Source organism: Rhinolophus ferrumequinum, chromosome 3 (assembly GCF_004115265.2).
Source record: "Rhinolophus ferrumequinum isolate MPI-CBG mRhiFer1 chromosome 3, mRhiFer1_v1.p, whole genome shotgun sequence".
Lineage (NCBI taxonomy): Eukaryota > Metazoa > Chordata > Mammalia > Chiroptera > Rhinolophidae > Rhinolophus > Rhinolophus ferrumequinum.
The window spans coordinates 389124-507985 of NC_046286.1; the positions used below are offsets into that span (position 1 = coordinate 389124).

Sequence of the window (118862 nt, forward strand, 5' to 3'; positions counted from 1 at the left end):
TCAGCTGAGGTTACTGCATCAAATGCTGGATATGCTGCTCTCTCAGCTGTGGGACGCAGGGAAAGAGCCCACTTCCTGGCTCTTGTGGTCTATGTTCTGTCCTGGGACCCCCTGCGTCTCTGCAACTGCAGATGCAGCCTCCTCTCCACTCCGCTTCCTTCCCTCTTCCCCTGCTTGCCCAATTTGCCCACCTTCAAGTAATCCTTGTACGAGTCTCTTAGCTGTTCTGTGTGATGAGCAGAGAATTCTTTGATGGGTTATAGATGTTCAATTTGTTGTAAGTTCTGGAGGAGAACTCAAGAAGACCACCTCGCTGCCGCCATTCTATGATGTCACTCCCTTATCCTTCATTTGTTAATGTGCTGTATCATATTAATTGATTTGTTGATATTGAACTAAACCTACCTCCCAGGAATAAATCCCACATGATAATGGTATATGATCATTTTAATGTGTTTGCGAATATTTTGTTAAGGATTTTTCCATGTATGTTGATCAGAAATATTGACTTGTAATATTCATTTTTGTAGTGTCTTTGGTTTTCATATTGGAGTAATGTTAGCCTCATAAAATAAGTTTGAGAACTTTCCCTCCTCTTTAGTTTTTTGTAATTGTTTGAGAAGAGTAGAGGTTAACTGTTCTTTGAATGTATGCTAAAATTCACCTTTGAAGCCACCTGGTCCTCTACTTTGTTGGGAGTTTTATAATAACTGATTGAATTTTGTTACTAGTTAAGTCTGTTCAGATTTTCTGTTTGTTCCTGATACAGTCTTGAAATTTTATGTTTCTATGAATTTATCCATTTCTTCCAGTTTGTTCAATTTGTTGGTATATATTTGTTTGTAGTATTTTCCTACAAGATTTTGTATTTCTGTGGTGTTGGATGTCACTTTTCTTTCATTTCTGATTTTATTTATTGTTGCCCTCCTTTTTTTTTTCTGGATGAGTCTGGATAAAAGTTTATCACTTTTATTTATCTTTTCAAACAACCAGCTCCTGTTTTATTGATCTTTTTTATTGTGTTTTTTTTTTGTCTCTATTTATTTTCACTCTGAAATTTATTTATTTCCTTTTGTTTCTTCTTTTTCAACTACTTTACATGTAAGGTTAGATTGTTTACTTGAGATTTTTGTTTGTTTGTTTTTTGAGTTAGGACTATATTCTATGAATTTCCCTGATTAGAGCTAGTTTAGGTATGTCCCATGGACTTTGGGTCATGTTCTCATTTTCATTTGTCTCAAAGTATCTTTTGATTCCCTCCTTTATCTCATTATTAACTCATTCTTTGTTTAGTAATATGTTGTTTAGTCTCCACATATTTGTATGTTTTTCAGTTTTCCCCTTGTAATGGATTCTAATGTCATACATTTGTGATTAGAGCAGATGCTTAATATGGTAAACCTTCTTAAATGTAATGGAATTTGTTTTGTGGCCTAGAATGTTATCTCTTCTGAAAAACATTCCATGTGACCTCAAAAAGAACATATATTATGCTATTTGGGGATGAAATACTCAATAAAGATTTATTATGTCTTTTCTTATGGCATAGTAGTATTCCGTTGTGTATATATACTACATCTTCTTTATCCAATCATCTATCAAAGGACACTTTGGTTGTTTCCATGTCTTGGCCACCATAAAAAATGCTGCAATGAACATCAGAGTACATATATATTTACAGGTAAATGTTTTCAGATTTTTTGGATAGATACCCAAGAGAGGGATTGCTGGGTCATATGGTAATTCTATTCCTAATATTTTGAGAAACCTTCACACTGCCTTCCCTAGTGGCTTCACCAATCTACATTCCCACCAACAGTCTATGAAGGTTCCTTTTCCTCCACAGCCTCTCCAACACTTATTATTATTTGTCTTGTTGATGGTAGCCATTCGAACTGGTGTAAGGTGATATCTCATTGTAGTTTTGAGTTTCATTCTATAATAGCTAGTGAAGTTGAACATTTTGTCATATATCTCTTGGTCATTTGTATGTCTTATTGGGAGAAGTTTCTGTTCATGTCCTCTGCCCATTTTTTAATTGGATTGTTTGTCTTTTTGTTGTTGAGTTGTATTTGTGACAACATGGATTGAGATTATTATGCTAAGTAAAATAAGTCAGACAGAAAAAGTCAAGAACCATATGACTTCACTCATATGTATATAAAACTGAAGACAACAAAGGAACAAGACAAACAAATAAAGAAACAAAATCTCATAGATACAGACAACAGTTTAGTGGTTACTAGAAGGTAAGGGGTGTGGGGGGTGCTAGAAGAGGGTGAAGGGGGTTAAATATATAGTGATGGAAGTAGGCCTGACTCTGGGTGATGAACACATAATGCAATATATATAGATGATGTATTATACAGAGGGTGCCAAAAAACTATACACATTTTAAGAAAGAAAACCTGGATTAAAATTGTAATACTCAATATATACCAATAACAAAAGATGAATACAAGTCATGTTTGACTTCTGCAATTACAAGAGGTGCTCAGAGTGGTTACCATCAGCATCCAGACACTTCTGATTACAGCAAACTAAAGCTTGAGCAATGTTGACCAAAGTGCCCACTTTTATACGTATTTTTGGCACCGCCGGTAGAATTGTACATTCAAAAGCCATGTAGTTTTGTTGACTATTGTAAACCCAATAAATTGTAATTTAAAAAATCAATTAAGTCTATCTGGTTTAATGTGTCATTGAAACCACCATTTCTTTGTTGGTTTTCTGTCTGGATTATCTATCCATTGATGTCAGTGGGGTGTTTAAGTCCCTACTATTATTGAGTTATTGTTGATTTCTCCCCTTATGTCTCCCAATATTTCATCTGAGAAAAAATAGACTTTAAAACAGAGAATGTAAAAAGAGACAAAGAAGGACATTACATGATGATAAAGTGGTCAATCCAGAAACGTATATAAAAATTATAAATATCTAAGCATCCAACATAGGAGTACCAAAGTATATAAAGCAAGTGTGAATGAACATAATAGGAGACTTTCATTCCCCACTTAACTCAATGGATTGATCACCCAGACAGAAAACCAATAAGGAAATATTGGCCTTAAATGTTACATTAAACCAAATCAGCTTAGTAGATATTTATAGAGCATTTTATCCCAAAACTACAAAGTACACATTTTTCTAAAGTGCTCATGGAACATTTTTCAGGAAAGATCACATATTGGATCACACAATAAACCTCAACAAACCCAAGAAGATTGAAATTATATCAACTATATTTTCTGACCACAATGGCATGAAACTAGAAATTAACTACAGAAAGAAAACTGGAAAAAAAGAGAAATGTGTGGAAATTAAACACCAGCCTACTAAACAACCAGTGGATCGAAGAGGAAATCAAACGGAAAATCAAAAACTACTTTGAGACAGAAGCAGCTCGGAACCTCTGCCTGGTGAGAGGTGGGGAGGGACAGGTTTTGATTCCCATCATGGCTATTATACAGTTTTGGTTATTTAAAGTTTGGACCTGTACAAGAATAAACTCCAAGTGGATTAAAGACTTAGATGTAACACCAGAAACCATAAAATTCATATATATATATATGCAGTAAACTCTCAGACATTATCCTAATATTTTTTATCAATGTATCTCCTCAGGCAATGGAAACAAAAGAAAAAATGAAAAAGTGGAACTACATCAAACTAAAAAGTTTTTGCACAGCAAAAGAAACTATCAACAAAATGAAAAGACCCTACTAAATGGGAGAAGATACTTGCCAATGGTACATCTGATAAAGGGTTAATATCCAAAATCTATATTAAAAAAAAAAAAAAGAGGAAACAATCAAGATGGCACAGTAGGTAAATGCTGTGTTTACCTTCTCTCACAACCACATCAAAATTACAACTAATCTACAAAACAACCATTATTGAGAGTCACCTAAAATCAAGCTGAACTGAAGCCTTTCAACTAAAGGTACACAGAAGAAACCACCTCCAGACTGGTAGGAAGATCCGAGACATGGAATGGGCTGATCCCACACATGCATGTGATCATTAATGATCGGGAGGGTTATTTCAACTATGGGAGTCTCCCTCAGCCCCCAGATGAGTGAGAGATCCCAACCCCACCCCAACTCAGGGTTCCAGTGCTGGGGAGAGATATCCCCATACTTTGGGGTTATGAAAATCAGTGGAGATTGTGACTGAGTGAGACTGAATTGCAGCTGCCCTCACAGGCGCTCCTCTTAAAGGGACTGTGCGCAGACTTACCCACCAATGGAATCAGTCGCTCTGAGCTCCAGCACTGGGACAGCAGCTAGAAAGGCGACAGGTACAAATGGTGGGGAATTGAGTTGTCTGGCTTGGGAAGGGGGCTGGAGAGGTGGCTTCTTCCTGGATAGAGGAGCTGGTGGAGGCCATTGTTTCTTTGTTGGACCCTCCCCCTCCCTGCGTGCGGACACAGGCAGCTGCCATATATGAGTCTCCAAAGTTTGTTTGTCTCACCCTGGCGATTCAAGATCCTGCCCTACCCAACTTTTGGGCACACCAGGCTGCTTTCAGTGGCTTTTTCGTGCAAACCGCCTGCCTTGGCTCAAGCTGCAGACTTTCCTAGGGTCTCTCAAAGGTTCACGGAACCCAGACAAGCAGAATCTGGCTTGAGCATGACCTCCAAGTAGGACACACCCAAGGGACAGATTGGGCAGGCACCAGAGTCCTGGTGAGGCAGATCCTACACAACTCTTCCACTGTAGTCAGGGCCAGTCCTCACAACCAGTGAGCCCAAGGTCAGTCCCTCACATTAATGTGCAATTATCAACCAAGGCTCAACTACAAGAGGAGGGCACACACAATCCACAAAAGGGACACACTGGAGCACATGGCTCAGGTGACCAGAAAGACTGTGCCACTGAACTCCACAGCACAACTACTACATAAGGCCACTCTACTAAGAGCAAGAGACATAGCAGCCCTACCTAATACATAGAAACAAACACAGGGAGTCAGTCAAAATAGGGAGACAAAGAAACATGTCCCAAATAAAAGAACAGAACAAAGCTCCAGAAAAAGAACTAAACAAAATGGAAATACCAATCTATCAGACTCAGAGTTCTAAACACTATTTATAAGAATGCTCAATGATCTCAGGGAGAATTTCAACAGAGAGATAGGAAGCATACATATGGAGATGGAAACTATAAAAAAGAACCAGTCAGAAATAAAGGGTACAATAATGGAAACGGATATTATATTACAGGGAAGAAACAGTAGATTAGATGAAACAGAGGATCCAACCAGCAATGTAGATGATAAGGTAGCAGAAAACACCCAACTAGAACAGCAAAAAGAGAAAAAAATCCAAAAAATTGAGGAGAGCTAAGGGGCCTCCGGGACAATATCAAGCATACCAACATTCACATTATAGGGGTACCAGAAAGAGAAAAGAGAGAGCAAGGAATGGAAAACCTATTTGAAGAAATAATGACAGAAAACCTTCTTAACCTGGTAAAGGAAATAGACATACAAGCCCAAGAAGCACAGACAGTCCCAAACAAGATAAACCCAAAGAGGCCCACACCAAGACACATCATAATTAAAATGCCAAAGGTTAAAGACAAAGAGAGAAACTTAAAAGCAGCAAGAGAAAAGCAGTTAGTTATCTACAAAAGAGCCCTCTTAAGACTGTCAACTGGTTTCTCAACAGAAACTTTGCACGCAACAAGGGAGTGGCAGGAAATATTCCAAGTGATAAAAAGCAATGACATACAACCAAGATTGAGCTACCTAGCAAGGCTGTCATTTAGAATTGAAGGACAGATAAGGAGCTTCCCAGACAACAAAAAGCTGAAGGAGTTCATCACCACCAAACCAGTATTACAAGAAATCTTAGAGGGACTTCTTCTTTAAGATGGGAGGGGGGTTAAGGATGGGTGAAAGGGGAAGGAATTAAGAAGTACAAATTGGTTGTTATACAGTAGTCATGGGGATGTAGGGTACAGCATAAGGAATATAGTCAATAATATTGTAATAACTAGGTGTGGTGCCAGATAGATACTAAATCTATCAGGGTGATAGACGGGAATGGAGTTGGGGGCAGGGTGAAAAAGGTGAAGGCATTAAGAAATACAAATTGATAGTTACAATATGGGGAATATAATCAACAATGTTATAAAGATCATGCAAGGTGCCAGATGGGCACTGGACTTATCAGGGGAATCACGTCATAGACTGTGTAGATGTCTGAGCAATGCATTATACACCTGAAGAGCTGAAGTAGAATAATATTGAATGTCGACTCTAACTAAATATATAGATATGTATATAGTCACAAAATGTAGAATACAACATAGGGAAGATCATTGATGGTATTGTAACAGCTATATAATAGGTCAGAGGGGTAGTAGCTTGGGGGTGGGTTATCACTTTATGAGGGGTTTAAATGTCTAACTATTATGTTGCTTTGTACACTTGAAACTAATAAAAAAGAAATTTAAAAACAAACAAACAAACAAAAAAACCTCATAACACTCAACACCGAAAAAAAATCCATTAACACATGGCAGAGGACCTGAATAGACATTTCTCCAAAGAGGACATACAGATGGCCAACAGACATGTGAAAAGATGCTCAAAATCACTAATCATCAGAGAAATGCAAATAAAAACCACAATGAGATATCACCTCACACTTGTCAGAATGGCATTCATCAATAAACCAACAAACAAGTGTTGGTGAAAATGTGGAGAAAAGGGAACCCTCGTGCACTGTTGATGGGATGGCAAATTGATGCCTACAATATGAAAAACATATGAAAGTTCCTCGAAAATTTAAAAATAGAACTTTCTTATGACCCAGCAATTCCACTCTTGGGTATTTATCCAAAGAAATTCAAAACACTAATTGGAAGTGATATATGAACTCCTATGTGCATTGCAGCACTATTTACAATAGCCAAGGTATGGAAACAACTGAAATGCCCATCAATAGACAGCTGCATAAACAGAGGTGGCACGTATATAAAATGGAATAATATTCTGTCATTAAAAAGAATGAAATTTTTTTCTTTTTTTCTTCTAGTTTTATTGAAATAATTGACATATAACAGTGTATTAGTTCAATGTGTAAAATATAATGATTTAGTACATGTATATATTGCAAAATGATCACCATATAAATTTAGTTAACATCCATCACCTCATAGTTACACTTTTTTTCCTTTTGATGAGAACTTTTAAGACCTACCCTCTTAGCAACTTTCAAATCAATACAGTATTGGTAACTATAGTTAATGTGTTGTACAGTACAGCCCTAGAAATTCTTCATCTTATAACTGGAAAGTTGTACCTTTTGGCCGCCTTTCCCAAAAAAGAATGAAATCTTACCATTTGTAAAAATATGGATGGACCTAGAGGATATTATGTTAAGTGAAATAAGTCAGACTGAAAAAGACAAATACCATATGATCTCACTTATATGTGGAATCTAAAGAACAAAACAAATGAACAAACAAAACAAGCAGACCCATAGATACAGAGAAGACATGATGGTTAATATTTAGGAGGGGAGTTGGGGGACTGGTTGAGAAAGGTGAAGGAATTAAAAAGTACAAATTGGTAGTTACAATAGAGTCACAGGAATGTTGTCATGTGGGCACTCTGGTTCTGCTCCCCACACCAGAATGCAGGATGTGGTGAGGCCAAAGAAGAACACCGACGGAGCCATAGATAGGGCAGTCATACTATTCTATTCTCGCTGGTGGCTGGGTTGGAGACACAGGAAGCAGGAGCCACATGATCCGCAATCTGCCGTCTGCTTCTCTGCCAGCTAACCAACTAACCAACATAGCTACGGCAGTTATAACAGTGGTTAATGGCTAACTGGTTACAGATGATGGCCAAATAGTCCCAGCTGATGGCCATCTACCACCTAAACCAGCACCTTTCCATGTGAGGCCGAGAGCCTGGAAACTGTTCTCTGAGACTCTGTCCCCACAGATGTAAATTACAGTATGGTGAATATAGTAAAATAATATTGTAAAATATATGTATAGTGTCAGATGAATACTGGATTTATCAGTGGAATTACTTCACAAATTATATAAATGTCTAATTACTACACTGTACACCTGAAACTAATATAAAATAATATTGAATGTCAACTATAATTTTTTTTTAATTCATTGGGGTGACAATTGTTAGTAAAATTACATAGATTTCAGGTGTGCAATTCTGTATCACATCATCCATAAATCACACTGTGTGTTCACCACCCAGAGTCAGCTCCCCTTCCATCACCATACATTTGATCCCCCTCACCCTCATCCCCCACCCTCAACTATAATTTTAAAAGACACGGGGAGGTATTTTCTGGTCAAGACAGCAGAGTAGGTAAATGCTGTGCTCACCTCCTCTCAGGACCACATCAATTAAAACTAAACCACAGAACAACCATTATGGAGAATCACCTGAAGTCAGCTGAACAGAAGTCCTGCCTCTAAGGACATACAGAAGAAGCCACTTCGAGACTGGTAGAAGGAGCAGAGACATGGAATAGGCTGGTCCCATACCCACTTGTGATCATTAAAAATTGGGAGGGATATCTTGGCTGCAGAGGTTCCCCACCCCAATTAGTGAGGGGTCCCAGCACCTCCCCTGCCCAGGGTTTCAGTGCTGGGGAGAGAAGTCCCCATAATTTCTGGCTATGAAAACCAGCGGAGATTGTGGCTGAGTGAGATGGAGGACAGCTGCACTCCAAGGGACCTCTTTTAATAGGACTGTGCTGGGACTTACTCATCGAAGGATTCACTCACTCTGAGCTCCAGCTCTGAGGTGGCAGCTGGAGAGGCGGCAGGGATATACGGTGGGGAACTGAGTTGTCTGGCTTGGGGATGGAGCTGGAGGGGAAGCTTTCTCCCCGACGGAGAAGAAGGCAGAGGCCATTGTTTTCTGTGTTGAGCCTGCCCTCTCCCTGCATGTAGAAGAAGACGGCTGCCATATCTGAGTCTCCATCAAGCTGACTGAAGTCATTTGTTTGCCACACTCTGGTTATTCTGAAATTCTGCACTGCCCAACTTTTGGGCACACCCAAGCCATTTCCAGTGTCTTTTCCATATAAACAGCCTGCTTTGACTCATACTGTGGACATTCCTAAAATTTCTCAAAGGTTCACAAAACTCAAACAAGCAGCATCTGGCTTCAGTGTGTCCTGTACCTCTGGCTGAGCAGCTCTAAGCATGGCCAGCATTGGTACATGGCTTGGCCTCTCAAGGCACCTCCAAGTACAGCACAGGCAGTGGCTATCTGCGGATTGGTTGATGGCTCATATCAAATGGTCCCAGTCAGGATACAGACTGCTATTGAACTTAGTGTGTAGGAGGTCACCCCCTGGAGGTCCCGGGGCTGACAGGCCCAGTAGCCAGGTTCAGACTGAACTGAAGCATCACCCAGCCACCTCCAAGGACTACACACCCAAAGGGCAGATTGGGCAGGCATCAGAGCCCCACTAAAGCCAATCCTGCTCTGTAGGATCAGACCCTGCACCACAGCTCCTCCACTGTAGTCACAGCCAGTCCTCAGAACCAACCAGCCTGATGGTCAATCCCTCCCACTGATGTGCAAACAGCAACCAGCTATAACAGGAGGGCACACACAACCCATACGAGGGACACACCTGAAGCACCTGGCTCAGGTGATCAGAGAGATTGCATCACTGGGTCCCACAGGACAACTACTACATAATGTCACTCTACTAAGACTGAGAAGCATAGCAGCCCTACATATAATAGAAACAAACACAGGGAGGCATCCAAAATGGGGAGACAAAGAAACGTGTCCCAAATAAAAGAACAGAACAAAATTCCAGAAAAAGAACTAAACAAAATGGAGACAAGTAATCTACCAGATGCAGAGTTTCAAACACTGGTTATAAGGGTGTTCAATGATCTCAGGGAGAACTTCAAGAAAGAGATAGGAAACATAAAAATGGAGATGGAAAACATAAAAAAAAAAAATGTCAGAAATAAGGACTAGAATAACTGAAATGAAGAACACATTAGAGGTAATCAACAGTAGACTAGATGAAGCAGAGGATTGAATCAGCTATTAGAAGATAAGGTAGCAGAAAACACCCCATCAGAACAGAAAGAAGAAAAAAGAATTTTAAAAATGAGGATAGTTTAAGGGGTCTCTGGGACAATCTCAAGCATACCAACATTCACAACATTGGGGTGTCAGAAGGAGGAGAGAAAGCAAGGAATTGAAAACCTATTGAAGAAATAATGACTGAAAACTTCCCTAACCTGACAAAAGAAATAAACATACAAGTCCAGGAAGCACAGAGAGTACCATACAAGATGAACCCAAAGAGGCCCACACAAAGACACATCATAATTGAAATGCCAAACCTTAAAGACACAGAATCTTAAAAGCAGCAGGAGAAAAGCAGTTAGTTATGCAAAGGAGCTTCCATAAAACTGTCATCTGATTTCTCAACAGAAACTTTGCAGGCCAGAAGGGATTGGCAGGAAATAGTCCAAGGGATGAAAAGTTAGGACCTATAGCCAAGATTACTCTACCCAGCAAAGCTATTATTGAGAATCTAAGGAGAGGTAAAGAGCTTCGCACACAAGAAAAAACTAAAGGCGTTCATCACCATCAAACCAGTACTACAAGGAATCTTAGAGGGACTGCTTTAAGACCAAAAAAAAAAAAAAAGATAAAATATAAGAATAATAAAATGGCGATAACTTCATATCTATTGTTCATTACTTCAAATATAAATGGATTATATGCTGCAATCAAAAGATATGGTGGCTGAATGGGTGAGAAAACAGATCCTTACATATGCTGCCCTCAAGAGACTTGTTCAGATCAAAAGACACAGAGTGAAAGTAAATCATGGAGAAAAGATATTTCATGAAAATTGAAACAAACAAACAACAACAAAAAAAAGCTGTGGTAGCAATACTTATACCCGATAAAATAGACTTTAAAACAAAGACTATATAACAAGTGTTAACGAAGGACCCAGTAATCCCACTTCTGGGTGATTATCCCAAGAAACCCGAATTGCTACTTCAAGGGGATGTGTTCATCCATATACTTACTGCAGCACTATTTACAAAAGCCAAGATGTGGAGGAAGCCTGGGCGTCCATCAATGGATGAATGAATAGAGAAGAGGTGGTGCATATATACAATGGAATATTGCTCAGCCAGGGAAGGGAACAGGTTCTTGCCATCTGAGGCAGCACGGATGGACCTGGAGGGTGTTGCACTGAGTGAAGTATGTTAGACAGTGAGAGACAGATGCAATGTGGAATCTAAAGAATAAAATAAATAAACAATCAAAACAGAAACAAACTCATAGATACAAAGAACATTTTGATGGATGCCAGATGGGAGAGGTGTTGACAGTGAAAAGAGGGAAGGGATTAAAAAGTACAAATTTGTAATTACAAAATAGTCATGGGGAAGTAAAACATAGAGAATATAGTCAATAATATGGTAATAACTATGTGTAGTGCCAGGTGGGAACTAGACTAATCAGGGGGATCTCTTCTTAAATTATATAAATGTCTAATCATTAGGCTGTATATTTGAAATTAATATAAAATAATATTGAATGTCAACTGTAATTGAAAAATTTTAAAGGGAAGGGAAAATGTGAAGGGGAATAAAAGGTCCAAATTTCCAGGTATAAAACATAAGTCATGGGGATGTAATGTACAGCATAGGGAATATAGTCCATAATATTGTGATAGCGTGATACGATGTCAGATGGTTGATGGACTTATGGTGATCACTACTTTAAGTATATAAATGTTTAATAACTATTGTGTAAACCTGAAACTAATATAATATTGTATGTTAGCTATATTTTAATAAAAACATTTTTTAAAAAATTACAAGGGAAAAAAAATTACAGGGATAATTTGACAAAGCTCCATGGCACACATCGCTTCTGGTATATGGCAATTTCTGTCAAATAAAAACATTACAGTGTATCCTTATCCACCTTATTCACTGGATCTGGCACCGTGCGACTTCTGGCTCTTCCCCAAAGTCAAAATGATTCAGGACATCGAGGCAGCCACAACAGTGCAACTAAAGACACTCATGAAAGAGGACTTCCAGAATTTGCTTCAGAAAGTGGCAAGAATGGTGGGTTAAGTGTGTTAGAAGCAAAGGGTAGTATTCTGTAGGGCATTAATGGCAATGTGTCTTTTACTGTAATATTTTTTTTTATTTAACATTCACTGTGTTGTTTGATCACACCTTGTAAATGCGTATTGCTAAGTGAAAGAAGCCAGTCTAAAAAGGGTACATACTATATAATTCTAACTGAATGATGTACTGGAAAAGGCAAAACTATACTGACAGTAGAAAGATTACTGCTGCCATGGGTTCAGATGAGAAAGGGAGAAAGAGACCCCAGGGGATTTTTAGGGCAGTGAAATTATCCTGTATGGTATTGCAATGGTGAATACATGACATTTGTCAAAACCTATGGAATTATACAGCACAAAGTTTGAGCCCTACTGTAAACTATGAACTTTAGTTAATGTATCAATATTGGCGTCAACTGTAACAAACATACCACACGAATGCCAGATGTTAATAATTGGGGAAAGTGTACTGGGAGGAGGAGGGAGGTACTGGGGAACTTTCCATATTAACTGCTCAAGTTTTCTGTAAACCTAAAACTGTTCTAAAATATAAAGCCTATTAGGTAAAAGAATGAAAGCTAATTGAAAGTTCTGAGTATATGAATGAGGCTTATTTACTGTGGCCTGCACATAAAATCATAATGGGGTGACCTGGTGCGCTATTTTATTGTTGGTATGTAGGTCTTTCCTCTTGATGTGGTCAGATTCCACAGAGAAGGCTCTTCCAATTGCCTGCCTAGAGAATCGGAACTGAGTAAAGGAAGAGGGTTGGGAAGTGACAGAGTGGAGCAGTCTTAGCATTCATCATTTCATTCAGTATGGCACTTCTATCCTCTAACATCTCTCAGGGTAGGCATCCTCTCCTGAGAAAAACCTGCAGTATTCATCTTTGATAAAGAAGCAATCATACCCATCAGTGTTGAATGGGCTGGAGACCTCAGAATTTAAGTGCTTCTTAAACAACTTAAAACCAACTTTCCTTATTTTAGCACCCCACCACATTCTAACTCCCAGAGATGACTGGTACTGCCTGTTTTTAAAAAAATTAATTTATTGGGGTGACAATGGTTAGTAAAATTACATAAGTTTCAAGTGTGCATTTCTATAATATAATACATCATCGATTTATCACATTCTGTGCTCACCACCCAGAGTTAGTTCTCCTGGTATTGCCTTTGGATTCCACTGTATGAACTGAGTGTTCTCACTGACAAGGAGTTTGCAAAATCCATTAGCTTTAGTCCATTTACTTTCCTGTTTCTTGTTTCCTGTTTTGGCAGTTTCCAAAATTTTGTTACTGCCCTTCTATTTTCCTTGCCATTGTGGGTTTACGTATCTTGTAAAAAATCTTTTTACTCTTGTTTGGAAAGGAATTAAATTAGTTGTTGTGGTCATTGTTGTCTTTACCTATACATTCACATCTCCAGTAATAACAAATAAAAAGTGATGTGCATTTGTTTAATTTACAGGAATGATACCATACATTCAGCAACTTCCTTTTTTTCACCCAATAATGTGGATTTGAGCCCTAATCATGTTTATAGTTATAGGTATAGTTTACTTCCTTTAGCTGCCATATTGCATTTTATTGTATGACTGTAATAATTTTATGTATTCCTATTTTCAACATACTTTCTTTAATGTTTTCAGTTTTCATTTTGCACACATCACCTTGTCAGGCTTCCTATACATGCAACAGACATATATAAATTTGTGTTAGAAAACACAGGGAAAGCTACTGGGGATAGAAAAGAGGCTAAAGAAATTCAAACTGAAGTTAATACAATATGATTTAGGCAGACAGAATAATTCCAACAGGATAGTGAACATTCTATAACTGACTCAACCTTATCCTGAAGATGGTTATATACATTTTTAAATACACAAGCTGCCCAAAACCTGGAATCCAGTCTGATCCCTGCTTTTCTCTTTAAAGTTGTTAAATGAACAATTTTCTTTCCTCCTAAAGAGTCCTATCAGAGCAATAGGATCGCATCCAAGAGGAATTCAAACTCTACAAGGACACCACCTTCTTGGGTTCCCTTCAGATACTTTATTAGATAAAGCAAAGCCCACAGCTACCATGTATTCTAGTGTCTGCTAAAGATACAGAGCCACTCAATATTCGGAGCACTCTGAGAGCTTTTCTGCTTGGAGCAGATGCTGAAAGTCCTACTTCAGCCACATAACTGTAGTAATACTGAGGACACCTGACCCTCTCATTGGGCAAGTGCACGACCACCACTTGCAGCCACTTGGTAGCCCATGATCAAACATTCAGTATTGATGATAGACGGCCCTGAAAGACAGTGGGCTATTTTATCTATGTAAGATAGGAGGTACAGCAGGTCCTTGAATAACATTTCATTCAGCATCATTTCACTATAATGTTGATGAGACGCTGGAGGAACTTAACTCTTGTTTATATTAATTAGCTTATGGTAAATTTGTTTCCTTATAAGTTGTTTTGCTGCAGTTCCAAAGAACCTATCAATGACATTAAGTGAGAACTTACTATAATCGTAACAGAATTCTCCTGTATGACACATTAAATTCAATGTAGGAATTTAAAAGTAGAAAATCAAAGGAAAACACTTCACCTTGACCCCTCATTGAAACTTGAAGGATTTCAAAACAGTTTAGAAATCTTATCCATCCCCAGAGGATTAGTATTGTCCGTGCTTCCAAATTTTACCCAGGAAAATCACTTTTCTGAAAAATTCTGGCTTTTAAAAAACTGGGGGGAAAAAAGAAGTTTTAAAGTTCACAAATTCTGAACTTATAGAATTATTATGCCATGGGCATAATATAAACCATGGGATCTAATTTATGAACATATTTCTGATATCAGGGGGTACATAATGGCTTATTGGGTAGTCAGTCCTTTCAGGCATTTTTCTGTGTAACATCACTTGTGATTCACACCAGAGTCAAAACTCGCAAAGTCCTTTAGTCTGCTGATAGTGTTAAAAATGTTAGAACATGTAATGGGAAAAGGATCCCTTTATAATAATCACATTTTTAAAAAAAACAGAAAAAGGTCTCTAGTAAGATATTTTTTTAATTGTTGATATAAAAAAGACTTTAATAAATATAAATCTATGCTTTGCTCTTAATCTAGAAATTTAATGCAATCCAAATATAAACACAAAAAGATAGTGGAGGTAGGGAGATAACAGATATTGTTCATCTGGAAAAATAAACACATAATAATCAGAAAAGCATTGAAAGAGAGAATTGATGAGGACTAGCCCTACTATATATTAAAAATATTTTTTAAAGCTACAATGATTAAAACATACTCCGTAGTCCTGGAGAAGAGATGGACCAACAGAAGGAAACAGTCTACCCATACTCCTCCAATATTCTTCCCCACCACTCCTCACTGCTAACCTACAATCACCTTGAACTGTTACATGACTGTGTTAATTTTAAGTCTCAGGTCTATTTATTACACTAGTTTGGTCTACCCAAAATTATATCGTCAACCTAGTGTAAGGATAACTGAACTTACTATGACCTGATTTAATTCTATTTAACTCAACCAGTCCAAGACTGTATAGATTTTTCCTAAAATTAGGAAAGCATATCTTTCCTTGCAATATGTATTTACAACATGTATTTACAAAATAAAATCATTCAGAACCAACTAAAAATGGTTGCTTTTCATACAGTGACTCAAATATGTCACTATATCTACGTGATATCCTAATGAATATTTGTATCAATAAGTTCTCTTTGTAAAAAACAAATATTAATGGCAATGCAAAATGGCATGGCCAGTTTGGAAAACAGTTTGCCAATTTCCTTGTAAAGTTAAACTACGCGTACCATCCAATTCAACAATATCACTCCTAGCTACTTATGCAAAAAAAATGAAAGCATATTTTTATACAAAGACTTTATTCATAATAGCCAAATACTGGAAACACAAATGTCCATTAACTGGTGAATGAATAAACAAATTGTGATATATCCATATATTGAAATCCTACCCATCAATTAAAGGGGAAGAATTACTGACGCATGTAACACTTGGATTTATCTCAAAAGCATTATTGCTGAGTGAAAGACGCCAGATACAAAATGCTGCACACTGTGTGACACTATTAAATTCTAGAAAAGTGCACTATAATAAGCTGTAGTGACAAAAAGCAAACAGGTGGTTGCCAGAGGTCTGAGGTGGGGAAGGCATTGACTTACCAGAACATGAAGAAATGTTTTTAAGGTATGAAAACATTCTGTAATTATAGGGAGTTTTATGACCATTATTTTATTTGTCAAAACTCATCAAATTTTATTCTTAAAATTGTTGAATTTGATTGCATTTAAATCATACCTCAATAAAGCTAATGTTTTAAAAAGGACAACAGCAGTCATCTATGCTTGCAATTTCTCTGTGTAGGTCTGTGTTTTGTGCAATTTCTCTGTGTAGGTCTGTGTGTCCATTCTAAAGGTACCAAGTCTATCTGAGTCTCTGCCGTAGCACACGTTCTAGGAGTTAATGGGTATTAGAATATCATATTCAGAAAATTGACCTTAAGCCTAGGAATATGAAATGGCACAGTAGCCATGGAGAGGTTCATTACTGTGCAGAAAAGGTCACTTTCTATATTTATTCTAGTACCTAGGTATTTGCTCAAGTAGTGCTCCACTAATAGTCTCTTAAAGGATCTAGTAAAAATCCAGTTAGCAAAGCGTGTTTTTGTCCAAATGTTAGGTCACTAGAAATGCTTCTCCAGATGCAGATGCTTCCCGTTTTGAATGCCCTTCAGCCGTTTGCCTGCAGCCCAGAGCCTTCTAAACTGATTACTGCTGGGGCGTCTTCCCCTTCCTATCACATAGTTATTTCAAGGCAATGGCAGTGAAGGCAAGCAACTCCCTTATTCCATGTGTGTTATATCCAGTAGATATTTCTTCAAGCTTCTGGTGTGAGAATGTAACTCTTCCTTAGTTTCTGGAGTTAATTCAGATTTGCCCCTGATGTTTCATATTGTTGGACATTTCAGTGGGAAGAGATGGGGGAGGAGGTGGATAGTGATTTTGTGTGTGTCAGGTTACCAGCTCATCCAGAAATCCCACCCTACAAAAAGTCTCTAGAGTAGACTGAAGTAGAGTCTACTGAGTCTTGAGTCAGTTACTATCCATCTATCATTAGCTGGGTGGGAGCAGTGCCATGTACCGGTACCCAATCTTAGTTCCAAAACAGATCCCACTCTTAACGGCACAATGTTGGGAAGCTGTCAAACACGTGTTATGGGGTGAATTGTGTCCCCCAAAAAAGATGTATTGGAGCCCTAACCCTCACTATCTCTACGTGTGGCCCCCACCAGCAGCATCCACAGAGAACTTGTTAGAAATGCAAATTCTTGACCCACCCCAGACCTCCTGAATGGGAAACTCAGGGTAGAGCTGGGCGATGTGAATTTTGGCTAGCTTTCTAGGAGATTCTAACACATGCTACAATGTGAGACCACTGGGCTGGAGAAAAGGATGTGTGGCAGAGAGGTAAGACATTACAAACTAGCAACCGGGACGGTACAGCAAGCCTCTTTCCAGAAGCTGCTCCTCCTGGCCGCCCCGACTGCAATTCGGCGCTTTCCTCCCTTCCCCGCCGCCCGCGGCGCTCGAGTGCTGAGTCGGCGGCCGAGACCGGCTGCCCCGCCAATACCCGGCGCGGACGTGCTGGTTCGTCTCGTTCCCGCTGCGCACGTCCCGCTTTCCCTTCTGTTCTAGCCATGCCGGCCCTCAGCCCCAACACCACACAGGCCCCGAGCCACCTCCCTTCTCGGACCTTCTCAGCTCCCCTCCACGCCCTCCGGCCCCGCGCAGGCCGCAGCACGGGGCCGAGCACGCGTGCGCCAGTGTCGGGGGCGGGGCCAACGACCCGAAGGGAGTCGGGCCCCGCCCCCACCCCTTGGGCGGAAGGCGGAGGACGTGTCCGCGAGCTGTTGCGCTCTCGGAGGCTCCAGGCTACGGTTCCTGGCCTCGAGGCCCCCGGCCTTACCCGCTCGCTGGCCTTCACACCTGCGGGAAAATCCTCCGGGTGTCATTTTCCGAGAAGCTCTGCCACTGCCACTCAGGACGCGGCGTCTGTTCTGCCTACCAACAGTGTAGCCGCAACCCGTGCTAGCCTTATCTACATCTTTCTAATCAATGAAAATAACAAAATACTGGATATTCTTCACAAGGAAAACGCTAAGATAAATATGGCACTAAGTGGTAAGCCACGTGGTAGCCACTTACAACTGAGTTTCCAGTCTTCAACTTTTCCGTGGAAGACAGTAGTGGAACCCATAATTAGAAGGCTTTTATTTTGCTCACTTATTTTTTCAGGATGAAATCTTAACATTCATATTAACGAGGCACCCCACATTTATTATATTGATAGGGTTTTTCCTCAGTGTTCACTTTTCTGAGTATTCATAAAGAGTGATCAAATGGTTGTCAGACACTTGCTATTAGGGATATTTTCCCCTCTGTGGTATAGAACTGCTTTAGACAGCTCCATATGCTGTGACAATATACCATAGACTGAGGAGCTTAAACATCAAGCATTTGTTTCTTACAGTTCAGGAAATGGGAAGTCTGAGATCAGGGTGCCAACGCAGTCAGATTCTGGTGAGGGCCCTCTTCTCCATTACAGACTGCAATAAGAGGTATCTCATAGTATCCTGGGGGGAAGGGAGGTCAGGGGTGTGGCATTGGGAGCTATTTCTCTGTTCTCTGACCTCTTCTTATATGAGCACTAATCCCATTCAAGAGGGCCTCACCCTCATGACCTAATTACCTCCCAACAGTCCCACCTCCAAATTCCAGCACATTGGAATTAGGGTATCAACATATCAATTTGGGAGGATGCAAACATTCAGTTTGCTCAATGATTATATCATCAATGAGCAGTAAACAAAAGACTAGAACCCAAACTTCCGATTTCTATTTTAGTGTTCTTTGTGCAAAGCACACCCAATCTCTAATACCTTAACACCTTCAACACCTCACATCCACCTTCCCTGATTCTTTTTCTCTTTAGCACTCCTCTCTATGTAATACCGTGTTTCCCCGAAGATAAGACTTAGCCGGACAATCAGCTCTAATGCGTCTTTAGGAGCAAAAATTAATATAAGACCTGGTCTTATTTTACTATAAGACTAGGTATAATATATAATATAATATAATAATACCGGGTCTTATATTAATTTTTGCTCCAAAAGACACATTAGAGCTGATTGTCTGCCTAGGTCTTAGTTTCGGGGAAACAGGATAGATGGTATCTTTATTGTCTAGTCTATTCCCACTAGAATGTAATCTCCATGAGAGCAGAGATTTTTTTTTTTTTTTAGAAAATGAAATGTTCATTTATTTAACAAGGACAGTTTGTTTGATATTATTGAAGAGACATTACCTTTTAAAACATGCAATCCCTGCAGGAAAATAATAAATAAAGATATTCTTTTTGGTCACAAAGCTGAAAACAACTGTAGAGACCATAGCTTTGGATTTCATAAGTACAGAATTGCATTGGGAGTTCACATTCTCTAAGAATACAACTCTTAAGAAGGAAATAGAATTAGACTGGAAAAAATCAAGGACAGCCCTTTTCTTAGATAGACCTGGAAGTAATTGTTTTCTGCTATTACTTAGACTTTCTTTTTTTTACTTTCAAAGTCATGTCACATACAACCCAAATTTCATTTCTTTCTTAGACACTGGGCTCCAAATCTTCTTGCCAGAAAAAAATCTCCACAACATTGCATAGCCGTGCTTTTTCAAAAGCATCTCAAAAGCAGAGAGAAGCTTCCCACATTTCTAAAATATCTGAGTTGTATAAGGTAGTCAAACTCTTTTAATTCTGGGGAACACATTTTGTGTTACATTTTTTTGTGTGGTAAAAACCACATATCATAAAATTTACCATTGTTACAATTTTAAAGTATACAATTCAGTGGCACTAAGTACATTTACAATGTTGGGCAACTATCACTACTATCTAGTTCCTAGTTTTTCATCACCCCAAATGAAAAGCCTGTGTGTTACATTTTTTTTAATTTATTTTTTTAATTTATTGGGGTGACAATTGTTAGTAAAATTACATAGATTTCAGGTGTACAATTCTGTATCACATCATCTATAAATTACATTGTGTGTTCACCACCCAGAGTCAGTTCTCCTTCCATCAACATATACTTGATCCCCTTTACCCTCATCTCCCACCCCCCACCCCCCTTACCCTCTGGTAACCACTAAACTATTGTCTGTGTCTATGAGTTTGTTTTTTTCTCTTAGACGTTTATCATTTATATCCCTCACACTGTGGACCCCCTCCCCCCATCCACTATCTCTCTGACATCGAACCGAGCCATCCCATTTCCACTATCTCCACTCCCAATGCTGTACTCTGCCTCTTGCAAATGTACACACACCTATATATACATATATATATATAATATTATAGTTGGCATTCATTATTGTTCAGCTTCAGGTGTATAGTGCAGTGATCGAGAGCAGAGATTTTTGACTGTTTTAGTCATTACTGGCACATAGTAGGCCCTAAAATGTTTGCTAAATGAATGCATATGTATTTGTATTTATTCACTCTTGAGAAAGCACACCCAAAAAACCTGAAAGCATTTATCTGTAAAGATATATGTGCTCCAATGTTCACTGCAGCTTTATTTACGGTGGCCAAGACATGGAAACAAACAATGTGTTCTTTGATAAACGATTGGATAAAGGAGATGTGGTATGTACACACAAGGCAATACTACTCGGCCATAAGAAAGGATGAAATGCTACCATTTGTGACAACATGGATGGATTTTGAGATTATTATGCTAAGTGAAATAAGTCAGAAAAAGTCAACAACCATCTGACTTCACTGATACGTGAGATATAAAACTGAAAGCAACAAAGGAACAAGACAAACAAATAAAGACACAAAAAAACTCAGACACAGACAATAGTTCAATGGTTACCGGAGGGTAGGAGGGGAAGGGGGTGGTAGATGAGGACAAACAGGGTCAAATATATGGTGATGGAAGGAGAACTGACTCTGGGTAGTGAACACACAATGTGATATATAGATGATATATTTCAGAATTGTACACTTGAAACCTATGTAATTTTACTAACCATTGTCACCCCAATAAATTTTAGTTAAAAAAAGAAATATATATATACATATATATATATGTATATGTATGTGTGTGTGTGTGTATATATATATATATATATATATATATATATATATATATAGTTTAAACAAAAAAGAAAGAAAAAGAAAAAGCACAAAACCTGAAAGGTTGAAGATAAAGAATCAAAACTCAGTATGGAACCAAATTGTCTATTATGAGAGGGACCATGGGAAATATGCTAGGAAGGAAAACATAGAATAAATAGATAGAAAGACATCTCTGGTCAACTGGCAACATCAGATGGAAATTTTGAATAGAAGCAAGTCTTCAGGGAAGGAAAAGCAGGTATTAAATTCTTTCTGTCTGGTTTCCTAGTGGTGGCTGTGAATCATGTACTTAAAGACCTTCCAGTTAAAGTGGAGACCTGTGGCGCCTACTGTTTTGTGAGGCTGGGTAGAAAGAAGGGTAGATTCATAGGCTATTTTGAAACACCTAAAGCACTTAAAGCAAAAGTCAGGAATCCAGAGTACCTAAATCCTTAGTAAATCGCAATTCTAAATGTTGCTTTTGCTAACAAGTTCAGATGAAGGAAAACCTCTACTTTCCTTCCATTCTTTTCTTTCATACTGGATTGAATCCTGCACCTTCTCTTGTAAGGAATGTACCGGGGAGGTTCACTTTTTAACTGGGTTGCTGAGGGCAAGAACTTGAAACATGGTGACCTCTGTGTTGTTTCCATGGGTTCTGCCTCCTTCCAGGGCATTTCCTGGGTTTAACAGGAACCTAGAAAAATTCGGTAAATATGGATTCATAAGGATGTCAATATGAACACTAGAATGAAAAATCTTAGACATAAGAGAATAATCCATGAAAAGCCTAACAGGGACAGAGCAAACATTTTTGTTGTTGTTGTTTAAAAAATAACTATTTAATTTGCAATTCTATAGGTTAGCAATTTTTGCTTGGGCTCAACTCGGCAATTCTTCTGGCCTCTACTGGGTTCACTTATATGTTTGAGGTCACATGATTGCCATCTATGGTCTAGGATGGTCTCAGCTGGATGGCTCATCTCTGGCCCAAATGGTCTTTCATTCTCCAGTAGACAATCCTGGGTTTGTTCACAAGGCAAATGGGCAGGGTTCATTGAGAGAAGGCAGAAGCATGCAAAGCCCCTTGATAGGCCTAGTGTACCTAGAACTGTCACACTGTTATCTCTGCTACATTTTATTGACCAAAGTATGTCCAAAGACTGGCCTAGGTAGAATCAAGGGTGGGAAGCTAGACTTGAAGGGAGGACCTGTCACATCATATTGTAGAGGGCATGGGTACCAAGAGGGTGGACAAACGGGGCTATATGTTCAAACTCTATCATGTCTGGTGTGAAATGATTTCATATAGAAAGATTGGATACATCAAGCAAAACATAGACTCCAAATTACAAAATGATTAAAGCTGTAATTATACAGGTGATGATGGTAACAATCGGAGGCAATGTGCATGTTCTACTAGGAAGACTAATGAGAAGGTTGGGAGATGGGTGGGACTGAGGTACCCACGGTGATAGTGGCCGCCTGGCACATGCTCAAGCCCAGTTCCATTTTTGGTGCCAACTGTGAGAAGAGAGCAAACTTTTCCATTCCAAAGATAAAGACAAAATCAAAACTAGTTGCTCTATACTTGATTAGAGAAAACTGAAATTTGCCCACTCCTCAATTGCTGGGTAGATGCATCCCCCCATGACAGAGATCTAAACCCCTTCCCTGAGGATAGCTCACATTCTCTCTCCCACCTTTCTCCTGGATCATTCAGCTCTTTCTCTAAATCTTCCAGCACAGTCACCTGTTCCCCACTCTCAGAATATTGTTCCTGCACCCAGGATTGGAGCTTTTTGGGTAGGATGGTCAGGAAGTGCTCCAGCACCAGCAGCTCCAGGATCTGCTCCTTAGTGTGTGTCTCAGGCTGCAGCCACTGGTGGCAGAGCTCCCAGAGCCCAGAGCCCAGAGCCCAGAGCCAATTCAGGGGCCCAGGTATCTTTTGACAGCAAAACTATCTGAAACACTGGCAAACGTCTCCCTGGCATGGGGTTTCTTCCTCTGATTGCTGGATTCCTATTTCCAGGTATGTTCATCTTCCTCCACCTTCAAATCACAAGCCCTACAGGAACTTACAGGGACAAAGTTCCAACTTCACTTGGCTTCATGGTCTGCTAGGTTGAAATAACAAACTCTCTCTGTTGAGAGATATTCCCCTTGAGGTTCCTTGTGGTAAAAAAGTAGGAAACTACTTTGATGAACAGGACAACCTAGATGCCAGATATATTCTGACTTAAGAAATGGCATAAGAAATCATGATTAGAAATAATAATAATAAAATTATTTACATACTACCAAACGACAATTTCCAGAATAGTTGTCCATAAGCAAAGAAAGCTTGTAAGAAACAATATATCTCAAATCTGAATTCCCAGATGATGAAAGATTCTTGCTTTTCTGCTTCCCGAAGAATTTGACTCCCTTTTGGGTCTCTTCTGTTGATTTTAAGACTTGGCCTCTAAAACCTGTAATAAATGTTCATTGTTTTCCCTAATCTTCAATGTACTCCAAAACCAGGTCACAGTCTAATTTTGATTTTCTACTGCTTTTATGGATGAAGCAATGGATTAAACTCTCCAAGAAAAGGCTGGTAGAATTTTAAAACTTGTAGAGCAGAAAAACATAATATTCCCTCTGCCCATCTAAATTCTTGACTGGGACCCTGTAACAAAGGATGGATTAATAAGAGAAACACAAAAAGGGTTTTAACATGTACATCTCCTATATACATGGGAGATACCCAGGAGAAAATGAGTAACTCTCAGAGATGGCTTAGAAATCAGGCTTAAAAACCATCTTCAGCTAAAGACAAAATAAAAAGGGTAGGGCAGGGCCAGATATGGAGAATGACAAGGAAAAGTGTGATAAACAAGACTAAGGTTTGTCGACTTCTGGTCGAGATGGCAAAGTAGGTAGATGCTGTACTCAGCTCCTCTCATGACCGTACAAAAATTATAACTAAATTATAGAACAACCATCATTGAGAACCACCAGAAGACTAGCTGAACAAAATTCCTATGACTAAAGATTTAAAGAAAAAGCCATGCTGAAACCGATAGGTGTGGTAGAGACATGGAATGGTCAGGTCACACACTCGCAGTGTGATGGATAAGATTTAGGAGAGGCATCTCAGCTGTGGAATTACTCCCTGAAGAGCAAAGTGGCCCAGCCCCATACTGGGCTTCTCAGCATGGGGCAGTAGTGTGGGAAAGAGAAGTCCCCATAAGACCTGGCTGTGAAAATTAGCAAGGTTATTGTCCAAGAAAGACAAAAGGCTGCTAGACATCTAGGCACTGCAGGTCTTAATGGGCACACACACAAACTCATTTGCTCACAAACTCACTCACTCAGAGCTCCAGCACTGGGGCACCCACTCAAAAAGCAGCAGGAACATATAGGGAAAACCAAATGGACTAGCTTCAGGGCAAGAGCTGGAGGGACAAGAGTCAGGGCATCTCTCTCAAGGACGGAAGAGTTGGCAGGTCCCATTTTTCCTTTCTTGTGCCCTTCCTTGACACAACCAGGCACTATTGCTTTTTGTTGAGCCCTGCTCCCACCTAGTTGGCAGGCACAGGCAGGCTCCAAATCTGAATCCTCCATTAACCTGGCTAACACCGTTTGCCCCACCCTGGTCATTCTGAGAGCCCACCCCTTCAACTATCACACATGGTCCAAATTCAGCGGCTTTTCCAAACAAATATCTTGCCTCAGTTCTTGCTGCAGAATTTCCGAAAATATCTTCAAGGTCCACAAACCCTAAACAACCACCAGCTGGCCTCAGTGTGCCCTATACCTCTTGCTAAATGGCCACAAGCCCAGCACTAGTGGAAGTCACCCTCATTTCACAGCCTCTCCTAGGTTCCTTCAAGCTCAGCACAGGCAGTTACCAAATGCAGACTACATTGTAGCACCTACCAGGTGGCCACGGGCCAAGCATAGGCAGTGGCTGACCTTGGCCACCACCAGAGCTTCTCCCAAAAGACCCCAGGACCAACACACAAGTGGCCAGTTTCAGACCACACCGGAGAACAATCTAACCAGATCCACAAATGACACATCCAAAGGGCAGACTCAGCAGGCACCAGTCTTTCTAAAGTGAATCCCACTCCATGGGGTCAGCCCTGCCAACAGCTCCTCTGCTGTTGTCATGGACAACTGTCACAGCCAGTAAGCCTGAGGATCAATCACACGCACCTGCCAACAGCAGTCAAGGCTCAACTACAACAGAAGGGTACACACAATACACACAAGGGCCACCCCTGGAGCAACCGGCTCAGATGACCAAGGAAACTGCACCACTGGGCCCCACAGGACACTTACTAGATAAGGCCACTCTGCCAAGACTGGGAGACACAACAGATCTACCTAATGCATAGAAACAAACACCACATAGCCAAAATGATGAAACAAAGAAACATGTCCCAAATGAAAGAACAGGAGAAAACTTCAGAAAATGAACTAAATGAAATGGAGACAATGTACCAGATGCAGAGTCCAAACCACTGGTCATAAGGATGCTCAATGAACTTAGGGAATGAGTAGATGAACTCAATGAGTATCTAAACAAATAGATAGAAACTATAAAAAAGAAACAGTACAAAATGAAGAATACAACAACTGAAGTGAAAACTACATTAGATGGAATCAAGAACAGATTACATGAAGCAGAGGCTAGAATCAGTGATTTGGAAGACAAGGTATCAGAAAATACCCAATCAGAAGAGCTAAAAGAATGTTTAAAAACAAGGATAGTTTAAAGGATTTTAGGGACAATATCAAGTGTACTAACATTCAAATCATAGGGTACCAGAAAGAGAAAAGAAAGAGCAAGGGACTGAAAACATATCTGAATAAGTGATGCCTGAAAATTTCCCTGACCTGATGAAGAAAATAGGCATACAAGCCCAGGAAGTGCAGAGAGTCCCAAACAAGATGAACCCAAAGAGAACCACACCAAGACACATCATAATTAAAATGCCAATGATTAAAGACAAAGAGAGAACCTTAAAAGTAGTAAGAAAGAAGCAGTCAGTGACATACAAAGAAACTCCTGTAAGACTGTCAGCTGATTTCTCAACAGAAACTTTGCAGGCCAAAAGGCAATGGAAGGAAATATTCAAAGTGATGAAAAATAAGGACCCACAACCAAGATTACTCTATCCAGCAAGGCTATCATTTAGAATCAAAGGAGAGCTAAAGAGTTTCCCAGACAAGAAAAAAACTAAAGGAGTTTTAGTTTTTAACCATCAAACTGGTATTACAGGCAATGTTAAAGGGACTTCTTTAAGAAGAAAAGATAAAAACTATGAATAAGAAAATAAAGGAAAGCAAAAAAATTCTCACTGACAAATGTAAACACATAATAAAAATAGTCGATCAACCACCTATAAAGCTAGTACAAGGATGAAAGGCAAAAGTAGAAAGATCATGTGTCAATACAACAAATTTAGGGATATTTTATAGATGTAAGGCAAACAAAACCACTTTATCTCTGTGTCCCAGATTTCAGATCATTTTTAAATTTTATGCTGCAACCTTTGACCAACTTCACTCTCCTTAGCAAGCATATCAAAGATTTCTAGCTGATGATCATCTGTGTTCCTTAAAATGAAGCCATAAATATTTTTGTTAGCAACAGCCAGAATGGCATGACAACTGAGAAAAAATATCAAACTAGTAATAGTATCAATTATAAGGAATCATCTATCACATGACCACAAGGAGGTATGCCCTCTAGCACTACTACATTCATTGTCATTTTGTCATATTAATCATTAGTACCTGAGGGGAAAAAAGTACTGTCACAGGGGTCTCGTAATGGAGAATAATTTGCACAAAACTGCTGGGCTGTCAGTCTGATTCAGCCTAATCTACCCACAAGTAAATTACACTATAATAAATTCTGTTATATTCTATGGTGTTGCCTGCTCTGTCTTTCAGTCAGAAGATTGTCATTATGGTGACCATTCAAACTTTTGTCCCACCATCAGATAGATATACACACAAAAGAATTAAAAAAAAAATGACAAAAGCATAAACAGGGAGGAGGAGAGTAAAAATCATAATAATTTTATAATGTGTTTAAAGTTAAATGACAACCAAATTAAAATAGACTGCTATAAACATAGCTTGGTATATAGGAAGCACATGGTAACCACAAAACAAAATCTACAAGAGATATACAAGAAATAAAGAGAAAGGATTCCAACACAACACTATAGAAAATCACCAACATATAAGAGAAGAAAGCAAGAGAATAAGAAAGGAACAGAGAAGAACTACAAAAATAATCAGAAAATAATTAATAAAATGACAATAACTACATACCTATCAATAATTACTTTAACATAAATGGATTAAATGCTCCAATCAAAACACATAGGTGGCTGAATGAATGAAAAAAAAGACCCATACATGTGCTACCTACAAGAGACCCACTTCAGACAGATAGAAACACACACTAAAAGTAAAGGTATGGAAAAAGATATTTCATGCAAATGGGGGAAACAAAGCTTGGGTGGCAATACATAAACAAAATAGACTTTAAAACAAGAGCTGTAACAAGAGACAAAGAAGGGCATTTCATAATGATACAGGGATCAATCTAACAAGAGGACATAATTGTTGTAAATATCTATGCACCCAACATAGGAGTGTCTAAATATAAAAAAGCAAATATTGACTGACATAAAGAGAGATATTGACAGTAATAGTCATAGTAGGAGATTGTAACACCTCTTTAACATCAATGGATAGATCATCCAGACTGAAAATCAACAAGGAAACAGTGGCCTTAAATAACACATTAGACTAGATGGACTTAATTGATATGTTTAGGGCATTTCACCCCAAAACAGCAGAATATTCATTTTTCACGTGGAACATTTTCCAGTATAGACCACACGTTAGGACACAAAATAAGTCTCAGTAAATTTAGAAGATTTAAATGATATCAAGCATCTTCTCCAATCACAATGGTATGAAAGTAGCAGTCAATTACAAGAAGAAAAGTGAAAAATATACAAGCACATGGAGGCTAAATAACGTGATACTAAACAATGAATGAGTTAACAATGAGATCAAGAAAGACATCAAAAGATAACTTCAGACAAATAAAAATGAAAATACAACAGCCCAAAACCTGTGGGACACTGCAAAAGCAGTCCTACTCAGAAATTCATAGCAATACAGGCCTACCTCAAAAATCAAGAAAAACCTCAAATAAACAATCTAACCCTACACCTAAGAGAACTAGAAATAGAAGAATAAACAAAGCCCAAAATGAGTAGAAGGAAGGAAATAATAAAAACCAGAGTGGAAATCAACGAAACAGAGGCTAAGAAAACAACACAAAAGATCAATGAAACCAAGAGCTGGTTCTTTGAAAAGATAAACAAAGTTGATAAACTTTTAGCCAGAATCATGAAGGAAAAAAAGAGAAATGGCCAAAAAAAATAAAATCAGAAATAAAAGAGCAGAAGTGAAAACTGACACCGCAGAAATACAAATGATTATAAGGAAATACTACAAACAATTAGATGCAACAAATTGGACAACCTGGAAGAAAAGGATGAATTCCCAGAACCATACATTCCTCCAAGACTGAATCAGGAAGAAACAGAAAAATCTGAAGATATCGATAACTAGTAACGAAATCAAATCAGTAATCAAACTCCCAACAAACAAAAGTCCTGGACCACATGGCTTCACAGGTGAGTTTTACCAAACATTCAAAGAAAAATTAATACCTATACTTCTCAAACTATTCCAAAAAATTCAAGAGGTGGGAAGCCTCCCAAACTCATTTTATGAATGCAACATTACCCTGATACCAAAACCAGAAAAAGGCACTGATATATATATATATGTATTACATATATGAGGTATATATATACACATAGTATATATATATATATATATATATATATATATATATATATATATATATATATATATGACAGTATATATATACATGAGGTCTGACATTTAAGTTCACTAACTCATCCTAGAAAAAGTGCTACATACCTCATTGCTCAATATCACTACAGTCACCTTCGAAGTGCTCCCCTTGGGAAGCTATGCACCAACGCTAGCGCCTAGTCCACCCTTCAAAGCAATTTTGGAACTTTTTTTCTGGAATGGCCATCAGAGCTGTCGTCATATTACCCTTGATGTCCTGAATGTCATCAACATGCCTTCCTTTCAATATATCCTTTATCTTTGGGGAAAGAAAGAAGTCATCAGAGGCCAAAGCAGGTGAGTAGGGAGGGTGTTCCAATAAAGTTTGTTTACTGGCTAAAAACTCCCTCACAGGGCTGGGCCGATGGCTCAGGTGGTTGGAGCACCGTGCTCCTAAGGCCGAGGTCACCGGTTCAATTCCCACATGGGCCAGTGAGCTGTGCTCTCTACAGCTAAGATTGTGAACAACGGCTCTCCCTGGAGCAGGACTGCTATGAGCAGCCGGAGGTAGGTGTGGGCTGCTCTGTGGTGCCGTGTGCCCAGCAGTGCCGTGTGAGCTGGCGCATTGTCGTGATGCAAGAGCTCCTTTGGGACCACTTTTTCACACACCTTTCTCATGCCAAGATTTTCAGTTAAGGTTTTCCTAACTGTTTCTCTATCGATGTTTACTTGGTCTGCTATGTTTCTCAGAGTCGGCCTATGATTTTGATGCACAATTCGATGAATTTTTGCAATGTTTTCATCAGTTCTGCTTATTACTGGCTGCCCTGACCTCTCTTCATCAGTGATGCGTTCTCTCCCCTCAGAAAAATGTTCAAGCCATTTGTCTACTGCCTTTTCTTCATGGCATTATCCCCATAAACTTAGACTAACATGTCCCTGATTTCACTTCCACTCTTGCCAAGTTTAAAAAGAAATTTAATGCATTTGTTCATTGCTCTAATTCAAGCTCAGACATTCTCAGGACGGCACACAAAAACACCCAACAATAATGAACGCCACTCAGCAAGACACCACCACACGTCGGCACGAACACAGCTGTGAGACACCGATATACCGAGGTTATGAAACCTTACTGAACTGTTTTTAGAGTGCTGCCCAGGTAAGTGCATAGAGGCAAGTTCGCAAACTTAATTTTGTGTGTGTGTGTGTGTGTGTGTGTGTGTGTGTGTGTGTGTGTGTATATATACACATATATATACATACATATATATATATATATATATATATATATATATATATATATGCCATATCCCTAATGAACACATATGCAAAAATCCTCAACAAAATATTAGCAAGCTGAATTCACCAATACATTAAAAATTTCATACACCATGATCAAGTGGGATTTATTCCCAGGAAGCAAAACTAGTTTGATATCCACAAATCACAAATCAATTAAATGTGATACACCACATAGCAAAAAAGAAGGATAAAAATCATGTGATCATATCAATAGATGCAAAAAAATCATTTGACAAAATCCAACATCCATTTATGATAAAACCTCTCAGCAAAGTGGGGATAGAGGGAACATACCTCAATATAGTAAAGGTCATATGTGACAAACTCACAGCTAACATCATACTTAATAGTAAAAAGATGAAAGCTTTTTCTTTATAATCAAAAAAAAGACAATGATGCCCACTATCACCACTTTTATTCAGCATAGTTTGGGAAATCCTAGCCACAGCAATCCAGCAGAGAGAAAGAAAGAAAGAAAGAGAGAGGGAGGGAAGGAAGGAGGGAGGGAAGGAGAGAGGGAAGGAGGGAGGGAGGGAGGGAGGGAGGGAGGGAGGGAGGGAGGGAGGGAAGGAAGGAAGGAAGGAAGGAAGGAAGGAAGGAAGGAAGGAAGGAAGGAAGGAAGGAAGGAAAGAAGAAAGAAAGACAAGTCATCTGAATTGGAAAGCAAGAAGAAAAACTTTGCAGATGACATGATACTATATAGAGAGAACCCTAAAGAATCCATGAAAAAACTATTAGAATAAACGAATTTAGTAAAGTAGCAGTATACAAGGTTAATATTCATAAATCAGTTGCATTTTTTTACAACAATAACAAGCTATTAGAAAAAGAAATTAAGAAAACAATCCCATTAACAATTACATCAAAAAGAATAAAATACCTAGGAATGAATCTAACCAAGGAATTAAAAGACCTCTATTCTGAAAACTGCTTGTATCAGACATTGAAGAAGATACAAATAAACAAATGCACATACGAAGCTCATGGATAGGAAGAATTAACATTGTTAAAATGTACATAGTACCCAAAGCAATCTATATACTTAATGCAAGCCTTATCAAAATACCAGTGGCATTTTTTCACAGAAATAGAACAAAAACTCCTAAAATTTACATAGAGCCACAAAAGACCCCGTAGAGCCAAAGCAACTTTGAGAAAAAAAGAGCAAAGTTGGAGGTATCATGCTACCTGATATCAAACTATACTACTAGACTATAGTAATCAAAACAGCGTGGTACTGGCATTAAAAAAAAAGGCACAAAGTCAATGGAACAGAATAGAGAGCCCAGAAATAAACCCCTATATGTCTATATGGTCAATTAATCTATGACAAAGGAGGCAAAAATATACAGTGTAGTAAAGGCAGTCTCTTCAATAAATGGTGTTGGGGAAACTGGACAGACATATGCAAAAGAATGAAACTGGACAACTTTCTTACACCATAAACAAAAATAAGCTCAAAATCGATTAAAGACTTAAATGTAAGGCCCAAAACCATAAAACTCCTAGAAGGAAATATTGGCAGCAAACTGTTTGACATTGCTCTTAGTAATATTTTTTTTTGGATATGTTTCCTTGGGCAAGGGAAACAAAAAAATAATAATAAAGAAATGGGACTACATCATACTAAAGAAGTTATGTACAGCAAGGAACCCATCAACAAAATGCAAAGAGAACCTACTGAATGGGTGAAGATATTCACCAGTGACATCTAATAAGGGGTTAATATCGAAAATTTATAAATAATTCATACATTTAACACTTCCTCCAACCGCCTCCCCCTCCAAAAAAAACACCCAATCTAATTTAAAAATGGGCAGAGGACCTGAATAGACATTTCTCCAAAGAGGACATATATAAGGCCAATAGACATATGAAAAGTTGCTAAACTTGACTAATCCTCAGAGAAATGCAAAATAAAACCACAATGAGATACCATCTCACTCCTGTCAGAATGGCCATCATCAAAATCAACAAACAAGTGTTGGTGAGGATGTGGAGGGAAGGGAACCCTCGTGCACTGTTGGTGGGATTGCAGATTGGTGCAGCCACTATGGAAAACAGTATGGAGGTTCCTCAAAAAATTAACAATAGAACTATGATCCCACTTCTGCATACTTATCCAAAGAAATACAAAACATTAATTTGGAAAGATATATGCACCCTATGTTCACTGCAGCACCATTTACAAGAACCAAGATATGGAAGCAACATGTGTTCATCAATAGACAAATGTATAAAGACGAGGTGGTACATATTTACAATGCAATATTACTCAGCCATAAAAAAAAGAATGAAATCTTGACATTTGTGACAACATGGATCAATCTAGTGGGTATTATGCTAAGTGAAATAAGTCAGGCAGAGAAAGACAAATACCATATGATCTCACTTACATGTGGAATCTAAAAAACAAAATAAATGAAAAAACAAAACAGAAACACACTCATAGATGCAGAGAACATATTGATGGTTGCCAGAGAGGAGGGTGGTTGGAGGGGAAGGGTAAAAAAAAGGAAGGGATTAAGATGTACAAGTGTCCTTTTACAAAAACAGTCACAGGGATGTAAAGTACAGCATAGGAAATACAGTTAATGATATTGTAATGACTGTTTATGATGTCAGGTGGTGTCTAACTTATTGGGATAACCTCTTCTAACTTATATAAATGTCTAATCATTATGTTTTACACCTGAAACTAATATAATATTGTATGTTATATTGAAATTTTTAAATTTTCAAGAAAAAGAGTAAGGTTTGTTATGAAGATTTAAATCTGTGCTTTCTCCATTGTTAAAATTTTCTTGTGAATTGAGTCATCCTTCTTTTCCTGGTACAGAAAGAGAGACACCTTACAAAATGGTTTTCTGTTTTCAGAAAACTTCTAGTTTGTTTTCAGAGCTTCTTCTGTGTCTGTTGTTTCTCAAAATAATATTTATGACAAAGAAGCTAATTTTAGGGTGGTATATTTGGCTACCCTTCAAATTCATGCCTTGTTCTGATTTCCTTTCTTTATCGTAATCTCTTGATATGACCAAATTTTGAAAAAGAATTATGGTTTTGTAACCTTTCCCTCCATTGCATGTAAGGACGTCTTCCAACTTCCTTGAGCTGTCCAGATCAAACTCCCTTCTCCAAGGAGTTCCTTCTGGTCAAAAACTATTGTATACTTTACCTCTAATTCCCCTCTTGGATTCTGTCAACTGATATAGGTTATAGGTATGAAGACTCCAGCCAGTCCCAGTGTTAAGTTGCCTTTAGCTCAAAACAATCTGCATATCACAGAGGAATAATTTGGGGTGACTCATTCTGGATCCCCACACTCTCTCCTCCTTATACTGATGCCTTAATTTATCACTTCAAGGAAGGTTAGAACTCCCTGCTTGCTTCAGGGAGTTAATCATCTTATGTTTTCTCAGACAATTAAGTAACATTGGGAGGTTGGGGTCTCCTTGGAAGTTTCACAAGAAAGGAGATTTAACAGACATTTCCTATATCCCTTCTCACAGTTAAATGCCATTTGAAAAGGGAGGTGTTAAGAAGTGGAAAATTTCATTAGTTTTATAAAAGTTTTCAGAGGATAATTAACTTTTATTCCATGAAAGAGTCAGAAATGTGAACATTGCAGGGAGAAGTAGGGTAAATCCGAACACACAGGGTGGACTTTGGATAAGAAACCATACCTTCCTAGTGAATTTTGAAAGGAATTTGTAATCTCCTTTTCTTTCTTTAAATAATCTGTATTTATTTTTCTTGTTGGAGAAAATAGTTTTGTGAAGGTGAAATGTGCAGGAGAATATCCGGGATTCCAGAGCTAAGGGACTGGCAGGAAAGGGAAGAGGTGAGAGAAAATGAGAAAAGGGGGAAAGGAAGTAAGAAACAAAGAAGAAACTTTCACAAAAGAGATTACTAGGTCAAGATCAAAGGTCATTTAGTTTGGTGGCTAATACTTCAAACCACAAATGATTGTATTAGGTAGAAATTTTAGTAATTTTTCCTTCTCTTTCTCCTTTTCTTTCTTGTCATCACTACCTTCATGTTATGAAAGTAAAAATACCCCAAAAAACTTACATATGAAGAACTTGCATGTAACATAATGTAAATTTCATAGACTTGTTCAATAAATGTTTGCTATTATTACAAACAAAAAGAACACTGATTGACTGGAGAATTACTGTATTTTGCCATGTATAATGGGCACTTTATGCCCACATTTGTGAGGGAAAAATAAGGACGTTCATTATATGTGGGTAGTACTAATTCCATATCTATATAAATGTTGTTAATTCTTTTATTTATGTTTAAGATTTAAAAGTGTAACTCTAGAAATAAATAATGACATCCATATGCAAAATAGTACACTGGAATACAATAATAGGTTTTGTTAAACTTATGATGAACTTGCAATGATGAAGAGTTCTTGGCCTTTTATGATGCGTAAATGCCATAAATTTGTTACATGTACATACAATTTTTTGTACCTTGTATTTGTTCTTGTGTTTTGTAATTATTTGTTACATAAAATTTCTTGTACCATAATATGTTAAAAAATAAATGCTAAAAGTCCTTTATAATACAAAAAATAAGTACCTAAAAGTAGACAAGTAAAATTTTGAATTAAAAAATTAAAATGAAAGATTTTTTTTCTCTGAAAGTTTGGGCCAAAAACCTGGGTGCACATTATACACGGGAGTGCGTTATACACGGCAAAATATGGTATTTCAAATTGGAAAGTTCTTGCTGAGATGTGGTGAGATAGATGCCTAAATTCTTCACTTTTTAATAAATTCAACTCTAAATCCGAATTCTATGTGATTGTATTAGCTAAGTAGGGAATGTTAAACTAAAAAATCTTAACTTCCATGGCTAAAAGTCTTTTTGTAAGTAATGGTTTGTTTAGCCAAAAATGCTAGCCAAAAGACCAGTCTTGGGCATGGAGTCTAAACCACCAGCAGCATGGCTGTGTAGGAAAGCCAATATGTCTATCGTCCCAGAGTTTTACAAGCATTTTTTATACATCAAGTAAGGAGAAGGAGGAAGAAGGAGGTAGTCTGAAAGAATTTACATGAGATATTGGTAAAGGAGTGGGGGGAGCTGAAGCAGGGCCAGCTCTAAGCTAGCAGAGTTCACATAATGTCTGCTTCTGTGGGTTAGTTGGGGCAGCAGTCCTGAAAGCCCACGTGTAAACATGTGGAGGCTCCTGGAATTAGATGGGACCTGGCTAAAATAATCTACAGAAATAGCCACCTGGAAATTAATCCAAAATTCCAACAGGCAAAAAGGGATGTGAGAAATCTTTTGTTAACTGGTCAGCAGGCATTAACAGGCTAGCAGTGCTGTCTCTTTCTCTCATTCTCTGGCTTTTGTAATTCAATTTAGAACATCTCGGAATTTTCTCCTTGTCAGGAAGAGAAGTGTGTTTAGTTTTGAAGGTCATAATCCCATCCTTCTCCCATGTGAGTTTTGTCAGAAAAAATTTTGAGTTCAAGATGGGGGTCGGGGGGAATCCCACTGTATAAGATAACAGTCCTTCTCAAATACTGCGTGGCTTAAAAAACATAAGTTTATTTCTTATAGTTCTGGAAGTTGGAAAGTCCTGATTGGGTTCTTGTGAGGAAGAAAGAGGCTGGTTGCGGAAGGCTGTGTTTGTTGTGTCCTCACATGACAGAAGTAGAATGAGGAAGCAAGCTCTCTCAGTATTCCTATAAGGACACTAATCCCATTCATGAAGGTTTTATCCTCATAACCTCATCTAATCCTAATTACCTTCCAAAGAACTCATCTCCTAATGACATTACATTAAGGGGTTAAGACTTCAACACATGAATTTGGGAGGGGACACAAACACTCAGTCTATAAGAGCAAATTTCATTGATTTTGAGCTATCTTACAACTGTTTAAGATGTAGAAAACTGATAGTAGTACAAATCATTTTCATCCACTGAAGTACAAATGGTGTCCAATGCAATGGAATTGGTCATTACTGTGGAAATTGAAAGTTTAAAGAAAATCTGTTTCTAAATTTATTTCAGCATTCCAGATTGTCTATAAATGTGTGGTACTTTGAATTTTCTTTTGAACCAATTGTAACACCTCACTGGTTGCTACATTACTTCATGAATTAAATAGTCTTTGACACATATTCATTTCTGTTTGTACAAAAGTCATAATTTTACCTTTTTTAAGTATCCTTTATCAATTTGGTAACAATTGAGGTATATACACCAGTGGCAGAAACAAAATGTCAGCTTTGTGGCTGGTAAATGTAAATTGCAGGACATGGTTTGGATCTGAAGCTAGCATGGATGGGCTTTCTCTACACCTTTTCCCCATATCTAGGCCTGGAACCAAGTAAACACACTCACCCGACAGCTCTGTGAAGGCACAGGTACTCCCAAAAACAACCAATGCAAAGGGCTAAGGGAGACCACAGAAGCTGAGCATTAATGCCACCCAAAAGAGATATATGGGGCACAGAAGGTAAACTCTTACTGACTGACTCAAATGGCAAAGAAAAGAGTGAATGAGGGCTGAATAATTCCCAATAATTCCAAGAGGCACTTGTGAGTAAAACAAGAAGAGGAAATCTCCTCTTAAAAGTAGTGTTATAAAAATTTTGTAATTGTGTTTTCTTTTTTTTTTAACTAAAATTAACCTTTTAAATTCCAACATGACAGTTATATAAAAAATCATTTATGATAGCATCCTTGCTTCCTTTTCTTCTAGAAATTTCTGGGGAAAGAGCTGCTCTCCCTCCCTCATACTATCTTCCTCTCTTTTTTTAACTCTCCCAGTTCTCCAGAAGAAACTACAAATACTTCCAGAGTCTTCAGAGACACACTTGTCTGCTACGCTGAAAATGATTTTATGAGGGCAGTGGATACACATGCATGTGTCATATTGCTCTGTACAATTATGTATTTAATAGTATAATAGAAATCTTGTGAGAATTAGTTTCACTCCCCTCCCTAAGCTTTTATATTTCATTTCATATTTCACCTACCCACAGTTAATTTAAGGACTGCAGGGAGCTGAGCCTATCTGGTAGTAGTTAAAACCATTTAGTTCCAGCCAACTGAATTCAGAATGTGGCTTCTCAAATGGAACAATTGGATCGTGTCCATGATGCATGTTTCCTGAGAATTTTATTGTCGAATAAACCAGCTTTCTTTTCACCTGTCCAGTCTCTCACATTTTGACTATTAGGATAAAATTATAAATAAAATGAGTACAGTCATGAGTGGTTATAATGATGGAGAAATATATGGTCATGCAGATATGAATCTTTAATAGCTGGCATTAAACACTTAGTCTCAAGATACAAGATTTATATTCTTCTCCTGACATATAAAGAAATCTTGGAATGTGGTGTTCCTGAGGCACAACCGAAGTCATTTAACTGGAATATAAGCAACATAATAGCAGAAACTTTTTTTTATTATTTTTAAAACTTAGTTTAATTTTGTATTCTATTCTATCCTATCCCATCATATTGTATCCTATCTCCTATTTTTACTGCCACAGCCCCAGGGCTGCATCCCTGGCACATGAACACACCTTAAATATTTACTGGATGAATGATATTAGAAATAACTTAAATGTTCCCACCCCACCCCCCCAAAAAAAGTGGACAAATGAAGTAGGATATATCTATCCTGTGGAATGATTTGTGGTATTTCCTTTGTAAGGAAAAGACTAAGTGTTCCCACGGAAAGAACCTAAGGTATATTAAGTGAAAAATTCGTCAGAGAATGGTTGTGCTGGTATGACCGCATTACTGTAAAAAACAAAATATTTCTGAATACATACATGCAAATGCAGACAAAATAGAACAGTAAGACACAATAAAATATTGACGGTTACATTTGGAGGAGGAAGGTATAGCTTTCATATTTTGCAGACAGTTTTGACTGAGGAGATAAAGCAGTAATTATCAGATGCCACCGTGAGTGTGAATATGAATAATTTACAAAAGGAAATGTTTGCGAACTAGTTTCACGATTTTTGAAAATACCATGTTTCCCCGAAAATAAGACCTAGCCAAAAAATCAGCTCTAATGCATCTTTTGGAGCAAAAAATAATATAAGACCCAGTATTACGTTATATTTATTATATTATATTTATTATATTATATTATAGACCCGGTCAGGTCTATAATATACCAAGTTGGGAATATAATATAAAATATAATAGACCCAGCTGCAACTATAATATAACATAACATAACGTAATAAATATAATACAACACAATATAATATAATACTGGGTCTTGTATTAATTTTTGCTCCAAAAGACGCATTAGAGCTGATTGTCTGGCTAGTTCTTAGTTTCAGGGACACATGGTAGAGAGGAGAGCAGTGGATCAGTGCAGGATTTCTTTACAGAAAGTACTGGGATTGGTGGATAAGCGCAACCGGAAGTACTCAGGGGAGAGCCTGGGAGGGAAACAAATTGGGCGGGTCACGTGGAGAGGCAGAGAGAACACGAGACATCACCCCCTTTCTCCTTCAGCATCGCAAGGGGTATCCGTCCCTAATTCTCGCGGTTTCCAGGTTACCTCGCGATGCCTCAGAGAAGTCACCCTCTAGTAATTTGCTTCTTATCAAGCGTCTTTGACCCAAATCTCGCGGCTTCCAAGATGTCGCGATGCTTCCGCTTTTAATACTTTTGGTAACAGTGAGAAAATTTTTTAAGTCAATTTTTAACTCTATGGGTCCGTAAGTTATAAATGAGTATTGCCTCGCTCAGTACAGTATTTATTTTGAAAAACAAAGAGGGAAAATAATGTGTCAGAAGTGGGATTCGAACCCACGCCTCCATTCGGAGACCAGAATCCCCAGCTGGGGAAGCAGAGCTTGAGTCTGGCGCCTTAGACCACTCGGCCATCCTGACACCTTGTCGTAATGCGCAGATTTTTCACTAAAATAGATATCCACGAGCAGTGCCTCTGTGAGGTATGTTAAAGTGTTTATGTCGGTGTTGCTGGGTAACAGACCTGAATGGGAAAAGGCCACCTGTAGGTTGAAAAAGAAGACTGCAGGGAGTAGTAGAAAAATGTTAATGCATAAAACCGGACACAACTGTCTCGTGGGCCTTACAACTGTCATCCGTATCTCGAGAACGGAGTGCAAACACTTCCAGTGCCCAGACAGCCCTTATTTCGGGAAGGAAGGAAGAACATCAATCTGCCTAGATCGTTTGGTCGGCTTTCCAGCCGCCAGTCCTCACTGAAATCTTGAGCGTTAGCGTCGCCCTACGGTTTGTTTGTATTGAAGGAAAAAAGAAAAAAATTAACAAAACGAATGACTCTGTGGCATGGCCCTCTTTTCTCTCCTCTATTTGGGTTCCCTTTGCCCCAGAACTGCCTTACCACTATTTGAGAAGAGTTTCTTTTGGGCATGGCAAGTGACATGGGGAAACAGCCTGGGAAAGGCGGCGTGGGACAAGACGTCTCCCGCAGGTGCGGGTGCGACGAGGCCAGTCTCTGCCCCAGGGGCTGACCTGTCCCGTCCAGAGAAACTTCCGAGGTGTTAGGCTCGCCCCCTGACCTCCCTGGTCACTCTGAGATAGTCCAGATTTAAAGTTTTAATGGCATCCATTGCCAGGTCTGGGATAACAATGGCGGTGTTTAGGGGATATGGCGGGGCGAGAATAAGGAGAACATGCCGTATCTCCTTACCCAGCCTTTCCAGCTCAGCTTTGCGCTAAGGATTCTGAGCGCTAGGTCTGGAAGGTGCGAGGTCACATATTTTAATGGAGTCTTGAAACTAAACAATCAGAAATGATTCCTCCAACTATACTGACAGCCTTTAGGAATCAGGTAAGCAGTGCTAAAATAAACTCTGTAGGCCCAACGCCTGCCCAGGACGGCGCCTGGCATACATGGTAGGGGCTCAATAAATACATTTGACTCACTTGCTTCAACTGCTGTATTTTGGGCCCTGAAGTTCAGAGTAGAAACATATAGATTTGAGAATTTTAACTAGGTTTTGTCCCGATGGATTAGTTTCTGTTATTTATTAACACACAAAGGTTTTCCTTTCTTTTTTAGTAATGTAAAGGTTAGGTCTCTTTTCTGCTTATCCAAGAAATAATTAATTTACTATATTTTCTTTCATAAGCTATAGTTCTACTGGAAGGAAGTTGTTCCATAAGTGATTCCCAACATGGCAATTGGGAATCTCTTCAAATTTTATAATTTTTTTTCCCTGATAGCAAAGTGCTGCACATAACCCAGATGTTATGTGCAGTATTGAACACTGGATTATTTCTAACTTCTCATTTTCATGAGCAATATTCTAAAGAACATCCTTGTTTAAATATTTTCAAATACCCATAGTTATTTCCTTAAATTTTCAGAAGTGGAATTGCTACATCAAAGTTTATCCAGTTTTAAAAGCTTTTCATACATAATGTCCAACTGCTTACCAAAAGAAATGAAGCAATTGAGATATTCCAAACCTGATCAATATAGAATACTATAACTAAGCAACAAAACAGTTTAATGGGTGAAAAATGGTAAGGCATTGTTATATGACTTTATTAGTGAGGTTCACATTCATGTTAAAAGGATTTTTTTGTTTCTTCCTCCATAAATTACTTACCAAATGTTTACTGAGGTGTTCATCTTTCCTTATTGATTTGAAACTCATTATATGAAAGATAAACTTTGTGATAGTTTCTATTTACTAGAACCCAGGTAGAAATTCCTTTTACTAACAAGGATCCCATTAAGTCTCTTAATCATTAGTCAATTTCCATGTCATAGAAACTATAAGCTATAAAATTAAAAAGGTTCCCATGTCAATCTTTAAAAACCAAAGTGTGGCACACATTTAGTGTCCTGGTAATATTGTCATGCTATACATTTACTTATATTCCAGGTCATTTTTTGTTCCATCCTTATTTCTTTCTTCCTTTATGTATGTTAAATTCCTGCTACCTCGATTTAGCTTTATGTTTTAAATGGCTTGAAGTTCTTTCTGGAATAAGATATGAGGTGTGATCAAACAATACGGTGAATGTTTAAATAAAAAAAACTTTTACTACAGTAAGACATATTGCCATTAATCCCCCTCAAAATACTCCCCCTTGCTTCAAACACTCTTATCCCATCTTTCTTGCCACTTTCTGAAGCCGTTCTGGAAGTCCTCTTTCTGAGTGTCTTTAGCTGCTCTGTCATGGCTGCCTCAAGTTGCATGGTGCCAGATCCAGTGAATAAGGTGGTTGAGGACACACTGTAATGTTTCTATTTGATAGAAATTGCCACATAACAGAAGCAATGTGTGACAGGGAGCATTGTCATGATGGAGGATGATTTACTGCACACTTTAAAACACACCTTCTTTCAACCATAGCTCACACCCGACTAACTGAACTGAACAAGTTGAAACTTGTCACACAGTTACTAAGGTCCCACATGCCAATGGAAAGATCTCTGCCTTTCCATTGGATGGCGCTCGGTAGCAGCATTCACCGTATTGTGTGATCACATGGAAAGTCTCCATGTCACACATCACTTCTGGTATATGGCAATTTCTGTCATATAAAAACATTACACTGTGTCCTCATCCACCTTATTCACCAGATCTGGCACCATGAGGCTTCTGGCTCATCCCCAAAGTTAAAATGACCATGAAAGGTAAATGTTTTGAATCAATTCAGGGCATTAAGGCAGGCAGGACAGCATAACTAAAGACCCTCAAGAAAGAGGACTTCCAAACTGCTTCAAAAAGTAGCAATAATGATGGGATAAGTGTGTTTGAAGCAAGAGGAAATATTTTGAGGGGAATTAATGGCAATGTGTCTTTTACTGTAATAAATTTTTTTAATTTAAACATTCACTATATTTTTTCATCACACCTAATACGTAAATATTTTTACATTTACTAACAATATTTATTGTGCCACTGGACTTACTTACCAGAGGTCATCCTACATTTTTATGGAAATATCTCTACAAGAGAATTATTTTTTAAGTAACAGGGATGGGGGTGAAAATTGAGATGAGGCCATATTCAAATTGGTATTGACCATATATTGAAGTTGTTGAAGTTGGGAGATGGTATGGAGGGTTCACTGTATATTTTCTCCATCTTTGTGTTTGTTTAAAGGTTTCCATAGCAAAGAGTTCAATAAGGCGTGAGGGTGGGGGGAATCACCAAAAACATGTTAATATTTTGATATATTTTAGTCGTTTTTTTAATGTGTAGGTTGAAAAATATAAAATCTCTCTAAACTAAAAGAAGTTAGTATCTTTTTTTCTATTGCATTCTTCTGTGTATCACAAATCCCAGAATGGGTTTGGCAATTATATCCCATACTATTATCCAGATACATTCTTTATGTGCTGTGAATGAGGAATCTTAGAAATAGAGGAGTGTACCTCAAAATGTTACCCTCAAATGCCCTGGTTACATTTCAAACTTCAAATGCAAAATTAAGCCAACAAACCAGAGCTGAGAAATTTGTAACTAAGCTAAAAATAAAAGGCCTTTCAAAGTGAGAGGCAACAAACATCTTTGATATCAAAGAGAATAGCTATTCTGGAAGGACTGATTCAGTCAGAAGCTCAAACAATGTTCCCGTTAGGAGACAAAGGCAAAAGGTATTCAAGAGAAAGGGGAGGGGAGTAATTACGTCAATAGAAGAAAGGCATTTCCATCTTGCAGAAAAGCTTACAGTGATGCGAATTCTAAACAATGTTCATTTTCAGTCCAGTAGTCATAACTGCTTTCTTTTTATCTTTGCACAGTCCTTTGGGCCTAAAGATTGCTTTAGGCCCAGTGCAAAGGTTATTTTGCTGTTTTAACATTTTGGAAGTTTTAGGCATAAGACATGCAAGGCAGTTCCTCTGGGATGGCAGCTCCAACTCCATTTATTATTATTTTCTAACACTCTCCAAAAAGAAAAGGGAAATATAACTGGGAATTACTGTCAAATTCAAGTACAGCGGATCCTCAAACAATGTTATTTCATTATGTTGATGAGATGCCACAGGGAACTTAACTCGTTTATATCTTAAACCTATGGTTAAAACTGGCTTCATTATGTAGTTTTTCTTACACTCAACCACATTGAGGACTTAAGTGTATCGTTTGCAGTTTGAAATCTAAGCTATTTTATTAACATCCTAGCAAAGCCAATGTTCCAATGACAATCTACACCGGTTTTGTTGGGCTTTCTCATTGTTCTTCAGAGACTTCACATAGGAGGAATTTCTGGGTTAAAGGAGGGGCAGGGGATTTTAGTGATTTAATACATAAACAAGTACATTTATTGCAGGACTGATACTAACATTTCAGTCTCAAAAAATAGGGCACTGATGAAGAAATGTAGACGTAGGATTTCGGCTTCCTCTCAGACCCGTGGTCCATGTTGTCTCCAGCAGTACACAATGTTCCACTCAACCACAAGCCATCTTTTGTTGCTCTCTCTAGTTTTCATGTTATTTTTTTCCCTCTTAATTGACTTTAACTTTTCCATGAACAAGCCATGTTCTCTCTATTCTCCTCAGGAGTCAAGTTCAGCTGGGGCATCAACACTGCTTAACTGTATGTTTACAGAGTCAAAGAACCATTCTTTCATTTGTGAAGAGGCAACCCACCTACCATTGATACACTAAGTACTTCATGAGTTTTGTTTTTTATTTTGCTGGGAGATGAGTGCTTTCCATCTCCTCTTTGGGATCACAGATAACTGAAGGCATTAACAAATGGCTCTTCTCTCATCTTCTTAATTGCACAACATGGAGGGCTGGGGCCATGTTGTGTTTCCTCTTACTCTCTGAACCTGTCCCTGCTAGGTCTCATCTACTCTTGGGGCAGATGCTCTTCTCTGCCTGCTGGGCCAGTATCAGAAGTTTAAAACAAGAGCAGCTGGAGACACAATATTCCTGGGGCAGCAAAATAACTAAAGAGAGAGGAATTTTTGATGTCCTAATGCATAATTTAAAACGTCAGATGTTTTGAGGAAAGAACCCAAAGAGGAGCCTAAAGAATACTACTGGGACCCATGTCTGCCTTAAGGGCCCAAATCCTGATTTAATGAATTCAAATGTTGCTTACCGTTCTGCTAATGAGTAAATTTAGAATCATTTACAGGTTCATATATATTCATCCAAAATGGCAGGGTTCTAAAAAATTAAACCTTTATATGCCTATGAATCCATCAAAAGAACCAGAAGATGACCAACACTGTAACCTGCCCTCCCTTTCTCCACATTGGTAACCACAATCCTTCTGTCCATATAGAAAGGGTCTCGTAAGGTTTGTAGTCTGAGACTTTTCACTATTTTTAGGAAGAATCACTGTTACAGTATATCCCCATTCACACTGGAAATAGCTTTGTTGACTCCAACAAGGTAGCATATCCCTGCCCCAGCTGCTAATAAAAACGCAGGAAGATGCTGTTCCTGACGCACTAAACACTTCCTGACGCACTGGGGACAAAGCAGGCCCAGCACGTGATCCTCTAAGTTAGCCTAGACAGCTCCATCACTCCCGCCACGGCCAAGTCCATCCAAAGGGCACCTTTTCTTGGACTGTTACAAGTGAGGTGCCCTCTTTGTGTGTCCTAATTCTTCCTCCCTGTCCCAATTGACTAAATTAAGTCAAAGTGCAATGCAATTTTGATTGGTACCCTTCACCCTATTTTCCAGTTGCAGACCCTTTAGAGTAGAGGGACTCACTGTTAAAGGCAGGTATCCCATGTACCAGCACTCCAAGGTTCCCAGTCTCTGCTCTGCCTTCCATGCAGAGAAGCATACCCATGTATCAGGTAGGAACCCAATCCTACCAAGACCCAGAAAACAATGTAAACAACATCCATGTTCACTTTATTTTCACCCAGAATAGAACTAAGAACCCGTGTGGGAGCTTGCTCTGTGATCTGCCTCAGCCTTCTGATGCCAGGATGCCTTGTGATACAATGCCACAGGGGTGGAACTGCCCTTTGATGGTACATATTAGAAAGGTCAATCTCTCCAACCCCCTAAGAGGACGGAAGAGACAAGTCAATAGTCGTAACTGCTTTCTTTTTATCTTTGCAGTCCTTTGGGCCTAAAGATTGCTTTAGGCCCAGTGCAAAGGTTATTTTGCTGTTTTAACATTTTGGAAGTTTTAGGCATAAGACATGCAAGGCAGTTCCTCTGGGATGGCAGCTCCAACTCCATTTATTATTATTTTCTAACACTCTCCAAAAAGAAAAGGGAAATATAACTGGGAATTGCTGTCAAATTCAAGTACAGCAGATCCTCAAATAATGTCATTTCATTATGTTGAATCCCTAGAATACTGCCCCAAAATCCTTCCAGGGATGATATATGACTCACCACTAAAACACAAATGTGACTGGGAGGGGATCTAGAAACAATGGATGGTGTCAGGCAGAAAATTATCCTGGGCGATGTCCATCCAGCACCAGGATACACTTTTCATTAGAATGAAGTGAACAGACAAAGCCCTCAGAAAAGATACAGGCAAAGAGCAAATTGACTAGAACATTGTATCATAACAGAGGTGGGGCCATTTCCCACCATTATTGTAAAATAATTGTTAATGAATCAAAACACATATAGGCCTCTTTCATGGAGATTGTGAATCAGGAATAGAGGAACCTCTCCCAGAAAGAAAAACTGAGATAAAGGGGGCTGTGCTGACAGGGCTTTGTAGTTCCACGTTAGGTCCTTAGAAAGGAGCACCAATCCAGAAATGACAGCAAATACCCACGATCGCTGGGGGACTGAATCAGAGGAAGCCAGGCTGAGCCAAGGGATTAAGTATCTGAATGGCCTTCCAAATCCAATTATCCATATTCTTTATCCCCTCCAGTAATGTACACAACTAAAAAATGTGATACACTAGAGATGGACATCTGGTTTTTATTTCTGAACAATCTTGATGCTTCTCATACATCTCATAATTTTCACAGGAAAGGAGAGGATGACAGAGAGAACAGGGACGTCCCATCTCCCACTGCTGGGGCATGGAGAGTGGTAAGGACATCCAGCTATAATGGACAGGAAGTGGCAAGGCAACAAGATGCCTTATGCCTGGGTTAGGACTATGGCCAGCAGCCATTCTGGCCTGTGTTCACCTCAAGGGGAGGTCTCCATGGAATGACCATGATTCCCAACGTGGCCAGAAAACCCATCAATCCCACTCATGGGGCAGATGATGAGAGGAGCTGCGCTCTTCCCTCCCGAGTAACTCAGACTGAAGTAGGGCCGGACAGGCCCACAGAAGGTAGCATGAGAGAAAGTAAAGGTGTGACACCTCTCTGTCACATTGTAGAAGGAGACCTCGCCAGCATCATAGTCCAAGAAAATCCCCACCCGCTGCAAAGGGGTCCGCAGGGGGAGGGCAGTCATTGGGGAGGTAAGAGCCCAGTATTCTTTCCCATACCACAAGGACACTGCCCAGAATCCATTCTGGGGGGCCGAGGTTACTCCTCCTTTTCTGCACACTGAGTCTTCACAGACACCTATGGTCCACTTGGCTTTGTCTCCCACCTCTACCTCCCAATAATGTCTCCCAGCGATGAAGCATGGAGAGCCCAAGACACAGGGAAACAGATTGAACCGCTCAGGGTTGTCGGGCAGGTCCTGCTGGAGGTAACTGTACCGCACTTGCCGCAGGTTATCGGAGAGGATCAGGCTGGGGTAGGCTGTGTCCGGGTCTAGAGTCACATCCACTGCAGAGACAGAGGGAATGGGAGGGTCAGTCAGCTGAGGGCAGGGAGCGCACTCCAGAACACTCAGCTTTTCTCCTACCTGCCTGAGAAGACGATAAGAGCTCCCTACTATAGGCTGCCATCATCTCATGAATATGTCCTGAATTTAACATTCAAAAGAATGACTATTTGGATTAGCTGGTGAATTTTTTAAACTAGGATATATAAAAACACTGAGACTTTTATCTCCATTCCCTTTCTTTCACATCTTATGCTACAACATCCATTATAAACTGAATTTCCCAAATAAATTGCCTTGGAATTGTGGATAAAGGACTGGGAACCTGAAACAATTTGCACACCTTTCAATTCACTCTTTTATAGCCTCCATTCCATGAGATCTTTATTGAGCACATCCAAACCCCGTTCATCTTCTTCTAATACCCAATGCATGAACCACATCTTCCTCAGAAAGTTGTTGTTCACCAGCCCATGCCATTTACACTTTCCCTTTCTTAAATCTAAAGCTGTGTCACCTACGCCACATACTCTGGTATTTGGTATTCCAGCTTCTTGGAATCATGAGGATCTTCCCTGCTTAAAAGTGTTGATATACATTCTCTCGTTTGCTCTTCACATTTTGTTCAGGAGGAAGATTGCCAAACATTATCCCTCCAATCAAATGCTCAGGTGGGTTACATCAATCCCACAAAAAGTTCATTACAGGCAACTGGTAGAAGTGACCAAGAACCTCAGATGGTCAGCTCTTGGTTCAACAATCAGTCACCCACTGATTTCTCATGTCATGGGTACACCTCACACCTCCAATCAGACACTCAACTCCAAAGGTTAGACAGTGTCTTCTGTTCTTTTGTTCCCTCTATGGTACCCTACACAGCGTTAGACAGTGTAGGACATAAACAAGGTATTCAATTAATATTTGTTGAAAAAATTAAATATGGATCATCGCCGGTGAGCACCAATGAAAGAAGATCTGCTGTGTGTAGAGTCCCTCCCTTCATGAAAAGGAGCCCACACCACAGAAGATGGCATGTGACTATGAAAAGGACATACCTCAGATGTGAGTACCTCTGGGAACACAAATTTTCCCAGTCTCTCTGAACCTTAGGTGAAGGTGATGGTCAAGGGGCGGGGGAGATTCGACTCTTGTCCCAGGGCACAGAGATGGGATGACACAAGATTCCTACTAGACTCTCACGAGCACCCAGAATGAGTGGAACTCAATCAGTTGTTTTTCACAAACTGCATGTTGCCCCGAGGCTGGGCAGGCTGGGCAGTGTAAGAGTGTACTAACAGTACTCTGCTTATTGGGAACTGCAGTTTCTGCTCTAGAACTCTTCACAGCACCTGAGCTTGACTTCTGATTTCAAAGGTCCATGGCTTCAGCTCTGAAGCATTTTAAGAGGCAAAAATATTGTAAACACATAGAAACAAGCAATGTTTTTTTTTAATGGTTATCACTTTTACACATGTAACCTAAAGGATCCAAAATTAGGCAATTTCTAAAATCATTCACAGTAGTGGCTAGGTTCATAAGGATTCTTACTTCCTTTCCTATATGGTTTTTTGCCTATCACCTACCTGAGTATAACTGAGCCTCTCTTAATTCTGAAACAACAAAAGAGAAAAGAAGTTATGAAAGTCATATAAGTATTTTCAGGAAATCCCGACTGAGGGAGCTTTGGTCAGAGTCATGGTAAAGCAGTGGTCTCCATCAGAAACCCCAGGACCCCTGCTGTCAGTCATGCACTGATGTCTTCATACAATACATGACTCCATCATCTAGCCAAGAGATTTAAGGGAAGAGGGACTGGGAACTTTGGGTAGAAGAATAACCACATGCCTGGCATTGGTAGCCTATTGTGTCAAACCGAGCCAAGATCAAGGATTCCACCCTCCAGTGTGCAAGCTGGCTCTGCAAGGGGAAACACGGTTCTAAGTCCACATCACACACAACTCTTGGCTTTCATAAGCCACCTCTGTTCTAGGGGCTGGGTGGCTTGAGTGACACCCACTACCACGCTGGGGCAAACAAGACCATTCACTTAAAAAGCACTTTAAAGATGACAAAGTATTTATGCAGATATGTTCACAGTTAGCCTTTTAGTGGCAGGAGAAGAGTAGAAATAAATGAGAGCCAAATCAAGAAAGGTCATGTCTGAACTAATGGCTTCTGGCATTATCCACTGTATTAAGTGGAATTTCTCCCTATTTGTTTTGCTTATGCACATGTGAGTGTCCCCTGAATCTATGTAGGTAAATACCCACAAAGTATGTATCTGAAAGATACAATGGAAATAGGGATTCAGGATACGATAACATAGGAAATTATCAAAGATTATGGGGACTTGTAATTTGCAATAAGGGATTACCTACATATAAGGATTTCAGATTCCACCAGAACGCCTAGGAATTTTAGCATTTAGTATGTAGCCAGTTCCTAACTGAATGTATGAGCAGAAAATTTTATATTTGTAAAAGTTTTCCTAAATACCTAGAATACTTTATTTAATAAACATAAGTATAGGATGTATTGAGTCAGGCTCTATTCTAAAAGCTTTGGAAATTGAACGTAAATTTAATCTTACAACCTCGTGAGGTAAGAACTATTATTTTCCTCATTTTACAGACGAAGAAATTACAGACATACCTCGTTTTATTGCGCTTCGCAGATATTGTGGTTTTTTACAAATTGAAGCCAAGACCCTCCACCAGCAAAAAGATTACGACTCGCTGAAGGCTCAGATGATGGTTAGCATTTTTAGCAATCAAGTATTTTAAAAATTAAGGTATGTACATTGTTTTCTTAGACATAATTCTATTGCACACTTAACAGACTACAATAGAATGTAAACACAGCTTTTATATGACTGGGAAACTAAAACAATCATGTGACTTGCTTTGTTGCAAAATTCACTTTACTGCGGTGGTCTGGACCCGAACCCGCAATATTCCGAACTATGCCTGGAAGGTGCAGAATCCTTACTAAGGCAAAGCTGGGCCGGCACCCCAGCAGCCTCACTCCTGAATCCCACTCCCAACCACTTCCCTCAAGGCTCTGCCTCAGTCAGTGCTGCTCACGTCCTCGTGCACTAGTCTATACCTGTGCCCATAAGCAGGAGGAACTCGGCAGATTATAGCGACAAACACTGGCTCAAATGAAACACAACTAGGATAGTTTCTGTCCATTCTCTTTTCCAATTAAAAAATAAAAATCAAAACAATCACACTAATTCTGGATTAATTTTGGATTGCCTATTTTTATCCTCATCAATGTAGATTGAGAACTGAGTGCATTTGTTAAAAGACTTCAAAGTGAAACAAGAGGCTATTAACTGAAAAAAATTAACAAAGCAAAAAGGAAGGTGTCAATCACCAGCGAAGGCTGGCCTGTGCATATCCCCCTTTTTCCTTTCCCCCCTTTGAATACAGATGTTAGTCTTCCCGAGAAACTTCAACATCAAAAGCCCATTAAGTAGATTATTTACCTTGGATTTTCTCCATATCTGACTGCATTTTTTCTAAGGGGAGAAAAAAAGATATTCAGTTTGCATCCCACTATCTGGCTGGAAAACGTATCCTGTCTGGTAATACACAGATATTCACAGCATAAATCCATTTCCCATCATAGATCCCTCTTCACATTACCTGTAAACTGCTTCAGACTCTCGGTCATGAACAGACATTTTTGGGCAAAAATATGTATTTTCTCTTGCAGATCTGGAGGTGTGATCCAAGGTTCAGGGATCCTGATTCTTTCAGCTCTAAGTTTAAAAGAGAAAAAGAGAGTGAGTGTCTTCCCCAACTTTATGACCTTCCAGGGGCTGGGACAGGGCCTGAGCTAAACTGGCTACAGAGGTCAAGTCTTTAAAAGCAATCACTATGCCTCGTCCACAAGCTCCTCCTAGACTATGATCCTCCAGACCAGAGAAGCGGAGACGTCTTACTCATTTTATCCCCCAAAGCACATAGCTCATGGCTTTTCAAATGGCATGTCCTCCAAAAGGTTTACTGAGTTAAACTGAACTTAAGGCCAGAAAGCACTAGATTCCATGACAAAGCCCTTGGTATTCATGGTGGGCAAAGACCCAGAATCCTCAGGTTCCCAAAGATGGTGAGAATGGTACCTGTAGACAGATAGGTACTGTCTGGACAACATCCAACTACCCACACCAGCAAGGAGTTTATGGCAAAGACTGCTAGTTTGCCTATCCACAACTGTTCCTTCTCCCATCTTGCAAACTTTACTGGGTTCATGGCTGCCCAGTCTAGATGTGACGCTGTGACAACAGAGTTCTGGCCAATGAGAGGTAAGAAGTATCTTGTGGTAATTTAAGAAGTCTGCTTAAAAAGAAATGTGATATGACGAACATTCTTCTTGAGGTTGGCATCCTAGCAACTATTGTGGACTCTTAACAATGAGGACTATACGTTGGGGATGGCAGAAGAGTGAATGGAAAGAAACCCGAGAGTCTGATGATCACTGGAGCCACCAGACCAGCCCTGGGCACCATTCTTATATGGTGACAAAATTTTTGTTTAAACCTTAAGCCAATGAAATTTTTGTCTCATATGGCCAAACCCAAACTTTAATGTCACAAAGTGCCAGGATCTAAGGGATCTACATCCCTACGTTAGCTCAGAATTAGACTGGCATCAAAAAGTAATAAGGTAGTATTTTTGCTGGGGTCATCTGGCTGGGACAGTTACAAGTACCAACTCATCTCCATCCAAGCGGCCTTCAAGAAACTCAATTCTATCACCATGCCTCTATCCACAGAGCCCTCCGAAGCAACCTACTGCATCCATGAGGCCCTCCCCCATCTCCTCAAATGCTCCCACATAATCAAGCTGCATTTCCTCTGGAGGGTTTTCACCATTGAGGATTTTCATCAGCTTCAAAGGTCAGCTCTCTCAGTCAGTTTCCACACCTGTAGGTACTCCACTAAACATTATGTCCCCAAAGCCTTTCTGATTTGCTGTCACCATCTGTCTTCACCAAGAACTTCGCCAAGAACTGGGCTTCTTGCCCTCTTTGAGCTCTCCCTGCTCAGTCATGTCCCAACCCTGGGAGCTCTTTCTTCCTCACTTTCCATCTGATGATACAGTAGAGAAATGATGACAGTAAGAGCCCGAATCCAGGTAGCTATCACTAATTACATAACTAAGCTGGTCAAAGGCCATACAGGAAGTAAGGGGAGAAAATGAAAGAAAAAGGATTCTGAAATGCTTAGGAAGCAATAATCAACTGTACTTTGCCCAAGTACCTGTAAGTCCCCTCCCTCCTCATGGAAGTGTCCTCACAAACCACTAGCACCCTCCCAAGTGAGCCCCTACTCCACTCCCTCACCCCCACAATCTGTCAGTAATCCCTGAGTTTTAATGAGAAGATCTGCAGTCCATCTAATTTCTTTGCACACTAGTGACTCTTCAGGGACAGGCAGGGTATGGTGTCCATTTGGCAAGCTGTCCATGTCAGGCTCTGGGCTCCTTTCGGGATTTGTAAATATGAGGGAGATAGTCTTGATTTAACCCTGGGGAGAGGGAAAACCGTACCTGCTCAATGTATCCCCAATGTCCTGTAAGAGAAAGGAAAAGGATAACCATGAGAAGTCGTTTATAACTTCAGTTTTCTTTCACAGAAGTTTGTTGAAAACCCAACTACAGGCTGGGGTCCTCCTCCTGCAACACTGGTCAAGGACCTCAAAACTTCTAATTTACTAACTCAAGCATCCCACCCATGGACCACAGTTGTCCAGCTTGCTTCCTTTGACTGCCTATTGTGAAATAATTTCAAATACACAGAAAAGCTCCCAGTGTATTCTTTTTCCCAGATTTATCCAATTATTATAACCATATTTATTCTCAGAACCAATTGCGAGATCACTGTTTACATTATATCCCTTTGCTCCTTTATACTTCTGTATTTCCTAAGTATATTTTCTTATATAACTACAATATAGTTATCAATATTCAGGAAATTGAACATTTATACAATATGTTTATCTAATCCATAGTCCATATTCTAATTTAACCTACTGTCTTAATAATGTTCTTTACAGCTATTCCCCTTCCCACTCAATTAATCCAGGATCATTCATTGCCATTTAGTTATCATGACATGTATCTTTAATCTGGAACAGTTCTTTAGGACGGATTTGTCTTCCATGACACTGGCACTGGTTTAATACAGGACAGTTAATTTATAGAATGTCCCTCCATTTGAGGGTTTGTCAGATACTCCCCTCATGACAAAATTCAGGTTGTTCCATTGTTGACTAGCGTATGTTGTGTCCTTCTAAAAATTCACAATATTTGCTTGACCCTTATTGGTGGCATTTTGATCAGTGTATAGCTATTTTTCCTTTTGTAATTAACAAGTAACCTATAAGTGATACTTAAAAATTATGTTAATATTTCAAGTCTTATTAAACTTTCCCTCCTTAGATTTAACACCCATCAATAATTATTGTCCGAATTATGATGGTTTCCAATTGGTTATTTGCTAGCTTCAAAATTCCTTCTATATTACTTAGTCGACATTCTACTGGAAAGAATTTTCCTTTCTTATTTATTAGTATGAACTCATAGATTCTTACATTATTCAATGGGTTATAATCCATCACTGTTTTTATTTTGGTGCTCAAATTATGTTTGACTTGGTTGGAGAGAGTTTCTGTCACTCATTCTTCTATCCCCTCCCATTCCATTCTCCCCATCTTCATATTTCCTGGTGTATCCTTCTAGTGTTTCCTTTGCAAAAACAAGCCAGACACATGTATTTTCTAATTATTTCTTTCTTGCTTGCTCTATGTATTTTGCACTTTGATTTTTTTCATTTAAGACCATAACCTGGAAACCACTTTGTATCACAGTTCATAGGTATCTTATTCTTTTTTAGTTGCATAGTATTTGTGTGTGTGTATCTGTGTGTGTGTGTGTGTGTGTGTGTGTGTGTGTGTGTGAGTCTGCACAAGTAACTGACTCAACCAATCTAGGTTTGAAAGTTAGGTTCTTTCCAATATTTTGCAATTGCAAACAATGTTACATCAGGTAACCTTGTGCATATCTGTTTTTGTACATATTTTCATACTTGGGTGTATCTTCAAGGTAAACTCCGACAAGGATTCTTTTTCAAAGTCTAACCGCATATGTAGTTTGGCTAAATACTGCCAAAATGATTTGTATTTTCACCAACATATGAGATTGTCTCTCCCACATCTTTGCTAGCAATATACTGAATTAAGAAAATTTTCCTATTCTAATGGGTAAGAAATGGTATTTTAATGTGGCTTAAATTTGTATCTCTTATTAAAAGGAGTATAGTAGAACATTTTCTCACAAGTACTAGTCAAATTTTATGTTTCTTTTGCAACTTGACTGTTCATGTCTATAGCTCATTTTCTATAGAATTTGTCTCCCCCTCCCTCAATTTTTAAAAGTTCTTTGTGTATTTCTTATGCTATTACCAATTGCTTTAATTATATAGGCTTTGTAGTATGTCTTAATATCTAATAGAGCCAGTTCTCACCTTGTAGCTCTTCTTTCAGTGTTTCCTAGCTATTTTTGTGTGCTTATTTTTCTACCTGAACTTTTCTATCATTTTGTCTAGATCCAGGAAAAAAAGTGGTGTATTTTTATTGAGATTACATTACGTTTATAAATTAACTTATGAAGACAACTTGATGATGTTGAGATGTCTTATCCAAGAACAAATAATGTCTTTTTATTTGCTCAAGTCTATTTTGTTTTTCAGGAGTGTTTTGTAATTTTCCCCATGCAGCTTTTTGCACATTTCTTATAAGTTTATTCCCAGGTATTTCTTTTCTTTTGAAATTGGAAATGAGGTTTTCTCTTCTAATGGCTGTTATCTGTGCATAGGAAGACTACTGATTTCTGTATGTTAATCTTATATCCTGCCTGCCTTGCTGAATTCTTTTGTTTTAACACTGATTCTTTAATTTACAATTATATATTATAGCATCTCCAAATAAGATAGTTTAACCTCTTTCCCAATTCTTGTACTTGTAATTGTTTTCTCTTATCTAACTAAACTGGTTAAAACCTCCATTACCATATTAAACAGAGGTAGACAACACGTGGGTTTCTTGTCCTCTTCCTGACCTCAGTGGGACTACCTCTAATATTTCCCCAGTAAGCAAGGCATAGCTTGCTTTTCCAGTGACTTACACCACAACCCTTCTTTGGTAATCAAGACCCTCTTCCCCATGGAGTCCATGGTTCCTCTTTCTTTCTCTACTTTCCTCATCATCCGTTTTGATTTCATGGTTCATCTGTTCAAAAACATTCTCACAAATACCTTCTACCTTAAAAGAACGTTTTAAGATCTCCAGGGATCACTTTGGGAATATATATGCTCAAACTGGAACTGTGTACAGAAGTTTAGCATAGTCCCTGTACAGAGATGATGCTGAAATTTGTGAAGCATTTCACATTTTTCATGTTTCAGCAGCACTATTCACAATAGCTAAATGGTGGTAACAAACCAAATGTCCATCATCTCATGAATGCATAAGCAAAATTTGGTATGTATCCATACATACAAAATTTGGTAATAATCCAAATGGATCACTCAGTCACAAAAAGATGAAGTACTCATGAGTACTACAATATGGATGAACCTTGAAAAAAGTGTGCCAACTGAAAGAAGACAGACACAAAAGGCAACAGATTTCAGGATCCCCTTACAGGCACATCCACAGACACACAGCAGGACTAGTGGTTGCCAGTGGGTAAAAATGGATGAGAGATGGGCACAGGTTTCCTTTTGTGGTGATGAAAGTGCTCTGGAACTAAACAGTTGTGATGACTGTTGTTGAGTTTACTAAATGCTACTGAGCTATACAATTTGAACTGGTTGAAGCAGTGGATTTACGTTAAGTATATTTTATCACAATAAAACAAACAAACAAACAAACAAACAGAAAAACCTCAAGTCCATCTTGTAAAGCCGGAATCCTGGGTCAGCCCAAATACCTGCCTCCCTATGCCTGTATGGAGCAGTCATGGTCTAAGACAGCAAAGCAGACAACAGAGCAGACTGTTCCCAGTATAAACCAAAGTTCAACAACCAAGTACTAGGTTTTACAAAGCAACTGGCTTTCCTATACTCTGAAACAATAATTTCAGAACTTTCCAACATTCTTCAAAGCCCTTATTTTCCCCTAAGTCCTGCTTAGCAGATGATCTTGCTGTCCAACTTCAAAACTGAATAAAAGTCACCAGGTTTTATACCAAACCTTACACCCTGCCTGCATCTCTCTCCCCCTTCCCCCTTTCTTCCCCTACAACAGAGGATCTTCCAAAACAAACTCCCACACACGCTCCAGTGCCCATTTCCCCTGCCTTCTCAGGAACCACACACTGGTGATTAGTCCGTCAGTTTTACAGCTTCAATGACTTTCCCCCTTGTTCCTTACAACATAGGCTCTCCTCCCTGCATTCTTCCAAAACGTGCCACTAGCTTCTTTAAGCATGCCTTCCCGTGAAACCCCACAATCCTATCTCATCTCCAAGTATTTTCTTACATCTCCTTCAGTCTTAACGTCATCACTCTTGCAGTCGCCATTCACCCCATCCAGTCACTGCAACTCTTCCTGACACGGCTCCTGCCCGACTTGCTCCATGGTGCTGGTTCTACATGAGCTCAGCAATGGCTGTGTTTCCAAAGCGAGTGGCGATCAGCACTCATATTATTTGACCTCAACTCTGTAGTCTATTCCCATCTTCCTGAAACATTCTTCCTTCCTGATTACTGTGCCTCTCTGGTCACTTGTTCCCTTTGTAAGCCCTTTCTTCTCCCCTTGACAATGAAATGCTGGTGTTCATTAAGGCTCAAACCTAGGCCCTCTCTTCTTACTATTCTAAAGGAGTTGGTGAACTTTTTTGAAAAGGCCAGACAGTACACATTTTAGGCTTTGTAAGCCATACAGTCTCTGTCACAACTACCCAGCTCTGCTGTTGTAGTGGAAAAGTAACAACAGACACGACATAAGGAATAAACATGGGTAGGTTCCAATAAAACGTGAGGATAATGAACTTTGAATGATTTCACATACATAAAATAACAGTCTTCTGATTTTTTCCAACCACTTAAACACGTAAAAACCCTACTTAACTCACAGGACATACAAAAACAGGTGACGGGCCATAATTTTTAATGGCATTTATCAACACCTATGATACTTGCTTGTCCGCTTCTTTGTCTGATCTCAACATTAGAATATAAATCTCAGGAGAGCTTGTTCAGCACTTAACCCCAGTACCTAGAACAGTGCCTGACCCAGAGCAGACAATTCACATGCATTGAATGAACACATGACAGACAGGCGTTAGCTCACTTCCTAGGGTCTTGCTGGATTCCCTCACCTGCAGCTTTGTCACCTGCACTATAAAGGTTAAATCACAGGACTCCTCGGCCTGACCACTCCTGCTCAAGTGCTCGTTGTTTTGCGGTCGTGGTAATGCACCTGTGTATGCTAAAATTACAGGACATCGGAGAGTGGAGGGTCTTTAAATGGCATGTAAGCCAAACCCCTCATTATATAACGAGCAGATGAGGTCACTGAGGCTCAGGCTGGTCACGAGCCTTGCCTATGATCAGACCACGTGTCAGTGCAAAGCAAGCCTGGGCTTTAATCTTCCTCCCGCCCTTTCTGTGAGACAGTGCGATTGACTGGTCCATGTTGTCAACGAGAGCTTCTGTGATTGCACACGTTCTCCTTCCGACACGCCCAACAGAGAGACTGGTGTGAGCCCTTGCTGCTCCCACAGAATTGACAGGGGAGCAGGGGCCTGGATGCTGCCTGGAGAGCAGCTGGCGTTTCGGCAGCAGGGGGCTCTATGCCTTCCCTACCTGGAGGAGCTCCCTTGTGGGCTGCTGCTGCTTCTCCTCCAACTGCGCGATCAGGCTGCTGAGGTGCGAGATGTTGCAGGAGAACTGGGTGATGGCACCATTGATGCTGTTGTAGATGGCCAAGTCTAGCTCTTCCAGGCGGGCAAGGAGGCGGTACTCATGCTCCTTCAAGGAGTGATACAGCTGCTCAAACTCCCAGATGATCTTCTCCCTCTCCATCTGGGTCAGGCTCTGTGCAGGCACAGGGCAGGGCAGTGAAGAGAAGAAAAGTTAGCTTCCAGAGCCCTTCACATTTCTACCCACCCCCACTACCCACCCCAAGACCTCATCACTTCATCCAGTATATTAAAACAAGCATCTCGTTCACTCACTTGTTTTTTCCATTCTTTACTCACTGGTTGTATGATGGCCAAGGACTGAATTACCCCAGTGATAATCCAGACACAGTCCCTGCCCTCAAGGTACTGAGTCATGTGAGCTGGGTTCAGGAGATATATGTGATCACGAATGGATAAGCAAAGACAGGGTGACAGCCTATGGTGGGAGAAGTTGCTACAGTCTTCACACAGTCTTGTAGAATGGATGAAGTTCACCATGTGGTCAAAGACCAGGAGAGCTTTTCAGGCAGAAGAAATGACCCAGGCAAAGGAGTGGGGAGAGGAGGCATCGGTTCTGTCTGGCTGGAGCAACTGAGTGCTGATGGAAGAGGCCAGAAAGGGTAACAGACCAGAACATTCCTTGCCTGGCAGGCTAAGGGGGACAAGGACTTTACTGCAACTAGGAGCCATGAAAGACTGTCAGGGAAGTGACATGGTCAGATATGCGACCTGAGGAGGATGCTTTGGGACACTCAAACACAATCTGTACAACAAACCTTGTATAATAACCTTGATGGCTTCCCTTAGGCCCTTCACATGTACTCTGTACACCCCATCTGGCCTTCAAGGGTGTTCATTAGTGCACATTTATTTGCCAAAGTTTCTCTGCCCTCCCTTCTCTACCCCACCTCCCACTGACAGGGCTTTATTAACACTTTGTTCTAAACAAAGGATTAGCAAACTCCCTTTGTTTACTCCCCTGCAGTGAAGTTTTATTGGAACACAGCCACACCTACCATTTACATACTGTCTTTAGCTGCTTCTGAGCTGCAACAGCAGAGTTGAATAGTTGTAACAGAGATAACATGGCCCACAAAGCCAAAAAAATTTACTATCTGGTGGTCCTTTACAGAAAGCTTGCTGACCTATTTCAACTCAACTCCTGAGAACCTTCCCTTGCTAACCAGCCCTCTAACCACCCTTCTTAAGCACTCACAACACCTTTGCTTACAGATCATTTTTAAAGGCTCATACCTCTCCTTAGCTGGGGTAAGTCTTTCAAAGACATAAATGATAACAATATCTTAGAAATGGAAATCTTACACTGGAAGAGACCTTGAAGATCAACTAATACAGTGCTTCTCCAAGGGCATGCTATTGGCCCCCAGGTGGGGGGCAATTCTGCTGGCATGTTTTTTTAATTGTGGAATATTGGGGAACAGTGTGGTTTTTTTGTAGAGGGTGCAGCCGAGCTCCAAGTCAAGGCATTGTTTTCAGTCTAGTTGTGAAGGGCGCAGCTCACTGGCCCATATGGGACTCAAACTGGCAACCTTGGTGTTTTGAGCACCATGCCCCAACCACTGCGCCAACCAGCCACCCACCTGCAGCTCAGCTCCAAGCCATTGTTTTCAATCTAGTTGTGGAGGGTGCAGTTCACCCGCCCATATGGGAATTGAACCAGCAACCTTATTGTTAAGAGATAGTGCTCTAACCAACTGAGCCGTCCGGCTGCTAATGGGATTGTTTCTTGATTGCAGGACAAGTAACCTCCCTGCCCTACTCTCCCCAACCACTTGATTCTTGAGAGGGTAGTACTAGCCTTGCTGAAGAACAAGTCTAATCCAACCTATCCATTTCACAGATGAGGAAACTGAAGGCCTACAGAGGTTATATTCCTAAGTCCAGGTTCCCTGATGATCAGAGAAGGACTATCTCCCCTCGTTGACAATCCTCCCACAGAGGAGAGGCCATGTGCATAATGATTTGACTCCACTCAAGCTCACTAGAAGATTCTCCATCCATCAGACCTACTTTCAAGCAAGGAAAGCTGAGGTCTCAGCTTGTGTGGGCAGAACAAGTGGTGGCATTTGAGGATATCATGGGAATAAGTTCCCCGTCCACAAGTTCTCTGCGACACCCTGGCCAGGCTGACAAAATTTCTTACAAAATAGTGTTATATACTACTGGTCTAACAGTTTGCTTTTCACATGCAAATACTCCTAATGGGTAGAAATTTTTACTATTTATTGTTCAAAAAAATGCTTAAAAAACTAGATTGTGGATATGTAAGTGTTTATTATAAAAGTCTCTACTTTTTGTTTTGGTTTTCAAAACAAAACCCCCAAATATCCCTGTCATAAATTAGCCATTCGCTAAGGCTTTAGGAGACTAAAAGAAGGAAACAAAGTGAAAAGCTCAGAATTGAAGTGTTGTCAAGAAAGGGAACACTCCAGCAAGAAGCAACAGTGGGGCTTATGCAAAGCCACTGTCGGCATGTGTCTGCAGAAGGGTACCAAAGGAGGCTGGCTGTGCCCGAGAATTTCACCTATGTCAGCTCTGTCAAGGATCACCCGTGATCTAAAGAAAGCTAGCAGTTTAAACTTTGGATAGGTCGGCTCTCCAGGGTTCCCAACCTTAGCTCTTCCATCCTTTCCCCAAAAAATATGGGAATGCTCGGGTCTCCAGGTTAGTTCCCAACGGCCATATGGTCTTCCCCACCTTCACCTAGAAGTCTGGAAGACTTGACTGGACAATGTTAAGCCTTACAAAAGAAGGAGTAACCAGCAGAAGTGATATTATCTGTGAATCCCAAAGACACTTACTTACCAAGAGCTCAGCTCGTGCCTGCTCCCCCTGTGCCCGACGCCTCTTCTTTAAGTCTTTCACTCTTTTTAGGTGGTCCAGCTGGTTCTGGATTTGCTCCTAAGAAAAGCAAAAACAGTTGGGAAGTTCAGGATTAGGCAGATCTTAGCATCAGCATGGCTCTTCCGCTTATCACACATGCAACTCACATTCCTGAAGCCAAGTCCGGGATTACAGCCTGTCCTTGAACCAGGCACACGGGGTCACCACACCCCTCCTTTGGCAGGTTGTGTGTAACTTAAACTGAGTCAACTACCTGCCCCTGGAAGGATGCCTACTGCATGGCCTAGTGGAAAGGTGACAGGACCAGGAGGCTTGGAATTAAACTGGAGCTCTTCCACAGTAGCACACTGAGGAAATGACTTCGTTTCCGTGTTACTGTTTAACTGTGCTAGTCTGTTGGTTCAAGAGTTCACAGGGGCTCCATCCACATTTTAACTTAATCTTCGTAATAACTGTGTTACCTCTTATGAGTTTCAAAGTGGTTAAATAACTTAAGCAGTAAAGAGTTGTGTTCTTTTCCATGAGTTTCTGGAACAGAACGGAGCACAGGCAGTGCTGGGGAAATGCTTCTCGAGTAGGTGGTGGGCATCTACCTGCCAGGCGGGTATACAGCCAGTTAATGTGTCTGAGATCAACTAGGAGGCGACAGAGTACGAGCGTCTCTGAGGCTTGCCGATGTGCACGTGGTTTTACACGCATCTTTTATACGGGAGTGGGGAGGGCTCCGTGGGCTGTCTTTATGTGCCCGTGAACCGGTAAACAGACGCAAATAAGGAAAGGAGAGTGGGGGCGGAGGGGGGGCTTCTGGCTTCCTCAATCTACAGGTTTTCCTCCCAAATCTGTGTGCCGAGGCTCTGCAGCAGACAGAGAGGAAATGACGGCTGTGAACCACACGACCTGCTCAGCCATTTTCTAGGCGGAAAAAAGGAAGCCTCTTTGGATCTCTCCTCCCTTTGTCCGACACGCTCTCCCGCCCCTTCCCGCGCGGCGCGCCGGGCCCTCACCTTGAAGCCCTCCACCGCCTCCTCCAACGGCAGCACACTGTGGCCGCGGTGCTCACGGGAGCGGTCGCACACCACGCAGATGGGCATCTGGTCCTCCTCGCAGTACAGCTTCAGGGGCTCGCGGTGTTTCTCGCACACGCCCATCTCGCCTCCGGGCCCCGACGGCCGCTCGGTGCGCAACTGCTTCACCAGCTGGGTCACGTTGGCCAGGTGCCGGTTGGGCCGCATGTGCCGCTGCGGGAAGGTCTCCCGGCACTGCGGGCACGACACGTTGATCTCCGCCGCGCCCCAGCAGCGGGTGAGGCACGCGCAACAGATGTTGTGGCCGCAGTCGAGCATCATGGGCTCGGCGAAGTACTGCAGGCACACGGGGCAGGTGGTCTCCTGCTGTAAGCACTCGGCCACGCTCCCGGAGGCCATAGCGCGGGCCCGCGGGGGCGCAGGGGCATGGGCCCCAGAGCCCAGCTCTGCGCGGCGCCCAACTCTATAGCGCGCCCTCCGGTTCGCTGCCTCTGGGCGGCGTGGGGCAGAGAGCGTGGCGGGCGGAGGGCGGCGCCTCGCGGGCCCAGATCCCAGACGCGCCTGTGCACTGGCCCGCAGAGCGGCAGGGCGGCCCCCAGCGCCGCGGTGCCCAGCACCGGTAGCTCGCCAAGGCTGCGGCTCCGCTGAGCCCAGCCGCTAAGCGATCCGGGCGTCCCCGTGGGACTCGAGCGCCAGAGGCAGGACAACGTGGCCGCGTCGGAGCGGATCCCGGCGGCCGTGCAGACCCCACCCGGCAAGAGCGGAAGAGGCGGCTCCGAGGGCGGGGCTTGCCCGGGCCTCTCGCCACCGACGTGATTTCGTGGCCTCTGGGCCTGGACTCTCCTCCGGGAGAGAACCGAGGAGGCCTGGCCGCCCGCCCTAGGGCGGAACGCTCAGGAGCACGAGACTCGGTGACCGGTAACAGGCATTCGGTGTCTGCGGGGCGCGGCGGTGACAGAGCAGCCCTTGTCTGCACGCTCCGGGCCCACCGCCGAGTTTCCGCGGCCACGGGCCTGGACCCCTAGTCTTTGGCTGGATTTCCTCTCTGTGCTCAAGACTCAGCTCCGGCGAGAGCAAACTGGCTCTGCGTTGGTGTGGGAAGGACAGGCACCTGGCTTCCCCTGGAGGGACAGGGGTAGCCGACCTAGTCCCACCCGGTTTGTGAGTCGCTTTATTAAACAACTCCATTTACAGGCACTCGCAATTTTGTTTCAAAAAAGAAAGGCTTAATCAGACGGCAACATTCCTGTGGGACAAAGAGTCAGATAAACCCAGTTCAACTACTTCCTAAGCAGATTGTTTACTATTCTGAGCCTGTTTCCTCTGGTGAAATGGGAGTAACTGCACCGCACCAAGGAGGTAGACTTCATTATGTCTTTGCTTGTTTAACCTTAAGGACGTTTACCCGCTGCACGGAGTTGTGGTCACTAGGACTTAAACATTTGTGTTCTTTCCCAAAGTCTTGGGAGCTTCTCAATCCTGCGGTGACCTGGGCTCTTTTCATTGTCCAGTAGGTTTACAAATTTTTTGGGTTTCTCCCTCATCCCTACCTTGGTATTTCTTAGTTTCCTTTGCTGTTTTCTCAGTATTGTCCTTCATCCTCTAGATTTGATCGAATTTGGACATCCTTGCTTTGCTTTATCAGCTTGCCTCTGTTCCTTTTCATTTCCATAGTACGCTTTGACCTAAATTATTTCAAATGTCAGTTTGCAAATGTTTGTTAAGTCAATTAGTAACTGAGTGAATGCATATATAACAACCGCAAGGGACAGAATCATCCTGAACAGCCCCCTTTCATTTAGTCACTTCTCACACAGAAATCTTCAAAGCTTTTTTGCTTCCAGGACATTGTCCAAACCTTTGAGCGTGGAGTTCAGTCTGAGCACTTCCGGCCTCCAAGTCGGCTGCCATTCACAGTCTTCATACAATGCTGCCAACCCAGCTCTGGCCCAGGCTGTGCTCACCACAGTCCTCTCCAGGGCCTACTCATGAGTCCTTCCTTGGAGCTTAACCTAAACAAGTGGGTCTCATCAATCTCTCTCTCATCAGCCTCCGAGGCTCACGTAACACCTCAGATTCTGATACTTGGGTTATTTTCCATCTTAAGATTTTCTTTGACTTTGCTTTGGAATTCTTACCTATCGTTAAGGTTAGTTTAGAACAGTAAATGATGTGTGCTCTCACATTGTCTAATGCACTTTATGAATAAGGAAACTGAGGTCAGGTCCTTAAATGACTCTGTGAGGACAGAAGCTCCTCTCCAGCCCTTCTATGTTCTCCATTACACCTTTTCCATAGCTTTACTCAGATTGGCAGTACTTAAATGCTTGTTGAATTATTAGACTAATAATTAATGATTCTACTGTCACATTTTATGCATACTTCTTTGTAACAGTTATTTATTCATTCATAAAATGACTGGTACAAACACAAATGCCTGCTGGAGACAAGAAGGTAATTTAAATGAGCAGGTCAAATCAATAGGGAAAGATGGGGACTGTGACTAACTGGAGGAAAAATGTCCCTCCTGAGAGGCAGCTCATTTCTATTTAGCTGAAGATGACCATTGAGTATGTGGGCCCAGCATATTGCCAATTTTCAGATTTTCAAGAGAAGACAAAAATCTTATATGAAAATTTTATATGAAATTTATTATTAACTAAAAATTGTAAAATCATCTATGCAAGATGAAAATTGGCCTCCTGCCCTCCAGTGTGGGACTTCTGGTACAGCTATTTATTTTAGTAAGTGTCTATCAATCTTAACACAACATGAAAGGGACTATTGGTGACTATTTTATAGCCAGTGTCCGCTCTTTACTTAAAATTTTGTTCCAGGTAGCAATATGTCCAGCTGAAAGATACTTCCCAGGCCCCTTTGCTGCCAGAATTGTAGTAAATTCAAAAAGGCAATGCTACAATATGAAACCTTGTCTGGCTGGTTACGGATATTCCTAGGAACACCCTTACCTCACCCAGAGCTTCTTTCACACTTCAACAGTCTTGAGATTGTGGGTAGCCAATGGTATCTACATGGTAGTTTTTGGATGGGAATTTTGAGAAAACTTCTTAAAGAAAGTCTACTCAGCTGAGAAGTATGCCCTTTTTAAACTTACCCCTTCCAAGTTCTTTCAGCCTGGAGTGTGCCCATGATGGCAGGAGCTCAGGCAGCTGTCCTGGACCATGAGGCAATCTTGAAGATGGAAAGCATCACTAACATGATGTAGTGAAAGGTAAAGAAGCCTAGGTCCTTACTCACTGCAGAGTGACTGCATCCAAATTTCATCTATGTGAGTGAGAGTAAAGCCACTGTCTTTTTTAAGCCACTTATTTGGATTGTCTGTATATGCAACAGAAACTAAACCTATCTGATAAAATACAATTTTTATTAATAAAACGTTTTATTTTAAAATGAATTCCTACCTACCCCCTCTACACAACCTATCTGCCCTAAGAACACCAGTGATTTCTAAAAGTATGGGCTAAATCCAGAGGACACTATTCAGTCTGCATCTTATTGTTTCTGAGGCATTTGATACTGTTGACTCCTCTCTCCTTGGATTGGTTTTATTTCTTGGCACCAAACTGAGTAGGACCTAATGAGGCCTAAGGTATTTCTGCTTCCTCTTATCGTCTTTTCTCTTACCTGCCTTTACCATGTAATACTAAAGTTAGTCTGGGAAAACAAAAAGAATGGTCAGGAAAAACACAAAGCTACAATAATTAAAGTAACAATAAGCTAGTAGAGCAAAGGGACAGAATAGTAACTAAGAAGTAGGCCTAAATGTGAATAAGAATTTAGTAAAAGATGAAGGAGAAATTGCAGGTTGGTGTTACGCATTCAGTAAATGATCTGAACAACTGGCTAGCTGGGGGAAAACATAAAAAGATCCCATCTTACTTCTTATACCAAAATATATTCTAGGACAATGGAAGATTTGAATTTAAAAAAAAGTGAATCCATAAAAGCTCTTTAAAAAGAAAACTGACTGATTAAAAATAATAATCTGCCGGCCAGGTGGCTCAGGCAGTTGGAGCTCCGTGCTCCTGACTCCGAAGGCTGCTGGTTCAATTCCCACATGGGCCAGTGGGCTCTCAACCACAAGGTTGCCAGTTCGATTCCTCAAATGGCGCAAGGAAAGGTGGGCAGCGCCCCCTGCAACTAGCAACATCTACTGGACCTGGAGCTGGGCTGTGCCCTCCACAACTAAGACTGAAGGGACTACAACTTGAAGCTGAACTAAGATTGAAAGGACAACAACTTGACTTGGGAAAGAAAAAAAAATGTCCTGGAAGTACACACTGTTCCCCAATAAAGTCCTATTCTCCTTCCCCAATAAAATCTTTAAAAAGATAATAAAATAATAATAATAATTCTTGTCTGGAAGTTCTTTCCAAACATGATCCCAAACCCAGAAGCCACAAATGGATAAATTTGATTTACATAAAAGTAAAAAATGACTTCTATACAAAAAAAGTAGCTCTAAACAGTCAAGCAATAAAGGAAAATTGGGAAAAGTTATTTTTAGCAAATAAGACAGGATGAATTTCCTTGAGAGACAAAAATACTTCCACAAATCTAAGTAAAAAGCAGGCATGAGGAAGCACAAAGGATATGAACAGATGGTACAGGGAAAAAGAACAAGTGGTTAATAAATGTGAAAAGAGGTCCAACTCACTATTAATGAAATAAAATTATGTGGTGGTGCTTTCAATTAATGAGATTAGTAAAGATCAAAAAGCTCAATAATAGTGTTGGTGAGAATGTAAGGAAATAGGCATTCCAGTCCACTATGGGGATGTTAATTGGAAGAACATTATTGAGAATAATTTGGCAATAGCTCATGTTTTTAAATGCCCAAACTTTTTGAACCATTTGCTCTACTTCTCTCCCATCTGCACAAAAGTGCTTGATTATAGAAGGATGTCATTATAGCATTGTTTGAATTTGTGAAATACTGAAACCAACATAAATATGCTTTGGTAGGGGACAAGTTAAGGAAAATACTATGCAGGGTGCTTTTAATAATTATACAAGGACAACAGGTACAAATAGGAAATGTTCCAGATAAATTTGGGACAAATCATCACTCTTTCTTTGAAGACCCCACTCAAAAGGCTCTTCTACTGCACAGCTTCCACGTAAGTATCATTGGCCACTGCAAAGGACATTGGGGAGTGTAGTCTTTCGCTGAGCACTTTGCTAACCAAGGTAAAAATCAGGGTTTGTGAGCAAGGAAGAAAGAAGGTGAGAATGACTACTGATAGGTCATTAGCAGTTTGTGTCACGTCACAGGCCCTGAATTAGCACTACTTGTGACCTGAATTTCACAGTTTTTTGAAACAACTCCTTTTGGCTTTCACACTTCTCTCCAAAGGCACTCAAAATAGTATGTGAAGCCTGTCTAGGGCCAAACCCTCTCCGGTCCTTATCTTTTCCTAACATCTTCCCTCAGCCAAAAATCTCCACAAAACAGACCTGAGAAGTGGATACCCCACCCTGAGCCCTCCGTTAGCATAAACTGTCAGGTGTGCTGAGGGACCCACCAGGAATAACAGACATTCCTATAACTGGTGAGATCCCAAGTTTTAGAGGTTTCCTTCCAGGAGAATACAAAGGCCAGAACTCTTTAGGTGAGGCCAATTCCTTGCTATACAAATACCATGAATACAAGATGAGAAAACCTTCACAAACATATTAGAAATCTCTCAAACTTAGTATAGGTAAAAAGCCTACTCTTTTGTCATTAATTTTACCCCAACTTGAAAGAGCGTTTCAGGGTAGCTTGTAAAAGGAGACAAAGAGGGAAAGACGACAGTGCCTTCCTTTTCAGCTTCTTGCCTTTGTTCTCTAATTGGTAATGGAGGTGATGGATGGCTGGGGAGGGGGTGCAGAAAGCAAGGTGGAGGGGACCACTAGGTCCACAGCTAAAGAAACTTGGAGAGAAGTGATCAGAGGATTCCCACTAACCTGGAGGCATTTCTGCTTTGGGGTGAGAAGTTAGTGGATCTTTTGTATCTTTTGAATTTTGTATCACGTGCATGCTTTACTTATGCAAAAACAAATGAATTTTCAAGTATTTAAATAAATTTTCAAGTATTTAAAGCTCTCCTGTGCAGGGAAATGGATGTTCTATTTTAAATTTCAAACTTTAAAAATGGTTTTGCTTGAGTAAAGGAATTAGTTTTGTTTGAGAAATTAACTTTTTAATTTTGAGAAATATTGATCTACTTACAAATAAGCTCTGAATTTTTTCTAATAGTAAAAGAAGCATGAGGTATCTCATTTTGACATAGTGGTCTGTCCATCCTAAATCCTCTGAAATTTTCCATTATAAGACAGCATTTATCTTGCTGTTTTCAAATGTATTGACTATTTAAATCTAGATTTTGGTCTAGTTGAGACTACATGAGAAAAACAAGGAGAACCAAAGTAAAAAAAAAAAAACAGCAAAGAAAAAAATAATGAAACGTATTTAAAAATTATGGTACGTACTACACTGTTTTGTCATTAAAAAGAATATATGTAATGATGTGAAAAGACATCCCACTTCTGTTAAAAACAGATTGTGATACATTATATGAATGAATTAATCCTTGTAAAGTAATATACTAATGAACATACTGTAAAAAATATCTGGAGGAAATCAGCCAAATGAATAAAAGTGTGATGTGTTGCAAGGACTGAGAGGAAGAAATAGAGTATGAGTGACTTTTACTTTCTAGGTTGTATATTTCTGCAACATAAATTTTATTTTCACTACAAGTGTGTGTTATTTTGTAAACAAAATAAGCACAGATAATTTAAAAGTTACGAAAGACAGGGGTAGTTAGAGTCAGATAAGAGACTGCAAAGGGTTACAAATAAGAACTCAAGACATACGCTATTCTGAGATGTTTTGTTTTTTCAAAATTTAAAGTGCTTATGTTTTATTTATTGTATTGTTATACTCCTTCAACCACCTCAAATCCTTTGTGGATTTCTGTAAAAGCAATAATAAATAATCTATTGGGAGGGTATTGGTAAACCACGAGAGAATCTGACTTGCAATAAGTTTAGCAGTGAATATGTGGAAGAAAATTTAGACAGGAAATACTGATAAATTTGGCCAAATAAATACATGAGAAAAAGCAATAATGATAAAATTGGCTATGGAAGACAGACTCTGAGTCCCGAATCCTTGTAAGAGGGAGGGCCATTGAAGCTTTGTGAGCATTGCAGTGACCTATTGATGATGGTCTGGGTCGTAGTAAAGGCAATATAAGTCAGGAGGATTGATTTGGAGGCTATTGCAATAGTGGTACAAGCAAGAGGACATTGGTGTGTGTGGAAAGCGCTAATAGAAAGAGAAGAATAGGCAGATAGGCAGGATAAAAATCAAGATACTCAGTGCCATTCTCCAGAGCTATTTCTAAGTAGAATGAAGCTGAAACAGACTAGGAGAGAAACATCTTAAAGTAGGGAAATAAAAAGGCATGCAATAATGAAGTGAGCTAGAAAAGGAGAAAGGGAGAGAGGGGGGAGAAAGAGAGAGAGGGAGAGGGAAAGAGAGGGAGGAGAGAAGAACATCTGATAAAGGAAAGGGACTGCCTGCACTTTGGGAAAGAGAAGTTCTTTTGCACAGGTGTGGCTCTGCAATTTTCTGACCATCTCCCAGCAAGCCCACCAAAACAGAGCCCAGATGGCAGCCTCTCAGAAAGGACTGCTATGGATCCAGAGGACTGAACATAAGTAGGAGAGAAAAAATTAGCATACTTAAGAATAATTGATTTGCACCAATCCTTTTCTTATTCTGGAGAAGGAGATATGAGCTATTTATGTAATAGATACCTATTTAGAAGCTATTATATTTTGGGCTCTGTCAGTTAAGGCACAAAATCCTTCTAGATCCTGGCTGGGGAAATTGTTAAGTGAATTGTCTCAGGTTATATAGTCAGTGAATGACTGCCAGGACGGATCTGGGTAGACTGGCTCCAGGGTCAGAACTAACCAGTACACACAGGGCCTCTCTTGATCTAACCCAGGTTTCTGCCAGACACTTTTTTTTTACTCAGGTAATACTGTCGTTGAAAAATGTGATTATCTTTAGTCATTTAAATATTTCTTTTTGAATTGGTAATTTGCTTTCCAACATTTAACTGTATTCAGTTTCCTGAGGATCAAATCTTTGGAGACAGTGGAGGAAAAGCTAATCTGACCCCTCCTTTCAAACAGCAAGGGACTGTGTTGAATACAGGCACTTGGATATGAGCAGGATGCCTGGTAAACACCCTAGAAAAGATTCCTGCCCTTATGGAGCTCACTGGAGGCTGGGTGGGGGCAGGAATGGTCACTATCTCCAAGATAGTCACCATTAGTTTCTTCCCTCCTTGTATGCACATGACATTGCATCATGGAGAGGTGCAGTCTACTCCCTTGAATCTGGGCGGCCCTGTCACTGCTCTGACCAATAAAGAATGGCAGTGATTCTACACCAGTGCTGGTCCTGGCCTGTGAGCGAGCTGACCTTCTCTGCCTTGGTCTCTTAGTCTGCTTGGGCTACCATAACAAAATACTAGATTGTGTGGCTTAAACAGCAGAAATTTATTTTCTCAGTTTATTTTCTGGAGGCTGGAAGTCCAAGGTTCAGGTGTCAGCAGTGTTGGTTTCTCCTGAGGCCTTTCTTCTTGGATTGCAGAGAGCCACCTTCTCCCTGTGTCCTCACATGGCCTTTCCTCTGTGCACACTCAACCGTGGTATCTCTTCCTCTTCTTATAAGGACACCAATCCTATTGGATTAGGGCCCCACCCTTATGATCTCATTTAACCTTAATTATCTCCATAAAGGCCCTGTCTCCACATGTAGTCACATTGTGGGTTTTAGAGCTTCAACATGAATTTTGAGGACACAACTCAGTCCATAACAGTGTTCCACTACCCTACCATGGGACTCTATAGAGGGGGAGGGGCTCAACTGAGCCCATCTTTACAGCCACTCCCTCACAAGCATCAGATATGTGAATGAGGAATAGCCCAACTGTCAGCCGGATGCATTCTGAGTGGCCAGTCAATGCCACACAGAGCAGAAGAATCACACCAATGAGCCATAAGTTTGGGCGTTTGTCACCTAGTATGAAATAATTAGAATAAGGAGTGGCATTAAGTTATTAAACAAATATATGGTTACTAATTGGGGTTAGTGCTATGAAGGAAGAGACAGGATCCTATGAAAAAGAGTAACAGAGTGGGGAGGAATGGCATCCTGAACTGCAAGGGAGAAATTATCGAAGGACTGGAGTATGTTGGACCTAAGGAAGATTACAATGCCTTTGTGAACTCGGGAACCATTTCTCTTCCCTTCCTCGGCTGAACTTCAACAAGTAGGTACCTCTGCTTTCTTTGCAGGCAACCCACTTCCTCCAGAATCAGCTTCTTATAAAACTTTCCCTGTCTTCCCAAGAGTACAACATTTTCTTCTTTTGATATCTTCAGAGCTTACAAATATATAGCATCGAATTGACATTGAACAAGAAATTGTCTTATAATTTTAACATTTTCGAGGTAAAAAAATGCATAAAGTGCACAGGTTTTCAGTGTAGAGCTTAATGAATTGTTAATAAAAATGAAGAATGTTTTCAGCATCCCAGAAAGCTCGCTCATCCTTCTTCCCCATTAATACCCACCCCTCAGAGGTCACTCAGAAAAAAATCGCTATTCCAAATTTCTAGAAACATTGATTAATGTTGCTTGTTCTTGAAGTTTATATATACAGTCATGCAGTAAGCACCTCTTTGTGTCTGACTTTTTTTTACTCATTATGTCTGTAAGAATCATTCTTACTTATAGCAGTCATCCAATTTTTTTCTGCTGTGTAGTGTGATTCACTGTATATCACTATTTAATAATTTTGCCATTGTGAGTATTGAGTTGCCTTCAGTTCTTGTCTGTTATAAATAAAGCTGCTCCGAACATTCTTCTCTATGTCCATAAATAAACAAGTGCACTCAGTTCTTAGAGTGGAATTGATGGATCACAGGATAGTATATGTTTAATTTTTCAGATACTGCCAAACAGTGTTCCAAAGTAATTACATCCTGTGTCTTTGCTTATTTTTCTTAATGTTTATTCCTAATTCAACACCAGCTTTTTGACACTCTTTTTATGGTCAAACACATGAGGCAAATATGTCAGTTCCATTTTCCTCCTTGGAAACATTCCTCTGTTAGTCTTCCTTCTGCTCCATTCTAGACTGACTGCTTTCTAAGCAGTAGGCATCCTGGAGCTCATCTTCACCTTTTTTCCGTTATTAGGTGCCCTATTACTAGACTTCATGTCTTCCTTTTTCTTTTTAATTCACTGGTGAAACAATTCCTCAGAAGCTTTCCAAGAAAGGGGTCATGGAAAGTAAATTTTTTGAGAGCTTGTAGGACTAAAAATGTCCACATTTGATTGGTAGTTTGGCTGGGTTCAGAAATCTAATGTGGAAATAATTGTCCTTTATGGAAATTATTTAGAAGGCATTGCTTCACTGTCTCTTCCAGCTTTCAGTGTTGCTGTGAAGAAAAATTCCATTCTGAATCCTAACCCTGTTTATACAAGCTTTTTGTTTTCTCTGTGGAAGCTTTTAGGATCTTCACTTTATCTCTAAGATTCTGATATTTCATGATGATATGCTTTGATGTGCATGCATCTCTTGTCACACATACAGGGTATTTGGTGGGCCTTTTTATATCTGGAGATTTATGGTCTTCAATTTTGGAAAATAATCTTGTGTTATAGCTTCATCTGCTTTCCTTCATTTTCTCCTTTTCTCTTCCTGGAAGCCTTGGTAGTTTGATGGCGTACCTTTTACTATACACCCTTTTATTTTCTTATTGAGTATCTCCTACTTTCCATGTCGATCCTACACTTTCTAGGAGATTTCTACTTTATTTTGAAATTCTTTGTAAAAAAATTTCTGCCATCAAAATATGAATTTTAAGAACTACCCATTTCTCTCCTTTCACGAATGCAACATATTTTCTCACCTCACTGAGGATTTATTTATAATTTTTTTAAAAATCCAGTTTCTTGCATTATATTTGTTGCCGCTTAGTTTCTTTTCCTACCTCTTGTCTATATTAGCCCTTGTCTTTATTGTAGAAATATTTTCATAAACATCTGGTGATTCTTGGTTGTCGTTTATATTTAAATTAAGGAACTAAACTCCCGACGTGGAAGCTCTGTGGGGGTGGACCAAACTTGTAGACTGAAGAGTCTTGCGGACCACGTGGAGACCCGGCCATTTCTTTGGGAGACCTTCCAACGTCAGTGTCAACGGTTCTTTATCTCTGGGATAAAATTCCACTGATAGACCTTAAATCTCCTGCCGAATGCAGACAGAGCGGCGGTGAACTGGGAGTCTGGCCGGGCCAGGGACTGGGGACCTGGGCTCAGTGCCAACATCCCCTTCACGCCTCTCTGCTTTTCACTCTGTCGCTTCTTTCTTTTTCAACTCCGGAGCGGGGCAGGCCTGCTCCTCACACGAGTATCCACTTTTCACGGTCACGGCCCCCAGACCCCACCCACCTGGCACCTCTCCCGCGGATACTAACTCGCCGGTTTTTTCCCTGCGTCTACACTGGCTCGCTCACTTCTTGCCGCGGAGCTCCCACCAATTCGGCTGATTTGCAGGCGTCTTCTCGGGAACAGAGCCCGCGCGAAGTGTTCTCTGGTCAGGGATAAAAGGGGTTCTCTCTGGTCCAGTCGGAAGTCGGTTGCGCTGTTCTTAGAATTCTAGGCTCGGGTGCCCCGGGGCTTGCCGGTTCCGGCAGACGAAAGGGAGAGAGGGAAACGCCCAACTGGGGCCCACTGAGGCGGGCCACGCCGAGTGCAACGTTCCCGACTCCAGTGAGAAAGGAAATTTACACGCCCATTTCTTGGAGAAATTTTAAACTGAAAAACATTAAGTGGCTTACAGTGAGGACACATTTGTAGGAACTGAAGGGGTCAGTGATCAGCGCGTCCTCTCGTAATGTCAGGATGGCCGAGTGGTCTAAGGCGCCAGACTCAAGCTGTGCTTCCTCTGCTTGGAGGATTCTGGTCTCCCAATGGAGGCGTGGGTTCGAATCCCACTTCTGACATAAAGATTTTTCCTCCGTTTTAACCTCGAATCACTTTCTCAGCAGTTTATTTTGTTTTCATTTTTCTCTCCACCTTTTCCTTTCCTTTTTTTTTTTAAATTTATTGGGGTGACAATTGTTAGTAAAATTACATAGATTTCAGGTGTACAATTCTGTATCACATCATCTATAAATCACATTGTGTGTTCACCACCCAGAGTCAGTTCTCCTTCCAGCACCATATATTTGATCCCCCTTACCCTCATCTCCCACCCCCTACTCCCCCACCTTTTCCTTTTCGATCCTAATGACTGACGGTCAGTGACGTCTGTCCCCTTCCTTGTCAGTTTTGGTTGCTACTTAATCACAGATCACGTTTTGCCCTGTATTCTGATTTATTCAATTGAAGGCCCGTTTATTGAAAGCTCATTATCCCGGGGGGTGTCCTAGGAGAAAAATTACACTGGTTAAAACAGAAGGACCTGTACAAAGACTCGGTGATTTACAGGCTTGTCCCGAGCTTACTGACACGATGGACTGGAGTCTCCTGTTTTGCCTCGCTACCAGAGCCCCTCAGAAATCTAAACGCTGGAATTGAAAGCAGCTTGGCTGATACTATAGCGTGATTGTAAATAAGGTGAGAAAGGAAAGCGTGATTGTAAATAAGGTGAGAAAGGAAAACGGAAGGTTCCACCGAGATTTGAACTCGGATCGCTGGATTCAGAGTCCAGAGTGCTAACCATTACACCATGGAACCCTATTTGCAAGCGCTCACCTACTATCGTCCTAATACTTCTTTACGTCTGCTTGTTTTCTGAGAGAGACGTTGGTTTAAACGAAAGTTCTGTCTCTTTTTCTTAATTAATTTAAAAGTATGTTTTTAAAAGATGGATCTCTGCATTTTTCAGCGTCAGGGCGAAGGAAAAGTCCAACACAAGGATGGGAGCTGGGCAGGAGAAGGTTTTCACTGATTGCTTTCACCGAGCCTCCTTCCACAGTTCTTTCCTTGGAAGTCAGGGACAGGGCAGGATCCTGATTCGAGAATACTGTCACCTCTGGTGAGTTTGATTTTGCCATTTTTTCCAACCCACGCAAGGGCAAGTTAGATTTTAATCTCACCGTTCAAAAGGGAGATCTTACCAAAATAAAAATATAACATCTTTCTACAGTTTCACTTATTCATTCTAGGACACTTGCAGAATCAACTTTTTAAAAAATAAGTGAATGTATTAACTGAAGGTCTGTTATATGTTGGATACTTCTGGTGGTGAAAATACAATGATGAAGTCTAAATGTCACATGCAGGTCGGTACTCATTAACCTTTTGTTAACCGAAATAATGAATTGAAGGGCTATCAGGCGTTGGTGACCGTTTTGGAGAGAGTGCGCACGGGTGTTATCCCCAGCCTTTTGGAAACTAGAAGTGGTAGGAGTTGACGAACCCGACCTGAAGCCCGTGAGAGCTGCCCACGTTGACCATAAGGAATGTGGACTGCGCCGCAGAATCTGCCCTTAGCAGGGGGGGACTCAAACCCACGACTCCGAGGGTACTGGCGCCTGAAGCCAGCGCCTTAGAGCGTTCGGCCACATTCCCGCCGGCTGGCCGCCCCCTGACCTGCACTTCTTCCGAACTACACGTTGCTCCTTTCCGGTCCTTTCTCTCTTCCGGTCCCGCCGCCCCTCGGTGCTTCGCCCGCCCAGCGCTCCTCCAGCGAGCGGGGGAGGCCTCTCCCCCCCGGGCAGGCGGAGAACCCCCTGACCTGCCTGACACCCACTGATTCGCTTTCTCGCGGCTCCCAGGTTGACTCTACAGACCGAGAGTTCCAGGGGACTTTGTGGATTCTAGATCCGCTTGGACCGCAGAAAGTAACCCTCCGGACTTCAGGACTGAGCAAGTCCGGGCGTTTGGTTTTAGCCCGGGAACTGCTAAGCGAGGAAAGAATCCTGAGGCCCCCTTGCCCCCACCTCCATCCATTTTAGGGGATCGAGCGCCTCAACAGAACTTCACGAGGGAGCAAAAGAGTGCAGCCCCAGCTCTCAGTCTTGGGTGCCTTTCAGAAGGCGGACTGTGCCCGCAAGCCCGGGGCACACCCGAACAGAACTTCCTCAAAGGCCGGGCTCAGTCGCGCTCAAAGCACTTGAAATCTCCGCAGAAAAGTCCGCGGGGGAAACAGGGTTGGGCTGGTAGTCGGCCCTCGTCTTGTTCTGCATGGCTTTGTCCTCTAAACTGTGGATATTTCAGATGCGAAGTAAATCAGTTCCACTTTATTTTGAAATACTGTGATTCAGAATTTAAAATGATTCGCTTATAATAATGTTGGTAGAGCTTAGGGAGCGAACATAAACCAGTTGCCTCCTTAGCGCAGTAGGCAGCGCGTCAGTCTCATAATCTGAAGGTCCTGAGTTCGAACCTCAGAGGGGGCAGTGGTGTTTTTTTTTTTTTCTTTAACCTAAAAACTCCAGACAATGAAAGGAGTAAACAAATCTTCGCCCTTTCTCTATTTTTCCGGTCGAAAGAGTACACTAAGACTTAAAAAAACAACAATAACCAAAAAAAAAAAAAAACACGAGGAAATTGCTTCGATGAGACTGAACGGCTAATTTTCTCTTTAGCCCAGCCATGTAATGTTCTGTACAAAATAGTGATTTTCATTAAGAATTAAATACTCCAAAATTCTTCCTTTTTAAAAATACCAATTATAGATAAAGCTAGGAGATTTTTTTCAAATGCTTTTGAGATATGCTTGACAATTGTGTGTTACAAAAACATCAGCGTCAAGAAATTCACTGGTTGGGAGGGAGGAAGGGATGGAGGCTTGTACTGGGGATGTGGAAGGTGTAGTACGATGTGCAATAATTTTTATTAATTACTGATTGTTTATCTTTGCCATTATTCTGGAATTGCTTACCACCAGATCACTAGTGGCATCCTACATGAAAAAGAGAAAAAGTTTCCCCCTTGTCTCATTGCATTGGACGTCTTTTTCTACTTCAGGGCTGTTGACTGGATCTCTTAAGTCATACAAACCAGAGGGTGAAGGAAGGAGTAAAAAGAGAAACAAGAAGTGAAGAAACAAGAAGTGATAGAGAGTCAAGATAACCACCTGACTCAAATAAAAATGAACAAGATTGATATTTAATAACCTGCTCTTCACATCTGTGTTTATCAAATGGGAAGTAGTCAACAGTTATTTGTTGAGCACCTACTGTGTGCCACACACTGTTCAAAGCTGTGTCTCTCCCTATTAATCTGTTCCCTCTCGGCTTCAAATCTATCCTTACAGACTCTTTAAGCAGCACTTTAGATTACAAGACTTTGTGCCAGAATCATATTATTTGCCTGTTAATCCCATTTAACTAAAAAAATAAAGCCAAAGTGAAGTTACTACATCTGCTTTATAAAGGATGTGGTTGGCCATTTGTAGAAGCGATCTACTCAAGAGTTGGTTGGTAAATGTGCGGCTGAGGAATCTTTTCTGGATATCCAAACCAAGAAATGTACCAAGGATGAAAATTAAATAGAACTAAAAATTCTCATCTAACCAATGGGATTGAAACCTTGTTTAGGAAAATAGAATGCTATGATTAGACTCCGTGTTTCCATCTCTGCCTGAGGCAATCACATAAGCCAACACAATTTTCAGTGAGCTTGACTTGGCTTGGCACCAGACCACCATTGCTTGATATCACAGCCATTAATATTTTATTACCTCTGTTGCTGTTATTACCGTTGCACAGAGCAACCATCTAATGTTATTTGCTTTCCAATGTAGAGTTTATTTTACATGAGAGACAATGTGCTGATCAACCACCAATATGGCTATATGTTCACTCTGGCGTGGATGCCTCAGACATTTGGTTATTGTGAGTCAGTCCTGCAAGCCTGTATAATTCTGGGTGAACTGAAAAATACTTTCTGATTCTACATAGGAGATGAATAGATTTTTGAATGGTAATGGCTCCAATGAGGATCGAGTATTCCTAAGGGGCTGCCTGAACAGCCAGGCCACCTATGTTTTTGGCCTCTCCCAAATCCTTAACTGTGTCAGACGCAGACTCCTGGAACCAGAGGCCGAGGGTCCAAAAGACACTGTTAAGATGTTCCCTATTGTCTCTTTAAGTCTGCACCAGAATGACCTGTTGAGGGAGCTGTCCTAAAATACAGACTCTTCAGAGGTCCAGACATTTTGCAGGAGCAGTCCAAAGATTGCCCTCTCTTTTTCCAGCACAGACAGAACCAAAGAGGTATGGCCTGCAAAAAGAATGTCGATAGGTGTCTCTTGAGGGAATTACTGCAAAAATCCAAGTTTGAGATGTTGATTGCCTAGAATAAGATAGTGATAAGGAACATGGAAGGAAAAGAATAATATTTAATATGCTAATTAATTCATTGATTTATCTGTATTGTTTGTCAGATACTGTGCTAGGCACTGGAAATACAGGAGTGGATAAAACAGACCCAGTGATGACTCTCACGGAATTTACAATTTAAGGTGTGGGTCAAAAATAAAGGTGTTAAACAAATAAAAGGACAAGGCAACTTCATATAGAAATAAGTGCTATGAAGAAAATAAAACAACTTGAGGTGATGTGATGGAAGACTGGGGAGTGAGAGATGGAAAGGTGTGTTAGTTTCCTAAGACTACCAATACAAATTACCACAAACTAGGTGAGGTGGCTTAAAACAACAGAAATTAATTTCCTCACAGTTTTGGAGGCTAGAAGTCCAAAATCAAGGTATTGACAGGGCTGTGCTCCCTCTGAAGCCTCTCAGGAAGAATTCTTCCTTGCCTATTCCCAGATTCTGGTGGTTGCTAGCAATTCTTGGTACTCACTGGCTTGTGACAGCATAACTTCAGTCTTTGCCTCCGTCTTCACGTGGCCTTCTTATAAGGACACCAGTCACTGGATTTAGGACTAACCCGAATCCAGTATGATCTCATCTTAATTTAACTAAGTGCATCTGCAAAGACTCTATTTCCAAATTAGTTCACATTCTGAGGTTCCTGGTGGACTCATGTTTTTGCAGAACAGTATTTAGCCAGTACAGATGGGAAACCAATTAGGACCAGATTATGTATGGAGGCCCAGGCAAGGAGGTCGCATGTATATATGATAAGGAAACAACAAGACTTGCTGGGAAGATTGAATATATCAGGTGTTCATCTATCTGTCCATTTTTTTTCAACAAATAAAGTTGCACCAATAGAAGGATACTGTCCAAGAAGGAACTTGGACAAAAGAGCTTGTCCATTGGAAAAAGATGACTATAACAAGTATATTACACATAAAGAAATAAAGAAAAACATCTATATCTATATATTGTTAACCTAAATATAGAAAGGCCTTTCAAAGTAAGAGGTTACAAGTGTTTATTTGAGATCAACAACAATAGCTATTTGGGAATCATTAATTCAGGCAGAAACCTAAATAATGTAGTGATTAGGAGACAAAGGCCGTGGGAATTTATGAGAAAGGGAAGGAGAGCAATTACATCAATAGAAGAAAGACATTTCTATTGGTGCAGGTAACATAATAACAGTGACATTAATTCTAAACAATGTTTTTAATTTTCAGTCCAGTAGTCATGAGTCCAGGAGTCATAATAACTGCTTTCCTGATACCTTTGTAAGCAATTCTTTGGGGCACAAAGTTGTTCTAGGCTGAGTGCAAAGGTTATTTTTCCCTGTTTTAACATTTCAAAGGTTTGAGGTGTAAGACGTGCAAAGCAGTTCCGTGGGGGTGGCAGCTCCCGCTCCATTTTAAAGTGTCTCCTTTATTCATTCCTAAGGATATATGTACCCTGATGTTCATTGCAGCATTATTCACAGTGGCCAAGACATGGAAACAACCAAAGTGTCCTTTCATAGATGATTGGATAAAGAAAATGTAGTATATATACACAATGAATATTACTCTGCCATAAGAAAAGATGAAATAGTGCCATTTATGACAACATGGATAGATCTTGAGAGTATCATGCTAAGTGAAATAAGTCAGATGGAAAAGGACAAGAACCATGATTTCACTCATGTGTGGGATATAAAGTAGCAACAAGCAAACTCATAGACACAGACAACAGAAGGGTGCTTATCAGAGGGCCAGAGGGAAAGGGGGAGAGTGAAGAGGGTAAAGGGGGTCGAATTCATGGTGAGGGAGGGAAACTAGACTTGCGGTGGTGAGTATCCAATGCAATATACAGATGATGTATTATAGAATTGTACATTTGAAATTTACGTAATGTTGTTAACTAGTGTCACCAAAAAACAATTAAAAATACCAAAAAAAAATTTTATGTTATTGTTTATAATACCTGTACATCTACTAATCAGAAGGAAGAAAGTTTAACCTTAATATTTTTGACAACATACAACACCTATTCAGTCCAAAAACTACGAGGTAGACTTTATGCTAAATGAGGAGCCAAAAGCGTTACTGCCCCCTCTGAGGTTCGAACTCAGGACCTTCAGATTATGAGACTGACGCGCTGCCTACTGCGCTAAGGAGGCAGGTACCCGAGCCCGCCCACCATACATTTTAATACTAGATTTTGCTTTGCTTCAAGTTTCTATTCTTGGTTACTTTCACCTTAAATTTTGAAAGTGAAATGCTTCCTTGCAACGTCTTAAAAGTACAAGAGCTTCTAAAATTTGATTCAGATGAAGAAAGTCGCTGTTGATCCTACTACCTTCGCGCCCCTCAATCTGAGCTGATGACCTCCACCTTTCCTATCGGAAGAAAAATCTGCTAACCTTCCTACCCCAAACCTGCACGTTTACTCACACCGGCCCCTGTTTGTCTCCATGTGAGAGGAAACGCGCCTGCTTCCTCTCTCACCTTGCCCACTTTCCTACCATAGGTGATCTCTCCCATCAGTATTTAAATGCACTCGAGTGTTTACTCTCTCACACAGTTCTCTTGGACCTGGCGCCCGGATCTGTAGCCGTCCCCCTGTCTCCTTTGCTCCCTCTCAGATGGATTTCTCCTAAAGCCGTCCGTCCCCATTTAAAGAAAGCACCTCCGCAAGTCCCAGGACATTGTCAACAGGCTGCAGTCGTCCCCGACCTGTGAGCGCGGGCCTGCACACCGCGGCTCGCTGGTTTAGAGAACACAAAGTCGTTGGTGCAGACTCTCGGGGATCGGCTCCAGGGGAGAGCGGCAGTCACCGGGGCGGGGACGCGGAAAGCCCGCTTCACCTGCTGTCCCGGCTCGCCGGGAATGTCCGGGTGTCAGCACTGAAGTCCCACCTCCCGGGAACCCCCTTCCCGGTGTGAAAAGCGCTGTTTTTCGGAGGTCCGCGGTGGGGCCGGGGGGCTGGGGAAAGCGTGGAACACCCTGAGGGCGGGGGGGGGGGGTGGCCCGCCCGCCCCACGCGGGGCTGAAACCCGACTGGCGTTGCTGTCACGGGCCACGCGTTACCCGACTTGTGTACTTTCAGCCGCTGTTGTGTCCCTGGCAGCTGACCGTGACAACTGTTATTTTCGGTTCCCAACAATGGGCCATCCAGTATTACATCACTCTGAGTGACGCAACTTAAATGTGCGAAGAATTTTGTAGTCGTGAGCGTTAACGGCTTTGCTCAGACTGTAGATTAACTATTGGGCTTTATATCGAAATAGCTCTGGTTTAATTTTTACCATTGCGAATATTAGGATCATGTTTTCTGAATTTAGTTAATGAAAATGAGAACAATGACCCCGTGAACGCCAGCTCCACCCAGACATCACTGAAAAAGCATAAATGACTTTGTTATTTTAATGACAGATGGGAGGACACATACAACAGGATTAGTGAGGTAAATAACCAAAACAGAAAGTCCTGCACAATACGTGGAAAAGGATTTGGAATTGGGCATGGAGGTGTGACAGTGGAGAGGGACACTGAATCTCACAAGTCCTAGATGAGACAGGCAAAAAGTTGTGAACCAAAGGTTTTGTCTCCGTAAATGACACCAATGATCACACTGGAAAATAGTAGACTACATAATACAAGAAAAGAGCACGCATGCTCTTTGTGATTGTTCTATTCCGTGATTTAGGGGGTACAACCTGCTGGCAAACAAAAGGGGATATTTCGGCACCAAGTACTGGCCCCTTGCAGTGTGGAGCTGACTCTGTCAGTTGACCTTGCTCTCTACAATACATCAACTTCAAGTGATGCGTCAAATGACTGCAACCAAAATGTTTCCCCCAGCTCTTCCTTACTTTAATTTGAAACATGGCATTGAAAAATCCTCTTCTCAATTTGTATAAAAAGTTAATGAAACCGCCAGATACATAAAACAAACTATTGTTGATATCTTATTCAAGTACAAACTGGACCTTGTTCATCTGCATATTTGGCAGACAGTGCAAATGTAAATTTTGGCAAATTCCATTTCTTACCAAAGAAAATTAAAAGATCTTATCTGCTAAATTTCCTGCAGACCATATACACACACTGCTAAACAACATTGTGATTTGCACAATTGTGATATGGAGGCTTTCATGTTTTATTCAGGTTTATGCTCACTTTTTAGTTTCTTCAAAATGGGCAGAAGCACTTACTGAGATTTTTCGACTTTATGGAAATGAGAGGAGACAGCACCTTAGGCATGTGCCTACACCATGGCTATCATTGTGCTGGCCACAGGAAAAAAAAGTTAAAATATTGTCGTACTGTAAAACCTTTATTTTCAAAGTGTGGAATTAGAAGACTGTCCCCTAATTTGGAAATACTTTAAGAATGTGAATGGAGAAAAGGACTACAGTAAAATGAAAATTTATCTGCTCTTTCTCCAATATTGTTTGATGTTATGTTATGTAGATTGTGACAAAAACTCATACATTGGAAAAAAGATTCATGGGGGGAAGGGGCAGGAGAGGAATACGACTGCTTCTGAATGAAACAATAATTTAAAAGAAAAAAGATTACCAGAAAAGGGCAGCCAAGTAGTCAAGTTAAACAGGACTCTCTCAATTTCTTTACTAAGAAATTTGGAATCAAAGTTTTATTTCAAGAGTTCAATTTACTGCTGTGCTTTTTATCTAGATGAGGAGAACTAGAGAAGAAGCAGATTTGGAGGGTGAGGAGGAAATCAGGAAATCTTTGAACATGTTAGTTTGAGATGCCTTTTAGACATTTAGTGGAGATATCAGTTGTGTAACTGGGTATGCTCAATGGAGGGGTGTAGTTGGAGGTTTACGTTTGGGAATCATCGGGGGAATAGATGATCAGGGGAGACCATTTAGGGAGAGAGTATACACAGAGAATATATGAGGACTCAGGTATGGACCCAAAAGCACTCCAATATTCAGCGATTGGGAAGACGAAGAGATAAAGAAGCAACTACATTTAAGTAGAAAGATAACCAAGAGTGTGATGTTCCAGGAGGCAAGTGAAGAATGTGTTTCCATAAAGAGGGAATGTCAACTGGGCCAATGCGACTGAAAAGCTGAGCAAACGGAAGACTGGGAATTGACCACCGGCTTTCACAAGATGGCTGCTGCTAGGGTTTGACAAGGACATTTCAGCAGAGTGGATGGATAAAAGTTTGGTTTAGAGTGGGTTAAATAGAGGAGCACAGTTAGGAGTATTCTCTATCCAGTTAGCTATTCCGATTCAGGTTTGGAGAAAGTGGTGGTGTGTTTGATTTGACCAAGGGTTGGGAGTGGGGCAAAGGAGATGAAGGTTATGCAAGCTTGTAATGCTGGAAATTAATCATGAAATCTAAGTTGTAAAAATAGGGAAATAAAGATGTGAGGAGGAAGGGGGTGCATTAAATAACTTGCCAGTGGGCAAGAGAAAATGAGCTAAAAAGACGAGACGTGGTGGTCAGTATAAGATACGATTGAAATTTACATCTTGGGTTGGTACCTGCAGTTTAGGTTAATGGCAAGGTCAAAGGTAGCATGTTTTTCTTTCTTATTTTTTAAAGTTTATTGGGGTGACAATTGTTAGTAAAGTTACATAGATTTCAGGTGTACAATTCTGTATTACATCATCCATAAATCACATTATGTGTTCACCACCCAGAGTCAGTTCTCCTTCCATCACCATATATTTGATCCCTTTTACCCTCATCTACCAACCTCCCTCAGCCCCCCTTACACTCTGATAACCACTAAACTATTGTCTGTGTCTATGAGTTTTTGTTTCTCATTTGTTTGTCTTGTTCTTTTGTTGTTTTTGGTTTATATACCACATATCAGTGAAATCATATGGTTCTCTGCTTTTTCTGTCTGACTTATTTCGCTTAGCATTATAATCTCAAGATCCATCCATGTTGTCACAAATGGTCCTATTTCATCTTTTCTTACCGCTGAATAGTATTCCATTGTGTATAGTTACCACAACTTCTTTATCCATTCATCTATCGAAGGACATTTTGGTTGTTTCCATGTCTTGGCCACTGTAAACAAAGCTGCAGTGAACAATGGAGCACACGTGTCTTTATGGATAAATGTTTTCAGATTTTTTGGGTAGATACCCAGGAGAGGGATTGCTGGGTCATATGATAATTCTATTCATAATTTTTTGAGGAACCTCCATACTGCCTTCCATAACGACTGCACCAATCTGCATTCTCACCAACAGTGTATGAGGGTTCCTTTTTCTCCACAGCCTCTCTGACACTTGTTACTATTTGTCTTGTTGATGATAGCCATTCTGACTGGGGTGAGGTGATATCTCACTGTGGTGTTTATTTGCATTTCTCTGATGATTAGTGATGTTGAGCATTTTTTCATATGTCGATTTGCCATTTGTATGTCCTCTTTGGAGAAATGTCTCTTCAGGTCCTCTGCCCATTTTTCAATTGGGTTTTTTGTTTTTTTGTTGTTGAGTTTCATGAGTTCCTTGTATATTTTGGATATTAGCCCCTTATCGGAGGCACTATTTGCAAAAATCTTCTCCAATTCACTTGGTTGCCTCTTTATTTTGTCGATGGTTTCTTTTGCTGTGCAGAATCTTTTAAGTTTCATATAGTCCCATTCATTTATTTTAGCTTTTATTTGCATTGCCTTTGGAGTCAAATTCATAAAATGCTCTTTGAACCCAAGGTCCATAAGTTTAGTACCTATGTTTTCTTCTATGCAGTTTATTGTGTCAGGTCTTATGCTTAAGACTTTGATCCATTTTATTAATTTTGGTACATGGTAACAGATAGAAGTCCAGTTTCATTCTTTTGCACATGGCTTTCCAATTTTCCCAGCACCATGTGTTGAAGAGTCTGTCTTCTCTCCATTGTATGTTTTTTGCTTCTTTGTCAAAAATTATCTGTCCATATTTATGTGGTTTTATTTCTGAGTTCTGAATTCTATTCCATTGGTCTACGTGTCTGTTTTTCTGCCAACACCATGCTGTTTTGATTATTGTAGCCCTGTAGTACAAGCTAAAGTCAGGGAGTGTGATACCTCCAGCATTGTTCTTTTTTCTTAAGATTGCTTTGGCTATTTGGAGTCTTTTGTGGTTCCAAACAAATCTGATGATTTTTTGTTCTATTTCTTTAAAAAACGTCGTTGGGATTTTGATGGGGATTGCATTAAATCTGTATATTGCTTTGGATAATATGGCCATTTAAACTATGTTGATTCTTCCAATCCATGAGCACGGAATGCCTTTCCATTTCTTTGTGTCTTCTTCAATTTCTTTTAAAAAGGTCTTATAGTTTTCAGCATATAGGTCTTTCACATCCTTAGTTAAGTTTATTCCTAGGTATTTTATTCTTTTTGCTGCAATTGCAAAAGGATTTGCTTTTTTTTTATTTCTTTTTCTGAGATTTCATTGTTAGTATATAGGAATGCAATGGACTTTTGTATGTTGATTTTGTAGCCGGCAACTTTACTGTATTCGTTGATTGTTTCTAATACCTTTGGTGGAGTCTTTGGTAGCATGGTTTTCAAACTGTAGGTTGTGATGCCTTTTTGGGTCATAAAATCAATTCAGTGCGTCATGACTAGAGAGTGCATTGCAAGTATGTAAGGGTTTTGATGTAATCGCTATAGTTCTTATTATGAATACCACTAGAAAAAGTTTTTAAAACAGTGTAGGGGAGAAAGAAAAACATCTTTAAAAACGAAAAGTCTAGGACTTGAAGGAGGTGTGGTGGGACGGGAGTCACGGGCAGAGGGAATCCACAGCTCCCTTGCATACCTGAAACCCGTTTGCTAGACAAGGTTTGAGAAGCTTTGCCGTGTATCCTACACAGAGAAAGGAAAGGAAAACACCATAGGATTTCTCCTTATGACTTTAGGAGGGTGAAAAGTCCTAGAAGTTGGCTTCCGACAGAACAATGCAGGCAAATTTACTGAAACTGTGATTTTTTTATTAGTTTCAGGTGTACAAAGCAACATAATAGACATTTAAACCCCTCATAAAGTGATAACCCACCCCCCAAGCTACTACCCATCTGACATCTTATGTAGCTGTTCCAGTACCATCAACGATCTTCCCTATGCTGCACTCCACCTCCCATGACTATATATATGAAACTGTGATTGTTAAGCATAAAGAAACCACAGTTCTCAAATTAAGCAAAGCATTCATATTTCTTTCCCAATTTGACAAGAAGACTGTCCTAGATTTGATCCTGAAATATTGTTTCTGTTACTATCCTCTTATCGTTCTTTTTTCAATCCTTCTTTCTCCCCTCATTCTCCTGCCCCCTCCTCCTCAGTTTCTGACACCCCTAAATTCTGAGTCAATTCTCGTCAAGTATGTTAATAGTTCCCATCACAACACCCTCGTCATCTCTTTAGCCTTCCTTTCCTTCAGCTTCAAATCCAGCTTTGCTGACTTCAAAACATTTTAGCATCTGCACGGACAACTGTGTTAAGGGTCCAGATTCAAGATCTGTCATTCTCATTGTTTTCTCTCTGGTTTTCAAATCCCACTTCTCCATAACGAAAGCGTCATCTTGGAGAAGACCTGCACCTCCTTAGATGGCAGGTGAGTGACATCATCACACCAGCATTGTTTTCAATCCTTCCTTTGTTTTACTTCCCACATTCTACCACCTACCAAGTCCTGTGAATCTGACAAGAGAAAAAAATTGAGATGTCCTAAATTAAATTATAATAAGCCAGAAGGTGGAAGGAAGAGACAAAAGAGATTAATCAGTTAACAACTGCAGGCCAAAACCAACAAAAGACTGCTTACAGTCCAGACTCTGTGTTGAAACTTTGAACTAACTTCCAGGTGTCCATTTCTGCTATTATCTAAAGGGAATAGTCAATGACCAGAGGCCACCTCATCCTGCTTACGCATGAAGTTTCCGGACTGTTGCCCACAACCAATCCAAAAGCATCACATACTTCTTCCTTATAGACTACACACCTATCCCAGAATTTTTTCTGCTTCACCTTCTCCCACCCCCTTTATCTATAGCCAATGTGAATTCTTTCTAAACAACTTACATCTTTCTTCTCCAAACTCATTCTATAAAAATCAACCCCAGGACTATGGACATGTTTGTCTTCTCCATCTAGCTCTGCTGCTGTTGGTTTATACTGCAGGCCTCAGGACCGGGTCCTTTTTCTGGTTAGCATGTGGCTCAGTAAATTCTTTCTTTCAGAAAAAAACTTGTCCTTAAATGTTTTTATTTAACAAATTCTACTTCTTCAGGATTTCCTGAATCTGTCTCCTTTATTCCACTGCCAGATTACTACCACTGTTTTACTTGACTTTTTCCCTCCTCCCCTTCCCTCTATGTCTTTCCTCAATTACTGCAACGACCTACAATCTGTTTTCTTCACTTCTAGCTTTGCTCTCCTCCCATGTTTCTGTACACAAGCTGTCACAGGTGCAAAAGACATGTGTAGAAAAGGCTGAAGTCTGACCTGAGCTCTGAGAGCCAAGCCATGGGTCCTTCAAGAGAGGTGACATTTTCCCTTTTGTGTACTTCATCAGCCCTGAGAATTGCCTCTGTATAATTCATCCACAGAAAGTGGGTCATTATTACATATTTTTCACAAAGGCACTCTGTGTGATAACCTTGGCCCTACTTCTGCAGTACTAGAAGGACAAGCTTGCAAAAATACCCATTACACTGACCTCTGTGTTTAGAAGGACACTTCTCTGTCTTCCTATAGTCCTTGAGATAAAATTCAAAGTACTTTATATTGTCAAGATAAAGCCCACAATATGTTCTCATTATCTACTAATATGTAACAAAGACTTTCAAAACATAGTGGCTTGTGGTACACAGAATGATGGCCCTTCTACTACACCCTGGAACCTGAGAATGTTACCTTACATGGTAAAAAGGACTTTACAGATGTGATTAAGGTTAAGGACTTTGAGAAGAGTCTTTAAAAGTGGCAAGGGGAACCAGAAGAGTAGATCACAGATGTGATTTGAGAAGGACTCGACCCACCATTGATGGCTTTGAAGAGCCAAGGAATGCAGCAGCCTTTAGAATCTGGGAATGGCCACTAGCTTATAGCCAGCAAGAAAACTGAGACCTCAGTTCTGCAACTGCAAAGAACCAAACTGTCAACAATCTGAATGAGGAGGAAACATATTCTGCCCTAGAGCCTTCAGAGAGGAATGCAGCCTGCTAACACCTTGATCTCAGTGTGACAGACCATACCCGACTTCTGACCTACAGAATTCTAAGATACTAATATATTTGTGTTGTTTAAAGCCAATAGTTTGTGGTAATGTGTTATGAAAGCAATACCATGTTTCCCCGAAAATAAGACCTCGCTGGATAATCAGCTGTAATGCGTCTTTTGGAGCAAAAATTAATATAAGACCCAGTCTTATATTATTTTATATTATATAAGACCTGGTCTTATTTTACTATATTAATTTTTGCTCCAAAAGACGCATTACAGCTGATTATCCAGCGAGGTCTTATTTTCGGGGAAACAGGGTAGAAAAACGTTTGATTATCTTTCTTGATTCTGTGTCGACCGGGCTCACCCAGGCAATTCTACTCCATGTGATGTCAGCAAGAACTCCAGTCCTCTGAGAATTTGATTGGGCTGAGATGTCCAAGGTGGCTCACTCACATGACGGACCATGGCAGCTGGTGTTTGTGATCTGCTGGGGGCTCTGAGGCTGTTGCCCAGAGTCCTAGCCATGGCCTTTCCATGTGGACACAGTATGGTGACTGGGTTCTGAGAGGGAGCTTTCCAAGACTGAGCATTCCAAGATACCAAGTAAGAAGCTGCAAGTGTTCTTATGACTCTGGCCTGGAACGGTCCCAGTGTCACTTCAATTACATTTTAGTAGGTCAGGGGAGATACACTATGGCAATGTGCTACACAAGGGTGGGATTACTGACGGAGTAACTCTTCTTTCCTTTGCAGCCTCATCTTCACCTTATTCCTCTTGGCCCATGCACCTTTGGTTCTCTTTGCTCAGGTCTAATTGATAGGGTAGGTAGATAGATAGGAATGAGCAGGAGGAGAAATTTAGCCCCAATTTGAAAGGCCCTTGCTGCAGCTCCTACTTGGAGTCAAGACCCCTGGCAGCTGCCCAGCAGGATACCAGGCTTACACATACCCCAAAGGGATGTGTTTGCACATGCCCCTAAATCAAAGAAATGCATTGCTAAATGCCAGAGAAGGGAGGACTAGTGTGGGGACAAAGCCCCAGAGAGCAGTTTCCAGGCTCTCGGCCTCACGTGGAAAGGTGCTGGCTCAGGTCATAGATGGCCGTCAGCTGTGGCTAGTTGGCCGTCAGCTGTAACCGTTGAGCCATTGGCCACTAATATAACTGCCGCGGTTACGGAGGGAAGTCGAGGAGAGTGGAGGAGAGTGGAGGAGAGTCGGTCGGTTGGCAGCAAAGCGGACAGCAGGTCGCACGTCATGTGAACCCAGCCTCCAGTGAGACTCTAGTGGTATGACTTCCCTACCTATGGCTGCCTGGGTGTTCCTTTTTGGCCTCACCATGTCCTGTGTTCTTGTGTGCGGAGCGAGAGCTGAGACTCGGTATGACACCCCACACGACAAAGATAAACTGATGCATAGTAAAAATTTAAGAGTTTATTAGAGCAAAACTGGATTTCAATCAGGCAGCATCTAATCTAGTACATTGAAAGAAACTCCCGAGGAGGAGATGTGAAAAATGAAAGATTTAGAGGCAGAAGGGAGCGGGAACAAGGAATTTATTGTAGGCAAAAAATGTGGTGGTTATTGTAAGGATCTTTCCTGTAGGGGATGGCAAGGATCTATGAGGCAATTCCTGGTTGGTTGGTTTAAGATTCCATTTCTGGGAGACCCAAAACTGTAATTAAGTCTTGGTATGCTGACATGGGGCTTAGCATAACCTACTCCATTTTGGGCCCATTGTCTTTCTTTCCTTAAAAACAAACAAACAAAAAAACACTACCATATGATTGATCTTTAGGTTTTGCACGCAGGGAAGGGTGTTACCGGAAGTCAGCACCGTAAGAAACTCTTCTTAGTGGCCTATTATCCTGGGAATTTCTCAACCCTGTGCTGGGCTTTTCCCCAAAACACTAAGACTGAATTACATTTTGTAAATACAGCGGCATAAGAATTGCATTGCGTGACAACTATATAATTCAAGACACATTTGCGACAAGTCAGAACTTCAAATTTTTTCACATATTTGTCACACAAAGACCTGTACACAATGTTCTTACTGGATTGGACAAAAGACCTAAAAAGAAGATACAAAAGAAGATACAAAAGAAGATACACAGATAGCAAATAAGCACATGGAAAAGTTTTCAACATCATAAGCCACTAGGGAAATGCAAATTATAACCACAATGAGACGTCAATATATACCAATTAGAATCACTAAAGTTAAACTAGTGACAACATCAAATGCTGATGAGACTGTATATTTTGCTAGTGGGAATATAAAATGGTACAGCCACTCTGGAAAACAGTTTGGCAGTTTCCTTAAAAACTAAAGATGCAAATACCATACTGCCCAGCAGTTGCATTCCTGGGTATTTATCCCAGAGAAATGAAGATTAATGTATACACAAAAACCTTGTAAAATATATGAATACCAATGACATTTTTCACAGAACTAGAACAAATAATCCTAAAATTTATATAGAACCATAAAAGACCCCGAATAGTTACAATAATCCTGAGAAATAAGAACAAAGTAGGAGATATAACACTACCCGACATCAAATCATGCTACAAGGCTATAGCAGTCCAAACAGCATGGTACTGCACAAAAACAGACACATAGATCAATGGAACAGAATAGAGAGCCCAGAAATAAATTCATACCTATATGAACATTCAATCTATGACAAAGGAAGCAAGAATTTACAGTGGGGTAAAGACAGTCTATTTAATAAATGGTGCTGGGAAAACTGGACAGATACGTGCAAAAACATGAAACTGGACCACCTTCTTACACCATATACAAGAATAAACTCAAAATGGATTAAAGACTTAAATGTAAGACCCGAAACCATAAAATTCCTGGAAGAAAGAATAGGAAGAAAACTCTTAGACATTACCCTTAGTAATATTTTTACTGATATATCCCCTTGGGCAAGGGAAGCAAAAGAGAAAGTAAACATATGGGACTACATCGAACTAAAAAATTTTTTCACAGCAAAGGAAACTATCAACAAAACAAAAAGACATGCTAGTGAATGGGAGAAGATATTTGCCAATGATACATCTGATGAGGGGTTAATATCCAAAATTTATAAAAAAGACTTATACAACTCAACATCAAAAAATCAAAAAACCCAGTTAAAAAATGGGCATTTTTTAGAATAGACATTTCTCTAAAGAGGACACACAGATGGCCAATAGACATATAAAAAGATGCTCAATGTCACTAATCATCAGATAAATGCAAATAAAAACCACAATAAGATAGCACCTAACACCTGTCAGAATACTATCATTAATAAATCAACAAACAACAAGTGCTGGGAGGATTTGAGGGAAGGGAACCCTCAAGCACTGTTGGTGGGATTGCTGATTAGTGCAGCCACTATGGAAAACAGTATGGAGATTCCTCAAAAAATCAAAAATAGAACTACCTTATGACCCAGCAATTCCACTTCTGGGTATTCATCCAAAGAAATCCAAAACACTAATTCGAAAATATACAGGCATCCTTATGTTTATTGCAGCACTATCTATGCACAGTAGCCAAGATATGGAAATAACTGAAATGCCCATCAATAGATGACTGGATAAAGAAATTGTGGTACATTTATAAATGGAGTATTACTCTTCTATAAAAAAGAATGAAATCTTACCATTTGCAACAACATGGATGGATCTATAGAATATTGTGCTAGTTGACATAAGACTGAGAAAAACAAATACCATATGATCTCACTTATATGTGGAAGCTAAAGAACAGAATAAATGAGCAAACAAAACAGAAATAGACTAATAGATACAGAGAAAAAAACTGATGGTTGTTAGATAGGAAGGAGGTTGGGGGATAGGGGAGAAGGTGAAGGGATTAGAAAGTATAAATTGGTAGTCACAAAAGAGTCATGGGGATGTGAAATACAGTACGGGGAATATAAACAATAATGTAAGGATTATGTAGGGTGCCAGATGGGTACTGGACTTGGCAGGGGGATCACTTCATAGAGTATGTAGATGCCTGACCACTGTGCTGTACACCTGAAGCTGAAGTAGAATAGTATTGAATGTCAGCTATAATTGTGTGTGTGTGTGTGTATGTGTATTATATATATTATATTCACGATACCTTATATATATATTCGTGGGATGTAAAGTACAGCATAGGGAATATAGTCAATGGTATTGTAACAGCTTTATACTATGTCAAAGGGGTAATAGACTTGGAAATGGGTTATAACTTTGTGAGGGGTGTAAATCATTACGTTGTTTTGTAAACTTGAAACTAATATAAAAAAATGAAAGTAAAAAACAGTAATAATAATATAAATGGAGTCACTTTAAAATGGAGCTGACATATCACCTTGCAGGTCTTATGCCTCAAACTTTTGGGATGTTAAAAGGGAAAAATAACCTTTGGACTGTGCCTAAAGCAACATTGTGTCCCAAAGAACTATTTACAAGGATAACAAGAAAGCAGATATTATGGCTAAGGGGACTGATGCTAATAGACTAAAAATTAAAACAAAAAACTTTGTTTAGAATTAGCATCACTATGTTATCTTATCTGAACCAACAGAAATACCTTCCCTCTATTGATGTAACTACTCCCCTCCCTTTTCTCATAACTATCCCTTGCCTTTGTCTCTTAATTGAAATGCTATTTGGGCTTCAGCTTAATCTGAGCTTCCTGAATAGCTATTAAAAAAAAAAAAAATCTCAAATAGATGTTTGTTGCCTCTTACTTTGAAAGGTCTTTTATTTTTAGGTTAACAACTTGGACACAGATGTTTATAGCAGCTTTACTCTTATTAGTCAAAAACTGGAAACTATCCCAATGTTGTTCAACAAACACTGACCATGTTCAAACAAACTGTGGTGTATCATATGACAGAACACTACTCAGCAATAAAAAGGAATAAACTATTAGTTCACTCAACAAGCTGGATGAATCTCCAGAGAATTCCTGTGAGTGCAAAAAGCCAGTCCCAATAGGTTGCACACTATGTGGTTCCATTTATATAACATTCTTGATATTACAAACCTATAGAAATGGAAAGCAGATTAGTGTTTTCCAGATTTGGGGGGCGGAACAAGAGAGAAGTGGGTGTGGCTATAAGAAGGCAACAAGAGGGATCCTAGTGGTGATGGAATTTTGTATATCTTGACATTAATGTCCATGTCCTGGTAGTGATATTGCTCTTTAGTTTTGCAAGATGTTACCATTGGGGGCAACTAGGTAAAGGGTACACAGGATCTCTCTGTATTATTTCTTATAACTGCATGTGAATCTACAATTACTAAAATTTTTAAATTTAATTTAAAAAAAGGAGGGCAACACACTGAGCAGTAGTTATTTCTAAAGAGTTCTTAGAAGAGGGAGAGAGGGGAGAATGAAATGGAGCAGCCAGAGAGTACAGAGAAGAATGGGGGAGAGTTGAGTCCTAAGGTCCAAAGAAAGATTCTTTCATGAAGGAAGGGTTGTCAATAGCTTGCATCCTGCACAAAATTAACTTTAGTGCCAAAAAAGAACCAAGACATTTGAAAGTTGGGAAGTTGATGATGATGGTCTCCTGAGATTGGAAGGCAGATCTCAGCTGATGAGCAGCTGATGAGACAAGGAGGAGGAGACAAATACCCCTCTTGCAATAAGTTGGGTGGTGGATGGAAACAGAGTCTGGGGAAGAAGAATGAGGACAAGGCAGGAGGGTGTGTGTTCTGTTGTCTAAAGATGGAGATCTAGGCATTCTGTAGTTTGCAGGGAGGCAGGTAAGGGACAGAGAGATCAAAGACACAATAGAATGGGGAGAGGGGTCAAAAGGTCAGATGAAGTATTAATCAGCCTTGGAAATGAGGGAAAACTTTTCCTTTGAGTAGGAAAGAAGAGGTTGGGATATGCGAAGAGCTAGCAACTTAGTTTTCTGTTGCAGTAATTTCCTTCAGTTCCCTTGCCTTGACTCGCAGTCCAGAGTTCCGCAGAAGTCCACTTACTCAATGGATACTTACTGAAGGGGCATGGAATTGAGAATAAAATGTAATTGGTATCCCTCATATTAAACTTTTCATTTCTATATCTATCTGGAGGGTAAATGATATTGTAGCAAAGATTGTAGTGAGATTGTGGTCTCCTTTGCATTATGAACTGGAAGAGAACAAGATTAGGGGTAAGGGGGATCATGAAGTAGAAATGAACAGGAGAAAGGAATCCTTTGGAGCCCTTGACTTTGTCTTACGGTTATTGGAATAACTCTATGGGAAAGAAGAAGGGGTAGGTTTGGAGAAAGAGGAACATGATATAAGTGGAACAGAGCCCAAGCCAAGAAAGAAGATACTAAATATTTTAAAGAACGGGAAATGGCTTTACTTTAGCTCGTTTAGCTCCGCTTCCTTTATGTAGTGAGACATCAAATCCCACTCCTCGGCCTCTACCAGAACAGTCGTTTTATTGCACAATTATCTTGTGTCTTTATGAGTTTGAGAAAAACGTTGCCCCTTTACGTTGACTCAGTGGATGTTTTCGTGTGTGTGTGGGGGGGGTGGGTTCAGTTCAGCATTTCTGGTCGCGGTCTGGGCGTTGTTTTTCTAGCGACTCCCGGGTGGGGCCCGAGTCTTGCGGGGCAGGGGGGGGGTCTGTCTGTCGGTCTGGCGCTCTCCCAGCTGAGCTACGGCGGTTCCCCCACCCTCAGTGCTTTCCGATAAAGTCTAATGGCTTTATCATTTACGACTTTTACTCACTAGATATTAAATACTTATTTAATAAACACCATGACAAGCGCTTTGAGAAAACCAAAGATAAATTAAAAAAAAAAAAGGTTTCCGTCTTGGAATGACTTACCAATTTACCAATTTATGAGGAGAAAGACAAGAAGACAATTACAAATTAACGTCATTGGAACTGCCATGACGATTTAGTTAAATCTATAGTTTATTCCCGGTTGAATCTGCACGTCCAGAGCAGAGAAAGAGGCTCCACCCAGCTACGTGCCCCCAGATTTCTCCTTCTTTGACTTTGCCACACCTCGCTGTTCTCCAGATTTTATAGGTTGGTGCAGAACAGGTGGTCCAAACAAAAATGAACGCGATTTTGTACCAACTCGTTGGGTAGGAGGAAAAGGAGAGCTACATTTGTAGGAAAGCCACACTTGGCACTTCCCTGGTGGTCTAGTGGTTAGGATTCGGCGCTCTCACCGCCGCGGCCCGGGTTCCATTCCCGGTCAGGGAAACGGTCGCATTTTCACTCCCGCAAAGGGGAAACTTGAAGACCTCATTTTAAATTGCGTACAAGTTAACTTTTAATTTTCCTATGAGGCGTTTTCTGCTTACAAACTCCGCGACAGTTTTGGTATTCCAAGTGCAACATGATAAGCGATATGTAAACTGTGTCTGGGTTCTTGACATGGGGACTATTTAAAGGCTACATAGTGTATGATACCAAAGGAAAACTGCCGCCACAGAACTGAGAAGCAGGCAAACGACGTGCCGGGCGTCTCTGAATGCACACCTGAGACAGTTACTGAGAGCTGCTTGGGAAACGGCTGACCTTGTGACTCTCCCGTCTTTGGAGGAGGCTGGCGCCCCTGTGCCCATTGGCTTCTGTCTGACAGCATCGGGACACGCTTCTTTGTTACTTGGTTCGTCTAAACAGCAGCTACAGATTTATTGCTTATTATTTCCTTCTCATTTCTTATGAAAGTGCGATGCACGCATGACCTCTCCTCAAGCTCCCAAACAAAGATCGCGTTGACTCTGATGTTACTTTACTAACAGATGGGAATATGATGCTTTTATGATCATGTCAAATGAAGTGGAACTCTTTTTCTAATTAATTGCACATTCCCTGCTCTCCCCCACCCCTCACATACAAATTTATAAGTTTCCAAACCTCTTTGAGCTGGGCACTCCTTTGTCATCTTGCCAATACTCTCCTTGAGTTAATAAACTTTGCCACATATGTAAGATCAATACGACTAAGAAATTTTGTTTTGACATAAGCATAAAAGTAACATAGTTTGTCAAATGCCTGTATGTACTGAAGCTATTCTGTGTCTTTCAGTCCAGCGTTTCACAGGAAACCAACCCTCTAAGCCTGATGGCAATCACTTCTGAACACTATCCTCTTCTCACGATGTCATGTTTTGTCTCCTCTATATGTAGCAAGAACCTTTTGCTTCATTTCTTTTTATGTCTCAGTTTTTAGGGAATAGTTTTGGTCGGAACCCTGAATGTGTTCAGTGGGTTTTGTTTGTTTTTTAAACTTTCCACATAAAACTAATTTAATTGGACGAGAGACAAGGGATTCTTCTTTGAAAGCTATGCAGCTTTTTTCCTTTTTCTGTTATGAGCTATTACTCATTCTCCTGTTCACTTACCAGACTGCTACCTGATTATTTGATGACTCAAGGAGAAAATGGCAAAAATATAACAAAACCAAATCCAAGTCAAGATAAGAGAAAGAACAGAGAAGGTGGATGGCTGCTAAAAAAAAGAGAGACAACACTTAGGGTCAATAAATCAATTGTAAATATTGTAGATTTGCACTACACTAGTGGCACTAGTCTTTATGGAAGATGAAAAATGAGCAAGACACAATCGTATTTCTTAACATCCCTAAACTCCAGTTTCTCATCTGTAAATGATAATAAACACATTTATTGCATGGAGTTGCTATGAGGAGTAAATGAACAGAATCCTGATGCCCACTTGTTGATATAGTCACTTTCTCACAAATTACTTCATTTTTTTCTGTTATACTTGCCCCCCTACCACTTAGTTTTCCATGCAGGAGTGTAAACACTAGAGAGAGAAAATTGGTCCCTGGGTCGACGGCTTTGATAGGTAAGATTGAAGCTGATGAAGCTTTGAACCAATTAGCACCTAGCAGAAGGAAACTCTTGCTCTGTCTCTGGGGGTTAAAATTGTCACAAAGTGGTCAGTCTCCATCAAGCTCTGGCCATTTTGCCCTCAGAGATCCAGAATTGGTGGGAGTACGGAGACCCGATAGTAGACAACTTCTGTTGTTGGGAGGGACTGAGAGAGAGAGAACCAGGCAGAGCTTAGACTGACATAGTAGGTGAGAAAAGAAGCTCCCAGCTTAGGATATGTGGAAGAACAGGGGAAAGTGAGGCTTTGGCCAGGAAAAAGAGTAGGGGGAGACTATGTTGTTTCTGCTCTCGAGAATCCTTTTCTTAGTCATTTTCCTAAGGTAATCTCCCCAAGAAATAACATCTGGTAATTGGTAAAGTATTGTAACTAAGGATGATGAGATAATATTGAATCAATTTTTGACTTTTTTTTAGGAGGAAGAGGAGGAGGCCATGTGAAGACAAAGTAGAGAGAGATTTGTAGATGCTGACCTTGAAGACTGAAGAGATTTGGCCACAAGCCAAGGCATACCAGCAGCCACTGGAAGCTGAGAGTCAAGGAACTGATTTTCCTCTAGAGTCTCCAGACCTCCACCCTGATTTTGGTAGGTGATACTGATTAGATTTCTGGACTCCAGAATTGTGAAAGAATAAATTTTTGTTGTTTTAAGCCACAGAGCTTGTAGTACTTTGTTACAGTAGCCACAGGAAATTAAAACCCAGGCACTATGCAATAAATTTTCTATGAGCAATTCCAGTAATACATTTGTAAGAAAGCCTAGTTTTCATTGGAATATTCAACAAAAATATTTATCAGCATCGAATATCTTGGAGATGAATGGCAAAACAAATAGAAACTCCAGCATTAGCTAACTTGCTTTATTATTTCTGATAGAATCCGCACAATGTGTTTTCATTGAATGACACTCTTGTCTGAGTGAAAACTTTTGGGTCTGAGAGACCCATGCGCTCCTGTCTGCACTAAGAGAAATGTATGCAGCGAGCGCCTTCGTCAGTGTACCGCATTAGATCATAACAGCAAGGATACTGTCAAAGTATTTGAATGTTGGAGTTTCAAAAGGAACAAACCAAAGCCTTTGGTCCTGGGGGCATTTCTACAAGGACCGAGTCCCAGAATGTTTACCTCTCTAACAGCAAGTGTTACCGGGAAATAATGTTGTACCTCGATTCTTCCCTTCTTGAAGGAAAGAATTCAGTCAATAGACAGTTTTTGTGCAGTATAAAACAGCCAGAAATTTATTAGTAAAAGAGAGTACACTCCAAGACATGGAGCAGGCTGATCCAAGAGAGGGAAGAAGCCTTGCATTACATTGCACGAAGGCTTTTATTCCTAGGGGTGGAATTGCTTCTCCCTCTCCCTTCTTTTATCTCTCTTTCTCCCCCTGAGGTGCCTAGTCCATTCTTCATTGGCATTTAGCAATGCATTTCTTTGATTTAGGGGCATGTGCCAACACACCCCTTTGATTTAGGGGCATATGTAAGAACATCCCTTTGGAGTGTGTGGAAACCTAGAATCCTGTTGGGCTAGTAAGGTACTGGTGGTCCTGACAAGCGGTGTCTTCTCTGGCTTTTAACAATGCATTTCTTTGATTTAGAAGTATGTATACACCAGGAATTCTGCTGGGCAGCTGCCAGGAGTCTTGACCGAAGTAGGAGCTACAGCGAGGGGCTTTCTAACCAGGGCTAAATTTCTCCTTCTGCTCATTTCTATCTATCTACTTACCAAATCATATCTATTTTAGTTACTTTTAAACTATTGCCTGTATTTGTTCAACCTAGTATAAAAGCATTTTAGTTGTGCTACTTCTTTGGGTCTTCATTTCCTTTTGAGAGCTCACATATCATATAACACGATATGGGAGAGCTCCCTCACCACAAAAGTTTTAAGCTTCCCTCACTATAGAAATTTTAAATCTCCTTTTCCCTAGTTTCTTAGCCCTGGGTTTGATTACTGTGGGGACAGAGCCAGGAGTGCAGTTTCCAGGCTCTCAGCCTTATGTGGAAAGGTGCTGGTTCAGGTAGTAAATGGCCATCACCTGTGATTGGATGGCCATCAGCTGTGGCTAGTTGGCTGTCAGCTGTAACCAGTGAGCCATTGGCCACTAATCTAACTGCTGTGGATATGCTAGCAGCGAATCGGGGCTAGCAAGAAGATGGTGGCTGAGCTAGCAAGACCGGATTGCAGTTAGCACGGCGGATTGCAGCTAGCAAGTGAAGTTGGTTGGCAGAGAGAAGTGGATGGCAGGTTGCGGATAGTGTGGCTCCTGCTTCCCGTATCTCCAACCCAGCCGCCAGCAAGAGTGTGGTGGTATGACTTCCCTATCTACAGCTCCGTGGGTATTTCTTTTTGGCCTCACCATGTCCTGCGTTCTTATATGGGGAGCAGGACCAGAGATCCCGCCTGACGCCCCGCGTGACACATGGCACAGCGAGCAGGATACGGTGCCAGCCAAAGCTCTCCAAACGGCAGTGGAGCAAGCAGATTGTGCATATGAACACACAGTCTCAGGAAGACCATGAGGAGCAGCTGCCGGAGAGCTGGACCCCTGTGGAGGGGTGGGAAGACGTGGATGGTTCTCCAACCAGCATAGGCTGGAGAAACCAAAGGTCATTGCAACCGTGTAGGCTGGGAAGTGCTTGCTGAGGCAGCCCGGATACAGAACTTGTAGTCCTAGGAGGAAACACTTGCTGAGTCCTCCGTGGGAGATGAGGGTGAGGTCAAGGTCGTCCCTCACCCCCAGGTTGGGGAGGATTGGAGCCCTCGCCCTGCGGAGAGGGCACACATTGTGGGGCCAACTCACAGCCCTGGCAAATGACTGTGGACTATGGGGAATTGCCTTCCATCCCTAATTTAATGGACCGCTTGACTGTTTTCTTGGGAACGTACCACCATGTAGTGGAATTGGTGGATATTTGCTTTGGTGTCTTGAACCGCCGCCATCGAGAATATGTAAGAGGCCCTGGCTGTATCCAGGGGGTCTGGTTGTGCCCAGAGAGGGTGGCAGTGCCCTGAGAACCCTAGCTGAACCCAGGAAGTCTGGCTGTGCCCAGAGAGAGTGGCAGTGCCCTGAGAGGCCCTGGCTGTGCCCAGGGAGACTAGTGGTACCCTAAGAAGCCCAGGAAGTCTGGCTTTGCCCAGAAGTACTGGTGGTGCCCTGAGAAAGCCTGGCTGTGCCCAGAGAGACTGGCTGTGTCCAGAATATTTCATTCACCTCCAGGCTTCTCGCACAGGGACCCTCGCGGAAGACACTTGTCGCGTAGATTGTGAGGCGAGACCCTGTAGGGGTGGAGTGTGGGGACAGAGCCAGGAGGGCAGTTTCCAGGCTCTCGGCCTCATGTGGAAAGGTGCTCGTTCAGGTAGTAAATGGCCATCAACCGTGATTGGATTGGATCGCCATCAGCTGTAACCAGTGAGCCACTGGCCACTAATATAACTGCCGTGGCTACGCTAGCAGAAAATGGGGGCTAGCAAGAAGATGGTGGCTGAGCTAGCAAGAGTGGATTGCAGTTAGCACGGCGGGTTGCAGCTAGCAAGTGAGGTTGGTTGGCAGAGAGAAGTGGATGGCAGTTTGCGGATAGTGTGGCTCCTGCTGCCTGTGTCTTCAACTGTTGTGCAGGGAGGCCTGCAAGATCTCTAGTCCCACTCCCCACATAAGAACGCAAGATATGGCTAGGCCGAAAAGGAACACCCACGGAGCCATAGATAGGGGAGTCATACCACTGTAGTCTCACTGGAGGCTGGATCCACACAACCTGCAACTGCTGTCCGCTTTTCTGCCTGCCAACCAACCGACCAACCAACACAGCTGTGGCAGTTATATCAGTGGCTAATTGGCTAACTGGTTACAGCTAATGGTCAATTAGCCACAGCTGACGGCCATCTACTACCCAAGCCAGCACCTTTCCACGTGAGGCCGAGAGCCTGGAAACTACACTCTGGGACTCTGTCCTCACACTCCACCCCTACAGGTTCTCGCCTCACAATCTATGTGACAAGCATCTTCTGCGAGGGTCCCTGTGCCATATTAGCCTACAGGCACCTACGGATGGGAAGAAACAGTAGTCTTAGGAACCAACAATGGCAAATCCCTTCCATCTGGGAGGATACACACTAGCTTTTTGTCCTGGGAAAGGAGGGTCACCGCCACTGGCACATTTCCCGATTTGTGGTACCAGAACTTTATGGCAGTGCTTGGGGTCCCTTGCATAATTTCAACATGTAACAGAACAGGGGACCCCATAATAGGCATAGTGAGAGCACATAGGTTCCCCACAAAATCATTCCGGTATCAGGACCTCCATATACTATAGTCATTTGCGGTGGCCACTCAGCCACCACCCCTGGCGTCACTTGCAAATCAAAAGTCAAACCGGGCCCCCATGGGGCTATCAGGCCCAACCACCGACAGTGGGGGCTTTTGACCTGCCAGGGCCAAGTCCATTGCTGCCGTTCCCCTGCTTTCAATCATGTGGGTGCTGGCAGCAACATGTTTCCATTTCTGCCGTAGCCTGGCTTTAACAGAGTCTCACTTGTGGTAACTTGTAATTGAATGGGAGCGGCCGTTCGATGTAGCAAAGTTTCTACTGGTGTGGGCCCTCCCTTCCGTGGTCTCTCATTCAGGACTCTCAGGACATCCCATAAACGCGAGGCCCAGTCACGCATCATGGGAGGGTGTTTTGACACCCGGAGGCCTTGTTTCAAAAGGCCGTTGTAGCGTTCAATCATGCCAGCTGCTTGTGGGTTATACGGGGTATGAAACAACCATTGTACATCCATCCTGGCAGCCCAGTACTGCATTTCTTGCCCCATAAAATGGGTACCCCTGTCACTTTCAATGACTTGGGGTCGCCCATAGAGAGCGCACAGCCATGTAAGAGCGACCACTGTATGCCGGTGATCCGCAGCCGGACACGGCCAAGGAAACATCAACCCCGTAGCAGTGTCCACTGCTGTAAACGCGTATATCACATTGCGGGCCTTAGGCAGGGGTCCAATGTAATCCACTTGCCAGCAAGTGAGGGACACCCTCCCTCGCGTAATCTGCTGTGTCTCCCAGAGGAGCCTCTGCCTTTGGGGGCTGTCCTGGGCACAGATGGCGCAGCCATAGCAGGCATCTGCTATCGCCTGCCATTTCAAAGGCAGACCCCAGCGTCTCCTCACCTGCCACATGGTTCGTTTTCCAGCGTGCTGCAATTTCCTATGCAGCCAATGGGCCACATCAGTGGCAGGAGCCCGTTCTAACCATCGGACCCGTGCTAGGGCATCTGCTTCATCATTACCTGGGGACACTAAGGGGGAGTGACCTGTGACATGCATTAGGGTCACCTCCTTTCTCTGCCCTAGGTCCCAGAGGTCCTGCCACATGGCTTGACCCCACAGTGGAAGGTCTCCTACCAACCAGTTTTGGTGTTTCCACGTAGGGAGCCACAACGTTAGGTCCCGGAACACCGCCCAGCTGTCAGTACAAATAACTAGGGGCCCGGGCTCGTGGCTGATTACCATCCACACAGCCCGTAGCTCAGCCCACTGGCTACTCTGGCCCACCCCAGTATCAAACCAAGTGGTGTCTGTTTTGGGCTGCATACCAATAGCCGTCCAAACGGCTGCAGCCCCTCGGCTAGAACCATCAGTAAACCAGGCATCCTCAGGTACTGGGGGCTGTCCTTCTATGTAGGGCAAGGGCTCCAAGTCCTCCCCTCTAGGCAGAGCGCTTGGCTCAGCCTGGGCTACAAGCTCCACAGGCCCCAGGACCTGTTGTAGCTCTGTGCTCAAAGGGCTTGAACTAAGGGTGCTCCGTTGCTCTAAGTAGGCACCCCACTTGGCGAGGGTGGTGGTCTGTGCCACCCCTGTTTTGGGTCCCTGGATCCACGTACGGACCCACCCCTGGACAGGATAGGTTGTTCGAACCAACACCCATGCCGTTCCTGTGATGGCTTCTGTGGCCACTAGGGCTGCGTACACAGCAGCCAGCTGTTTCTCTGTTAGAGAGTAGCAGACTTCCACTCCTTTCCACAATTGGGACCAAAATCATACTGGCAACTGGAGACGCTCCTGCCGTTGCCAGATGTCCCAACCCTACCCCTCTTGGGTTACGTGAACATCAAGTTCAAACAGGTGACCAGGGTCCACTACTTGCAGAGCCTGTGCCTGCTGCACTGCCCGTTTTGTGGCATCAAAGCCTTGCTCTACAGCCTCTGTTGAATCACATGAGGCCCCCTTTTTTAATCATGTTATACTAGGGCCTTGCCATTTGTGCTAAATGGGGTACAAATGCCCGCCAATATCATAGCAGACCCGAATATGTCTGCAGTTGGGAGACTTTGGTCGGTCGGGGAAAAGCTTGTATTTTGTCAATAATTGCCTCAGGTATGACCTTTGTCTTACCCGACCACAAAACACCCAAAAAACTTGACGGATAAGCCAGGGCCTTGGACCTTTTCCTCATTCACCACCCATCCACATGACTTCAGGTGGCAGAGAAGAGAGCGAGCTGCTTGCTCTAAATCTGAAAGAGAATCAGATGTTAGTAATATGTCATCAACATAGTGAAACAAAGCTACAGAGGAGGGTGATCCCACTGTGCCAAATCCTGGGCCAAAAGCCTGTGGCAGATAGTAGGGCCATGCAAGTATCTTTGCGGAAGGACTTGAAAAGTCCACCGCCGCCAGTCCCAAGTAAAAGCAAACTGCTCTTGACACTCGGGTGCAATGTCAATGGAGAAAAAAGCATTGGCCAAGTCCACTACATAATGATATGTTCCCAGGCGGACAGTCAGAAGATCTATCAAATCGTGAATTGAAGGCACTGCAGTGTGCAAAGGTGGCGTCACCTTATTTAACTCCCTATAGTCCACAGTCATTCGCCAGGTCCCATCTGGCTTCTTGACAGGCCATACTTGGGAGTTAAAGGGACTGTGCGTTGGCCTCACAATATGTGCCTTCTCCAATTCCAATATTGTACAACCAATCTCCTCCTGCCCTCCTGGCAGGCGGTACTGTCGCACTGTAACCACGCGTCGGGGCTGTGGCAACGCTTGAGGAGGGTGGTGAGCATGCCCGCGTGTCACCGCTTTCACCACCCGGATCCGGAGACGGAACTCTCCTACCGATGTCTGTAAGCTGAGGCCATGTAGCATGTCCACCCCTAGAATATACTCCGGAATGGGGGAGACATAAACCTTGTAGGTACGAGGGGGAAGCCTTCCTATACCCAGTGGTAAGGAAACGGCTTTCACAGTCACAGTCTTTCCCCCGTAGCCATCAATGCAGATTGCTGGTCAGGGAACAGTTCTGGATTCCCATAAACAAGACTGCAGTCTGCGCCAGTGTCAACCAGGGCAAAACCCTCTGCATATTAGAAGGGGACCAATGTATGGACAGTTCCACGTGGGGCCTCTGGTCCCTGCTCGTCCCCTCTGACCGGGTACCTTGGCCCCACCCCTAATCAAGCTGAAAGGAGTCGGCCTCAAGCGGCTGCATGAAGTCCTGGAGGGACACGAGTCGCGCTTGCCCAGACTTTTCCTTTATGCTTCTCTGGAATTGCTGTTCCAGATGCAGCTGTTTCCAAAGTTCCAACAAGAGTGCATTGGGTTGTAGGTCTGTCTTCTCCCGATCGACTCCTGCTGCCGTGAGATCTCGCCATATCTGTGCGTGTGTCACTCTCTGAGGCCCGCGACCTCGCCCCTTTACTTTTGATTTGGGCTTCCAGGTCTCAACTGCGAGGACCTCCTGTCTTAACTTCCTTTGCCTCCAGCTTTCAACATCCCCTAGGGTGGCCATGGCAGTTGTAACTTCATGGATCCGTCGCCCCACATAGAGCATAAGAATGGTAACCAAGACTCCAAAAGCACTCGCAGGTGCAGTATCCAAAACCAGATCTCTCATGCTGGCTGTAAAAAGCTCGTCATCCGGCCCCTGCATATTAGGGTTGAAAATAGCATGTCTCATACCCATTTCATGGATGATTTGCATAAGTTCCGTATATGACTGCCATTGACTCACAGTGTCTGGCAGTTCGCCAGCCTGTCCCCACACTGTGAGCCACTCCATTAGAGTGGTTGCCCTGGTCGTGGGCCAACCTATGGCAGTTCTGTAACCTTTGTCGCAGGGACGGATGTACTGTCACAAAGGCTAGCTTTTCCATCTCGCCTGGGGAGCAGAGAATCCTGTCTGCCCCCTCATCCCATAAACATAGTAGCCAAGCCGAGACTGGCTCTCCAGGGCTCTGTCTGTACCGCCTCCCCAGTTCCTGCAACTCAGTGGGAGTGTAAGGGGTGTAGGTTCTGAACTCAGTCACAGCTGGGTTGCCTGCAGCAACGCCCCCGGGGCCCAAAGGTTGCTCACGTTTTACCCTTTGCTTCAAGATTGGCCGGGCTTGGGGGTTGGGAGCTACATTGTCTCCACTCGCTTCCTCCGCCTCTGCCTCAGAGTCTCCACTGTGGGGCCCCTCTTCTAACAGGCGGACCCGAGCTTACAGCGCCTCCAATCTGGACACCTGGTCCAGCACCCGGGCCATTTCATTAAGTGGACTTTCCGTGTTGAGACTCAAGGTGATGAAGAACATCCAGCCCACGTGGCCAGCTGTAGCCTTCTCCTCCTCCGGCAACCACTCAGCCAGAGCCTGCAGGGCCCTCTCCACACTGGCTGGAGAGCCATCCCTGTCCTCCCACCCCTCCTTGGGGGTCCAACTCCTGAGAACAGTGGCCACCAGGCACCACACACTGTGGTGGGGGCCACCTGTCCTCCTGCCTAGAGTCAGACACCATTCCTACCTGGTCGGAATCCTGCTCACCGTGCCAGGTGTCTGAGTGGGTGGTGGCCTTGGTGTAAGATGTCCACAACTCTGTCCCCACAGTGGGGTCCCTGTTCTGTTACATGTTGAAACTATGCAAGGGACCCCAAGCAATGCCATAAAGATCTGGTACCACAAACCGGGAAAGGTGCCAGTGGCAGTGACCCTCCTTTCCCAGGACAAAAAGCTAGCATGTATCCTCCCAGATCAAAAGGATTTGCCACTGTTGGTTCCTAAGACTATTGTTTCTTTCCGTCCGTAGTTGCCTGTAGGCTAATATGACACAAGGACCCTTGTGGAAGATGCTTGACACGTAAATTGTGAGGTCTCCCCTGTAGGGGTGGAGTGTGGGGACAGAGTCCCAGAGAGCAGTTTCCAGGCTCTCGGCCTCACGTGGAAAGGTGCTGGCTCAGGTAGTAGATGGTCATCAGCTGTGATTAGTTGGCCGTCAGCTGTAACCATTGAGCCATTGGTCACTAATATAACTGCCGTGGCTGCGTTAGTTGGAGAGTCGGTTGGTTGGCAGGCAGAGAAGCGTATGGCAGGTTGCAGGTCGTGTGGATCCAGCCTCCAGTGAGACCATAGTGGTATGACTCCCCTATCTATGGCTCCGTGGGTATTCCTTTTTGGCCTAGCCATATCCTGCGTTCTATGTGGGGAGCGGGACCAGAGACCCTGCAGGCTGCCTTATGTGACAAATGGCGCCGTGAGCAGGGTTTGTCACATGACAATACCCCAGCAAGATTGCCAGTCCTAACCAAAGAAGCCAACACGGTCTTCCAGGCGGATCTCGGGACCCCTTCCTCTCATCTAGATCAGATAGGGCGAGAGTTCCGTGAATCCCCCAATAGGTAAGGACAGATCTACGCCGCTGCTCAGCAGGAAGCAGATACAGAAGAAAAGACCTTCTGTCTCTCAACTTCCCATAGAGATTTTATGGGCATCACATCTCTCAAGGGGAAAACTAGGCAGGCAGTTAGAGATAGGCATCCAGTCTCTGCATTCCTGCATAACCCATAGTATTCAATTGCCTAAAAGACCTCCCCTCTTTGTCCAAAACTTCCCCCTCTTCATTGTAATTATCTACCCCTATGATGAACAAATAGGTACAAAGTACCCAGCTAGATCAAAGGCCACTCACACATGCGCAGTCTGAAAAGATGAGGTAATAGCCTCTTGTCAATCATAGGTGTCAATCAAGTGGTACCACACCTGCAAAGGAACAGTCCATTTTAAAGAAAAAAGGATAAAAACTTGAAGTCCTCGCCAGTCAGAGTCTTTTGAGCCTCTTCTTTTTCTTGGCCTGCTCCAAACTTGTTGGAGTGTACTTTTTCTCCTAATAGTGTCACCTTGGGCTCTTGAGCCATTTTCTAGTGCTCTGGTCCGCTTCTATTTCTTTGAAGTATACTATCTCTTCTAATAAACTATTCTTTCACCATTTCATTTCTGTGTCTCGTTCAATTCTTTGCTTGAGATGCCAAGAACCTGGACATCGTGCCAAGGAGGAGTCACTCTCTGGTAACACTTACAGTAAATAACTTTGTTTGCTTTTGTCCTGTTCATCTGTCTTGTCAGGCCCGGCTGAAAACCCTGAGGGCAGAGGTAAAATTTTGCCTCCCTAAAATCTCTGGCCCAATAGCCTTCATCCTCCACTAGCAACCTGAAATTGTGGCAGGCTAATTTGCTATTTTACAACTATTAAATTGTTCACAGTTCTTGATAGTTACATGTCATCAGGCATAGAAAAGGAGACAGAAACTACTATTTTCACTTTTATACTTTGGTGTTTACGTTGTTAACACTTAGGTGTTTAAGTTGCAATTCAAAATTAAGAATTACAATGTTGCAAAAAAACCAAAAACAAACATTGGATACTATGAGAGCATAAAATAAATTTCCGCTAAAATAACATATTCCCACTGCTATTTCCTTACTTGTCCTTTTCTATTTTAGACACTTGTCTTTTCTATTTTAGAATTTGAGAATTGAGCTCTGGTACTTATTATCCCATAACTAATTCCCATTGTGGGGACAGAGTCCCCAGACAGCAGTTTCCAGGCTCTCGGTCTCATGTGGAAAGGTGGGGGTGGGGGGGTAGCAGATGGCCATCAGCTGTAACTAGTTGGCCATCAGCTGTAACCAGTTAGCCATTAGCCACTGATATAACTGAGATGGCTACACTAGCAAGTGAGGATTGCTGTTAGCAAGGGGTTGGTTGGTTGGTCGAGAAGCTGATTGCAGCTAGCAAGTGGGCGGTTGGTTGGCAGAGAAGAGGACAGCGGATTGCAAGTCCTGTGGCTCCTGTCTCCTGTGACTGCTGTGACTGCATTGGTTGGTTGGTTGGTTGGTTGGCAGGGAGAAAAGTGGACGGCGGATTGTGCATCGCATGGATTGTACTTCCTGTGTGTATCTCGCATGGCTGCCAGCAGGACTGGGGTGCAGGAAGACCCTTTGTTGGGGTACTGGTGTATGTTTGCTCCCTGTGTCTCCAACACAGCCGCCAGCAAGAATACAGTGGTATGACTCCCCTATCTATGGCTCCGTGGGTGTTCCTTTTTGGCCTCACCATGTCCTTCATGAGTGGGGAGAGGGAGCTGAGACCCCGTATGACACCCATCTTCTGTCCTCTCAGCACAATATATCTTTTCATACTGAGACATGCAGTCTCAATATATTTTCTTTTTTTGTGAAATTTGATCATGTTGGATTTATTAGTGGCCTTATCTTTTCATTTGATTAGTTTTATGTCATAATTACATATTATTCTCTAATTCTCCAACATTACTGTGAAACTCCTAAATATTCCTTTCTAACTAGTCAAATGCGTTCGTTATCATTTTTCCCCGGAGGCCTTCCTCCCAGAGATCTCCATCATGCTGCAGTCTGGACTGTTTGCTGCATTTAGAATCAGGGTTTACTTTTGCCTCCTTCCTCTGCTGTAAATAAAGTCTGTTTCTTGGATTCCATATCTTTTTTTCTTCTCTTGACTTTACTCATTTGTTTGGGTGGAGCTTATGATAAAATATACATGGGAGGTAAATTTTTTGAGAACTTCCACGTCTTTAAAATATTTTTATTTTACCTTAGACTTGATTATTTGATTAGATATAGAAATCTAAGTTACAAATAATTTTTCCTTTGGATTTTAAAGGCATTGCTCCATCGTCTACCATCTCCAAATGCTATTTTTAACTATTCCAATTCTGCTCTATTTGGAATCCCTGAATTGCTTCTATAGATACTTTTTGCTCCTTTTATTATGTTATATTTCATACATTCAAAAGGATATTCATCAAGTATAAAGTGTAGAAGCATGAAATTTAAGTGAACACTTTTGTGCATATCCTTCAAGATCTAGAATAACACTGTTCAGTATAGTAGCTACTAACCACAAGTGGCTAGTTAGCACTGCAAATGTGGCTTGAAAGACTGAGGAACTGAATTTTTAATTCTAATTAGCTTAAATTTAAATTTAAAAGAGGATTCTCTGTTGTATTATTGGAAAACTTTTAAGTATGTTGGGGACAACTTGGCTTTGTGACTCTATTTTTTCAACTGTAAGTTTTATGAAATCCAAATAGAGATCTAAGTACAGTATTTCTACTGAAAATTTAGTAACAACTGAGATGTGCTATAAAAGTAAAATACAGACTTGGATTTAAAGACAGTACAAAAAACTTCATTAATACATTTTTCTTATATGTTGAAATGATATTTTGAATATACTGGGCAATATATAAAATATATTATTAAAATTAATTTTATTATTTTTTATATTTTTAATGAGAAATTTTAAAGTTATATATGTGGTTAACATTATATTTCTATTAAACAGGTCTGGGCTAGTGTTGTCACACAGCAGCCTAGCCGATTATTCCTCCGTGTCTTTCCTTAAGGAAAGAAGAGTCTGTGAGACTGTGCCTTTTTGGGACTTTGTTTTATCTTGATGTTTTACACCTCATGTCTCTCTATCTAGTCTCCAAAAGAGGGTTTGCAGCCAATGATGAGTAAGATTCCCCACAGGGGGAACAACTCAAGCCAGGCAGAGCCGCGTGGAGACCCCCCCATGAGCTGCCTTAGAAAGATCTGGGAAGGGGCCTTACCTCCCCCTTCTCCCTGCCTGGGAAAAACCACTGCTGACTCTGGCTTTCTCCTCTCACCTAATTGTGAGAGAGGTCCAGAGAATGATAAAGATCAAGATCAAGCCCCCTCTGCTCAGCTCTATGGAACAGTCTCAACATGCGTTACATGTCCCTTAGGGAGTCGCATACCTCACCTCAGTCATCATAGGACTTTCTGCTTCAGCTGTTTGGGGACCAACATAATTGGTTTGGGTTATTTCTATAACGTGATAGATGAGTCTCACAGACCGTGTCAGAAACAATAACACTCCCTTGTATACTTATCAATAAAAGCCACCAGTCGGCTTTATTCCGGGCTCCAGTCTTTCAGAACTGTGAGCCCCCTGGCCTTCTGATTTAACTACATTAAGTCTCTGTTTCTTTCTTTCTTAAAACTTAACCCAAAGCCGTCCCTCTCGCACGCCACTGCCTGTGTTGCGCTGGATGCGATAGGCTAGAACATTAATAAAGACTTAGTAAAAAATGCATCAACTTCTGTATTTCTTTCCTGTCCCATCACTCTGACTACCTATGCTAAACTCTGTGTGTATCATTCATTTACTTGAACAAATAATTTACACTTATGAATATATCACTAATCAATGTATTATTTTGCTTGCTTGTTTTGAACTTTAAAAAATGTTACCAAACTGTATGTTGTCTTCTGGGACTTGCTTTTTCCACTAAACATGACATTTCTACTCTTTACCCGCATTATTGTTTATAGCTATATTCCTGTTTATTGTTGAGAATATTCCATTATCTAAATATGGAGAAACTTGTTTTTCTATTTACTGTTGATGAATATTTGGGTTGTTTTTGAGCTTTTGCTGTTATGAGCAATTTATGCTATGAAAATCATTGTATGAATGTTGGTGCTTATGTGCAAAAATTTCCTCAGTGTGCATACATACCTTAGAATGGAACCTTGTAATGAATTGTTATAAGTAAATTTCAACTTTATGAGATAATATCTGTTTGTTTTTCTCTCCCTGCGTCCGGTTCAAGCTGTTGTTTCTCAGTCTAGTTGTGTAGGACACAGCTCCCTGGCCCATGTGGTATTATGAGCCTTGTGCTCCCTCCCGCTGAGAGGCTGCCAGCCACTCATGTCAGCACACAGTAGCCCAAGCCAACCTTCGGCTGCTCACAGCAGCCCAGGTCCAGGGAGAGTTGTTGTTCACAATCTTGGCTGTAGAGGCGGAGGGCGCAGCTCAATGGCTCATGTGGGAATCGAACTGACGACCCTGGCGTTAGGAGCACGGTGGTCCAACCACCTGAGCCCGTTTGTTTTTCAGGGCCCCTAGGCAGACCCTGTTTGTTTTTCAAAGTGGTTATATCAGTTTACACTACCACTAGTAAATATCATCCTTTCCAAAAACCTAGTGATGTCAGTTTTCTGATCTTTGTCCATCTAGTGTGTATCTCACAGTATATCACTGTAGTCTAAATTCCTTGATTACTGAGATCAAACACCTTTTCTGTGTTTGGTCATCATTCTTTTTCAATTTTCTGTGAAATAGTTCTTCATGCTTTTTACCTATTTTTGAGTTGTCTTTTTCTTTTTGATAACGCAGTTTTTATATTAGGTTAAACCATATTAAATTACCACCATTCAACCCTTAAATATGGCAGTTCATATGATCCAACTTAAAATATTTTAGATGATAATTATTTGTCAAGTATATGTATTACAGATATCTTTCTTCAATTCATGAGAAAATTGTTTTCACTTTCGTTATGGTGATCTTGATGAAAGAAATTCTTAATTTTAATCCAGTTGAATTTATCAGAATTTTTTATTTAAAATCAACCTTTTTTGGTTGAGAAGACACTTTTTTGGTGTCTTGTTTGAGAAGTCTTTTCTTGACCTGAGGGCATACAAATATTATCCAAACTTACTTGTAATAGAATAAAATGTTGCCTTTCATGAGTCTTGGCTATTCTTGGCCAAGAATTATATTACACTTCAATATACATTTTATTTATATTTATTTATTTATTTATTTAAAGGAGGGCGCAGCTCACAGTACCCCATGTGGGGATCGAACACATAAACTTGGTGTTATTAGCATCATGCTCTAACCAACTGAGCTAACCGGCCACCCCTCAATATACATTTTAGAATCAATTTGTCAAATCCACAAAAATGCATTCTGGAGATTTTTACTTGAATCTATTGATCAATTTTTTGGGGAAGTGACATCTGTATAACACTGAGTCTTTCTTTTTTATTGATTTGTATTAAATTTATTGGGGTGACATTGGTTAGTAAAATTGTATAGGTTTCAAGTGTACAATTCGATAATACATCATCTATATATTGTATTGTGTGTTCACCAACCAGTGTCAGTTCTCCTTCCATCACTATATATTTGACCCCCTTTACTCTCTGAGTCTTTCAATCCATAAACAAGAATAGTCTTGGCCAGGAAAATCCAAGTCAGTCTTGAAGAAAAATAACAAAGGAATAGGACTTACTCTGACAGATGTCAAGGTATTTTAAAGCTATAATAATTAAGCAGTTTGGCATTGGTGTAAGACTCGACAATAGAGCAATGGACAGACTTCTAGTCTCCAGCATCACCAGTGTGTCTTCAACATAACTATTGTCTTCCTAGTGCCATGGTCCTGAGACCTACTATAAAATTCCCAGCTGTCCCTAATGAACATAGATGTAAAAATCCTCAACAAAATACTAGCAAATCGGATTCAGCAATACATTAAAAAGATCATACACTACAATCAAGTGGGATTCATTCCTGGTATGCAAGTTTGGTTTAATATCCACAAATTAATTAATGTGATACACCACATTAACAAAATGAAAAACTAAAATCATATTTTAGCAGTAGATGCAGAAGAAGCATTTGACAAAATCCAGCAGCCATTTATGATAAAAACTTTGAGCAAAGTGGGAATAGAGGGATCATAACATAAAAAAGGCCATATATGATAAACCCACAGCTAACATCATACTCAATGGGGAAAACCTTTCCCCTTAAGATCAGGAACAAGGCAAGGTTGCCCACTTTCACCACTTTTATTCAACATAGTTCTGGAAGTTCCAGCCACAGCAATCAGATAAGAAAAAGAAATAAAAGTCATCCAAATTGGAAAGGAAAAAGTAAAATTGTGATTATATGCAGATGACATGATATTATATATAAAGAACCCCAAAGAATCCACCAAAAAACTATTAGAACTGATAAATGAATTTAGTAAAGAAGCAGGATACAAAATTAATATTCAGAAATCAGTTGCATTTGTATATACCAATAATAAACTATCAGAAGGAGAAATCAAGAAAACAATCCCATATACAATTGCTTCAAAAACAATAAAATACTTAGGAATAAACTTAACCAAAGAAGTAAAAGACCTGTACTTAGAAAATTATAAGACACTGAAGAGAGAAATCAAAGAAGATACTAATAAATGGAAACACATGCCATACTCATGGATAGGAAGAATTAATATAGTTAAAATGTCAGTACTACCTAAGGCATTATATAGATTCAGTGCAATTCCTATCAAACTACCAATGACATTTTTCTCAGACATAAAACATATAATCCTAAAATTTATATGGAACCCTAAAAGACCCTGAATAGCCTCGGCAATCTCGAGAAATAAAAACAAAGTTGGAGGTATGCTACCCGACATCAAATTATACTACAAGGCTACAGTAATCAAAACAGCATGGTACTGGAATAAAAACAGACACATAGATCAATGGAACAGAATAAAGAGCCCAGAAATAAATTCATTCCTATATGGTCATTTAATCTATGACAATGGAAGCAAGAATTTACATTGGGGTAAAAACAGTCTATTTAATAAATGGTGCTGGGAAAATTGGACTGAAACATGCAAAGAAATGAAACTGGACCACCTCCTTATGCCATATATGAGAACAAATTCAAAATGGATTAAAGACTTAAATGTAAGACCTGAAACCATAAAAGTCCTAGAAGAAAATATAAGGAGTAAATTTGCAGACCTTACCCTGAGTAATATTTTTACTGATATATCCCCTTGGGCAAGGGAAGTAAAAGAAAAAATTAACATATGGGATAACATCAAACTAAAAAGTTTTATTCACAGCAAAGGAAACCATCAATAAAACAAAAAGGCATCCTACTGAATGGGAAAAGATATTTGCTAATGATAATTCTGATAAGGGGTCAATATCCAAAATTTATAAAACACTCATTCAACTCAACACCAAAAAAAAAACCCAAAAAGCCCAATTAAAAAATAGGCAGAGGACATGAAGAGATATTTCTCTAAAGAGGACATAAAAACGGCCAACAGATATATGAAAAAATGCTCAACCTCACTAATCATTAGAGAAATGCGAATAATTTCACATTGAGATACCACTTCACCCCAGTCAAAATGGCTATCATCAATAAATCAACAAATAATAAGTGCCGGCAAGGTTGTAGAGAAAAGGGAACCCTTGTGCACTGTTGGTGGGATTGCAAATTGGTGCGGTCACTATGGGAATCAGTATGGAGTTATCTCAAAAAACTGGAAATGGAACAACCTTTATAACCCAGCAATTCCACTCTTAGGTATCTATCCAGAGAAATCTCAGATGTTAATTCGAAAAAATATATGCACCCCTATGTTTATTGCAGCACTATACACAATAGCCACGACATGGAAACAACTGAAATGCCCATCGGTAGACGACTGGATGAAGAAATTGTGGTACATTTATACAATGGAGTATTACTCAGCATAATGAAGAATGAAATCTTACCATTCACAATGATATGGATGGACCTAGAAAACAGTGAAATAAGTGAAATAAGTCAGACAGAGAAAGGCAAATACCATATGATCTCACTTATATGTGGAATCTAAAGAACTAAATAAATGAGCAAAGTAAACAGAAATAGTCTCAGAGATATAGGAGAAAAACTGATGGTTGCTAGATGGGAAGAGAGTGGGGATGAGAAAGAAGGGGAGGGGATTAGAAAGCACAAATTGGTAACTACATTCTTGCCACGGGGATATGAAAGATAGTTTGGGGAATATAATCAATAATGATGTAAAGATTTTGTAGTTACATCATCTGACAGTGCAGTGTCAGATGGGCACATGTCCTACTAGGGAGAGCAATTCATAGATGGTGCAGATGCCTGACCATTGCACACCTGTACACTGAAGGTGAAGCTGAATAATATTGTATTGTCAGCTATAATCATATATATATATGGTCACAGATATGGAGTACAGCATAGGGAATAGAGTCAATGGAATTGTAATAGATATATATGATGTCAGAGAGGCAACAGATTGAGGGCGGGGGCTTATCACTTGTGAGGGGTGAAATGTCTATTATTGTTTTGTACACCTGAAACTAATAAAAAATAAATTAAAAAAATAAAAATTGACAGCTGAATCTCAATCCTGTAGTAAGAAACCCCAAATTACTAGCTTGAACCCCAGGAATCTTTTGGTATTTCCTGAATGTTTAAAATGACATTGTGAGAAAGCACTATGAATTCAGATATTTCACCTACTGAAAAAAATAACAAAAAACTTTTGTCTTGAAAATTTTGAAGAACTACCTTGTGAATAGTGGGTTAATCCTTTTCTGCAATTAGCCCGGGACGTAGAGCTACAATCCATGGGTAAAGCTACAGAAAGACATTTCTGGTTCTAATTCTGAAATCTGTATCTTATCCTCCCTTTAAAAATCGAGTGAAATGAGCATTCTCTACTTCTTTTGTGAAGGTAAAGTGAAAACAATCTCATAGTATCAATCAGTTTGTGGTGAAATTCTCTTGTCTTTGCCAAATATATGTATCTACATACTAAATGAGATTAGAATTGCTGAGACTTGGGGGAATTACATTTAGAATGTAATTAGGTTAAAAAGGTGGTTTAGCTGGTGATTTTTCTATGTAAATTATAACTAAACCAATAGCTCTTATTTAGTAACTCATCAGAGTTAGAACTACAAAAATTTTAGGGTGTCAAGAAACACTAACATGTTTTATAATTCAACTAAGCATCTGATCTTTGAGTTCCTCCTCCATTATGCCTACTAAACTTATGAAATTATGGCAGAGTCTATGTCAGTTTAGGGTCCCTTTTAAATGTAGACTTTTCCCCCAGGTAAAAATCCTGAAATTTCTTCAGTGCTTTCTCACAATGTCATTTTAAATGTTCAAGAAATATCAAAATATTCTTTGAGTTCAAGCTAGTAATTTGGTTTTTCTGCAGGATTGAAACACCTGCAGTTTCTGAGACAAGTGTCAGGATCATACCAATATTTTAGGAAGACAAATGTCATGTTGAAGATGGAATCTAGAAGTATTCTATCTGGGCTCAGTATGGAGGCTTCTCAACTTTTACAGCTCATCACCACTTCCAGTTAACTGGTGTTTGAAGAATATGACTTCAATAAACAACACAAAACATCAATGGATTGATGCTCCAGGATTGTCCAGAATTTAAACTGGAATTGAAACTTTGCCAGATTCTGTTAAAAGACTGAAGAAGTGATGTGAAGGGATGCACTGTAAGGTTCTTAGGACTTTGAGTCCAAAATCCAAATGCATTGGATTTGGGTGAAATAAACATTCTGAACATGTATATACATTTTCCAAAAGCATGTATCTGCTGTTATGATTAACAAAACATCGGATTCGCCAGAAGAGCACATTTTGTCATCAAACATTAAAACACAACTACCATATTGTGTGTATACATGGGGAGAGGCTTTCAGGGAAGTTTTTTTGATCATCAATTCAGGGTCCTCATACTCAAAAAATTGTCTGGAAATCCACTGCCCATTCTCCAGACATATGCTAAACTCTGTTCTTAAGTCATGTTGTATCATCTGAAAGCTACATATCCAGAGTTTCATCCTTCATAGAAACAATTTCACTGAGTTGTATCTTAAATGTTTTCATCTTGGCTTTCATCAACAAACTATAAGAAGAGGCCATATAAAGAATAGGCTTTAATTTCCTGTAGAAACTGAACCTCAGGAACAATGTTTTAATCTGTCCTTTGTATAATAAACCATGTAATTCCCTTTGGAATTTGTTACTAGAAAATTGTGTCTCTTCTCTTTGTCATTCATCATTAGATAATGTATAACCATTTGCCAAAATGTTTTCTGTAAAGCAAGAGTCCATGAAGATGCTCCTCCAAACAGGATTCTGTCATTATTACTGGCGGAAAGCAATGCTTTTTATAGCTCCTTTGTTTAAGATTCAGAAAGAACATTATCTTATATTATAAGTCCTGACAAGTCTTTAAGGGAATAAAAAAACCTCACTTAGACAGCATTTCTCAAATTTTTTATTTAAAAAAAATTAACCTGTAACACACCTTTGAGAAATGCTCATCCCTTTCTTTATCAGCCAGGGACTTAGAACTAAATTTAGTTCTCAATTATGGTCATTTAATTTCCAATTATGGTTAATTAAGCTGATTTGCATCTTCTAGGAGTTTCAATTTCATTTTAACAGCCTTATTGTATGTGGGTAATTTAATCGTCTGCAGTAACATTTGAAAGAGAAAGGATGGATGTTAAGAGACACAGACTTGAATAGATATAAATTTATTAATACATTTGAAAGCTATTTCATGTCATGCAAATAGACATAGCACATATTTATGAAATCAACACCTTGAAGAAGTTTTGATGCATTTATAACAAAATGGGGCAGGCTTCACGCTCTTTCTGTATATAAACTGCTACTTGAATAGTATACAGCTGACTTCTACTTATCCATAACTTTTAAATCTGCTGCTGCCCTGCCTTTCCCCCAAGTCTCAGCAATTCTGATCTGATATGGATCCCATATGGAGAAGTATCATTCAGGCTTTAAGTTAAAACAAAACAAACAGAACCTTGTTAAAAATGACTGATGTTTATCAATTTAAAAAATGTTCTCTGTTGAACTGAGGTATAGCTTCACAGCCAAGAAACATGGTGCAGGCATGTGGAAACTGCCCGGGTAAGTCGAAGCTTGCAGGAGGCATTTGTGTAGAATTTACTAATTAAGTGATCCTGAGAAGGTTTCTTAACCTTTTTGGGCTTCAATTTTTCCTCATCCCAGAGAGGTGTTTTATGGATGAAATGAGTTAAAATTGTAAAGCCCTTAAGAGTGCCTGGTATGTGGCAAGTATAGGTAAGTATTTAATATTATTATTAATGATAGACAAAGCCTTGGCAGTGAACGTGCTCACTGAAGAAACATGAATAAGAAGGTCAAGGACAAAGGTTTGGGGATCTCACAATTAGGGGCCAGGTAATCAGGAAGAACCAATACGGAGACAAGAGGAACCAGTCTAAGGAGT

At 40.9% G+C, this 118862-nt stretch overlaps 1 protein-coding gene and 7 non-coding genes across 9 annotated transcripts; 4 read left to right on the plus strand and 4 right to left on the minus strand.

Annotated features, from left to right (window-relative positions):
• Positions 1-39351: 39351 nt before the first annotated feature.
• On the minus strand, positions 39352-39456 carry TRNAL-CAA (transfer RNA leucine (anticodon CAA)). Its single transcript has 2 exons — positions 39419-39456; positions 39352-39397 (listed from the first exon to the last, which is right to left on the minus strand). It is a non-coding gene; the product is annotated as a tRNA-Leu (tRNA).
• Positions 39457-45842: 6386 nt separating this feature from the next.
• Positions 45843-63121, minus strand: LOC117020148 (zinc finger protein RFP). Of its 2 annotated transcripts, XM_033102399.1 has the most exons (8): positions 62100-62777; positions 61057-61152; positions 58133-58363; positions 52813-52835; positions 50905-51020; positions 50745-50777; positions 48838-48864; positions 45843-47256 (listed from the first exon to the last, which is right to left on the minus strand). In XM_033102399.1, exons 1-8 carry the CDS (start codon positions 62517-62519, stop codon positions 46661-46663), a joined length of 1542 nt encoding a protein of 513 aa, XP_032958290.1. In that variant the 5' UTR covers positions 62520-62777; the 3' UTR covers positions 45843-46660. The 2 variants fall into 2 exon arrangements, with proteins under 2 accessions (XP_032958290.1, XP_032958284.1); XM_033102393.1 differs by lacking the exon at positions 48838-48864 and having other exon boundaries at positions 46396-47256; positions 62100-63121.
• Positions 55613-55716, plus strand: LOC117020968 (U6 spliceosomal RNA). Its single transcript, XR_004422788.1, has one exon. It is a non-coding gene; the product is annotated as a U6 spliceosomal RNA (small nuclear RNA).
• A 10993-nt stretch (positions 63122-74114) lies between the features above and the next one.
• Positions 74115-74221, plus strand: TRNAL-CAA (transfer RNA leucine (anticodon CAA)). The gene is made up of 2 exons: positions 74115-74152; positions 74176-74221. It is a non-coding gene; the product is annotated as a tRNA-Leu (tRNA).
• Positions 74222-74885: 664 nt separating this feature from the next.
• Positions 74886-74957, minus strand: TRNAQ-CUG (transfer RNA glutamine (anticodon CUG)). The gene has a single exon. It is a non-coding gene; the product is annotated as a tRNA-Gln (tRNA).
• Positions 74958-76551: 1594 nt separating this feature from the next.
• On the plus strand, positions 76552-76624 carry TRNAM-CAU (transfer RNA methionine (anticodon CAU)). The gene has a single exon. It is a non-coding gene; the product is annotated as a tRNA-Met (tRNA).
• Positions 76625-80636: 4012 nt separating this feature from the next.
• On the minus strand, positions 80637-80709 carry TRNAM-CAU (transfer RNA methionine (anticodon CAU)). Its single transcript has one exon. It is a non-coding gene; the product is annotated as a tRNA-Met (tRNA).
• A 15178-nt stretch (positions 80710-95887) lies between these two features.
• Positions 95888-95959, plus strand: TRNAE-CUC (transfer RNA glutamic acid (anticodon CUC)). The gene has a single exon. It is a non-coding gene; the product is annotated as a tRNA-Glu (tRNA).
• Positions 95960-118862: the final 22903 nt, after the last annotated feature.

What these genes read in the sequence shown, in the direction of transcription:
- LOC117020148 (XM_033102399.1), bottom strand. Translation starts at nt 62,519, where the DNA reads ATGGCCTCCGGGAGCGTGGCCGAGTGCTTACAGCAGGAGACCACCTGC. An exon ending in AGGCACGAGCTGAGCTCTTG is followed by an intron (nt 58,364 to 61,056) that starts GTAAGTAAGTGT and finishes GTGCCTGCACAG; the next exon opens with AGCCTGACCCAGATGGAGAG. An exon ending in CCACAAGGGAGCTCCTCCAG is followed by an intron (nt 52,836 to 58,132) that starts GTAGGGAAGGCA and finishes TTTCTCTTACAG; the next exon opens with GACATTGGGGATACATTGAG.